The sequence below is a fragment of the Dermacentor variabilis genome, chromosome 5 (assembly GCF_050947875.1).
Source record: "Dermacentor variabilis isolate Ectoservices chromosome 5, ASM5094787v1, whole genome shotgun sequence".
Taxonomy (NCBI): domain Eukaryota; kingdom Metazoa; phylum Arthropoda; class Arachnida; order Ixodida; family Ixodidae; genus Dermacentor; species Dermacentor variabilis.
In genome coordinates this window covers 63,515,704-63,625,282 of record NC_134572.1, presented here as the reverse complement: position 1 = coordinate 63,625,282, position 109,579 = coordinate 63,515,704, and the positions used below count along the sequence as shown (strand labels likewise).

Sequence of the window (109,579 nt, the reverse complement as noted above, 5' to 3'; positions counted from 1 at the left end):
AAGGACGTTTCACCTCCGGTACTACGGTATGCGCACTGAACATTACGTACTAAGCAGTATGCTAAAGAATCTGGCTACATTGTGTTAACATTCAAAAAAGGCAAGTGTCACTTCAACCGATCAGAACATCAGGAAATTAGCCTTAATTTTACGGTAATTATTTACTGCGTAAAAGGGCGCCCTCGTGTCGCAGGATATAAACTAAGATTAATTTTATTCATTCAATTTTGTATTCGCCACTGTTTTCTTGTCTTCTTTTATTTTTTAAAAATATATTTACCACACACCATGCCAAATTCCCCAAGTATAGGCTTTTCCACACACTTAACTTGCTATAACCAATATGGCTGCATTCCAACTAGTAGCACTGTTGAAGGACCCCTCACCAGGCTACACAGCAAACAGGTTATACGCTGAAAGTTCTTACGCGCCCTCTAGGAAGCGTTCTGCCGCAATTTTTCTTTTCACATCGGCTCATTACTAGCCGAAGCAGGAATATTTCAGTGCCGCAAACCCATGATTTCAGGAGGCGAGCTTCACCGCAAACAGACCTTCAGTGGCCCCGTCTAGCTTCCGAAAACAAAATTCCTTCCTTGCGTTCTCCCATACCGGAGCTCGAGGATCGCGTGACGCATACGTCACGGGCCCCGCCTCCTTTTTTTTCTCCTCGCTTTTTTTCGGCGCGGCGCACTTCCGCTGACGGCGTAGCGCACGAGCTGTGCACCTCGCGCTGTGCACAAGGACACCTGACTAGCAGTACAAGTCAGTGCTACACGAATGCTGAGGCAGACAAGCGGATGAAAGAGCATGATTGCTCGCTTGGACACGGTGGAAAATTAGTTTATATGCGCGCGCAACGCCACGATGTGGGAACAAGCGGACGAAACGAAACTACCGCTCTCACGTTGCGGTGCGAAGTAAATCAAAAACACGCACACATTCGGTTTGTGTGTTTTATTATTTTTCTAAGCTTTAATTCGTCTTGTCAAGTAACGTATTACTGAGGAGACAAACATAGAAATAGTTTGAATGGAAAGTAATTTTTTTGTCAGTGAACACTTTCATCGTTAGACCCGAGAAACATACTGACCTTTCAGTAGCACGGAAGTGTCGTTTACCGACGTATACGAAATAATTACTCCTCTCTAAATTACCCTGCAGGCAACGAAGTGGCAATTCAAGTGGCATGCCCGTCACCGTTCGTAAAGTTTGCCAGCCGCATCATCTCCAAGTTGTGTGAAACAACTCGGAGCCGTGCATCTCCCACCTGCGCGGACTGCTGCGCTCTCAAAGAATTTTTTTCCACAACAGCAATCGATTGGAAGCACTTACCCGCCGACGCCGTACACCCCTCCAGTCCCGATGATTTCAAGAAACAACGAAGAAATCCAGTTTCTGAAAGCCTACCCATCAAGTAATACCCAAATACAGGGGCATTTGAAGCAGAAGAAAGAAAGACGCCAACTGTTAGCTAGAGTAGCTCACCTCATTGTGTACGGCTACAGCAGTTTCCGAGGACTGGACTGATGCGAACAGTTAATTTCAAGATATCGTAGCAGGGCGGCCTGAATATTAACTCCTTCGCGAATGTCTTAATCTCGCCTGCTCTATGGTGGCATCTGTTTCCTTTACCGCAGCACGCGTAAACAAGCCCACGCGCCCAGTAGCTCGCGCTGTGGCTCACATTGATGAAGTGGACGTTTCGGCTCTCCTGCCATTTGCTCTCCTTCGTGGGTGTCGTGGGCAAGGGAATAAGAAGCGGCTGCGAGAGTGCGTAGCTGAAATATCCGCCCGGGTCACCTCGCGCGTATCGCGATCGTGAGATGCTAAATAGTGGGAAGACAGCCTGTGGGAAGACGCCTGCCGGACGCCGCTATAACATAGCCTGCGTCGTCTGCGTATGTGTGGCGACGAGTTGGGAGAAGTTCAATTGCTTATACTATAGTGGGCGTCTCAAAAGGAATTCGGCGCGTAGGCGTCAGATAAATGTTGTCAGACGCACAAGACATGATTTTGCATGCGCAAAGCCACGGCCCGTTGACAGTGAAAAATACTTCGGGGTAAATAGGCATGCTATAGGTGACAGGCTGCGCCTCTCTGCGTGTTTGCAAGACGTTGTACAGTTCTTGGTGTACTTAAAGACGTTCCTAGATGTTTACAAACATGTGACTGATATTACCTGTGTGAGCTGCGTATTAGAAAGTCACACTGGTAGTATTAGATAGGCTGTTATGAGAGTGGTGACATTACGTAGGCTGTTTTATGACACAGAATTCGTTCCATTTCCTCTCTATATGATATGAGACAGAAGACATCACAAAGTTCTTGAATTTATTGTACGTCTCCTAGCGCAAAAGTTCTCTCGTAGATCATCTCATCACCCCAACCCGAGTAAATGCGAAGATAGTATCACTCTTAAGATTTTCACACCCTTATGGGTGTAATAGGCGTGCTTCGGTTTTTTTTTTTTCATCTTTGTAAACACCTATGAAACTCCCCTTTCAAGAAAGGGTGTTCCACAAGAAAACACCCTTAAAACACCCCAGTACTAATTTACACACTAATTTTATGAGCCTAAATTAAGAAGGCCATAGTGTGATAAATGAATATTGGCAGGTTACGCATTTATATTGGCTATACGTGAAACTCACGCTACCTGGCTGCCCCCGGGCCACAAACTTTAGACAGCGCCAATTACCAGCTGCATTTCCGTTTAGATATGAAGAGTGCTCTAACCCTATTAGATGTGTGTAGTAGGACTTACTGCAGTACCCGGGTATGTCGAAAACCTACACACAGCCATCAGAAAGTCTTAATTTCAGCAGGTCTCTGCGGGCTGTGCAAGAGGGTGTGCCATTGTTAGCAGGGTATATGACGATTCCCATCCACAGTTGTTGCGAATATGCGAGATATTTTTTGGAAACAAGATTCTTGTAGTTGTGGGAATGGTATTTCGTACCATTTGCTTTGATGAGCATTTTCATGCATACGTTATGCACACTACAGACGACCACCAGATTATGTGGTCATTTCCAGAATGATATAAAACCTGTATACTTGAGAGCACAGAGGTCGACAACTGACATCCAGCGGAGCACATACCGCTCCCGCCGAGGCCGCTTCCACGAAAAGAGGAACATACAATGACACGTAACCGGCTGACACACGGCGAGTATAGGAACGCGCACAAACAACGAAACGAGTACTCGGCAGGTACGACTTGCGACTTACGCCGAGCCGGCTCGACGAGAGTGTCGTGCGCGCATAACAACGTAGCATACACCACAAGGAGTGGAACGCCGGCTGGCAGTCACACTCCGGGAGCTCGAAAGCGGGGCCAGGAATCGCCGAAATGGAGACTGCGGACGGTTCGGGCAACGACTCTCGGGGCGTGCCTCATATTTTGCAGGCCCGGGGCATGAAGCCAGTGCTTCCAGAGTCTAAGGCGGGAACATGCGTAGCGTGCAACTTCGACAAGCGCTGCCACTGCTAGCGCGTAATTAGGAGCAGCAGGAGCTCGAGGTACGGTGCGACGCAGATGGTAGCAGTCACGAGGCACGCCGAAGTGGACAGAAAATGCAAAATGGAGGCCGGATGCTCGCTACACGCCCATATATGTCACCGACGACCACGATGCTAAGCTCCTCGGCGCATGCGTTGATACACCCGGGCATTTTTCTTCTCGCATTGGGCTAATGCCGAACTACGTCACTGGCTCGCTAGCCGTGGCACCGCTGTTATCACCGCAATTGGCGCTAGTGTGCATCGTAAAACAGGGGGGGGGGGGGGGGGGGGAGTCTTAGCCTGTATACCGTTGTCGAACTCGGGAAAGTTGTACGAGCTTGCACATGCTTCCACAGTTTTTTTGGACAGCAATGGTGTTAGTCCTGTCGCCGCAGTTGTAAATCACAGCCCACCGACGGAACCATCGCGGTTCCGTGGCCGCCTTCGCATTCGCGTTGGGCTCCGGCCGCACGCATGACTTGCAACTCGTGAGCGCCCGTCGGAACACGTTTCGAGTTTTCTGCACACGTCGTCACCTGCTCCTGCCGCACAGTTTCTCCCCGAAAAAAAAAGGAAATTCTAGGCGTTCAGTTGCGTGCCTGAACCACTGATTATCAGACGCACCGTAGCAGGGGACTCCGGGTTAATTTTGAACACCTGGGGTTCCTTCGGGCGCACCTGAAAGTACACGAGCGTTTTGTTTTTGTTTTTTCTTATTTCGGCCGTTATCGACATGCTACCGACGTGGCAGTTATCGAACCCTTGACCTGAGCAGCGGAAGACCAGAGCCAACCGGCTACTGCGACAGGTTAGCTGCTTCGGACTGCTACAGCGACAGTTTTTGCCGTCCATGAAAGACATACGCATAACAAACGTTTCGATCTCTATCACTTGCGCCACATTCGCTTTTTCTTTTTTTTAATTCCGAATGTCAGCGTCCTAAAACGCCAGCATTCCGTCTTTGCTAGCAACGCAGAAGTGGAGAACGAAGAGAGTTCATAGTAATCCAGTCTTCCTATATCTGAATGGTTCCCAGTGATGCTCCCATTCAGTCGGTGTAGCTCAACCAGTTGCAGACATCGGATGTGCCATTACGGTTGGCTGGCATGGCACAGTCTTCACTACATGGAGTTAGTGAGACAGGCAACAAGAGGAAAGTTTTATTTTGACAGATGATTTGGGCAAGGTGCAGTTTAATGCAATGCATACTCATTACAAGCGCAAAATTGACTGTTAAGTAAACGGGATTAAAAGCGATTGAATGCTACTTGACTGGACTTAATCCCAGATGCTGCAAACAGCAGCATATATACAGTGCATTACCATACATTTGTGCATATGTACAGGAATACATGTGAAGTACATACCGTAATTTACATAGCACAGATAATTTCTCAGCTTCACGATACTTCCACGTATAAAATGCAACTGATGATAGTTTTGTTACATGAATAAACCGAAAAATAACAGCATAAGTCAAGGCGTAGTAACAGACTTCTTTGCATACATTAACGTTCAAATAGCTTCAAGCTGTAAAACTTATCTGAAATGGGTAATCGTAGTAGAGCACCTTCGCTGAGAGATGAAAAAAACGATTCCGGCATTTGTTTTCAGTAAACTAGAAAGCGCGCAAGTATTCGAACTTTCCCAGTTGGATGCGAAGCGCACAGAAGGGACTAAAGCAGATTTTTAGACGAATATTTATGTATACCACGTCACATCCTCCAATACTATGACCTCAATGTGCAGTTATTTCGTGCATCGCTGTCGTATTGCGAACTATTGAGTGCTGTGTGGGTTTGTTTTTTCTCTCCGTCCACGTACCAGTTGCGTTAGACAAAAAAAAAAAGAAAAGCCTCCAATGACACTAACAGAAATTATGAGGTTTTACGTGCGAAAACCATCATCTGATGATGCACGCCGCAGTGGGAGACTCCGGTAATTTGGACAACTTGGGGTGCTTTAACGTGAACCTAAATTAAGTAAACAGGTGTTCTCGCATTTCGCCCCGTTAGAAATGCGGCCGCCGTGGCCGGGATTCGATAGCGCAACCTCGTACTTAGCAGCCCAACACCATAGCCACTAAGCAACCACGGCGGATGCATATCAAGTCCAAATCACCACACTGGTCGTATCGTAAACCGATTGCGAGTATTGTGGTGCAATTGCAGGACTGTCGAGTAACTGAAAATGGGAAAATAAAAAGACTCTACAGTAAGGCTCCATTGCGCTGTGTGTATGTTAGAGCTCAAGAAAAATTTATTCGACTGAGCACAACCGCGCATGCGTGGTTGCTCGACTTGCATCACAGCGTATGAAAGTAGCGGGAAAAAAAAAGGCAGAGCAATGCGGCATACGTAACCATTTACCAAGGACAGTGCTAATTTATTATTTGTTTCTCGAGCAACGCAGATTTAACGTTATTACAGCTTGAGAACAATGGAACTAATTCGTAATAAATCAAGTGCGCCCTTATATCGAGATTAAGAAAACAGTAGTAGCATGTGCAAATCCAATCACTATTCAACGCAAACGCATTCAGATGCCTGCGAAGAGCAATGGAAAGACACATCGTACAGCAAAAAAAAAAGAAAAGTATGAGGGGAAACTCTGGTAAACTTAATTCGCTTCAACACAAAAAAATACAAGCGGACATATTCTAATCAAGATTTCTTTGAGCGTGCTCGTCACTTCTCTAAACGTTTGCACACGACTTGGCATAAGGGGAGTGCATGTAGCCCCTTCGAAGCAGCTGTTTGACAATGGATCACGCGGTGCACATTAAGCACGAAATTACACAAGTGTGCGTAATCTGAGCTACAGTCAGCAGGCAACGACGTCACAGCCGCGTGAAGGGCGCCACGGCGCTTCAGTATTCTTACCCATCGTGCAGAGTACGCGATAGTTGCGGACACAAATATCAAACTACGGCGCGGTGTAAGAGGTGAACAAGTGAAGACAGCGGGTAACACTGTCCGATAAACAAACGACAGGTAATACATAAGTTGGACCATGTAGCTCTATAAGCATTTGATGAGTCAAGGACACCAAAAAACTAGAAACAATGATCCAGGTGACCTTTACCACCAACCAGTCTTTAAAGATGGACGTCATTATCATCATGAGCAAATCAGGAATTCTTTGTTGGCGAGAATAACCACCCTTTCCCATTCATTGACGCCGTGTCCTTTTGTAGTGGCATGTTAATCTTTTCGAGTCAGTGATGAGCGACATGGAAGAACCGAGAATGTGTGAAGACCGTTTCTGGCACAAGAATGGCGCCTGAACAAATCCGCTGAATGCTGAAACGAGCACAGAGATCAACCCATGGATCAAAGCCAAAGAAACCAGCGGTTCGACCAGTCCAAAAGCGCATGTCCATAGACGATAGTAAACCATCAAACCAGGAACATTTCAACAGGAATGAACCGGGAAAAGTGAAGCAACTGACGTTGGAAATGCTACCGGAACAAAAAAATTCGAAGTGCGCTAGGTAGCGGCGGAGCTTATGTCATACGTTCTCGATAGAAAAAAAGGAAGCACAGAGTAGGACACACACACACACACACACACACACACACACACACACACACACACACACACACACACACACACACACACACACACACACACACACACACACACACACACACACACACACACACACACACACACACACACACACACACACACTACTACAAAAGAGTACAATGAATGAATGTCCATTACTCTCGCCACCAAAACTTTAGATTGGCTCATGAAAACATTGACAGTCCAGTCCTTAAGTACCGAGTGGTATCCACTTAACCTTTACTGTTCTGCTTGGTATTAACCCAATTCCTAGAAGCGCTATCCATTCGCTGAGCAGCGTGCCACTCTTCCAAAAAAAGAAAAGCTTGCCACACGAAACTTAAACATGCCTGCGGAAAAAGGCAACAGCGAACTGTAGGAGCACATCCGATGGACGGTCTCGGGACGGTGACCACACGCAGTCCTTCAGAGCATGAACACGCCGTCACAGTGCAGGAAACCGCCAAGACAGGCGTGCGACGCATTCACTATAGAGCACGGCAAGACGATCGGGCTGAAGATAGTTGCTCGTGAGGCAAGGCCAGGAATGTCCTTGTGAATGAGAGTGCTGGAACGTTTCTCTTGCGCCACAAGCGACAGCAAACACAGGGAACCTGAAATGACAATCCCTGTTTGGTCATTCGAAAACACGCAGGCGCAGTACAGTCGTGTGTACGCGATATTTACCAGAATTAAGTGCAAGGGTACCAGGCAAAGTCCAGTCTGCCAGCAGGACGCCGTCGGCGAGAGAACGTAGAAGCAATAGCAGTCGCTCATGGAACGAGTGATGCTGGCGCCCGAAGTAATTTCTTTTGGAGCGAAGAAGGGAGAGTATGTGCAGGAGCGTGCTAGGTACCCACCGCAGTCGAAAACAGGAGTGCAGAAGCTGTAACGACACAGTGCTTATTCGTTAAACACTGGAGAACACAGTCGTAATACGAGTCCCGTGTAAACGACATTTACCAGTAGTAGTGCAAGGCGAGGAGAAGTCCAGTCTATCAGCAGGACGCCACTAGCGAGAGAATGTAGAAGCAATAGCAGTCGCTCCTGGAACAGGTGATGCTCGTGCCCGAAGTAATCTTTTGGAGCGCAGACCGTAGAGTCGTGCAACAGCGCGTTGGGAACGCTTGTGGACCGCAATTGAAAACAGGAGTGCAGAAGCTGTAACGACACAGTGCTTATTCGTTAAACACTGGAGAACACAGTCGTAATACGAGTCCCGTGTGAACGACACTTACCAATAGTAGTGCAGGCGAGGAGGAAAGTCCAGTGAAAAGACGAAAGGAAGATACAATGGAAAATAGAAAACACCTGACTGGATTGTGCCTGACCCATGTGGTGTAGAAGAGAACGGCGAAACGCGAAATTCGCCATGGTTCTTGACGCCGCAGAAACTGAAAACTTCCCTTTTGAACATTTTGAAGGCAGAATATACTGGCTTAGCTGCTCAGAAAGAAACGATGCATAAAGTGGACGATGTAGTTACAAGGACTGTTCAGAAGGATGGAAAGCAAGTTAACGTGGAAATCAACGAAGCAGCAATCGGAAGACTATCTCGAAGACACCAGACAAATGCAGCGAGATAAAAATAGAACTGTTCAATGCGAGATGTTTCACACCTGGAAAGCAGAACGAGCGAGTTCGGAAGAATCTGAACAATTAACTACCATATCGCGCCATCAAGCAATTCGAGAAGACCGACTAGCAAGAAAAGCGTAGTATTTGACGCGTCGTGGTTAAGATCAGGAATGTTCTGAATGATTATCTTCAGACAGGAGGAAATTTGAATGCAGATGTACCAACACTGATAAGGAATTTTCGAAGAAAGTCTTGCAATGACAGCAAACGTAATTAAGTTTGTGTTGATGAAGTTATGCTTGGAACATCATAATAAAACCGGGTAAAAGGCGTGTACACAGAATTCACAAATTCTCCGAGTTGCAATGAATCTTAGGAAATGGATAGCGAACAGTGAAGGAATGAGAATTTAAATTCGCATCAAGGTGCCATTCTTACATGAAGCCAGACCAGTATTCTAGGAATGAACTCGTACACGTGCCGACGGTATTCTGCTTTCCCATCGATATGAAGACTCGAGTGAAATGCTCACGAAGCGATGAGTATTTCAAGCCACGGCAAAAACATTTGGTCGGCTCGAATTTCTAACGACCTGCACTGCAACAGCTAACATCGGTATTCAATGACGGGAAGGAAAAGATATTGGGACAACCCTCTCCCAGACGAAGATAAATTGTCTATGGAGAAATAAATATACCGAGGAAGATGGACTGAAAGCCTCAAAGTGCATCAACAACAAGAAACGGAGCGTTAGCACCGACACTTTTCTCGGATGCAAGCCCGGCGGTGTATTCAAGTGCAGCATTCATGGTACTGTTATATCAGAGCGGAGACAGTGCTGGTCCTGGAAAAGAACAGAGTAGCTCTAATGAACACCGTCGTCAGTCTCGCAAATTAGAACTTGCGAGAAATAGTGAAGTATCGGACCACTTGTACAATCGTGCTGCACTGGAGAAAGAAAACGTATGAAGCAACCGTTGAACACAGACTACAAAAAAAAAAGGATTACTCAGTAGCAGAACAATGGGGGATACGTCAATAGTACTGAAAAATCGAGCAGATATAACCAGGAGTGACTGTAGAAAAGATGTAGTGAACAATTGTGGATCCCAGTTGCTACAGACCAAATAGTCGGTACAAAATGCCGGTTAATAATGAAAAAAAGAAGATTCTCGTGTCAGATGCACGTCGTAAAGGATATCAAGACGAGGATTGAAGTTGACAGGTTCGGCAGTTACTTGAATATTTGGAGAGTAAGTGCGTGAATGTTTCGTTCCGTGAATATTAGAGGACAAGTTCAACGGTCCACTAAAAGCAGAAGAAATAAATAGCACCGAAACCTGCCTCATTTGGCTATATCAAAGTGCGTATATTGCAAAATTTCAAATTCAGCAAGCAAGCGAATGTGCAGACAATAGGCGAATACCAGATATTTTAAGATAATGGCCCAATGAGATTTCAAGGGCGCCTTCGGTAGTGCCCGTATGACAAGAGGAGCAGCACCCGATTATATGTAAATGGAAGAAACCTGTGGACTATTAGTGTGACACCTATATGGAAAAACTTCACGGTGGAGTACGTGGTACACTGGCGCATATAATAACGAGATTTCGGGTAATCGAAGGACGAAAATAAGTGAAAGTTATACGACAGTGCGTTATGTGGCGAAGATATAATTCCAGATCCTTGTAAGAGGAAGTACCTCCTCTAGAGGATAGAGGAACGAAGACCACATTGAAATAGCTGGTCTACGTTTGAACTGTGCGCTGGGAGTAACTACAAAAAAACACAAGGAGACATAGCCAAACTGTAGCAACTTTCAGATGTGCCGTGACAAGAGGTGTACACTGCGAAACTGTTGGAGACTCTTCAGATCGGTTTTCTACGCTATTTTCGGCGTTTCTCAGGTCGAACATAAATGTGCTCAGCAACAACGCAAGACTTCCAGGGGAAATAAGAGATTGAATGCGGTCACAGCAACATTACGTCGCTAAACAACTGAACAATTTATGACCTATCACCAAGTGGAAATTTCCTCCGCAAAACACCGTGTGGGGGCGGTTTCTATGAAAGGCTCATTCGTAGTTTTCAAGTGTACTGCGGAAAGCGATCGGTCGATGTGTACTGCATAATGGAAAGCTATATACCCGTGTACACGAAGTAGGTGGTATCATTAAGAAGCAATCGTTAACACAAGTTCACGATGGACCTGGAGAACCGATCCCTCCAACTTCCTCTAGAAAACTGGGAGGAAACATTGAATAATAGGACGGCAACTTTCGACAAAAGTAGACTACGTAGAGTTACAAAAGCATTGTGAAAATGTGACACTCCGAGTAGAAATAAATTACGGGTGAGGAAAGGAACTCCGCTAAGAAATATTACCAGAAACGGAAGAAATTCAACGTCGTCTCACTCGGAGAGCGACATAAAAAAGCCTTTTGAAAACTCTGCGGCGAAGGAAGTTTTCGGAAGGATAAACCTAACCTCGAAGGTCTGCATAGTAAATAGATTCGACAGCAATTTCATCGGAAGCCCACAAAGTTTGTGTGCTTGCGGAACCGGCAAGATGTAGCAACAGGATTATGGAAAGGAGCACTGAGAGAACGCGAACCATAGCCGTCAGAGGAAAACACAGCTTCATTCAAAAGCAGACGCTCGGAACCTGAAATGCCACAGGGCTTACACGCCACACGAGAAAACATTCGTAGTATCATAGGAGTGTATATGGTACTTGTCAGAAGTGCAGGGAGTTGAACGAATCTCAGTCTCCCAGCTGAAAGCCACCGGCGAGAAAAAAATGCAGACGTAACACCGCCGGAGACTAGATGTGCAGAAGCGCCCGCTTGATATGCTTGTGAATAGCCGCAATGGAAAGCGGACGGTAAGAACCTGAAATCAGACAGGACTTGTTAAACACTCGAGAACACAGCCACACTACTATTCTAGTGTTCATGAGACTTGCCAGGAGTAGTGCCGGGCGAGGAACAAAGTCCAGTTCACCAGCAGCACTTCACCGCCGAGGGAATGCGAAATAGTTAAGACGGTGACTGCACGAGTGATGGTGATCAAGGTCATCATCTGCGACGCAAGGAGTAAAGTAAACCAGAAAAGAACAGCTGTAACCGCAAAGAAATGGACCACTTACCGTAGCTGCTGCACGGCCGAGCTGCGCTCCAGACCGTATACAGGCGACGTAAGGTCGCCGCAATAGCTAATAGCTGGCGAGGCAGTTTCCGAATGACGTTTGCTGCCGTGAGTCCACGTTTCGCTCGATAGCACTGACGCGCGCGGGCTACCTTGTCACGAAATAGTGGGGTCGGGTCGCAAGGCCATTCGGAAGGGTCCATGTCCCTGACGCACTCGCAGAGGACGGCTATCAGCTATAGCCTGCGCAGTGTGAGCTAGGCCTTGTGTCAGCTAATCCTGAAGCTATGCGCCGCCACCCCGCAACACGTGGCCCGTCCTCTTCGATTCCGGCACGGAGAAGACCCATGTGGCCGCAAGCCATGCCCACGAAACCTCGGGCTTACAGCTAAGCAATTTTGTAGTGTAGCTATGCATCCTAGTGAGCGCTAGCTAGTGCAGCAGAACAAACAGTTAACTTCTCTAAGGCATGCGCCACCCTCGCCAGCTAGATCATCTAGAAAAAAAATGCACAAAGTGCATCTGATGAGCGTTTAGGACGCTCGATGCGAAGCTCGCAGAGACGACGCTTGCCATGACGAGGGGTTGCCGCGCAGGTCCTGGGGTCAGCGGCCGCGCTCAGACTTGAATGTCCAGTTGCCGGTCGATGTGCAACCGTGCACAGCCGTGGAAGGATTGTTGCTCAAAAGCATCTGATCTGGAACGTAGGCAAAAAAAAATATTTGGAATTTTGAGCAGAAACCAATGCTGCCAAATTGTCACGTATACTTTCGCCACAAATGTGGGCGAAACTTGCTTACGCCAAGACCATATTTATTCAGAAAAGCATCTATACGCTGTGAGGAAGTCGCTTGCTGAGAATCTGAGGCCCAATTCCCTGCAGCAGACTTAACTAAAACCCATTTGACAAGGAAACGCTAAACAAGCACGATGGAGTCCAAGGTATGTGCGCCTAAGTGGCCGGCACATGAAAAAAAATTAGGAAGTTTCGAAACCAGGTACAGTGCCTTGATAAAATTCCTTTCAAACCTTAGACATCGAGTGCGAGCGTCAGTTATTCATGCGTTCAAGCAGTATATATCGCAATCAAGCAGCTATCTGTAAATAAGAAGCTACACTTCCGGCTCCTCATCGGCATGTTTCAAGCGTCATACTTTGCTTAGAAATTTAAAAAAATTACACGATGTTCAGTTTGTCATACATGGCCACGTTGTGTCTGAACACATGATGGCCCAAAACCTATGAAGCTGGTGGTCATCACCCCGTAGAGGAGCAATTCAGCGCTCGAACAAAGGATCTGACCAGCTCTGCTGAAGCTGCTTTCAAAATTTAGTCTTACTCGCACTGGAGCCATTAAAAAAAAAAGGAGGGGGGGCGAGGTCGTTGACGGGAGTCTTTTGTAATGGCCGTCATTGCAACTTCAAGTCAGCTGGAGAAAGCGTAACCGAAGCTGGCCACACGCAAGATGACATTTAGAAATATCGCAAAATAGCGTCCGTGTATTAATTAAGGCATGTCGCATTGACTTCAGTTGCCTGCTAATATAAAGAACTACTGCCCATATCTGTACACTGCAGCAAATTAAATCGAAAAAGCACTTCCGACGTCAAAAAAATATAACACGTTTTCATTGCCAGAATAATATTTCCCCCGAGATCTCGGGGAAAATATTACCACAATATCAATACCACAATATCTAAAATTTCCCACCTTTTGGCAAGACTGCCTCGGACGTCCTCGTTGCTCACCGCCATCGAAAACGGTCATCTGCAAAACGAAAACATCAGCGGGCTTATTGTCGACCACTCGAGGACAGAGCAGAAGTACGAGACATCAGTACGCGATACTAACCAGTAGTGGTGGGCGAGGAGCAAGGTTCCGACTGCCAGCAGGACGCCAGGGGGGTGAGGGAATGGAATTTAACAAACACTGTCGGCCACAGTACGAGTGGGCTCTAGGCCATCTCCCTAGGCGGGGTTGTTGGGAGGATGGCAAACGGGGAGCAGCACACTGGATAACCCGACTCATGGGCCTCAATCGAGCGCAGACATCGGGATCCTGAAAAGACAGTATCTGTACTGAGCATTTCCACTGAAACATACCAAAGCGTTTTGCACACAAAAAAAGATTTCTCGGTTTCTTGAAAAAGAATGAAAGTGATTTCGCGACACCAGTGGAGTTTTGAACGGGACAAGTTAACTGAGCTACCAATGTTGCAAACAAAGGAAGCAATAATAAAGTATGGAATGGCAGTTGAATGCAGTATGAATATTTCTGTACCTAAGATGGGCATTTGATGAAGTCAAATACTAAGTAATCTTCAGGATATTAAAATTAAATTATGGGGTTTTACGTGCCAAAACTACTTTCCGATTATGAGGTGCGCCGTAGTGGAGCACTCCGGAGATTTCGACCACCTGGGGTTCTTTAACGTGCACCTAAATGTAAGAACACGGGTGCTTTCGCATTTCGCCCCCATCGAAATGCGGCTGCCGTGACCGGGATTCGATCCCGTGACCTCGTGCTCAACAGTCCAACACCATAGCCACTGAGCAACCATGGCGGGTACTCTTCAGGATGTTCATATAGAATTAGTGGGCGGGGACTTTAAGTACAATCTATCGCCAAAATTGTACCCATGTGTTTCACGGGTGCATCAATCTCCAAGTTGATGTCAATGACTAAAGGTCTAACAAGGGTATTTTAGGGCCGCTTCTATTCTTGCTTTATAGCTAAATATCGCTACCATTCCAGCAATAGAAAAAAAAAGTTTTGTACGCAGATTAAATGAGTTATTTCATGTAGTGCTGACTTAACGAATACAATCGAACATGTGGTTAAGGGAGTTGCCAAGGTTGCCAGATGTGAACGAGTTTCAATAGAAGCACATAAGGCGAAGCGAGTATTTTTTTAGGGTTTCGAATCACGGGAGTAAACCCTTTAGGTCTATGGGTATTGATCACACAGAGCGGACAAGCAGCATAATATTGGATGCTTTTCATGACTACCTTGAAATGACCATGTTGGCAATATAAACATGAAGCCATCTCGTAGAATAGGTGCTTTAGGAAGGGCGAGACCAAATGCCACTTAGATGCCGGTCAATCCCAGATGCAGTATGTATTGTCATGTGGGGCACAACTTCTAGTACTAAAATGAAAAGGCGAACGACGAAATAAAACATTTCCTTTCGCTTCAATGTTGCCAAAGAACAGACTACTAAGGATTCCCGATATCATTACAGATTGCTATTCGCAATCTAACCACACACGTGCATACTGGCGACATTAATACTGAGGTGAAGAGATCTACAAAAAACTTGAAAAACCAAGGACAAATTACGGCAGACAGCCTTGACCTCTTGAACCCCGCTGTCGTGAATCCATAGTTTCGCCTATGCTTAGGTAGTAGAAAGTTTTTTTATTTGCTTTTTAGATGCCAGGTATTTTTTCCTGGGCTATCCAAGATTACGCAACAAACGGTTAGGAGGGTTTTCTTCGCTCAGAAGAAACGTTTGTTTCGTATTGCGTTAACACTGTTAGAGACTTGTTCTTTAATGTTTACTCGCTAACAATGCACACTTTATACTCCTTTTTGCTTATTCCCTGTATTCCCTCACGCAATACTCCGTCTGGAACCTCCGAGGTAATTGAATAATTAATTGCTGACAGGACGTTAAGCTTTGTTTAGTCATGTGATGTGTTGAATTATATTTACCACATAGTAAATGCATTTCATGCTTGCTTATGAACTGGTAGTCCAGGTAAGTAAGTGACAATGATAGGTTACCACAATTGCTCGAGTGCAAAATATTGAGGACGGGGACCTAGTCAGCTACCGACAAGCACTTGTATTCCCTGGTTTTCCTCATTCTATTTCCTTTGTCGTATACTTGTCCAAGCGATGAAACGAATGAATGTAACGAAAGGGAAGGCGGATCTAAAACCAACTGAAGCAACAAGGCTTATTTTTCGACCATTCGAGGACCGTAGTACGAGTGGTCTGTACGTGGTACTTGCCCGTAGCAAAGAAGGGCGGTGAGCAGCAATATCGTCTGCAAGCGAGACCGCACCGGCGAACGGGAACGGTCGGTCACGCTACGAGCGGTGCTCTAGGCCACCTCCTGAGGGGGACGTTGGGAGGATGGCAAACGTGGAGCAGCGCGCTGGATATCCACCTGACACGCGGGCTGCAATCGAAAGCAAAGGTCAAGATTCTGGAACAATAAGGCACGGATGCAGTAAGGCTAAGTGCTGGGGGAAAGTTTATACATACCGAAGGAGGAATAAAACTAGTTAACCAGGCGCATACACAGCAAAGAAGAGCATAGGACGATGCTCGTTTTACTATCAAGCGACTCGACCAGCATCGTCCTGTGCACTTATTCGCAGTGTGTATGCATCTTGATCGCGAGGCAAGACGAAAGGCAAAGCAAGCCGTGTTATGTTTAAGCTCCCGAATTATCGATGAACGGTATTTCAATGAGGTTACGAATTGGATAATACGGATATCGTTTATCGAGGAAGACGGCACGAAAAGCGCGAAAACACAGAAAGAGGCTTGGGAAGGGACTAAAGAATCCGTAAGACACGAGAAAGCGTCGCCCACGTTCGACAAGCTATGCAACAACAATCGGCCACACGTGTCTGGTGCGACCGTTACAACAGAGTGCCATTGCAGACAAATGCGGAGTCATCGATCATGTTGGAATTTCTGTGAAACGAAGCTTTCTTGAAGCTCTTCATACCGGCGTGTTGGACGGAAAGAAAACAGGCGCGTGTACGTTCTCCTGCGTATTCAACCGCGCTACACACTGCGACATCTTAAGCAGGCTTATATTCGTTCGTGTCTCATTTTAATTGTACCTGCTGCTTCCTCGGCAATGACTCGTTCTGTGCGTGTGCCATTGCACCACTCACTTCTTGGCCGATGCCCGCTGAGGCTATGCGTCATAGTATGGAAAACTATTGTAAAATGTCATCGAAGCACTCGAACACGATGAGTAAGAGAACGGCTCCTTGTCACAATCAAGTGCTACTTTAATAAACCGTTCACATTCGAAGCAGTCACCGGTCTATCGTTTAACAACGGTGCGGTGAACCGGCATACTACCTCCCCGCCCATAAGGAAGGTCAACCAGCAAAGAAGCAGAAAAGGAAACGGTGGTGGAGCAGCGGATCGGGCAACGAGACCGAAGAGAAAACCATATAAGCAAGACGCCATTGTTACTAGACTAGAAATGAGCGATGTATATAGTAACGAAGAAAAGGAAAGCGCTTCGCCCCCAGATCACGAAGCTCATCAACGCAATTAACAATTAACAGAACAAATTTGCACACAACGAAAGAGAATAAGCGAAAGACTCAACAGCGCCAACGAACTAATGGAGGAAATTGTAGCAGAAAATACTGCCGCAGTAGTATCTGAATGATAGAGTACGACATGACAATAACGACGATCTTGCCTACAATAAAGTTCAGAATTCTAGAGGCCATACAGTTAGATTTGAATGGAACGCCGGCGGCATCACTAACGGAAATGCATAAACTACCTAATCTGGAAATGACAAAGTTTGGCGGAAGAGCTCTGGAGTGGAATCTCTTCTGGGCTCAGTAGGAGTAAGCTGTTCCCCTCAGATCCAACATGAGCAAGGTACAAAAGTTTATTAGCATCTCTAACCGGAAAGGCAGGGTATGCTGTTAAGGGCTGCAGTGCTTTATCTGCATATGAAAACTGTGATGAAGCGATAAAAATACGAACAACGTTCGGAAATCATGAACGATCGGTGGAATTGCGCATGAGCATGTTCTTGAGCCTAGAGAAAGTGAGGTCGGTGCAAGAAACTTATTAACTACGCAAGATAGTGCACGGAGCGCAGTTGAACAGATTGTCGGTCTGCACCTTCAGTGATTCGAGTGCCAGTTTCGCGTCGATGTTGACAGCGTTGAAGAGAGCAATTCCACCGGAGTTATTGGTGCAGTTCAAGCGAAAAGAAGTAATGAAAAACAGCTGAGCCATGAAAGCTATAGGGCGCAAAGCAACATGAAAACAATGCGAGGAAAAGCTGGACAGGCGTAAGTCATTTCAGCGATAGCAAATATCTTTTCAGGAAGACAGTGTGAATGGGATAGTTGCGAAGCCAAGGAATAATAGCAGACAGCCTCGGAATTGCAGCTTTTATAGCTCAGAAACAGAAGCTGCCTGTTGTGCAAGCAGAACAACCACGCAACTGAGGACTGTCGCCGGAACATTCCAATGACGAAAAAAAAAAAGCCATTCTCACCGAGAATAGTGCTTCAGATGCACCCGGCCAGAACACTGCACTTATTTGTAGAGCAAGAGGGACATGTAAATAGGGCAAAGGACAACATGCTAGATCAGTAGGCATAACGGTGCGCAAGAAAAGTAGAGCAGGTCACAACACAGCAAGCTGAAGCGACGACGGCTACTATATATACACGCAACTGAAAATGTGAATTTTGCGCTTTCGGAGATAGCTGTAGCTTGGATAGGGGGAGGATAAGGGTGGCAGACAGTGCCGATCGATTGCTATTAGACAGCGAAAGCCAGCGGACATTTATTTCAGCTGGATTAGTAAAAGAAATAGGAGCGAAGATATGACAGGAAAGGCTGACGACTGGTCCATTCGAAGGAGACGAAAAATTCAAATTAACGTTGTCCAATTACTGTAGCAACGCTAGGAGACAAATCAGCCGTAGTAATAGATCTACAAGCCGACGTCATATCTGTTGTCTACCTGCTACAAATCAGAATTTCAACGAGAGAAGTGGCGGATGAGAGAACCAAGACGACTGGAACAGAAGCCTTAGGAGTGCTGAAGGGTTCAATTATCGGGAGTTCTGCGCTAGTAAGACGCAATATCGAAAGCAGATTCATGGCAGTCGAGACAATACGATGTTGAATAAAACAAGGTTACCCAAAAAGGGCCCCAAAACAATTTAAGCATAAAATCAATCAGTCATGGTTCTGAAGGTTGAAGATGCGGAAACAATTCATGAAGAGCTACAAAGGTTTTGGAGCATTGAATCAACGGGCATCCCCAAACAAAGTGTCAATATTAAGGCAGCCGAAATTCAATCACAGAGTAAAATAGAAGTAAACGGTCGCTGTCAAGTGCACTTGCAGTGTAATTAAGGCTTTAAATTGTAAATCGACAAGGAAAATGCTGTGAAAAGACTCTCCGACTGCCGAAAAGGGTAAAGAAAAACGAAGATATTGTCCCGCGATAGTGATGGTCATGAGGAGTCCTCAAGCTGTCCAAGTTTTAGTGCTGTCCCATGCTTTCAACTTATCGGCGGATAATCCACAGATGGAGTATAGTCTGCTCCAGTGTCTACAAGCGCGGTGACTTCGTGGCCGTTGAGAAGCACGTCGAGGCCAGTGGTTCTTCCGTTGCAGTTCGATCTTCGCGTCGGTTCACGCCTGCGTCACGTTGACCTGTGACTAATACGTGGCGTCGTCAGGTTGTCTCGTGGGCGTATTCTTGGCTTCCAGGCTTCGTCGGGATGGCGGCGTGTCGTTGCTGCGCTGTCGAAATAGATCACGAAGCGTCAACGTCGGCGGAGTATCTTCGTTATTTCAACATGCAGCAACCCCACCTCCATCAGTAGCTGCGTTTAGTTTTCCGGATAGGGGCTTACAGAACGGCCCAGGGCTGGGCCAGTGTATGATCGGCGCTGCGGCGACAGGTAGCGTCCTGGCGACGGCGAACGCGCAGGACGTTGGGGCCTCCACTGCAATCCGGCGACGTAGTCGATGTCACGTGGCCCCTCACCAAGCTGTGGACGTGGCGCGTAGATTGCGGACCTAGTCGCGATATGGGCATCGGCGGTAGACGTGGCCCGCTTCTCCGCAGTGGTAGCAGAGCGGACGGTGGTGCGCCAAACGCGAGTCTGGGCATGCTGCGTGGGACGACGGACTGGCGGCGTTATCGGGCCTTGCGCGCGCGGATGGGGGAACGGTGTGGCGGACTACGGTGGTGTACGTCATCACTTCCGGCTGAGGCGACTGAGGGACCCCGAGTGACTGCTGGATTTCCTCGCGTACATCGTCAGCAATCGAAGCCACTTGATGCTGTGATGAAGAGATCAACTAATGAAGCTCTTACCGCGTGACCGCTGTGTTTGTTGACATCGTGCGACGGTTTAATTGTAGGTCCCGCCTGTCCAGTGTTTTGTCGATGCTGGTTGCCTGGCGAAGAAACTCTCCGACGGTCTTCGAATCATACCGGCTAAAAGTTATTGCATCGTACCACGCTTGAGCAGGACTCTCGGATATTTCTGGTTCGGCGTGTTGGAATAGACGGCTCATTTCTTCCGTAAACATGGCAGCGATATCGTTAGGTAGCTGCACTCGGGCTTCCAATAAAACTTAATCCCTTTCCGGACGACGCTCGTGAAGGTCCTCAGGAAGTTACTGCGGAACTGGTCCCACGTTGTAAGGGCGGACTCCGGCTCGGTTCTCGAACTATGTCCTCGCGGCATCTTCGGGGGAGAAATACATGTGGCGTAGCTTATTCTCAGCGGTACACTTGTTGAAGGCAGAGATGCTTTCAAAAGTAGAAGAAAGCCAGTTTTCCGGATCGTCCGACGAAGCTCCACGAAAGGTAGGTGGCTCCCTGGGTGGAAACATCATGGACCCTGGGGCTTCCATTATGGATGTTGAATTGTTGGCCATGATCTTCCTGGTCGTCTCAGGCAGAAGTCCGTGCTCCGGGGGCCGTCATTGCAGTCCGCAAATAGCTCGCTGGTCCTTGGCGACGTTGGTGGTCTTCGGAGTTCAGGCTAGGATTACGGTTTGTTTGGAGCGTCCAGTGAATGCACGTGAAGCACCTCTACCAGATGTCACGTGGTAGTGAGGATCAAGAACAGAAAACCAGAATGGCTAATCTTTATTGGGAGGACGTGCGCCCAGAAACCGGCTACTACCAAGGCACAACGACAGTGGCGAGCACAATCAGCGAAAATCTGATGTGCGGTTCAAGCGCGTCGGCTTTCGTACACGAGTGATCGAAGGTGCCGAAGTAATCGCTGGTGCTCGCATGTCTCGCGGAAAGGACCACAGTTCGCGTCCCGCATGCATGCAATATGCAAATACATGCGCTGAGCGATAACATTTGATAGACTGTGAAACGCTACCGCCGGAGAAAAACAAGTACTCGTGTCAATATGCTGCTACGCTATGATCACGCGATCTCAGAATATACGATTTTGGAAGTCGCGGATGAGGTTCAGGAACGCTCAGAACCACTGACTACGCTGTGGTATTACATGCCACATCCCGCGGCTTTCGAGAAAATCGAGTCACGAGAAAGGTTCGTGTAGTGTCGACGCCTCTTCACACACGCAGAAAGGAATGTCATGAAACGACTACCTCGAGGCAGGACATCAAATAAGAAAAAGGTGGCCCTAGTTGGAGACGTTGAAAAGGCATTCCTACAAATTTCGATCCATTAAGAGGACAGATGCCATGAGATTTCTGTGGTGGGAGCATGACGATTGTGGAAAAGCTGCGTAATGAAGTACAAACCTGCCGCATGACGAGTAAGTTCCGGTAAAACTCCGAGCCCGTTTCTTCTGGCAGCTACAATCAAGAACCATTTGAAACAAGTGGCCGAGTCATTTGGAGATGCAAGAAACAGTACAGAAAGATTTACGGGGAAGATGTGTTCCTAGGGTCAGCAACATTTTAAGGTGCTGTCAAGTTGTACGAAAAGGCAAAAGAACTGATTAAAGAGGCGGCGATGAACTTCAGAAAATGGACATACAATGAAGAGAGCCTAAATAAAATAGATGAAAACGAAAGGGACGACGATCACATAGGAATTCGATCGAAAGGGTACACAATGCGTCTTGCCATTTCATGGAAGTACTTAAAGGACGTGCTATCCTTTCCTGTGGACAAGCATGCATCCTTACCAGCAACAACGTACTTAACCAAAAGGACAATGCTGCACAAGCAGCGGGAAAGATTTGATGTGCTTGGTTTGCCGTCACCTTTTACGATACGCGCAGAGATAGGCTTTCAAAAATTAGAGAAGGGATGATGCGTGAGATGAGCCACTCCTTAAAGAATGCGACAAGTGGAGGGACCTGATGTCTGAAACGAAGGAGCTGTTAGTTCTAGTTCTCCAATACTGCGTAAGCAAGGATATATTAGAACAAGCATATACAAGCTGCATGTCGACGCGAGTGCAACAGCATACGAAGCGGCAGTACACGTGGCAGTCGTGCAAACCGATGCAACAAAGTCAAGCCTACCAACAGCGAAAATCGATGTAGCTCCAAAGAGCAAAGTTTAGCAAGACTTGAGCTAATGGCAGCGGTGATAGCATCAACACTAGGCGTCTACATCAAAAGTTACTTCACCACAGGAATTCAAGAAGCAGCCTGATTGACCGACTCAATGATTGTACTTAATTGTACCAGAAGGACAAGCAAAGGGGATACATTAGTTGACAGAGTCGTCGAAATAAGAACACAAACGAGCAAGTCGTTCATTCAAGGTGAAGACACTCTGGCCAATCTACAACCGCGTGGTATAAGCGCATGACCGACTCGAAAAATATGGTGGCATGGACCCGAATGAGTTACACGCGTGTAGCCGCAAAGAGCATGCGTGATTTACACGAATGTACAGATGGACGATCAACACGAAGCGCATTGTTGCACCTGCTCAGGAACAAGAGAATCAACTAATCTTGTAAATCCAATTCGTCATACAAGCGGCATCTAAGAGTAACAGCATGGGCATTCAGGGCCGGTATCTTGTACACGTTCGAAAAGCCGACGTTCGATTTCGCCACACGCGATTGGGCTAGATTGGCCTATAGGCCGCGATATCGGCGCAGCCTGGACAATCGCGCGAGGCGAAATCGAACGTCCGGTTTTCGAACGTGTACAAGATAGAGGCCCAGGTTCATAGACAACGCAAGATCACAAATACCGTTTGCAGGAAGAAATAATTGCAGAGACATATTGGATACGACAAACGTACTACTCAGGCAACCAAGTGGCAATGCTGAGTCAAGCGCTAAATCATTTAAAATAAATGGACAAGTCTATTGTTACAACAAAGGACTGGCAAGACAAAAAGGACGTTCGCACTACAGCCAAGAATCAAAGATGGCACGTCATCGTATTTCCAAAGGACGGGTATTTCACGGAACCGCCAATACGTCACGTTCATAAAATATTGCACGGCGGATTTGAAGCAACGCTAGCGCAACTGCAGGCTAAGTTCTGAGTATTGCAAGGTCGCCAAGCTGCAAAAAGTGTTTTAAATAAGTGAATAGTTTGCAAGAGGCGTAACAAAAGACCGGCCACTTAAATTCTGCCTCCCCTCCCGGCGGACAGAGACAACGAATCGAGGCCACTGCAAGTCACAGGAACAGACTTCACCGGAACAGTTTATGCTGAAAACAAATACGACATTGTAAAACAATCCGTAGTAATTTTCACCTGCGCGGTAACGAGAGGAGTGCACTTTGAGAGGACCAACGACATGATATCCAGTTTGTTTTTCTTTTACAAGCTTTGCGGCAATTCACCGCACGACGGGCTATACCTGCCGTAATCTGCTCGAACAACGCCAGTACCTTCACCAAGGACGAGGGGGAAATGCTTGAAGCTGTTGGGCACGAACGGGTGAATGATTACGGCAGTACACACCAATGGAAAACAATAGCCGAGTGCGCCCTGTGGAGGTGGGGGGGGGGGGGGGGAAGGATTTTTCGAGCGCCTCATACGAAGCCCGAAGACATCAATGCGAAAAATAATCTCAAGTACAACTACAGTGGAGAAGCTACGCACAATTGTAGCAGAAGTTGAAGGAGCGCTCAACAATTGACCGTTAACATACGTGCATGGCGAACCTAATGAGCCCATGCCACTGATATCTGCAAACATAGGCGGACGCCAACATCTTCAAAGTGGACAAACAAGGCCATACAACGGAGACGTTGAAGCATGGCGAAGCAGATGCGAACTCGTGAAAGCTTGGTGGACGACATGGCATCGCGAATATCTGAAGTAAATAGGTGCCACTCAAGACAAAACGAGACAAGCGAAACCATTGTCCAAAGGCGATGCGGTGTGAAGACTGGGTCGAAGAACATTTTGGAAAATGTGCCAAATTGAAAGAAGTTACCGTGGAAGCGACGATATAACAAGGCCTTGTTTAATTCAGAAACGCAACAAATAACGTCTCGGAACATCTGCGAACAACATCTTTGAAGGGTGCCTCAAACATCCCGCCAGAATCTATCTCAGCGCAAACTGGAAGGCGGGAGCCTGTAAAGTATGTTCACCAAGGTACTCGAAGACGAATACGAGAAAGGCTCCTTGCCGCGAGTTACTTCAATAAAGCATTGATCTTCGAAGCAGTCACCCGTCTCGATCGTTCTAACATGCATCATCAACACGCCGCGGTGATCCGAGAGCTAGTTACGGTGTGCGCAGTGTGGAATCTCCCGCTTCTTGGCCCGATACCTCGGCTCTGGTGAAGTGCCACACATATTGGTTTGCCACGTAAAGCCCCGTAATTTATTTGATGTTTACCACTTCTGGGGTCACTAGCTTTGTGAGGCAATGATAGTGTCGAATTTTTTCCCCGGCTATTAATAATGCTGCACAAGCAAATCCCGCATCGCTGTTGTGTATACTACGTAGGCAAACAAGTAGTTTACGCAAGGCAACATATCACACGAACTCTGCGCTAGAGTAAGTACACACGACGTGAAAAAAAAAAAATCACCGCCAATTGCCGTCAATCAACGCAAACAGTAAAGAAAGCTTCGCTTATACCGATTCCGACAGCACGTGGGAGCCGCGTAATTTATGCGCTATGGCGTTCAGTATCACCTACGACATGCGAGCACCTGCCAAAGCGGCCACACGTTGACGCTCCTACTAAGGGCGTTTGTGCCTGCATTAGTCCCACCTGCTGTGCTCCGAGTCAAGAGCGGAAGTATTGGGAATAACAGTAGCAACAGTATTAATAACAAGGAATAATAGTAATAATAACAATAACAATAATAACCATAATATATAACAATAATAATAACAACAACAATAATAACCATAATAATAACTAACAATAATAGGACACAGCGATAGGGCGAATCGTGTTTAAGCGATATTTACCAGTAGTAGCAAACGAAGTCCGCCGTAGCAGAAGGACGCCATGGACGTGGAAATGCAAAGGAGCCAACGCGTTCTGCCACGGTAAGAGGTGCTCAAGGCCATCTCCGGTGGGGGACGTTGGGAGGATGGCAAACGTGGAGCAGCACACTGGATATCCTTCCGACTCGTGGTCCTCAATCTCGAAAGTGGACCTCGGGATCCTGAAACAACGCTTTTTTTTTTTAAAGCACTCGAGAACACAGATGTAGTACTACTATTCATCTGTATACGTGGTATTTACCTGGTGCAGGGCCACAAGGCCACACCGACGAGGGAACGCGGTAGGCCACGCGCGGCACGAGTGAGGCTCTGGAAAATAGCGAGGACAGTAAGCACACACTGAAAAACGAACAGCGACAATGGCAATCAAACGGGCCGCTTACCGCAGCTGCTGCCGGGCCCAGCTCCGACGAACACTGCAGGCAACGTCCGGCGTCGAGGTGCTGCGTAGAGCGGGTTAGTGCCTAATAGCTGGCGAGGCAGTTTCCGAATGACGTTTGCTTCCGTGAGCCCACATTTCGCTCGATAGCACTGACGCGCGCGGGCTACCTTGTCACGAAATAGTGGGGTCGGGTCGCAAGGCCATTCGGATGGGTCCATGTCCCTGACGCAGTCGTAAGAGGACGGCTATCAGCTATAGCCTGCCTAGTGTGAGCTAAGCTGCGTGTCAGCTAAACCTGAAGCTATACGCCGCCACCCCGCACACGTGGCCCGTCCTCTTCGATTCCGGCACGGAGAAGACCCGTGTGGCCGCAAGCCATGCCCACGAAACCTCGGGCTTACAGCTAAGCAACAAAACTAACTTCGCGTTATTTTGCCATGTCGCTATACATCTCAGTGAGCGCTAGCTAGTGCAACTGAACAAACAGTTAACTTCTCTAAGGCGCGCGCCACCCTCGCCAGCTAGACCATCTAGAAAAATGTACTACAAAGCAAATGCAAATGCCTGGTGAGCGTTTAGGACGCTCGTTGCGAAGCTCGTAGAGACGACGCTCGCCGTGACGAGGGGTTGCCGCGCAGGTCCTGGGGTTAGTGGCCACGCTCATAGTTCATCCACAGTTCAATAGTCCAGGCGCCGTCGGGGGGTGGGAACGCGCACAAACAAAAGAACGAGTACTCGGCAGGAACGACTTGCGACTTATATATGCTGCGCCGGCTCGACCGGAGTGTCGTTGGCGTATAGTGACGTAGTAATATCGGCTGACTGTCCCTTACACTCCGGGAGCTCGAAAGAGGGGCCAGGAATTGCCGAGGCGGAGACGACAGGCGGGTCGGGCAAGTCTCTCGAGGCGTGCCTCATGTTTTGCAGACCCGGGGCATCAAGCAAGTGCTTCCAGAGTCGGCCGAAGGCGGGAACATGCGTAGCGTGCGACTCCGACAAGCGCTGCCACTGTTAGCGCGTAATAAAGACCAGCAGGACCTCGAAGTATGGTGCGACGCAGAAGGCAGTCGACACAAAGCACGCCGAAGTGGACAGAAAATGCAAAATGGCGGCCCAAGCCCCCGGATGCTCGCTATATGCCCACGACAACCGCGATGCTGAGCTTTTCTTTTTTCTTCTCGCATTAGTCTAATGTCGAACTACGTCACCGGCTCGCTAGCCATCGCGCCACTGTTATCGCCGTGATCGGCGCGAGTGGTGATGGTAACAACGAAGCAATAAAAAGAAGAAAAGAAGTCTCAGCGTGCATACGGCTGCTGAACTCGGAATGTTCTAGAAGCTTCCACATGCCTCCACTGTGTTCTTGGACATGGAATGGCGTTAGCGCTGTCGCCGTTGTTTTATCGATATTATAACCCACCGACGAAACCTTCGCGGTTTCTTCATAGGCTCCGGGGCCGCCGTCGCGTTCGCGTTGGGCTCCGGCAGCGAGCATGACTTGCAACTCGTGAGCGAACGTCGCGACATGGTTCGAGTTGTCTTTACACGCAGTCGCCTGCTCCTGCCGCACCGTTTCTCTTGGAACAAAAGAAAATGAAATTCTAGGTCTTCAATTGCGTGCCCGAACGACACGATCTTATTATGAGACATGCCGTAGCAGGGGCACTAAGGGGCTAATTTTGACCACCTGGGGTTCTTTCACGCGCATCTAAAACTAAGTACATGTACACGAGCGTTCTTGCATTTCGGCCGTTATCGGAGTGCGACTGCCGCGGCTGTGATCGAATCCTCGACCTGGAGCTGAGCAGCGGAACCCCACAGCCACTGGCGCCACTTGTGCTTTTTCCGGATATTGGTGTCCGAAAACGCTAGCATCCTGTCTTTGTTGGCAACGTAATAGACAGGTGGAGAAGGAAGAACTCAATTAATAGAAAGCTGCTCTTCCTCTACTCTGAATCACTCGACGAAAAGACATCGCGAAAGATTCGGGACGAGAAAATCCAACGCATGAAGATTTCATAACCGCAAGAAATATCATGACAAAATTATTCCATAAAGCACCTAATCACAAATAACACTTTTAAATATATTTCGATTCCTTGTCGAAAACTCCATTTACCAAATATTAGTGCATCTGATCCTACCACCTGCATGCTTCCTTCGCGTTGGTATGGTCGATGGTATATATAGAGGTAATTTTCTTTACTTCCGAATTGTTTTCATAACTTTGTTTAAACATTGCTTTGTTTTTGCTTTGCGCGGCGACCTCTCAACAGTCGCCTCATTGAGCTATGCTGCGGGATCGAATCCCGGCTACGGCGGCCGCATTTCGAAGGGGGCGAAATGCGAAAACACCCGTGTGCTTAGATTTAGGTGCACGTTAAAGAACCCCAGGTGGTCGAAATTTCCGGAGTCCTCCACTACGGTGTGCCTCATAATCAGAAAGTGGTTTTGGCACGTAAAACCCCATAATTTGATGGAGCTATGGCCTTCTCGTGCTAAGCACGAGCTGTCGTCGGTTCGATGTCTGTGGCCGAGGAAGGCAGCTGGTTAGCATGGGTGCCAGTTTAGCGCAGGGTAAAACAACCTTTCATTTTGGGTTCAGACCTGTACGCAAAAGATGTAGGTAATGAAGTTACTGCGTATCTAATCGACGAAACGTTTATAACCATGACAATTTCAGCGAATACTGCATGATTCACCGCAAAAAAAGATATTAATAATAATTGTCAACGCGGGTATGCTTTTTGTTCTTTTTCATAGAGCTCCGAAATGCCATGAGACATGTTATATACCAACAAAATAATTATAGGTATGTTCAATTAGCATTGAATATGGCACAAGTTCCAAGAAAGAAATGTCCAAACGTTTTTTTTTATTTTATTTCTTTTTTTGTACAACAATGAGACGCCATGAAACATGTTTACAAGGGTATCCACATCTCAGAGGTGTGCGAGCGCCGTAAGTTTGAATTCTCGCTTTCCCAAGAAAACACGCCGTGAGAACCGCGTAATATCTGCTTAATCGCGCGTCGCCTCGGACAAGTGTAGCGATAATCTGCACCGCAGACGAAACGATGTAGAAGAGATCGTCTGCTCCTTATATAACGTCTTCTTCGGCGGTTCACGTTCAGAAGACCAACGCCATAGTCTCCCGTGTGCCTTTTGCAGGCGGGACAATCAGCACTTTACCGAATCTAAGCTCCTGGGAGCCTGGCCTCAACGCGCTTAAACCGAGTAAGTCGCACGAGCGCTTCTTCGATATCTGAAGGCAAAAGACTTAAGTGATTTACAGCAGACGTATTGTGCCTCTGGCGCAAGCGACGGGTTTGAGATTCCATCCTCTCTCGCCTTCCCTCTCACTCTCTCAATCCAATATAACTCCCCTCCCTCGCCATCCCCGCTCATGTTTAGGGTAGCTAACTACGCAAACGTCTGTTAAACAAGCATTTACTGTCTTGCGTTTCTCTCTCTCTTTCTCTCTCTCTCTCTCTCTCTTAATGCACAGCTTGTGTGAATGTGGAACTTATTCTCTCCATTCTGCAGCGATCTTGTCCGAGTATATATGCAAATGCAACCAGGACTTGGCATGCTTTCCCGATTAACGTTAGTTACTGGTAATGGTAATTATATTGGTTAGACTAATTTCTGGCTCTTTAAAAAATGTGTTTAGCACATCGGTATGGCTTGAGTACTACGAAGCACCACATTTTATTATATGTGAGAACAAAAAAATTAGTCATAGAAAGAACGAAAAAGCAGAGGGGGAGTGGAGGGAACGATCAGGGCTTTGTTGTAGTTCTCACATTCTCCGTATGGCGCCTACTTCTTTTTCTTTTTTTCACCTTCCTTTGCTGTACCTTTATCACCAATATCGGAGGTACGTATATGTCGATGCCGCGTACAAAGAAAATGCCTCAAATCCTTATGCTTGTCACGACTTCAGTGACTACTCTCGTCTTTGGTGTGAGATAGAGCTGCTACGGCAATTTTTGCGGGCTCGCGCTAAAGTGTCCAGGGAGATTAAGTTCCCCGCCACACCCTGCTACTTTGTCTCTTTCCCAAGCTGCTTGATTAGACTGCGTGTACAACGAGCATTCCTATGGGTCGCGCACGATAAGTGCAGCGTCACTAATTAGGGCAGAGGTATCGCCTTGCAGTTAACGACACACGCTCGAGAACTACAGCCGTGGTGCGATGGAAACCCTGGTTGTGTCGCGCCTGTCCCGTCGCACGTCGTGGCACCGCAACCGTCGCTTCGAGGGCCGGCGAGGCCTGTCACCGTGGGGGCCCGTGGAGGCCGCAGTTCCTCATCTCGTTACTAGCCCGTGTCATCACCGGCTTATGCTATAATTGCGAAGTATATATGCTGTCTTCACCTTTACGCTCTTAAGACGCGTGATATAGACTGCAGGCGAGAAAACATTGTGAAGAGAGAGAGAGAGAGAGAGAGAGAGAGAGAGAGAGAAAGGCGAAAGTCCAGGCATACAAGAAGGCATAGACGCTATAGCAAACACGGCGGTAGGCTCTGGTGTATGTACACATACTGGTGCCGGCTGAAGCCTTAATTGTGCTGTGTCGATGGCCATTAAATGCGAGTAGACCAAAATACAAACTGCCCTAGCGAAGTGGGGCGGTTTATACATATACCCAGTATATACATATATATATATAATAGTAAGAAATTACCTACGCCTTTTGTTTTGCAATTTATTTACAGAAAGGTAAGAGTTCAACATGCGCCATCATGTTTTCTACCTACTCACCTCCCTTAAGTTCGCAAGCCTGCGTATTCCCTCAAAAAAGATGGTTTTTGCACTGCACTTCCTGCAGTTTGCAAAGTTGGGTTGAAGCGAATTCTAAGATTCACACGGGTTTCGAGATATGCGCCGCGAAACCTGCGGCAAACAATTCGCTGTCGTTCCACTTAATTTTCAACAAACCGGCCGTTTTATGCACTGAAGCACAAAATCAACTGGAATGAATTTAGCCACATACATTGAGAATGAATATCTCGAAACTGGTGCCACCTTGAAAATTCGTTCTAAGTGGATACATCTGTTGAACTCACCGGATACAATTCGCAAATGGCAGTATGTGCTGTGAAGTAAGTACTCTTAAAGTTAATAAATGCATTCTGTTAATTAGCCAAGTATGCATCTCCATTTCTTGTGCAAGTAATGCCCGCTTGTGGGTAATCCAGCTCGATGACTACAATTAATTAAGCTATTTGCCACAGGTGATGTCTAAAGAATTCTGCATATATGGTCTAAAAAAAAGAAAGCTTCCGTTATAGACCGTATAGGGTATACAGCCAGAGTGCCCAGTTACAATCACGATTACAAATTGATACAGGTACATGTAAATAGCATGACTCGTCTGCTTGTGTTACGCGTGGAGCATAAATAAGCGCATTCCCTGTTTGACAGATTAATTGAATAGTGGTTATAACGCAACCATGTTCGATACTCCGGATATATGACTGCATCGATGGCCATGCGCCGTATACGAATCTTCTCTCGTTTGAAAAAAAAAAAAAAAAAAAAAAGCTGCGTTCGCGTATTCTGGCTCGCACCCACGTTCTGAGCAATGCGCTGGCAAATACAATCTTGACGTCCCAGAAAGAGATTGCTCCTGCTCTATTAATCTGATGTTAATGTATCTCTCACTTTCCCCGATGTACGATTTTCCACATGTACTCTTCCCACTTGGCATGGTTTCTATGCTGGACACAGCACTTGCATGCTTCGATGTGACAGGTGCGTGCCTTCTTTTACTTATTTATTTTTCCTTACGAGGTTGTTAACTCTCGAAAGCTTGGTCGCTGCTGAAAGTGCTGTCTTCACTCCATACTTATGGCCTACCTTCTCCAGGCCATGCGATCTCTATTTTTTTTTTTTTTCATAAGCGCCACGGATCAAGCTTTGAACACTTAGGCGTACTACCTTTAGGACTAAGTTTAGGAATTTAGTTATAACTTGGACTCTGAAACAACGCCCCGCGAGATACAGGTCAAAATCCAATACTGTGATCAGCTTTCAGAGTGCGAGTCCTGTGCTTGCGAGTTCTCAGAACCTTATACAGCGAAGAAACAGTGCAACTTCCTCCTTCAGAAAGTGAAGCATCTCTTGCGTGAATGCCCTTCATATGGTCTCAGTGAAAACTCTTCGTCTGTAGGACATCCAAATCGTGTCCCTATGTCCCTAGACACCCGCGGGACATAAAATGTTGGATACTCTAGCCACAACGGACATCCCAAGAATTTGCACATGGGCTTTTTTACACGTGAATAGTTTTCTTCCAAATGGCTTTGTCTTTGGCTTTTCTCCTAACAAGATCAGTGCTTAAAGTCTAAGGGTGGGGGGGGGGGGGGCGCCCCCTGTTTCATATTTTTAAGTAGGAACTCGGCCTCGCCTCAGCTGGTCAACTATAGCACTGCAGTACCCACTCGACAAGCGCTGGAGGTGATTTTATTACCAGTAGTGCCTTGTGCCTCCAATAATCCGATTAATTATTTAATCGCCATTAATCATTTGATTCGGCATGAGCAAAAACAGGTAAGCAGGTATTGTACTGCTGCGTGCCTTTACCCGAGTCACCGCACATCACTATCCCTACCCTTGTTCGAAGTTCTTGGCACAGCATACTGTTTCAGGAGCCACAGCATGAAGCTACCTGCTCATGAATTAATGAAGGTTCACCTTGGTCTCTTTAGGTTACCAGTTAATTTTAATTCGTGTAGCATTATGAGTGCTGTTTACCAAAGACGCATGCATTTTGTCCACTTTCGTAGGTAGGTAAGTAGGTGTGAAACCATAAAATTTGTTGTTGTCGTGGCTAAGGTTGTCATTGAAGTAAGGCAACTAATGTTCTGTGTTGCAGCTAGACTTATTTGCTTTGATTCACATATCCTTAAACCTTTACCTCCCGAGTTATATATATATATATATATATATGTGTGTGTGTGTGTGTGTGTGTGTGTGTGTGTGTGTGTGTGTGTGTGTGTGTGTGTGTGTGTGTGTGTGTGTGTGTGTGTGTGTGTGTGTGTGTGTGTGTGTTTCCAAAATGCCAATTGTTTCTAAGCGCTTGACTGAATTGGCACATTAAATAAATATCCGAAATGCACTCCGAATAATATACTTATCAGGAGAACACCCATAATTATTTTTTTTATTCTAGAGAAAGTTGGCTTCACCACCCTGCTTGAAGTAGGCTTTTTAGGGTTAACCCTTTGAGGGTCGATTTTTTTCACGAGATGCGACCGCCCAGGGTCGATTTTCATTTATTGGAGATTCCAATTCTCCTTAGGGAGTTATTTCGAAAAAAAATTACCGTAATTTTTCTAGGGTGACCGTAAAGTGAGAAAAAGATATTTTGCGTTGGTATATACGTACTCTTCATTCATGAATAACAACAATAAAAAAGGACATAAACTTATAAAAATTAAACATTTGATGCATTGTTATACGCATAGTTCAAGGCTTTGAAAATGCGCACACGAGAATATTTCTCAAGACTCAAATATTCCTGCTCTTACACTAATATGTATAGCGCGCCATAGCGTAATCGAACTGCGTAGGTGCGCGCACTCAAGAAAACTGTGTGGTTGTGCGCCCGACAAAAAAGCACAACGTGTGACAAACTTCCGCTAATTTTCATTTTATCGCCAACCAGAGGCAATTAGTTTTCGCGAGTGTCAAAAAAAAAAAAAGAAAGAAAAGAAAGCAACGCGGAAACGCATGCACGGTGGAACCCTTCCTATGCGCACCCCTGTGAGCACTAAACGAGCGAGAAACAATCGGTCGCCGTTTGAGCTATTAGTAACGAGATAGCCATCTGTTTTGCAAGCGCAAGAAGCCGAAACCGCCCGGGAAAACAAAACCCAAGAGCGCCGCCCGCCCGCGTGCGCACCATTGCAACGAAAACCGAAAGGGAGGCGCGCGAAAGAAATTCCCTGTATTCCCACATAGTGGCAGCACATGACAGAAAAGAAAAAGTTAGAAAATTGGCGCGCTTTTTAAGCATACAGACGGCGCCGTAAATATACTACGGCATCGACCATTTTGGAGTTCGTTCGCGGCGCCGTATATTTACGTCATTGACCCGCAAAGGGTTAATAAAGTAAACAAAAAGTTAACGTCCCAAACAGAACTGCCGTGGCATATGTGCGAGTTGCGATGAAACCGCCTGTCCCGTAGAATCACATTTAGTCATTAAAAAGGAAGGCCCTAGTATATGGCACACATCAAACCGCAAAGAACCTTATTTACGGGAAACCTGACTTCTTATAGCTATTTAGTAATTTGCCATCGCAATCAATGCTTCGCTTTTCGGGCCAAACTGCAATTTCTTGCCAACGTGCTTTTGCCCGTTTTGCCTCCTCTACCGCCACAATCCTTGTGCTTCCCTTTGATAGCCGTCGCCGGCCCACAAAAGCGGCAAACACGGTCGGCGATCGTCGAAAATCTTATCAGCGGGTCAAGTGCGTCGGCTTTTGTACAGCAGTCATCGAATGTTCCAGACTAATCGTTGGGACCCGCATGCCTTCCACAAAGTTCTACAACATTCGAGTCGCGCGATGAAATCAGATAACACAAGGTTCGGCGACAACAGACAGCGGATAGAAGCATCGATAACTTTCCAGAAACTTCGGATACATGCAGGCGCGTCCCGCGCTGTGCGATATTTGTTAGGCGGCGAAACGTGGTCGCCCGTTAAATATAAGTACACGTGTCAATATATATATATATATATATATATATATATATATATATATATATATATATATATATAGCATGTTATCTGAGTAAGCGTGAAAGGTATTTCTGCTCGGCTTCGCATAGAAAAATAGATGTCTCATTACCAGCTTTTCTAATGTAAAAAGCTTCCATGGTATCACGTGCCGTTTGCTGCCTGCCTCTACCCAAAATCCTCACATCTCGGAACCGTGGAATACAATTGGTGAAAGCCCTGCAGTGTTCTACTAGCCGTTCACCATCATTATTTTCTATATCTTTTGCATGTTCCCTAAATCGGTCATTCACGCAACGCCCCATCTGTCCAATATATGTTTTTCCGCAGGGCAGAGGAATTTCATAAACGACGTTTGTGGCACACTTTATGAAACGTTGGGCATGCCTTTTCTGACAGCCAACCTTCTGGCTTCCGCAATATATGCGTCGGCTAAGCTGGGCTAGCTTTTTGCGAGCTGAAAACACTACGGGTACGTTGTGTCGGTTAGCCACATATTTTAGGCTAACCGGATAACCAACTAGCCAAGCAGTTCACTCTTCTATAATACCTATATATACGTGTGTGTGTGTGTGCGTGTGCGTGTGTGTGTGTGTGTGTGTGCGCGCGCGCGTGCGTGCGTGCGTGCGCTGTGAACTCCTCTGGTGTCCGCATATATCTCTTTTTCCCTTTCCCCAATGCATGCAAGGTAGCCTATATGTACTACACGGTCAACCCCCAACAGGGCTCAAATTGAGCTTGGACCTGGATATAGTGTGGATGGCTGGATCAGGCTGAACCATTTAAATTGGGCGGAAGCACACGTCACCTGGCCGGTTATTGGTTATTTCTACCCGCTTAATGTCTATTTTGCCTCCACTGCTCGTAAACCCCAATGCTTTGAAAAAAAAAAAAGAATGAGCCCCGTTGTTTTGAACTTTACAGTTCCTTTACGGAAAAGTACCGGGTGTTCATCTGCTTCCTCCTCCTCTCCACATGCACCGCATAAAGTGCCTGTCCCTCCTGATTTGGTGTATTTCCGTGTGCTCCCAAAGCAAGCCTAGCTACCTACCCTACCCCACATTGCTTGATTTCCAACCTTGCTCAAACCTCTGATCTCATATACAGGACCACATTTCCGAAAGTGAGACCAGCTTGGAACCATCACCCCTTTCCAAATCTCTCTCACCACTTTGTATTATTGTCCACAGCGCCCTATTTTTTATCACAGCTGCATTCCTGCTACCTTTAGCCGTTACCAATTGGAGGCTATAAAAAAAAAAGAAATTCTGAAGTGGTAGCTCTCGCAGCTTCTTACGAGTAGAGGTGAAGCCAGCGTTTGCCCCAACTTATTTCACCCTTGAAAGAGTGCCGAACTACATGGAGAACAGTTGCAGTTCAACTGCTCTTGATCTGTTAATATAAATTTTAGACTAATTGAAAAATAATAGAATCTTGTTTCGGGCTAAAATATTGCCATAGGCTGAGAATGACCTCATGCTCTCTTGCCAAGGCATTCAAGCTTCATCCTAAAACCAGCGACAAAGACAGACACACCGAGAAGCATCTGTGCGGCAAAACTAGCCTTGTGAAAGCCATTGGAAGTGAGAAAAAAATAAAGCTATTCCTGTTCCTCGGCGAATGCTAACGTCTATGTTTTTAGAGCTAAAAACATTGGCTAACGTTAATCGATTCCTCTAGTGAGATGGCGGCAGCAGGTTTCACCTTTAGGCCATCATCTACAGTTTTTTAAAACCTCCTTGGTCGTTAAATATTTTTCATGTTCCGTTAGGTACTCCATAGAGTTTCGAAACTCTATGAGGTACTAGCCCCATTGTTTATCCACACGCCAAGATAATTGTAGTTTTCTTCATGGTGTTTCATACAATAATTATTCTATGAAACTGCATGGTTTCCTGCTCTTCTTTCTCCGGTGTTCTGACGCACAAATGTGCGTTGCAGATAGCACTTGGAGATACGCCTATGAGTTACGAGTTACGAGCTATGAGTTACGCCTTGGAGTTACGCCTATGAAAGTTTTGAAGAGCAATTAAGTGCGGAAACCATCGACACGACGATGCCGCGAGCTAACTAGTAACTCAGTGAACCAACGAGCGAGCAATAGACCCCCAATCACCTCCCTCCCCTCCATGGAGGAAGGAAACTTAGGAGAGGCCCTAGCCCCTCCGCGCGCTAGGAGAAAAGTATGGAGGAAATGACGTATAGGTTCTCCTTTCTTTTGCTGTCTTTTTATTTCTTTGCTGTAGTGGCCACGCCTTTCGGGACACAATTCACACGTGTTGCTGCGTAGGTTTCGTACCGTGGCGAAGGCGCCGTACGGGCAGGTTTGCATTGGTCTCCGTGCTTTGTTGCGCTGCGTTATCTGGACCGTGCTTTATCGGTTGTTGCTGTGGCGAGGTAGAACAGGAGGAACTAAAGTTCGTGAACTGAACGCGCATGCAACGCTGTACGCAATGAACCGCGCCACGGCAATGGCAACGGACGAAGGAATATCCGCGGGAAATTTTGCCCTCTTTGGCGGAATCATGCTAACGTGTTAACGATTTTCCGAGCAGCCCGGTTGCGCGCAGCGCGGCGTGGTTTCGCGAGAAATGTAAACAAGAGAGGAGAACCTGGCCCGATAGGCGAAGCAATGCCAACTTACGGCTTTACTTTAGCTTCACAAAGAGTGACGTCAGGGCCTCTCCTGAGTTTCCTTCCTCCGTGCTCCTCTCTCACGTTCCCCTCATTACACCTCCTCCCCGCAAGTCCTGCGCGTGAACTCACGTAAGAGTCACGAAAATGGGCAAAAAAGGCAAAAAAAGCTACTCATTTTAAAACTATCTAATAGGTTAAAGCATTGGCTAAGAGTAATAAAAACCGTTCCTTTAACCAATGCTTTAACCATGTAGTTCTGGTTTCGCTTCTCTTCCTCTTTACAGCGTTAGCTTTGTTGTGAGGGCAAAATGCCTCAAATGCCAACAAACCAGTCGACTGTGTGACAGCTGTGTGGCAAAAAGGGCATTGCTTTGTGCCAAAAGGTCCGAGCAGGTTTGAGCATTTATAGATACGGTGCTCTTATTGCTGGCAACACTGTTGATCGACCGCGCGGACCGCGCGCCTCTCGCCACTGCAATCCTCGACGCTGCAGTCGTCTTTCCCTTAACGCGAGCGTATGCGTAGTCGTTTTTTGTGTTGTCTGTGTGTTGCGGTGTGTTGCTCTCGCTTGCGAAATACTGAAGAGGACACTGAGTGCGGAAGGTGTCGTTGCCGTTTTCTTTAGAACGGGACTGTTCACGTCCGTATGGTGTTCATTTCATGATTCTGTCGTACCGGCGAACATTTTCGTAGAGTAAGTAGGCTTGCTGGGGCTCCCAACTTTTCCTCTTTCGCACAGGACAACGCTTAACATGTCTATCAGAATGATTGACAGGCCTTCAACAAATAACCTTGTTGTTTATGTCGCGTCTTAAGGCATGTGTGCCATTGCACGGAAACGAAAGTACGTGCTATCGAACCGGAGTATCTGACTAGCTTATTCTGGTAGCCGTATGCTAGATTCAAGATAACCTTAAAGTATACGAAATTTAAATTTTGTACTTATCGGTATCAGGCCTCGAAAGAGTGATCGGCATCTATATGACCTTCTGCCTCATATTAGCAACTTTTACCGCAGCCTACTTCAGTGCAAAACGACGGAACTTCAATTTTAAAATAGCGTATAGTTTCGATGTGGTATCGGGTATAGTTTCGATATTAGGTGTGCACGGCGCTCATTTCAAAACGTTCTGCTTCTTTGTTAGGACGACTGTGAGCTGCATTTCCACGAACGCGACTTTGGTTCGACGTTACTGTAAATCTACCTTACCCCACCTTGTTGCAGACACCATGTCAAGCGGCCCGTACCCTTCTCAACAGCCGCCACTGTTTCTTCAACCTACAATACAGCTTCCCTATGCACCCATAATGCAACCAGCAAATCCGAGTGCGCCTCCCGGCCTATCGTACCCCACGAATTCTGGATTTATGCCAACGCCCATGCCGCAACCCGGAATTCAAAATTCTGGATTTGCGCCAACGCCCGTGCCGCAACCCGGAATTCAAAATTCTGGATTTATGCCAACGCCCGTGCCGCAACCTGGAACTCAGCAACAGCAACCCCACATTGGGTTTGCACCACACGACCAGTTTCCAGCTGCACCGCCTCCATATCCTGGTCCAAGGCAAGCAGACTTTGGGAAGCCATCATCGGGTATGTTTGAAGTGTATGCACCATATATTCTAAGTGAGGCACCAACTCCAGAGCATCTGTCATGCATTGTGTCAAGGGAAGCTGAACTGATTGAAGCCAAAGTTGAAGCCATCATAGCTAAACGGTTCACTGCCAATAGCCTTGTTGCAGTGCACTGACTATGTAACCAATGAAAGCAAGAGTGATTATGAAGTGTTGACCCATTCAAAAATGACGTACAGCGCGAAGGACAAGGACTGCGAGAGACGACATACACAGCGCTCTTACTTCTCTTACTTCTTACGCAATAAAATATTGTTGGAAGTCAGTGCTGTGTATGTAGTCTCGCAGTCCTTGTCCTTCACGCTGTACGTTATTTGTGATCATGAATTACCAACTTTTACCAATTACCAACCACACTAGTTTACTGACCCGTACCTGCTTATACCTGCATATACTGATTGTATATGTACCACTAGAATGGCAGGTGCGAATTAGCTAAATGAGCAACACAAAAGTGTATATGAAATGACTGTTTTCAGTGCCTAGTCACACTTAATGCATTATGCATTTTATGTGGAGGATGTGCAGAGCTGCCTGCAACTAACATATTGTGCACCACAATGTTATGGTGCAGTAGCATATGTAAGCCGAATGTTGTGAAATATAGGTAAGCAACAATTAAGCAAAATGATTTTTCGTAAGTTGGAGGAACTATTTAGTTTCCCATGATTGGCACACCATGCTGCAATATCTATTTTATGAGCTAGTTTGGTTTTGTAACTTGAAGACATTAAGGGTGCCACGTTTTCAGCACACTAGACAACTTTGTAGTGCCAGGGGTCTGCGTTAGACAATAGGTAGGATCCTTCATTTTAATAACTCTTAATTTTTTCCACCCAAAAATCAGGTTAAGCCAGATTTCACCCCCAAAGTTTAACTCTTTCATAAAGGGTAAAAATGCAGACTTGTAATATAGAACCAGTAAAAACTGCCCTACTTGTGTGACCAAGTGGTCACACACTGAATGTTCACTCTAGCAAAAAACATATGTAATATATTACAATATTATTGTTGCAAGTGCATATAGAGCAAAGCAGTAAAATGAGATGACAAGGACGAGAGGCCTGGCAGGTCTAGGATCAACTGATAAACTCGAACTGCACATGGTTCGGATGTTTAATATATTACAACATCCGAACATCCTTTCTGCCGCAACATCCTTTGGTGGCAGAAAGGATGTTCCACGTCCACCGTCAAGGTCTGTGAGTGGTGGCGCTGGCTAACACTCCCAGGGTTCTACTAGGAAACATAAATACCCAAGAAAGTGAATGGGGAAACGGTGCTACGGTAGCTCAATTCATTGTACGCAAAATGCGAAAGTTGTGGGATCGTTCCCCACCTGCGGCAAGTTTCTTCATCTACTTTCATTTCCATTAATTTATCGTTTCTTTATTTCATTTATTAAGCACAAGTAATTTTCCCTATGTTGTCCTTGGTGTCAGTGTTTGTTGGCTTCTTATCATATGATCGAGGGCTTGTAAGATAACAGAAAGCATCACACCACTTAGAGCAAGTCCATGTGCACTAGTAATTTTTTTTCTTTTTATAAAGAAGTGCAGAGAACAAAGTAAACAAGAGATCGCCAATAACATTCCTATTTGTTGTTTTTGATTATGAGGCTTCTTTTTAAATTGGATATTATGCCCGCCAGAGAGAACTTGTATAGGTAAGTTAGTCGCGTAACTTTCGAAAAGCTCTCTTTTTCATCATAGTTCCTGTTAGTGATATCGTTTACACAAATAAAGTGCTTGCCTCCCAAAAGAGACTACTGCCTGTGTGAATTGTTTGTGAAAGTTACCAGAGAAATCCTGAATTTTAGGTAGCCAGACAACAAAAAACCGATTTCTCGACAGTCTTTCTCTTGAAAACTAACATGCGATTTTTAACTTCCCCCTCCCCTCCCAAATAGGAGGGGGAAAAAGAAGCTTCAAAGCTAAGGACCCTAATTATTAACAGATACAAAAATACTGCTGCTAAGAAAATGCAATAGCTACAGCACATTTGTATACATGCACATGGCATTGTAACATCAGTATTACCAATTGCATTGCTTAAGTGTGACCCTTTACTATATATTTAATCCTACACCAAATAAAAAAAAAAACTGCAGAGAGAATTTTCAACAGATCCACACAATATTGGACTTATATTGGATTCCATTGGATTGTTGTTTTAACAAAATTAGCACAGGAAGAAAAAAATCTAGAATGGCAGGCCTTTAATGCACCGGGCAGTTGTTGTGGCCCCACAAATACACTTTTGTAAAGCTGTATTTACATGATAAAGAAAATTATAGTGTGAGCTTGTGGGTTGTATATCAGAGTACCATGCATCACCCATTCCTGCTGCACTCACTTGGTATCTGTGAAACGATTTACAATATGTCCAAAATCCCAATCACCATAGGAATTTCAGGCGAGAAATATCAAGGTACTTGTAGTGAAACACATGGCAACAGTAGTCTTCAATCCAGTCACAGTTGCTTATTGAATTTAAATGTGCGCAACAAATGTGTTGCTTGCACTGTTAACTCAATAACCATGAGTGAATGTCCAGAGCATTCCGACGCTTTTGCGTTTTCTCTCACGCATTGAAAAGCGTAGGGGTAAATCTTACGCTCTTACGCATTGCCCTTCGTTTTTCTCTGCTGTCATGTAAATGCTAGCTGCTGAATTGATTCAGTGTACATCATACGTCACGTGACTGACTTGTCCGTGATCAGCATCCGTCGTGTGAATCCAGCTTTACCTGCAATCCCATGTAACAAGCGTAGCACAGATAGATAAAACAATACTCCCATTAGCTGCATAAAATCAAATGGGTTTCGGAAAGCAAGTATACACATAATGATATTACCTTTGGTAATCTTTGCTTTATCAATAATAAAAACGGGCTTTTAGTATTTGCACAAGTTGTGCTATCTGCTGGTGTCAGAGCCTGGATTTGCCTATTATGGTGCCATAGAGACTCGTGTAGGGGTCACACCTGTGGAAGAGTCGCAACCCCAATTTGGCAAACCAAAACTTGGAGAAAAACGTTTCTCAGCGGATAAGCAATCTGATTCGGCACCCCGATGCCATGCGCGCATCAGTGGATTTTCGTGTGCTGTGTATTTCCATGTACCAATACTAGATAATGAGAGCTGCGTGTTGACCAGGGTGTGCAAAAGTCTATGGCTGCGCTGGCACCATTTTGACCAAAGGGTTTGTTCTAGTGTAATGACCACACCTCATCAAAATTGTGAAAAGAAAAAGTGTAGTCCTTGCACGAGTCTATACGGCACATTCAACTGGTCGCTTTCAAGCACTCTGAAAGCATGCTGCTTCGCCAAGTTGCCCAGTTGAAATCTATCACTAGGACCTTGTTCGTCTGTTTAATTTAGAGCGCTGTGCACCAGCGCTGAGTGCTTAAAGGCACTTTCGCCTTTAAGCTAAGCTGGGAGCATGGCTTAGATCAAACATAACTCTGGTTGCATTTCTCCTTCAATGCTCAACGTTTTGCATGGGCAGATTTTCTCCAGCTCCAATCTTGAGAAGGCTCCCCATTGCTACGAACCGAGTCGGAGTGTGGTAGGAACCAGCCAAATGTTTTGCTACCATATTTACTCTATTCTCGATTGTAATACACACAACTTTTCACAGCCACAAATGGAAAATGCAAGGCCCTCGGCTGTAACGCACACCCCAGTTTTCATATTTCAAAAAAGGCTGAATGTAAAGTCCCCGATTGTTCCCTCATGAAATTTTCATGGTACAAAAGAGAAACAGCAATTTGCCCTCACTTGAAGAAATAAAATTAATTGCATCCAAGCTACAGTGGACTGGCCATCACTCATCGGCCCCATTATCTCTATCAACTGCCCAGACTGTCATCTTTGGATCCATCCATGGGACTTGAGATCCTACATTTCTTAGTACTCTTTACAAACCATGGCAGATGGGATTCAAGATTGGCAGGTAGAGTATGGACAGCACTTATTGCAGTTTTGAATTTATACTGGATTCTACTACCCATGTGTCATACTGAAGTGAATTTCTCTAAAATGGTGCATATACAGTGTGTATCAATATGAAAAAAATGCTTAATTGGCATTGCAGGCAGTTCAAGGTCTTTGTTTCTTGCAGTGAAATGAAAATGCACCACATCATACTTTCGTACATGAGGGCTACTCAACAAAGCACGCATCATCAAGTGGTGTCCCAGCTCCTATTTCTGCTGTATTCATTGTTTCGATGTAGGCTGTGTGTTAGCCTTCATAATTTGCAACCTCTGTTCCACATTAGCCCTATTGTGCAGATTGTTCCTTTGCACATATTGTTTCAGGGATGAGTTCACCTGTTGGCACTATGGAAACGGACACCACACCAGCGCTTGAATCCTGGAATGGCTTCTCCAACAAAGAGATCAGGCGTGTCTTTGTTCGAAAAGTAGGTGCTAGAGGTTTCACCTATTCTATATCGGTTTCAAGCTCACGTTTCATGTTACTTTTTTGTCCAGTGCAAGGATTAATATTTAAAAGAAAAGGCTACATGTCTCCCCATTGGTTTCTAAAGCAAAGTTTTTTTTACTCTACCCTCGAGTTTTCTTTGTTGGTGTGTGCCGTCCAGGATGTATATCCCCCACGTTCTGTTCACTGGTGTGTTGTCCTTGGATATTTATGTGGATGTGCATTTCTATAAACATTATATGTTCCTGACGCAAGCTCCAGCAAACTGGCCTATTTAGAAATGATTGCCGGCTAATGAAGTAGTGCCAGTGATCTCACCTCTGTTGTAGGTAATAAAAGAAAACTATAAGGGCACCTAAGCAATTCTTATGATGTGTAAATGCGAGTTCATTACTTGTCGCTGAGTGTTTTGAATTATGTTGTTGAGTTTAGTGTTGCGGCGAAATGTTGCTGGGTTTAGCGCTGCTGCGTTATGTTTCTGAATATAGCGTTGCTGCTTATGAGGTTGCAACAATGCAAGACAACAAACCGGCCATATTGCGAACTGTCAGCAGAGTTTTATTTTGTGGAGTTCTCCTTAAAGTAGGGTTTCATGCACATGGCATTGAGTACTTTTTTCTGATAGCACTACTTTTCAGTACGATGACACCACTTTGCCACTTGTTGACACTACACCTTTCATTGGGTTCATAGGCGAACTCCACCTCACACTCTGAGGGGATGTTGTAGTCATCATCCTATGGGTACTTGAAACGTGTTGCACCTTATTTGTCATAGTCATCCATGGGCTCCAGCATCTGCGGATCCCCGACAATGCGAAAGGCTGAGCAAGTGGCTATAGCTCGCCGTGTTCTCTCCACAGCCACTTGCTGTGCCAGTTAATGAATTGCCCACTAGGCAGAGTCAAACCATGTTCACAGGCTCGAACATATTCATCACTGATGCCTGTTGCGTTGGTGGCGGAGTGGTTAACATGCTCGGCTACTGAGTGGTAGCAGTGGAGGTAGGGTAGAGGACTAAATCCTCACCGTGGCCACTTTTTTTTTTAGTTAGATAAAGATGACATAATTTATGTGCTGTTTTTCTGCCACTGCTTTCTGATGACGACGGGGTCGCACAATGAGCCAAGTGATGCCCTCAGACTAAAAATAATATATCTATATACAACATTATAAAGCCTGCATGTATGATGCTGGCTTATAGGTAACGCACACAGGCCTCCGAATAGAATAATGCATGATATTAAAGGCTTCTCTGATTTACATAAATTTATAATACCCCAGTGCCGCAGCCCGATGCTTTACCCATCAGGCCACAGATGCATGTATAGAAAGAATAACATTGTTACCAGCTTTCTGCATGTAAGGTACCATTTTGAGATGCTTTGTGCATGAGTTTCATGACATAGCAACAATTTACTTATAAAAGGGAGAGTGCATATTCTGCTAGCTAACTATGGAAGCATGTTTTATGCATGAAAAAGCGACCCATGCAGCCACACTGTCATTAATTCGCAACCATATTTGCTGAGTGTCCAGGTCTACAATTTCAGTGGGACAAAACTGACCACTGTTTGGAGGCCATGTTTATTTAAATGAAGATTTCCTTGTGTGTCATGTTTCTGCAAGGTTTACTGCCACGGCTGGGGACGGTTGTGAGAAGAGTTAGTTGCTGAAATTCACAGTGCATCTCTTATTGTGATAGGCATCTCATAAAAGTTCTGCTTACAGCAATTCTCACAGTGGGTGGGATCTTCACAATTTTTTTATGCCTAGTTAAGAAAAAAATCTCTGTGTTTGTTTTCAGGTGTATGCTATCCTCATGGTCCAGCTCGCCATCACATTTGGTGTTGTGGCTTTGTTCGTGTATGAGTAAGTATCAGCGTCTGCTCTCTTTGTGTATATCTGGGTATCTCAGCATTCAACAGAATTTGTGGAAAATCTCATTATTTTACATTTCTCCTTTATCCTTGCAGGCCACATGTTAAATTATTTGTACAGAAGAATTTTGAAGCATACATTGCTGCCTAGTAAGTTCTGGGACTTGTGTTTTCTTATGTGAAAGTTCATGTACATGCAACCTCATTTACTTTCCACAAGCTTTGCAAGCATTGATAGCAAGTGTATCAGTGACCAGCTGATAACGCTGCTAGTTTTGGCTTAGTTTCATGTTTTTCTTTGTATCATTTCCTTTCAGTGTTTTGTTTATTGGCCTCTACATAGCACTGGTCTGCTGTGAAAGCCTGAGGTAAGCCTTCTTGTTTGGTACTGCAGTTCAAAACGTTTACAGGCATTGTAGTAACAGCTGTATATTTTTTCAGGCGAACTTACCCTACAAACATGATCCTGCTGTTTGTCTTTGTGAGTGCCTTCAGCAATTTAATGTGCTCGCATAATTTGTTTATGCATGCATGCTTGTATTTGTGAGTCAGTGCAGTTACTCTTTAAACAGTCATACATCCAGGAAATTTTTTAACTTGTTCAAAGACTCGCAGAAGAACACTTTATAAGCATCAAAATTTAGCTGCCAGTCAGGGAAACACCCAAGTTTTTGGAGATCTCATTTGCCGGCGTTGCCTTGGGCATCATGGTTTATCTAACATTCAAAATTGTAAGCGATACCATTTCTGGCAAACGGCTATAGGTACAATTGTCTGGATAGCAAATAGCTGCTACAGATCTTTGGTTAGATATCTTCAATCAACTTTATAAAATTTAATTTCAGGGTGTCTACCAACCGGGAAAACCGGGAATTCTCAGGGAATTTGAACAGTCTGGAAAAACTCAGGGAAAACTCAGGGAGTTTGTGCTTCTATCAGGGAAAATTAGCTGTAACTTTATTGAAAGGGAACGAAAGTCGTGTTAATGCTGGCTCCAGTAACAGAGGAATCGCAACGAATCGCCATTGACGCCATGCCATCGGCGCGATATATTGCCAGAGTAGTTAACGACCGATTTTCTAGACGCCCGATTTTTCGGACATGCCCGATAATTAGCACGGCTTTGCAGCACCACCACGTACTCCATATAGTCAATGTATATTGCCCTGACTGCAGGTCTGAAATGGCATTAATCAAAGCCGCCACCGCCGCTATTTTGATTATCTCGCCGCCTCGAACCGGCACTCTCGCACGCAGATCCGCTGGCAGCCGTAACCACCACCGCGGCAACGTTAGGCCTAGCTGCTTCTATGTTCGCTATTAAGCTTCTTGCCTTGCGGTGCCGTGTTTTTCATTGAAAGAATTCGCCGCTATCACCAATGGCACCGACTCCGCCTTTCTAATCCTCGCGATTGGCTTTGAAGCTCGCAGAGCACAGTGCGTTGTGTAATGTCAGTCTCCGAAAGTTAGCTTTGCCTCAGTACATTAGTGTTAGGCGGTGAAACATAACAAGCGTGGGAAGGGGCAATTGTCACGGGACACAGTATGTATTCCTTAATTATACACACGTGCACCCCCATCTCCTGTCACAGTACGAGCATCGATATGCCTAGTAAGTGTAGTGGCAGGCCTTAAGAGCTTTTTCGGGCGATTCAATGGCGGCCTTACAATGTCTTCTGTCATCTCTTCGTCGCGGGTCGTGTGAACAACTCGTGTCGGAGATATGAGAAATGCACCATCACATGATCACGAAAGGACACGACGTCGTGTTTCAGTGGCTGCCTGGTCATTGCGGTATCTCCGGCAACGACCTCGCTGACGAAGCTGCTAGGAAAGCACATGAAGGACCAACCCTTGTTTCTATACCTTTATCGCGGACCAATGCAGCCCAACACTTTGGCAAGCTAGCGCACTCTTTGACATTGGAGAAGTGGCACACACCTGAATTCACTCAACATCGATTGCATTCCCTCGATCCCTTTATGCAACTGTGGCTGTTACCAGGTCTTCCGTGAAATGAGGAAACAGTGCTGTGCCGCTTACGTTTGGGCGTCGCATTCACCAATGCATATGCATTTTTTATTGGAATGGCTGATAGCGCTGAGTGCAATGCCTGCAGTGTCGAGGAAACCATAGAACACCTACTGTGCTACTGCCCATCTTTTGAAGATGAAAGGGAAGACCTCTGCACAGCTCTCAAACAGCTAGATGGAAAGCCGTTCACCTTGAACAAGATCTTGGGACCATGGCCTCGCATGTCGCAGCTACAAAAGGCCACAAAAGCGCTGCTGCGATATTTGAAAGATACCGGATTGAGTCAGCGTCTGTGATCCGGACTGAGTGACCGACTGATATCCCCAGTGGACTTTCTCTTTTAATCTTTCCATCCCCTTTCCCTTTCCCCAGTGTAGGGTAGCCAACCGGGCTCAGTCCTGGTTAACCTCCCTACCTTTCATTTATCATTTTCTCTCTCTCTCTCTCTTTTCGGGCGTGCCTGTGGCAATTTTAGCCTTTAAGGGCAGTTAAAGACAGGCATTCATTATTTTTGGACTGCCCGATTTTCAGGTGTTCTTGCGGCCCCTAGGGAATCCGAAAAATCGGACGTTGACTGTACAACTGACCAAGAGGATGCTTCAGATGATCCATGTGGTGAAAGCGTGGTAGAAGGAGGATGAGAACGGAAAGGACCGACGCACTGAGGAATTAACGGGAAAGGAAGGGTGCCGCCGCCTTTTTGAAGGAGCTTGAGCTAAAAAAACTAAGTGTTGACTGACGCTGAGATACAGGTGTCCCTCATCCAAACCAAAATAAACTTTTAAGCAGTGAAACCCAACACTGAGATGTTGTGTACGGGCTGAGAGTATGTCAGGACAGTTGAGGTTGACTTCCCAGCTGCTGAGAGAGAACCTTAGTTGTGACAAAGTTCAGGGCCTCATATACAGTTGAGCTTGCTATCAGTTGATAGAAATAGCTCATATTAAAAAATATTTACTTATGTATGCATCTCCTTTTCATTCGTATTTGAAAATGTTCGACTCAATTTGGAATGGGCTTTACCATTTCTTTCGCTGTGCATTTTACTAACACCTTCCTTCTGTTTTCTTTTTAAATAAAATAGATATAATCCTTACTATTCAAACAGGATTAAGTCATTTTTTTTGTTTCAGCATGCTTACTAGAGAGTGACAGCATCGGGCAACGTGGTGTCAGCCTGTCTTGACATAAAACAAAAGTTCTGGCTCATTCAGGGAATTTTGCAAAGGTGCTCAGGGAAAACCTAGAAAAATCAGGGAATTTGGAAATGTCAACTTGGTAGACACCCTGAATTTGCATGTCAATAAGTTGAAATGTGACCACAGCACTGCTCAACTCTTTCCTTACCATGCCATTGAAAATAGTTGAATTGTCACTTTTCGACCCGTGCCAAACATTTACTCCAGTGCTCTCCTGGAAGAAATAGTGCCCCGCATCCAGTGTATAGATTCAATACTACAGTTTCATTTTTGGACTTCATTTTTATTTAGGGGCATAGCTGCTTCATTTAGCAACTGATGCTAGCTAGAATTTTTTTCTGAATTCTGTTCTCACAATAATGTACTATAACCTGTTACAATGCATCAGATTAATAATGCACATTCTACAGGCTGTACTCAATCTGGAATAACTTTGGCAGGCTAGTTAAGCATATTAATTACTGCCGTTAGAGTGCTTACGTTGTGTACTTCAGCATGTGTGTTCTATTTCTTGTGCTTTAATGACTAGTAGTCCATATGTAGTAATCTGGAACAGTTATTGGCTACACGCATAGATGAACTTATCCAAATAGCGGAAATATTAGTTGAATTCAGTCTCAGTGCGAAGCCAACGTGCACCTAAACAAAGATACTTGTGCAAGTGCTATTTGTGCTTGCGAAAAAGTACTCAAACACTTTGCCTGATTTTACTATACAGTTGTTTAATTGCTGTAAAGACTTTCCCTTCCTATATTTTGCCACTTTTTATGTAGTTATAGCAATGTAATCCAATCATGTTAATCATCACTGATGACAATACTTTTCTTGCAGACACTGGTGATGTCCTACATGGTTGGCGTGATATCGAGGTACCGACTTGGAAAGCTGTTAATCTGTGTGATTGTACTTAGTAAGAATGGCTGCAAATAAGTAGGTGCAGTGTAGAATTTATGAGCTAAGATAATTAGCATCAGAATTGCAGGATATTACAGCACATCCTTTGTTGGGGCTTTCATTACTCTTTGACTCAGTGACATTCATATTTGGGGCCTTCACTTAGGTCGCTATTACAGGGGCAGAGTCTGTGTAGTTAGCTAATTCTACAAAGTGTAACTGGTTGCATTGTGCGCTGCACCATACAATCATCCTGTTTTTATGCCAACACACGAGTGACTGTCTGTAACATGGCTCTGAAATGTTATGCTCATCTCATGGCGGCGCACTGTTCTGACCAGCAGTCATTAAGAGCAGGTCTAAAGCATCAAGTCCTTTTTAGCAAAAGCATGTGCAGCATGAATATGCCATAACCACGTTTATTTTTGATGTGCTGCATTAGCACTTGGTGCCTTCATCACTACTTTGTATAGCATACATATTTCTAGCTTGTTTGTGCACGAAGGTGTGGTGATGTTGCAGTTCATTTGGCTGATGGGCTGATTTTGGAAACAGGTGGCTGCAGATTTGAAGTCTGCTTAGTGCAAACTGTGTGCTTTCATGTGAGAGAGTGAGAGTGCATATGGTTACTAAGGCAGGTAGAAATAATTAGGTATTAGGCTGGTTTTTCTGGTCTGGGGCAGTTAAAATGTACATTGGCAGGAGAGTAACACGACTTTTAATAAAAATAAAATAAGAAAGCACTAGAACCAGTGGCACCTCGCTAGCAGATCCGCATATCCTTCTTTTCTCTCCATTCCCCCCCCCCCCCATTTTTCTTTTTTTTTTTCTTATTATTGCATTGCAATCATTGCACTGAAACTGGGAAAGTGCCCTATGCTAGGAAGCTTTGTGTTCATGCTAAAGCTTGTTTCTTTCCAGTTTCCATGATACTGACACTGTCCTCATGGCTTCCGGAATCTGTGCAGCTTGCTGCCTGGCTGTCTCTATCTTCTCCTGCCATACAAAGGCAGGTCGCATTTCCTTTGCCGTGCTAGCTTCTGACCACTGACCAGAATGTGTGGTATGGTACTGCGAGTTAAACCCTTGCGGTTAAGACAAGTCAGTCAAAGTGATGTTCCCTGAGCCATGAACCCTAAATTTAACCTGGAAAGACTGCATGTTAAAGCAAAACAGAACTACCATAACCAGACTATGAGCCAATTAACATAATAACTTGCGTATGAAAATAGGGATGGTGTTCTGTAAAAGGGTGCGACATAGGGCTAGTTGGTTCATCTTAGAAGGTATGAGACAGTGCAGAAAACATGGATTGAGGCAAGCTGTTGTCCTGTTATTTCAGTGCCATATTAACGCTCCGCTGTATAAAAAAACTTTCCAAGTGGCATTCACAGGTGTATGATAGGAGTAACATTAAATCATGGCAGGACGCTCCACGACTTGTGGCCAGTTCCACTTCGTAACTGGAACCAGTTGACATATTGCATTTGCAGACCAGTAGGCAAGTGCCAACTGGAACCATTAAGTCAGACTCAGTTTGGATCATTTGTGACTGGGACTAATTCCAACTTCAAATGCATTTCATAAACCATTTAGACTGTCGCCATTTTGAAAACCAGTTTAAACATTCTTAGGCTGCGTTTGGAAGTTTCATAGGTTATCTCTAGTAAGGGTTTAAGGTTACAAGCTGAAGTCAGCATTCAATAGTTAGCTGTTAGGCTAGTTTGCACATGGTATTTAGAACAACAACTGTGCAAACTCATGACACAAGAAAGAGATATGGACGTAGTCCCATTAGTTTGTGCCGTTTTCATTTTCAATTTTGTTGTGGAACTTGAGACATAGGTGATCCAGCCACAGCACGTCATCTGCTATGTACCGTATTTACTTGCATAATGATTGCACTTTTTTGTCAATAACATTGATGCAAATTCAGGGGTGCGATCATTACACGGGTTAAATATCCCACGAAACGAAGCATTTTCTTTTTTTACCTCGCATTTACTGCGGGATGACAACCGGTCAACAAGCAGGCGGCTGCCACTGTCAGTGCAGGACACGAAAACAAAAATGGCGGCCGGCGAAGCAAGCCGAACGCACCGAACGTGATTATTTTTCTTCTCGTGAGTACATTACGCGCATTGAAACAGTTTCTTCCATATCAGTAATGAATAATGTCGTTCATATCGGCAAGTTTGAAACAACAATTATAATGTAGCAATGTCCACTCTGAGGGGACAGAAACAGAGATGGGCGCGCTTAGCTGCCAGTGACATAAAAGCAATGGTGGGCATGTTGTGGAAACTGTGGCATTTGTCTTCACTGCTATCCTAATATGGCACATTTCCGCTAAGGGTGGGCGAATATCATAGCTGCGTTACAAGCATCGGTGTATAAATAGGGTACTAATGTATCAGTGTAAACGTGGCCACTATCGTTGCTGCTCACGATTTGTTGCGTGCCTACGAGTGCAGACGAGAAGAAATGAAAGGAGCCCTTTATGTTGTTGTTGACCAAAACCATTGTGAAGCCTACAAATAGTAAAGCCGAGGCAGGTTTGGTTGTAGTTTTCTTTTTTCTTTTTTGTTTCATGGAAGTGCGGAAAGTGATGAAAGGAATGAAATGGGGCATCTGCTTAAGAACGTTGGGTGCGTGCAGACCGCTTGGTATGTCTTCAAGAATCGTTTGCATAGCATTTGACAGATGGTAAGCGCGATCATCATTAGCTAGACTTGGCACACGACACATCGCTGCAACAAGTTCAGGGTGCGATCATTACACGGGAAAGAAAATAAATCGAATTTTGACGACAAAATTCAGGGCTGCGATCATTACGCGAGTGCGATCATTGTGCGATTAAATACGGTACATGTCCTGGCCTATCCTCACTGCAAAGAATCTGCCTTGATGGGCTACGGAGCTCAGTTGTCACGCCAAACTACTGGATCCTTCTAATAAACGAGAAGAAAGGGGGTTAATCGAGGGGCCCGATTTTTATTAGTCATATTATAACAAGCCAACAAACACTGACACCAAGGACAACATAGGGAAAATTACTTGTGCTGTATAAATGAAATAAAGAAACGATAAATTAGTGGAAATTAAAGTGGATGAAAAAACAACTTGCCGCAGGTGGGATCCGAACCCACAACCTTCGCATTTCGCGTTTCTTCCTTTCTTCTCGTTTATTACATAACGAGGGTCTCGAATCCGGCAACATTGATGCCTTCAGGTAGCATATGTGGGTTTATTGACCAGTTGCCTTCACCCAAAAAGATCACGTTCTCGTGACGCCTGCGGAAAAAACGACGTTCCACGTCCGCCGCCAAGGTCTATGGGTGGTGGCACTGGCTAACACTCCCAGGGTTCTACTAGTACACATAAATACCCAAGAAAGTGGATGGGGAAACGCCGCCGCGGTAGCTCAATTGGTAGAGCATCGCACGCGAAATGCGAAGGTTGTGGGTTCGGCTCCCACCTGCGGCAAGTTGTTTTTTCATCCACTTTAATTTCCACTAATTTATCGTTTCTTTATTTCATTTATACAGCACAAGTAATTTCCCCTATGTTGTCCTTGGTCTCAGTGTTTGTTGGCTTGTTATAATATGGATCCTTCTAAGCGGGACCCCTGAACACCGCAAAGCTTTGTTCAACAGCTTGCTGCTCTATCTATTGAGGAGTGAAACTATTCGCCTAATCTAGGCACCTTGCCAGAAAAAACACTGGAGTTGCCTTTTAATATATGTAGATTTCTTTTTCAATTAATAAGCGTTTATCACTCTCTCTTTTTGCACTTTTAATTGTAAAAATGATTTCTCTTGTGTTGCCACAGCTGATACTGTAATTTATTCTTTTGTTTTGCTCTCTCTCCTATCAGTTTGACTTCACCAGCTGTGCTGGCTTCCTCTTCATTGCTGTTTGGGCTCTGTTCCTCTTTGGCATCCTCACAATCTTCACCTACAACAGGGTAGGTAACAGTGCGCATGCATTACACGTGCCTGTTGTGATTGTGAAATAAATTTTGCTATATTGCAGCCACAGGAAGCATTGAAAAAGGCAAGGCTGGTGTGTTATCCGTTTGATAAGCTTGCCCCCTCCAGTAGTCTATTTTTTTTAAAAGGGTTTTACGTGCCAAAACCACTTTCTGATTATGAGGAACGCCTTAGTGGGAGACTCTAGAAATTTCGACCATCTGGGGTTCTTTAACGTGCACGGGTGTTTTTGCATTTTGCCTCCATCAAAATGTGGCGGCCGTGGCCGGGATTTGATCCCGCGACTTCATGCTCAGCAGCCCAACACCGTAACCCCCCCTCCAATGGTAAAAGATAGCTTGTGAGCAGAGAAAGCTGCAAATGAAAGTTAAGTTTGCCCCTCCCAATTGCCCTCCTGGTCAAACAACCGCAATGATGTCATTGCTGCAACAATGCACATATGACAGATGTTGAGTGGCTTCCTTTCTTTTATAAGTAGGGCCTGTAAAAACATTTCAGATTGAATATTCTTTTACTTTCATGAGCGGTGTAAACCAAATTTAAGTAGGTGGCAAGCTGCTAGCTTGAACAACAGTTTTTGCTAAAGTTCGTGGAATAAAATGTTTTGAAAAAGTTTTGTTGCGAGCCAAACCTTTCGTGCAACTAAAAATGACAAATTCACTGTTCGAAGTGTAATCCAGCTAAATGTGTGTTGTATATGTGTAATAGGCAGCAGCCATATAAAGTGGGCAGCAGCAAGCTCACGACATTCACATCTAGAAACTGAACACCTTAATTTAAGTATGCAGTAACTACCTCATCCAACATGAAAGGGAACACCTGATCTGTGTTCAAACCACAATTCCGGCAAATGTGCACGTCGGAACCCCACTCACTGCTGTTTGTTATGTTGTTCACCTGTTGAAGAATCCTGCTTATGGAACTTTTCCTCTTTGCAAGGCACTGAAAATTATCGGTTTTTGAACACTAATTCGGTGCTCCCTTTCATATTCGATGACCCTAAACACACTGCTCATTTATCTCTTTGAATAAAAGTTTTCTAAGAGAAGACATTAAGTGCACTTTTAAAAATTAGAATGGAACAGTAAAGGTATATAAAACGTTTTTGTTCTCTTCCAGATTATGAACACAGTATATTCTGTTCTTGGGGCTGTCCTCTTTATGGCTGTGAGTACTATTCTGAACATGTGCCTCACATTTCAGCAATGAAGGAGGCATGTTGTAAAAGTCCTAGCAGTGTGCCAGGCCTGTTCACAAGAGCTCGCCTCAAACAAACGCTGTCACCTCCTGAAGCAGAAATTTCTCCTCTGTGCGGCAACACCCCACATTTAAAATTTTTTAACCCCTTAACTGTCATAACAGATTTAGAAAAACTTTTAAAAGGGCGGAATTTTTTTTTTTTTTTTTCTTTGAGCTGCATATTTCGCGCGTTTTTTTTCTTCTAAAACATGAATGGTTGTTGTATTTTGACTGCGATAAAGTGCTAACTTGAGCCGGTTGGTAAATGTCTGGTACATGTCTGGTACATGTCTGGCTTCGTCTGTCTGCACATCCCATTCTTTGTGCTGTTACGTTTTTTTCAGACATTTTGAATGGTCTTGTTAAAAATGATAGCAAATGTCATTGTGTATTATTTATTTGTTAAAATTACAAGAAACTTCATATATGCACATGCACAAAAATTGCGGAAAGTTGATGACAAGTTAACTTATCATTGGCGCTTGCTGTGATGATAAGTTACCTCATCATTTGCAGTTAAGGGGTTAACAAAATGTTTCTCATTTATCATTCTTTTTCTCTCGTAAATTATTTCACTCAGGAGCACTTCCAAGTCAAATAGCTAAGGAGCATCTGGCGATTTCTGCATTCAATCTCGCAAGCTTAGATTAACTGAGATGTTGTTGCCAACCAAATGGTTTTGCTTTAGGTTTCTATTTGAGAAAATTTAGCAGCACCTGGATTTGCATTTGCCACCTGTGATACCAAGACCAGTAGAATTATTGTCTATAGACCGTTTTCACAGTCCCGTGGGCGCCGGCACGTTTAATCACGTGGTGACGCGTCCATTGTTTGCCTCAGCTGCCTCCGTTGCCTTCATGTTTACAATGAATGTGCATGACCACAGTGCAGCTCAACAAACCTCTGTTTCGGTGGGTATCGTAGACGGTGACTGAATGGACGACACTCTTTGGCCACAGCTTCAAAGGACATATAAGCGCTTTCGGAGCTCGTTACACTTTGTCTATCAAGGCTCATTCAGCAGCGAAAGTAATTTGTGACATTTGTGTACAAAAAAGATCACAGTTTTGCATGAAAGACAAAGCATTTATGGCGATAGCAAATTATTAGACAGCTGTACTCAGTAAGGTTAACAGTTTTGTCAGCTGTATAAATTGCTGTGAACTTTCGCTTACTAACTAAATTAACAAGCACGGTGTCATGCGTGCACAGGCAAACACGGAACACATTTCACTTGGTGACCGCAGACACTCACTGTCAAAACCCTGACGTGACGAAGAGCAGCGGCGGCAGCATGCAAATTCCTCTTTGTGCTGCCCCGCGCTTCAATGTGAACTGGGCACGCGAAAACACAGCGCCTACGTAGCCATCAGCTATCTCGAGTTAGCTTGTCTTCAAACCTACCACTGATTACCTGCAAGATAGAAGGTGCCTAGCCGTGCTCAGCCATACCACGCGCAACCGCTGCAGATGTGAAGATGCGGACTACCCTGCTCCCTTCCTTGCCCGCCTCCTAGCTCATGCACATCCCCCTGCTTCCCCTCTTGCATGCGTGAAAAGATGGAACACACGCTCCGCACATTCCACCGCTGCAACAAGCCACCATCTTTCTTCACTCAGCCTCGCACCTAAAGCATATGGCGCATGACCGTGAACTTGGATTTTATACGGAACCTCACAGCAATGTCAACAATGATGGTGGAAATTCACCCGCAGTGTCCATATATTTACTATCGCAATAAATTTAACGTTTGTGTAATCGGTGTGGTCCTGAAAAAAAATTAATTAGTAAATTCCTGCTTTTCCCAATGTCAGATAACTGTCCCAAGACATGCAGAGTTCTTAAGTAAGCTTCAGATAGCCATATTTTAAATTCTGAATTATAAGTCGAACTATTTCACAATCCCTTTCGAGTTTGATACTATCCAGTGTCTACTGTAGAACCAAAAATATTTAAATTCAACTCTGGGGTTTTATGTTCCAAAAGTACAATATGATTATGAGTCGCAGCATAGATTACAGATTAATTTTGACCACCCGGGGTTCTTTAACGTGCACCTAAACCTAAGTAGAGGAGATGCACAACTAAAAGGCAGTCTTAACTGAAAATATTTAATTGGGTTGTTCTTGTCCATTTCAGATTGAAACTGGTGAAATTAAATAAAATTTAACTTTGGTATAATGAACATGCATGCACAAAATTATGGGATGTAATAGAGTAAATCTAAAATGCTTACTGCTGATATCAACATGTAGCAAATATATAACAATAACGGATAAAGGACATAACAAAGGTATTTTCTTGTAAAATGTAACCTTATCATAGTGAGGTTGGACTGTAGTAAATAATGCGTGATTTATTGTGTAGTGCTGTTCTGAGGCAATAAGAAAGCTGCATGTGTAATCGTCCTGCCTGTGTTGATTTGTTGTGGCAGTGAATTACTAGTAAGCTTTAAGGTATTCAGGAATGGCGCTGTGGCCTTAACACGTTTTTTATTGCTTATATTATACTGACTAGACTACGTTTACACTTTGTGGTCAAATTGAGCATAGGAATAATGAAGGCCTTGTGCACCATTTATTTGTCAGGAGAGAAAAAGGCTTTACGAAACGTCGCAGTCAGAACTGCAATATTTATATTCCATCTCACCAACTGTATGCATTGCAGCAAAAGCGAGGGCTCTTTGTCAGTCAATAATGAGAGCAGGCTGCATGTTTCGGAGAGGTAGGGACGGTTCTCCAATAGACCGATTTCACGACTTGTACAGCGCAGCGATTTTGTTGGCGCCACAAAGACGGTAGTTTTCACTTTCTCGCTGTGCTCGGATTCAAGGTAACACTGGGGAGAAGTGCTGATTATACACTGTCATTGTTGATTATACACTGATTATACACTGTATACACTGCCATTGTGGGTTGTCCAGTGACTCTTAGCTGGGAAGTTGGGGCCAGATCTGCTCAACAGTGCTCCTGTTGTCGTCATCATCAGCCTATTTTATGTCCACTGCAGGACGAAGGCCTCTCCCTGCAGTCTCAACTTTTTTTAATTTTCACTTCCCAGCCTTCTGATCTCGAGGGGTAAATGGGCTTGGCAGGATACAAAAACAATACATTTCTTACTCTAGTCACCTTTCAAACTACTGAAGACTACTGCTACTGGAATGCTTTGCAGCAACGTAGGCATAGTAAAACTTGTCATGAAATCAGGCTATTTGTGCACCACTGGCCCTTCTGTGAGCTTGCATTCTGTCAGCAATGCACAGAAGGTGATCAGCAATGGGCACTGGAAAAGCCCTTCATCCAGTTTTGTTCCCGTTTGCTGCACTGCACAGAATTGGCGGGATGGAATACAGTAAAGCTAGCCATTCTTGGCTGTGCTTAAATTTTAAATAGGAAGTTGCACTCAGCATACCAATGTCAATGCCTTTTTCTAACAGCTGCATTCTGTACCTATGTGAGGATGCTGCTTTGACGAGTTTACAACTTTACCCATATTTCTTCTCTCTTTCCTTTTTTTCTTTTTTCTTTTAATTACTGAAGTTTTTCTTAGCTTACTCGCACTACCTTTACTTAGTGAAGCACTGGTTTAGGCTAGCTGGTAATCCATACTTACATCCATACTGTTTTAGAGCAGGCTAAAACATTAATAATAATAATAATAATAATAATAATCTTTATTTCACTCATGAAGTGAGGGAGTGCGGGAAAAAAAGCTGACAAGTCAGCTTGACTAGTTCCCAGCTCCCCGGAGAACAAAATAGAAGAAACAGAAACACTTTTTCGCATGGCAACATAAAAATCACAAACAAATAAATACTAATGCAGCAATAACTTGTCGATAACATTGACAATAAGGTACTATAGAAATAAAAAGTTTGTTAACTGCGTGATAGACCAATGTTAAACAAAAACGTACAAACATAAAAACTGCAAGTAAAAAGCGCTACATAATGAAGGAAAAAACAAAAAATAAAACGGCACACATTGGTGTAGTATGAAACAGTACATTGCAATGCGTGTAGCGTACATGCGCAGAGATGAAAGAACCACATGAAATTCTGTCATGGGAAAGGAGCTTTGTCACAGAAGAACAATTTCAGTTTCTGGTTCGATGCTGTTTCGGGAGTGAAACCGTTTTTATGGCAGAAATTTAGCAAATGCGGTAGGGTTCTGTTTACCATTTGTTGTCCGTATCCGGTTCTGCACGTTTTGATTAGCCATGGCTGTGTATTTCGATTCTCATAAGGTGTGGTCCTTTTAGAAAGCGATGCCAACCGTAGTAGGGAATAGCTGTTATTTTTTACTTCAAGCTTATAACGTGAACACAGGCAATGCGGATATAGCTCGTCTATTTTCATTACACAGTACTTCAAGAACAGAGGGTGGGAAGGGTGACTCATGGGGACGTTTTCAATATTTCGTAACATTTTTTTCTGTAATATCATGATTCTTTGCAAATTACCTTTTGTTGTGTTCCCCCAAACTAATTGGCAATATTTCATATGTGAGTGGAATAACGCATTGTACAGCAGAAGCTTAACCTTTGACGGTAGAATGTATCTGTTGGCGTATGTCAATCCAACGATGCGAGACAGTTTTGACACAACGTGGTCGATATGAGTGTCCCAGGTCATATTTTCGCTGAAATACACTCCAAGTATTTTAAATGCGCTTACTAGTTCTACTTTTGAGTTTCGCAGCTTAATGTCTGAGGTAATGTTAATTTTCTTGTTTTTCGCACGGTATATGACAGCCTTCGTTTTACTAACGTTTATTTTCAATTTGTTAAGTTGCGCCCATGTGTCTAATTTCACAAGCGTTCTGTTTGCTCTCAGAATCAACTCATCCGTACTTTCTGCAGAGAATAACAGTGTCACATCATCAGCATATATAACAAATTTCACCATAGGATCGACGTTAACAATGTCATTCAAATATAAGTTAAACAAAAATGGGCCCAGAATACTCCCTTGAGGTACGCCGGCAGAAATTGGTAATATATTAGAAGAGCAGCCATTTAAATACACGTACTGCTTGCGCTCACTAAGGTAGGACGTCAGTAGTGACAGAACCGTCCCCCGGAATCCGTACATATCAAGTTTCTTTAGCAGGATAGAGTGATTTAAATAATCGAAAGCTTTCGTGAAATCTACGTATATTCCAAGGGCTACTTCTTTATCTTCAAGCGATTGCAGGATAAATTCTTTTTGTTCTAACAGTGCCATTTCTGTTGATCGATATTTCCGGAAGCCATACTGCGCGCCATAAATGATATTGCATTGTTCGCTAAAATTTGTCATTCTAGTAAGAACTATTTTTTCAAAGCCTTTTGAGAAAACGGGTAATATAGATACTGGTCGAAAATTTGTAAAATCATTCTTACTACCTTTTTTGTGCAGTACGCTCACTTTGGCGAGTTGCATTTGCCCCGGAAATGTTCCTTGAGATAAGCAAAGGTTATATATGTGAGCTAAGCACTCTGCTATGTCTCCTATCACAAACTTCACCGGTTTTATCACAATTCCGTCTGCGTCACAACATTTGCTATTTTTTAGCCCCATGAAAACAGACATGACCTCTGATACTGATGTTGGTGTTAGGAACATTGACTTCTCGTTTCTTACATGAAGAGTATTTGAACCAACGAATTCACTAGTTATCTCTGTGAAGTATCTGTTGAATGCGTTTGCTAAATCAGTGCCTGTGAGTTCTTTATCTTGAGTATGAATTTTTGTTACTGGGTTTGGGCCTGTAGATCTGTTTAGAAGCTCATTTAATTTCCTCCATAATTCATCCGACTTATTCATCGAGCAGCAGAACTGGTTACAGAGATATTGATCACGTGCTCTGCGTATATCCGCCGTCAGTTTATTTCTGAACATTTTAAAAGCCTTAAGCCTATCCGGGTCTCGAGTTTTTTCAAACTTCTTGTATAGCCTATCCTTTTTGTAAATTTTCTTCAGCAATTCAGGTGTGATCCATGGCTTCCTTATGTTCCCTCGTTCCTGTGCATGTTTATAAGGGAAGCACTCGCTGTATATACACAAAAAAGCCGTTAAAAACAAAACATAAGCCTTTTCGGCACTTGTTTCCTCAAGAACATTTCTCCAGTCATGATTACGAACTTTCTCTTTGAAATTGTTCAGGTTTTTTGTCGACATATCTTGACATAACTTTGGTATCTTTTTTGAATTAGGAAATTTGCTTTTCGGAACGCACATAAAAACGCCGCGGTGGTCACTGATATCAGTATTTATTACGCCTGCTTTCAGAATAGGCATGTGCATATTGGTTATAAGTAGATCAAGTAGTGATTCAGTCTGCAATGTAACACGTGTAGGATCGCATATCACGTTTAAGAGGGCAAATAGAAACCTTTACTTAGGCCACCTTACTGTGTTCTTGCTACAAGTTCAAGTCTGTCCTTGTTGCTTCCTTTTATCTGTAGCCCATACTTCTATAGCAAAGCTTGGAATTATGACGAATTTGACAATTCACCCTGACGGCTGGTTGCAGTTCCTGGCCTTTGATACCCAGATGCTCATGGGTGGTCGCAAGTTGGAACTGAGCCCTGAGGAGCACATCTTTGCTGCGCTGCAGCTGTACATGGACATTGTGCAAATCTTTCTGTTCCTACTGAGAATTCTGGGAAGGCGCTAAGCTGCAGGATGTAGTCATGCACATTTGGTGATAACTTCCATGTTCTTGCAGAGCTATACTTCCCTCTAATACCAAACCGACCTTGCCATTATTTGCATGAGCTATTATTCGGCAGGAGTCAACCTTTCACAGACATGCATTGCAAAAGCAGTTTTCTTTCTCTCTCAGAAACTGAAGTGCTGCCATGTGTGGCTAAATCATTCATAAATCAATGATTTGGTGCCAATCTGTTTTCAAAGTCGGATTTTGTAATAATGAAGGCTGTTGCTTTTTGCAAGCTTTGATATCAGCACCTGGTGCTGATATCTAGGCCAGCTGACCTCGGGAGGAAAAACACCTTTGTCGACTCCAGCCACAGAGCTACTACGAATTAAAGGTTTCTCTAAGCCCTAGGCACCTTAATATAAATGGCCACAAATATGCTCTCAGGTGAGCTGCCACAGAAAGTTTCCATACAGTGCAGCAGAACGAATGTTATGCATCATGTCTGCCTCTGTCCTGTCATTTGTCCACAAAGTTACCCATTGCTAAAGTGGAGTAACAAGTGGGTCTGGCCGTTGGCAAAGTGGTTACATATTGTAGTTAGCAGTAGCCTGCTCGTGTAAACTGTGATCATACATGTTTTCTCTAGCTGAATTAGGCCAACTCTAGAGCGCGACTGTTTGGCTTTCACATTTTGCTGCTGCAACTATTATTCTGTTGTTTCGCTTGTGCATTTTGGATTGTATAAGGAAGGGGACATTGGACATCACTGTCACATGCTCTCTTTTGAGCATTTTCAAGTCTTGCAGGTAAAATTTGTGATGCTATTTTGTGTAATGTATTCCTTGGATGAACAAGCCGTGATGTTTTAGCTTATGAGAAGCTACTATGAATATATTTTGCTACTACTTTTTTTTCCCTTTAATTTCTTTTCCCTCCATCTATCACGCTATAAGTGGCCAAGAAAAGCGAAAATGATACAGCATGCAAGCCGTTATAGAATGGAAGAAAGGTTGGTTACAAAACAAAGTTCAAAAAGTCATTATGTGTAAGATGCCCATATAGTGCAGATAGAATGCAAACGGCACGTTGTGGTAATGGAGTACCATGTTGGGACAGTCGTTGAATCTCAACTCTTCAAACACGTGCGAGTGCAATCTGCACATCACCGAGTCCTGTACTTTTGTTGAATATGTTTAACTGTTAAAAAAAGAAAAAAGTTCATCCAGGTCATCACACAAGCTTTATGTACCAAATTGCAGCATTCTAGACCAATGGGAAGCCATGGGAGGCCTATGTTTGTCCATACCAAGGTTGTACATTTTTTACCCTAGTCTTTGAAGTGTGGCATGTGCCCCCTTTCTGGTGAAAGGTACCGATGAGCCACCAGTATGTCGTGCGAATTTCATTGAAAGCCAGAAATGTTGCTCGATATTCCGGTTTCTTCCCATTTGAGCAGTTTTGTATGTACTGCAAGTTCTGCTGTCAGATGTGTTAGTGGATGTTGTCACAATGTTCATCTTCGTTAGAGCTCTGTGGTGTTGTGTAATTTTGCCATTTTTAAAAGATCAATTGTGAGGACCTTAATTGAATTGGTTTAAAGCATTAAAGTAAAGGCCAGCATGCGGGCAAGATGGCATTAACTTCCAAGGTTTTCTTAGTTTAGTAGTTCGTTTGGACAAAGTTTTGTGTATTGGTAGTGATTATGTTTATGTAACTTTTTTCTTTTATTTTAAAGTAGTTGGTGTGGACAGTGTTGTGTATCGTTAGTGATTATGTTTTTATGTAATTTTTGTGTGTTACGATAAAATAAAAATGAACTGAAGAAGACTGTCTCATGTTTATTTCAAGTAGCTGTGTGGTTAGAACTATCTTTCTAGTTGCTGTGGGCGAGACCTCTGCATACTGGAGACAAGCACAAAACTCGGATCACATGCATTCAAAGCCAATGCATTGTACCTGCCACTTAAATTATGCTGTGCAAGTATTAAAGTTCCTAAGGACTGCAAATTTCGGCTTGAATTAACTGAAATCGCATTATATCAGTTCCTTGATGTAACTGGGGCTTTATATCATTTCTATTTATTCATTACTATTTCCCCATGGGCATAAGCACAGTCTCGATGCAGATCAGTAGGCAAAACATACATTGAAATTTAAGAACACTGCCTACAAATTTTCCAGGTAGAAGCTGACTAAAAATATGTAGTGGGTCATTCCACTTTCCATTTAACCTTTCTATTTCAACTGGCACTTTCCTTTCGATAATGCAAGTGGCACGTGTAATAACACTTAAGAAGGGTGATAAGCAAAACAGTTCAAACTATTAGCCAGTGTCGATATTTCCCGTATTTTCCAAGGCCTTGAAGAGATCTTTAACCTTCTCTTTAGCTTCTGTGAAAAATATATTATGACTTAAGTCGGAGTATGGTTTCCGACAAAACAGTTTTACAGAGCTTGCTCTGCGAGACCGAAAGGAATACATTTTACAAAAACTAGAAGACAAGCAATATTTTTCTGAAACTTTTGTAGATGTTGCTCGAGTATACAGGGCAATCATTTTTTAAGTATTACGGAATTTTTCAAAATTACCTGTAGCAGATAGCATAATTCTTGTCGTTGAGCTGGATTATTTGAAGAGGCAGACATTACTAGCATGAGAAATGAAAACACATTATGAACTAATTAACAAATATCTAATCAACTCCATAATTACTTTGCGGCACATATTGCAATTTAATGTATCCGGTAAGCTTGCAAGATGCATCCACTTGAGTAAGACAATATACAAAACATAGAAATAAGTTTTGTTTCATGCAACCGGAACCAGCTTTTCAGCACACGTGGCAGGCATCATCTAAAGGAGGCAGTGGCCTGTTATCTTGTTTGGAAAACTAAACCACTATGGCATTCTGAGCTAGACAGCAGTATTTGTTGCGCTAATCAACAGTGTGTCATACCAGAAGCAAATTATCTCAGGGGTACCACAGGGAAGCATTCTCAACCCTGTACTGTTTATGTATAAATGGCACCCGCTGTGGTTGCTCAGTGGCTATGGTGTTGGGCTGCTGAGCACGAGGTCGCGGGATCGAATCCCGGCCACGGCGGCCGCATTTCGATGGGGGCGAAATGCGAAAACACCCGTGTGCATAGATTTAGGCACACGTTAAGGAACCCCAGGTGGTCAAAATTTCCGGAGTCCTCCACTACGGCGTGCCTCATAATCAGAAAGTGGTTTTGGCACGTAAAACCCCAAATATTATTATTATTATTATATGTATAAATGATATACCGTACTTTTGCGATTCTAAGCACCCCCCCTCGATTTTCGCGAAAAAATGGGGAAAAAAGTTTGCATGCGAATCTAAGCACCCCCCTATTTGTTAGGAAGAGCGTGTAGCCAAGGCCACCAAGCGCGCGTGCTCACTCTATCATCGAGCCGGAGCCGTCGGAGTCCCGAGGTGGAACGGCGTCCGCGGCGTGATCTCGCCATTCAGCGGGACTGCAGAGGCACGCAGGCTCGTGACGCCCGCATGCCTCTGCGTTTCAGTCAACAAGCCCTTCAAAGCCAATCTCCTACAGGAGTACAAAGAGTGGGTGCGAAACCCTGACCGGAAGAAGACGCCGTCGGGAAAGCTGCAGAAAGCGTCCCCATCAACCATCGCAAAGTGGATTTCGGACGCGTGGAAGCTGGTGTAAGTGGACGTTGTGGTCAAATCATTTAAGAAGTGCTCGATCACAAACTACTTCGACGGAACAGAAGACGAGCTCCTGGTGGGATACCAAGAGCGGCGGTTCAAGCGGTGCGACGAGCTCGAGTGGCAGTGTCTGAGCATCCGAGACAAGCGGTGGGTTCACTGTCTGCACCGATTTTTCTTTTGAATATTTGCAAAATAAAATGTTATTTCTCGCACACGTCTCATCGTGATGTCGCAGCGAAAAGAGGGAGAGGGGTCATTCTAGATTTTTCGAATCTAAGCACCGCCCCTTACTTTGGGCATCGCGATCATGGAAAAAAGGGGGTGCTTAAAATAGAGTAAATACGGTAGTATATATCTCTTCTGAGTTTAAGTTTATTATGTATGTGGGTTATATGAGCATATTCGTCATTGTTTGATGAAAATCTTTTTAAGAAAACCATGCCTTGGAAAGGTGGAAACCTGGACAACTAATAAGTTAAAAATAAACACTGAAAGTTAGGGCTATTTTTCATTCACAGGGCAAACATTCTTTTTTCCCCCAGGATGACGTTTCCTTTACGAGTTCATTGATACGAATAGTAAGGTTTATAAAAGTACTAGGCATTTATTTCTCAGAATTATTGCAATGTGATCATGCAGGTAGTGTTTTAACCGCAACTGGCACCTCACTACTAAGACGGTGAAATTAATTATTTATAACGTGTGCTTTGCTTGTCACCTACATTACACTACATCGTTTGGGGTATGACTACAGCAAATCTGTGAAGGCTTCTAGTAATGCAAAAGAAGATTCTGAGAATGACAATATATATATACTTTACAATCCACAAGCACGCTTTTGAGTAATTTAAAATAAATAATGGACTATATAAATATTAAGTCAAACTGTTGCGTGAATATTGTATTTGTTGGATGTGGTCATGTTCTATTTTTGTTGAGATGGCATACCTTTGCCTTAATGAACAAGTTTATGTTAGAAGAAAAACATAAAAATGAAAGGTTCCTTACTATTGCAGAAGCTATGGTATGCAAATACTTAGCTCTCTCGTTACCATGCCTATCAAAACTGATCAATTTGATAGACAGTTTTTCTACATGCTTTTATACATTTCTGTTTGAATTCTTCTACTAGCAATGTCATGCATCCTCTGTAATGACTGGACATTGGTTGGCTATTTGTCAGATCTGACAATTTTCGGAAGATTGAGGAGCCCAGAAAAATGAAATCACTGTAGGTACCGTCGAGATTAGCCTCTTGTGCATCTAGCATTACTTCAGTAAAAACACTCAAAATTTGCACTTTGGTTGATTTGCAAATCTATAGTTCCCCCATGTGTTGCTTTTATCCATCAGTGTTTCAACAGTGCACATACAAATTATTACGAGCAATCCTTCCCCTCATGTAGATGTTTTCACACACAGAAGATCACACATTCGATTTCAGACCAAACTTCGACCAAAGCTTGACCAGCAGTGTAACATTTATTCTTACATCTTGAATACTGTCTGTGCAAGCACCCTTATTCATTACTGTGCAATATTAGCAAACACTCCGCGTTACTGTGAAGTGCTTTACAGAAACAGAACAAAGTACGTGGAGGCTCCAGCATCAGGCTACCTTGTTTGCCCAGAAAAACTGATTTAACAAAATAATCAAGTATGGGGCGGCTTCTGCATGCTCCTTAATCTGACAAGAAAACGACTGCTTGACTAGACCAAAGAATGTAGTAAGAAACAAATCAGGTGCCTGCTGCAATGAGTAAGAACAAATGCTCCTTGTACAATAGGAACTTACCCATTTTCACATTTGTGAAGCTACTGCTTTCCTGCATAGCATGGGCATCACTGTGGCTAGTATTCACGCCAACAAATATTCATAACTTTTTGTATGATTTGACTTACAAAGTGGGGAACAAGGAACCAGATGCATCTTTTGTATACTTCAGTTTTTTTTTTTTTTACTCTCAGTGCTTAAACTAAACATAGCAGATTATAATTTTCATGTTCCTTGTGGTGCCGCTTTGAAGTTTCACATAAGAATTCTCAAAGATAGTTCGAGCAATTATTACTGCTATACATCCATTCAATACACCAGCAATGAGGCTATAATTTTGTCTCGTAGTCTACGTTGCGACTACAACGTCTTGAAGTAAAATGCTAAAACATAAAAGCACCGTAAAATGGCACATTTAAGAATACCCTTCCGCATGAATTGAATAAGTTCTGCGAAAGAGACATCGATACATCAAAAATGTAACATGGCGAGTTGACTAGTATTATTTCAGTGCAGGTTGAAGGGTTGATTATGTTAATGTCATTCCATAAAATGTATCACGTAATTCTTTACAGCCATTGTTGAGACTTTGTATGAGATATTACTTTATTTTTCTAGCTTCTTGATATACCAATTTGCATCCCCATGTTCCCCGGCTTCTGTCAGCGTTTGAATTGGGACGAGGGAGCCTTCAAGACTTCAGCATATGACTTGTCCGCTTGCCTCCTTTCACATCGTAACATGACAAGCAAATACAGAAAAAAAATGTCTCATACGTGTCATTTGACCATCTCAGATTTTCTTGTAAAGAATAGTGACTATTTACTAGCCCAGCCCAGAGTCATCTTCCAGCAAATTTTTGCTGAATAAAACTCATTGCATGGCATGTTCTTAAAGTTTACTCAAGTATGTGAAACATGATTTGGGAGAAAAATAATATGAAAGGTATTTTGGTCTGTTATATCTCAGCATAACTTTGCCTAATGAACCTAGAAAGGTTTGTCTTACAATACTGCATTATTTATTGGCAATTTCAATTTTATGTGAATGTCCTAGAGCTGTGCTTTACACTAAATATTTTCTTGCACCAGGACATAGCAGGTTTTTCTGGAAAAACATCACAAACATACCAAAATGTCAGCATTGGTCCACATTTAGCTCCAATATTTGCAATGAGGTGCTCCATGTAAAAATATGATGCCAAGTGCATTAGACAGGTCTGTTTGTTGGCCCTCAATATGTCATTATCTCATTTCAATTTTTGTTTTAAGTGCGACATCAGTTTTTGAGTTTGGCCCCTGAACCATGCTCAGCATACCACCTCCTCACTGCACAGCACAAGGGTGTAATGTGAATTTGCTCAGCACTCAAGGGCTTGGCTGTATTGTCCTAAAAACCATCATAAATATTGTCCTTGACTTCCTGCTGTAGCTGGCAGCCTTAGCGTGATGACCTGTATAACAAAGGATATTCAAGGTCCAACCGCTTAGTTATGAAGGCTATACGTGGGTTTTGCCTTAAGGTGCAACTTCTCAATTAGGAAAGGCTGGCTGCTATAAAGCCTCAATTATAAAGATGAAACCTTTAACACACAAACTCTGTAGAGTGAGGCTAGCTTAGTAGGACTTAGTAGGATGTAACATGCACCCCCATTTATAATTAAATTTCTTGCCCCACATTCTTTAACTCCAAACCATCATTAGCAGCCTATCTTTAAGTCTACTATAGGATGAAGGCCTCTTCATGCGAGCTCCTCCAATCATTGCGCTAGCCGATTCCAACTTGCACCTGCAAATTTTCAAATTTCATCACCCTACCTAGTTTTTTGCTGTCCTCAACTGCACTTCCCTTCCCTTGGCACCCATTCCGTAACCTTGTGCATTGCAAGGCCTGCCCAGATCTGTTTATTCCTGCTAATGTCAACTAGAATATCGGCTATTCCTGTTTGCTCTATGATCCATACTGCCCCTTTTGTGTCTCTTAACGTTATGCCTAACATTTTTTCGTTCCATCGCTCTTTGCACAGTTCTTAACTTGCTCTTAAGCTTCTTTGTTAACCTATAAGTTTCTTCCCTGTATGTTGGCACTGGTTGAACTCAATGATTGGGCACTCTGATTTTCAACAACCGTGGTAAGTTCCTAGTCAGGATTTGGTAATGCCTGCCATATGCACTCCAACCCAACTTTGTTCTTCTGTAGATTTCCTTCTCATGATCAGGAAACTGACCTTGGCAACCTTTAACACCTTAACTCTGTCGAGTGAGGCTAGCTTAGTAGGACTCTTTGAGGAACTATCTGGCATTGTTTGGGATATCATTGGCCTTAGTGAGATTAGAACTGGTGATGCTTATACAGTGCTGACTAACGGCCATGATGTCCGTTTTAGAGGTCTCCCAGATAAGCAATACAGGGTAGGATTCCTAATCCATAAGGACATAGCGGGCAACATTGACAAATTCTATAGCACTAATAAGATGGTAGCAGAAGTCGTAATCAAACTTAATAAGAGGTATAGATTAAAGGTAGTACAAGCCTATGCTCCAACATCCAGCATCCAACATCAATTTGTGAAGATGTTGAATTAGCCATGAGAAAAGTGCAAACTCAATGTACTGTAGTAATGGGAGACTTCAATGCAAAAGTAGAGAAAAAGCAGGCTGGTGAACAAGCAATTGACAACTACGGCATCAATTCTACGAACGCTAGAGGAGAGATGCTGGCAGAATTCGCAGAAAGGAATAAGCTGCGAATAATGAACACCTTCTTCAGGAAGCATAGCAACAGAAAGTGTACCTGGAAAAGCTCTAATGGTGAAACAAGAAATGAAATTGATTTCATACTTTCTGCCGATCCCAGCATAGTGGAGGATGTACAAGTGTTAGGTAGGATAAAGTGCAGTGCGTATGTACTTAGCGATCCCGAAAGCGGGCAGCCGCTAACTGCGTCAACGGACACGCCAACAAGACACACACGTGCCCGGGTGCCTCACGAAGCGCTACGAACAAAAAGCCTTGTGAAAGAAAAACGCGCTCGGGGCGGGGCTGTCCGAGCTCACCGCCTCTCCCTGTGACGACAGCCATCAATCAAGCGCGGAGTTCGAAGCCACGCCTTTCGCAAGCAGCAGGCCCTGGCATACGGGTTGCACGGCGCGAGGAGACTGACACATTATCCGAACGAGAGCGTCGAAAGGGAGAGAAATCATAGGTTAGTGAGGGCTAAGATTCACCTCAATTTGAAGAGAAAAAGGGTAAAATTGGTCAATAAAAAACAGGCGAACCTAGATGCAGTAAGGGTAAAAGCAGACAAATTCAGGCTGGTACTTGCAAACAAATATGCAGCCTTGGAACAGAGATGAAGATGACATGGAGGTAATGAATGAAACCGAGGCTGGCTTCAGAGACAGCAATTGAAGTGGGAGGTAAGGCACCAAGACAACCGGTAGGCAAGCTCTCCCAAGTAACAAAGGACCTGATAAAGAAACGCCAAAGAGTGAAAGGGTCCAACTCAAGAGATAAGATAGAATTCGTGGAACTATCAAAACTGATCAACAAGGAGAAAATAAGGGATATTCGAAATTATAACGTGAGAAAGACTGAGGAAGCTGTAAAAAATGGATGCAGCATGAAATCAGTGAGATGGAAACTTGGCATAGGACAAACCAAGATGTCTGCAATGAAATATAAGCATGATAGTATCATCAGCAATCTCAAAGGTATAGTAACAGCAGCAGAAGAATTCTATACTGACCTGTTCAGTACCCAGAGGAGCCGCAATACCTCCATTCGAAGCAGTAATGAACAGGGTAGAATTTGTTGCTGGGCAAGTTGGTTGGGATCTGAAGAATACATTGTTGCGCCAAAAAAGGAAAATAAAGACTTGTCAATCTGTCTTTTCGTACTCTTCCTTCTCAAGTCTTTATTTTCCTTTTTTGGCGCAACAATGTATTCTTCAGTAATGAACAGGTTGCAGAGACTCCTTCTATAGCTAGCGATGAGGTTAGAAGGACCTTGCAAAACATGAAGCGGGGAAAAGCGGCAGGAGAAGATGGAATAACAGTCGATTTAATCAAAGATGGAGGAGACAATGCTTAAAAAACTGGTGGCTCTCTAGAAGTGTCTATCAACTTCAAGGGTTGCAAAAAACTGGAAGAATGCAAACATTATACTAATCCACAAAAAGGGAGATGTTAAAGAATTGACAAATTATAGGCCAATTAGCTTACTCCCAGTATTATATAAAATGTTCACCAAGATATTTTCTAATAGAATAAGGGCAACACTGGACTTTAGTCACCCAAGGGAGCAGGCTGGCTTCAGGAAGGGATACTCTACATTGGATCACATGCAAGTCATTAATCAGATAATCGAGAAATTTGCTGAGTACAATCAGCCTCTATATATGGATTTCATAGATTACGCAAAGGCATTTGATTCAGTAGAGATACAAGCAGTCATAGAGGCATTACATAATCAAGGAGTACAGGCCACTTACGTAAATATCTTGAAAAATATCTACAGAGGTTCCACAGCTACCTAATTCTACACAAGTAGGAAGATACCTATAAAGAAAGGGGTCCAACAAGGAGTCACAATCTCTCCAATGCTATTCACTGTGTGCTTGGGAGAAGTATTCAAGCTATTAAACTGGGAAGACTTAGGAGCAAGAATCAACGGTGAATATCTCGGCAACCTTCGGTTTGCAGATGACATTGTCCTGTTCAGCAACACTGCAGACGAGTTACAACAAATGATTGAAGACCTTGATAGAGAGGGTGTAAGAGTGGGGTTGAGGATTAATATGCAAAAGGCAAAGATAATGATCATTAGCCGGGCAAGGGAACAAGAGTTCAGGATCACCAGTCAGCCTCTGGAGCCTGTGAAGGAGTACGTTTACCTAAGTCAATTACCCACAGGGGAACCTGATCATGAGAAGGAAATTTATAGAAGAATAAAAATGGGTTGGAGCACATACAGCAGACATTGTCAGCTTCTGACTGGAAGCTTACCATTATCGTTGAAAAGGAAGGTGCACAATCAGTGCATTTTACTGGTGCTGACATATGGGGCAGAAACTTGGAGACTGGCAAAGAAGCTTGGGAACAAGTTAAGGAGCGCGCAAAGAGCGATGGAACGAAGAATGCTAGCCATAATGCTAAGAGATAGAAAGAGAGTGGTTTAGATCAGAGAGCAAACAGTTATAGCTGATATTCTAATTGACATTAAGAGAAAAAAATGGAGCTGGGCAGGTCATGTAATGAGTGGGTTAGATAAACGGTGGACCATTAGGGTTACAGAATGGGTGTCAAGAGTAGGGAAGCACAGTCGAGGACGGCAGAAGACTAGGTGGGGCGATGAACTTAGGAAATTTGTGGGCCCTAGTTGGAATCGGTTGGCACATGACAGAGGCAATTGGAGATTGCAGGGAGAGGCCTTCGTCCTGCAGTGGGCATAAAATAGGCTGATGATGTGATGATCAGGGTGCCCTATGAACCAATTGACCTAGATAAACATACTCCTGTACAGACTCTACAGGCTAACTGGCGATTCTAAATTGTAGTACCCTTGCCAGACCACTGAACACTAGCTTTGTCTTCTGCAAATTTTCAGCCCCACCTTGCACTTTCTCAGTTAAGGTTCACAAATCATTTCTTGTAATTCGTCCCCAGTGTTGCTGAATAGGACAATGTGATCTGCGACCCGAAGATTATTAAGATATCTGCCGTTGATCCTCACTCTTAAGCCTTCCCACTCCAATAGCTTGAATACTTCTTTGAAGCATGCCTGAATAACATCAGAGAGATTGCGCCTTCTTGCCCGACTCCTTTCGATAGGCAACTTCTACTGTTGTTCTGGAGAATGATGGCAATTGTGGAATCTTTGCAGATATTGTCGAAGACATTCACTGCAGGTATCGCTATTGAATCAAATGCTTTTTCATAGTCTATGGAAGTCATATAGAGAGGTTGATTGTACTCCACAGATTTCTCAATTAGATGACTCATGACATGGTTGTGATACATTGTAGAATATCCCTTCCTGGAGCCAGCCTGTTCTTCTTGGTTGATTCCCAGATTATATAGGAAATTATCTTGGTGAATATGTCATACAATTCTAAAAGCTGTCTAATGGTTCTACAGTTCTTCTTTAACATCTCCCTTCTTATAGATTAGTACTATGTTGACATTCTTCCAGCTCTCTGGTATACTTGAAAGTCGTGGGGTATTGTGTATAAAGGGCCACAAGCTTTTCAAGCATATCTCCTCCATCTTTGATTTAACCAACTGTTATTTCTTCTTCTCCTGCCACTTTTCCTTGGGTCATGTCTTGTAAGGCCCTTCTGGCTTCATCACTAGTTATAGAATGAGCATCTGTATCCTGTTCATCACTACTACAAATGAAATGTAGCATGGCTGCTCTGGGTACTGTACAGACCAGCATGGAATCTGCTGGCTTTACTATATCACTGAAATTGCTGATGACATTACTCTGCTTATCTTTCATTGCATACATCTTGCCTTGTGCTACACGTTTTTTTCTTCACGATTTCATGCTACGGCTAGTTTTTGCTGTGTCCTCAATCTTTCCCACATTATTTCTAACATTCCTTATTTTCTTCTTGTTGATCAGTTTTGACAGTTCAGCGAATTCTATCTGATCTCTTGAGTTAGGACACTCATGTTTTGACCTTTGTTTATTAGGTCCTTTGTTACTTGGGAAGGCTTACCTACTAGTTACCTTGATGCCTTACCTCCCACTTCAATTGCCGTCTCTGAAATCAACCTAGTTATGGTGTAATTCATTACGTCAGTGTCATCTTCCATATTCCTGTTCTAAAGCTGCATATTTGTTTCCTAACACCAGCCTGAATTCGTCCGCCTTTATCCTTACTGCGTCTAGGTTGGCCTGTTTCTTCTTAATTTTACTCTCTCTCTCTCTCTTCAAATTGAGAGAAATCCTAGACCTCATTAATATACAGCCACTGCACTTTACCCTAGCACTACTACATCCTGCACTATGCTGGGAACGACAGAGAGTATGAAATCAATTCCATTTCTCGTTTCTCCATCAGGGCTATTCCAGGTCCATTTTCTGTAACTACACTTCCTGAAGAAGGTATTCATTATTTGTAGCCTATTCCTTTTTGCAAATTGTACCAACATCTCTCCCTCTAGTGTTACTAGAATCGATGCCATAATTGCCAATTGCTTGCTCCCCAGCCTGCTCTATCCCCACTTTTGCATTGAAGTCACCCATGACTACAGTTTACCGAGTTTTCACTTTTCTCATCGCTATTTGAACATCTTCATAAAACTGTTCTATTCATTGCGACTGGAGGTTGGAGCGTAGGCTTCTACTACCTTTATTCTATACCTCCTATTCAGCTTTATTACGACGACTGCTACCCTCTCATTAATGCTGTAGAATTCATTGATGTTGCCCGCTATGTCCTTATGGATTAGAAATCCTACCCTGTATTCTTTACTCATCTGGAAGACCTCTGTAATGCAATGTCTCAAATCCTGGAATAAGCATCAACTAGCCCATGTTTCTCCTCCAGCTGAATCTCCTACCAAATGCCTGTTAAAACTTTAAGTCTAACACAACTTGTGTCGCTACTAAAGCACATCTGAATTCTTGTGATGTTTTAACTTGATACTCATCTAACATGTTTAACAGGCCGCCCTATTTGAATTAATAAAGCTTTAATATGCATTGAAAATGCAACTGGCCAACAAAATTGAAAGGTTTTCTCGAGTTAAATGTGAGTTTATATTATCAAAACCAAACTATTTCCCACACAGAAAAGGTACTCACACAGTGTATTTACAAACAGAGATTTATTAACATCCTGTCCATCATAAACTATATCCACACTCAACAAACCATGCTTGGAAGAAGTCTTGTTACCAACTTGCACGCAGTGGCCTAAAAACATGAAACAAGCTAAGTTGAAAGCCTTTGTTGAAGCCACAAGCAGAAAAGTGAGTAAGACCTAGTTGCTATTGTCTCACCACACTACGGTAACTCCTTCAATAGTAATAAATAAATAAATGCAGTCACAAAAGGCTTCCAGGATTACTGGAGCCTTCCTTGTACATGGCCAGAGATGAGTGAAATAGAACAAGCTGGTGCATGCAACACAATTTAGAATTTATGAAGCACAGTTTACATTTGAGACCAACATTTGCTCGTACTTCAAGCTGCATGAAACGACAACTGAGGGTAACCAATGACTACATCATACAAGGCATGGAAGCCTTAATAAACATTTACTAGCCACAACAGCAGTCTGAACAATGTGGCACGTATCCCTTGAAATTTCTGCATGCCAACTAAGCTGCAATGAGACATTGCTTTTTCCTAATGCTCCTCCGTTTTGGAAGGTGCCGAGATCTGGTACACTGTAGCCATGAGGTTTGAATTCAAGAACTCGCTTGAGCAGATGCCAGCACTATGAAGCATACAGTGCATTTCAGTGACAACAGTTTCACAGAATTAAATTGTATTTGTGACGAAATGACAACTTTCGCTGGCCGAGATTCACAGCAATAGTGGAGATCAGAATGTGCACAAAAATCGCCTATGGGTTCTGTAAATAATCTTGGCTAGTTGACATTCTGAATAACTTTAGTGCACATATAGTAACTGTGGAATTCAAGGCTGCCACTGCTGGTGTTATGTCTTCCCAGTGGAAACTCACTTTAGCCATAGTTCCCAGACCTCCGTCACCACATTTGCAGTGGAATGCCACTCATCATTTTCCCAGACAGTATTCCTTAAGCACTGAAGACATACGTAACTGTGCAGGACGTGCATCCTGTGGCAGGTTTTTCAAAATTAACACAAACCTAAATAGTTCGCAGTTCTCTAAATTCCTACCAAGTAGACATGCCTTGCTGGCTCCAATATTGCAATTGAAACCAGTGCTCTAAAATATTTAAAACATTGATTAGTTAATAGTACATCATTTGGATTATCGCAAACTATGATGTCTAAATTATAATTTTGTCTCTAATTCCCTATTTTCGTTAAGTGGAAGCGGTCGTTGCTGAAACATGTGCTATATACAGTCGAGCACCTCTACAATGAATGCCTCTACAAGATGACCTGTATAACAAAGGAATAATTCTGCCCCAGTTCTATTGTGAGCTCTGTGGTGCGCTACCTCTACAACAAGTGACCTGTATAACAAATGACTTTGAAGGCTCCAAGCACTTCGTTGTAAAGGCATTCAACTGTATTGCCTCATACCAACAGCACAGCATGCAGCATCTGCTGACAGTAAGTCCGAATTATATGTATACAACGCTTCAATTGCAGTTAGCTAAGTGAGTGCTAGTTATGTTTGCTGCTAGCAGGTGCTGTTAATGATCAAGTGACCAACATGGCATCACTGGCATCTGTGCTAGACTAGTCCTCACGCACATTTCGGGTCCAATCTATTGGCAAGAAACTCCTTGCAGAGTGTGAAAATGAAAAAGCACTGCAAGACTCATGCTATTACTGGCATCTCCTATTCGCTTGAGAAGCTAGTGTTACATGACAAAGAAATGTCTCACGACAAATTATGTTGCCCTAACGTGCAACACAAAAAGTGCAGTTATTTTCACTAGCGAAGCCCAGGTTATCACTTGGCTTGATGTTTGATACATGCTTTTAAAGCAATGAGCCACCTAACAGTGAGGTCTTGCAATGAATAGTATTTGCCCATTTCTGTTTCCGTCAAGACAGTGTTCCTTAGTTGGGGCGATACCGAACAAAGCATATGTTCAAAATGTATAAAAACATTAGGCCAAATTCACTAGCTTGAGATCACAAGCATGCTTGCCATGCAGAGCCAGAATGTCAACTACTTTGCATGCAAATGAGAATGCAAGGCACACAAGAACTACAGTAATCTACCAATACATCTTGATACACACTGAGCTTGCAGCATCACAGACACCAATTGGCTTTTTTCTCTTTGCAGCAATGTTGTTTCTAGTTGTTTATAAAAGTCACTGAACAACTTTAGCCTGTACAATATACATTTTAGCGTTACCATTTTAGCCAAATACCAGAAGCGCGAAAAGCAGTGCTAGTGGCAAAGTCTGGTGACCCTGTGTTCAAGCCAGAACACAGTTCTTATCTTTCATTCTTAACCTGGCGGGGATAGGTAAAGCATTGGGAAGTTTTTGTCACTGCCAAAGCATTTATGACAGCAGATAAGAGCACACAGACACAGAATACCTGTGGTATGTTTGAGCACAGCATAGCAAGACATTACTGCCAGTGCTGCTGTCTGCAGCTCCATGGTATTGTGTTAATACAGTTACACTAAAATTTACAGGCATCAACAAAACGCTTTTCTCATTAATTTTTCCATGAGCGCTGACTATGCATACAAGCCAAGAATAAATGACACAGAACACAGAGGGGACAGCAAAACAGGCAGCAGATTAAGCATGAAAATGAGAGAGAGAAGTCAAGGTGTGAGAAATTAGTGGAATGAATTTTTGCGAGACGTTTGGCAGTAGTACGAATGCTTCTGACAGCAGGAATCAGCATGGCCGTTCCATGTTCATTGTGTCACCCTATGAAGAGAGATTGATCAGCCTGGTCAGACTTTCAGCATCTTGGCTTCGTTTTGGAGCAAGCGCATCTTGACCTTGATCTCGACGCAAGCCTCCCGTTCTTTCAAGATCTTCTGGCTAAGGTCCATTGCGTGTTCCTACATTAAAGGGTGAAAAGAGTGGCTGATTGTAGGGTCACTGAAATCACTGGTCTCTTCTTTCCATTTCATTCTCCAGCATGAAAACACTGACAGATGTTGAAATACGTAATCATTTCTCTATCGTCAGCCTTGAGTGACTGTTTTTGATATGTATATTTTTCGCACTTTTCAGCAACTGATTATTAAGCCTCTCTGCAGCCATGTTACACCTACCATTCGAAATGAATTTCTCATTGACAAGTTGATTGGCACTTTCTGGCCATATCTGGCCCTTGCACCACAAAACACATGCATCATGACACATGATGTTGAGCATGCAAGGCTCCTTGCATACTGGAGTGCATGTAGGCTCACAGCTGCTCACCAATCACCATCTTAGCGCTCTGGCAAATTTGCTTTCATTGACCTTTCTTTGGTTAAAACCGAACTCCTGAGAAAAAATTTGGCTTACCTTGTTTCCTTTCATTTTTCCGGTAAAATCAACGAACATTAAACCTTATACATAATGTAACTGTGAATATACAGGGTCAGAAATCCCAAATAAATATCAAGCCTAATGATCTCTCGTGCTTTCTTCGGCAAAATCTCTGCAAGGTTAGGGTTTGCCAAAAAGCCTCACATCAAGTTGAGAGACAGTGAAACTTATCACTTACCGAGAGATGCTTGTTTTCTTCCATAAGCTGAGCAAGTTCTTGTTTAAGTTCTTCTTCACCATCCTGGAAGCCACTCAGTCAAGGAATAACATTAAGATTTTTGCTCAGTAGCTCCAGGCCCAAAAACATTTGTAGTGATTTTAAGTCTTGTTTTAGAGGGTCTGTAAGACACTTAGCACGCGAAGGAATTTAACTTGCCAAATTGTTAATGTTACTAACTGTTTCGGTTTTAGATGCACAAGATGAACTAGCAAACAGGAGGACTACTATATTGTAGCCCTGTAGCAAATGTGACCAGTTGGTAGACATTATTAATGGACAGCACAAAAGGAGCAGACAAAGAAATACAAAGCACTTGCCCAATCTTGTTTTCTGTTTGTTTGCTTCATTTGTGCTATCTTCTATCAGAAATATTAGGTGGGCATGCAGTGGGAGCACATTCTCTACTCTGTTCTCCATAAAGAAGCTATTAGGGGTGTCATATAGGGCAGTCTAGATCAATATTGACCACCTAGAGTTAAGACTGCACCTAAACCTGCCAGATTAATGGCAAACATCCTTTTTTTAAAGTTTATCCTGAGTACACGCCTTTTGCGAGATACATACAGATATTTTAACGATTGTTTACCTTTTGAAATGGCACATGGCATACACAGTTGATCTCAATGATCACACTGACATGGCCACTAAAACCATAACATGACTTTTCCAGTGGCTTCATTGTTGCTGATTTTGCCTGCAGCATGCTTTAGGAAATGCTTGAAGCAAGTACTCCTCTGGTGTCCTTTCACCATCACCCAACTTTCAAGTGAATGGTCGAAGACTGATGAGTGAAACAGTTGAGCCATTGTTTGCAGTACTAAACAATTTTGCATTCAGCTGTCACTGAAATGTATATAGGAGGGTATGCTTGCATTCTTGCACAGCCAAAAGAGGGCACTGCATAGGCACCTTCAACCTTCAATACTTTTTTACATTACCTTTTTTGAAACACCGCACAGTCCTATCTTTCAAACTTCTAAAGCTTTTTCACAAACAATTAACTTTTTGTAAAAATTGATGAAACATTTCTGAAATCTTAGAATGAGCCCAGTTTCGTTTTAGGAAAATTCGGTAGAGTTGGCAGGTATGCCAAATGTCACTGAGCATCAGGAAACACAGTGAGCAGAATGGCAACAAAGGTCACCGCAAGATGCTTGCCTGAAGCCAGTGTGTCTGGATTATGCACTCAGGCAAGAAAGAAAGAAAGCATTTCAAAGTTCCGTGCAGTGCACACAAATTCATATAATGATAGCTGAACATGCACACCTTATGAACTGCTAACTTTGATGCACATGCTTGGCTACCATCGCTTTACACTCAGCAATCATGAAAGACTTTACAGGGAGGCACGATGAAAGTATGTCAATGGCTGCCACAAAGCTCAAAAAAAAAAATCACTGCCCTCCGAAACCAGAAATACTGACATAATTCTTTCCACAAAACCACAAGGATACACTCTCACTTCCTTCTGTTCCAGAGCTGCTGCCGTCTGCCGACTCAACAGAGTACTGCTTGTACCTGCACAGCAAAATAAAGAGCATCAATGCTGAGGGCCAGTACACGCATGTATCCTGCCAAAAACAAGAGATTGACTTTCATAGAAAGTGGCAGATCAGTTCTAAGAAAGCCTACAAGGTGGAGGAAAGTACATGAAAGGGAAAAAAATTGGTATCCACTCGAAAAAAGCAGGAAGCTAGAAAGGTAACATATACGGGTTTCTCAGAAAGAAAGCCTAGCAGTTGAAGCAAACTTCGTCCTCGAACCCGGGACCAACACCTTTCCGGGGCTGTCACTTTACAATCTGAACCAACTAGGCAGCTAGCCGATCACAGAGCAAAAGCGAATTCACCAACTTTTCATTAACTTTCATTAAGAGTACTCCGAACAATATATAGCTGTCCAATGGAAGGCACCCATTTCTCACCAATGCAACCTTGATTAGTGTCTTTATAGATATACTGAGGAAAGTTTACTTTTAACTGAAGAACTAAGATTTTCCCACACAAAAGCACAGGGAAAACAAAAGATGTCCGTAGGCAACTTTGAACAACTCTGAATCAAATTTGAGGACATTTGACAGATATATACAGTTAAACCTTGATATAATGAACTTCAATATAACAAAATTCTTGATACAATGAAGTATTTAAGTTTTCATAACCTCTTTTCCACAGAAAACCATGTAATTAGAACCTCTATATAAAGAAGTGTGTTTGCATGCGATTTCAATATAACGAAATTTCGCTTCCGCAGCAAAGGAATGCCGAGACGGTAAATGGAAACTTCTGCGGACGCAGATGGTCAAATTATTGAATTACAAGAAGCTGCTTGCAAATGCACCTCTCACATTGCATGTGGCGCGACAAGAGCGACCGCCGAAGTGAAGCCGCATCATGTTCCGTATAAAGTCAAAGTGTGATAAGATCCTACCATGCCCCGCGCACTTTGTGCTTTAAAGTGCAAGTGAAAGTGTGCAAGGGTGAGAAGAAAGATGGCGGCTTCACACACGAGTGCTGCCTTCCCGCGTGAGCAAATGGAAAGAGTGGGAGGGGAGTGAGCTCGAGGTAACGCAATCAAGCACATGCAAGGAGCAGGGTGGGTAAGTCGCCATGCGTCGCGATTTCTGGCGCGCGCCTCGGCCATGGCTGCACATGGGTGCTTTAGAGGTAATCTGCCGCGTGTGCAAAGAGTGGGCGTGCTGAGAGCTCATGACATCATGTAAGCTGTCTTCCCACACGTTTAGTATTGGAGGTTGCGTAATCTCGAGTTTTGGTGACCCGTTGGAGCACGAGACAGACGAAGCATTCGCTCCCCGCTGCCAGCACTTTTCATGATAGCGTCGTCCCAGTGCAGGCAACGCTATCAGCCACGGAGGCGGAGAGCACGTGAAAGTGTGGGTGGCTTCGCGTCATTCGCACTGCCAATGTGAAGATATTGTCGACGTGGCATGAAACCATATCATTCATCGCCGACTCCTAAATTCATCAACATGAATTGTTTTCTCATTCAAATTAGCTTGTTTCGATTGCCAGACAATACAGAAAATTTTGTGGCCCCTTTCCATGCAAGAAAAATTGATCGGCGATTGTACTCATTTGCATAAAAGGTCGAATTTCAATACAACGAAATTTCGATATAACGAAGCAAATTGCAGTTTTGAACTATTTGGTTATATCGAGGTTCAACTGTATTCTGGTGACTGCTGGAGGCAAACTTGTTATTTGAGGTCTCTTTTTTTTTTCTTCCACAAATAAGAGAAAAAAACTAATAGCACTTACAAAAATCTAAGAAAACAAGTATACAACATTTTCACCACAGAAACTAGGGAAAGGCATAGAAATGGACAGGTATGAATGGATATTATTAGTATTCCATACGAAACAAGCTAGTGGCAGGTGTCGCCAAGCTTGAAACCCTACTCCAGACAACTGTAAGCAAGCTTATCAAGCAAGACAACCATCATTATCATCTGAATCGTTTCCACTGCAGGGCAAGGACTTTTCCAAAAACCTTCAGTTGCTTCTGTCCAGATACATCAGCCAATTTATAACTGTCACATGGGTACCTGCAAACTCCTTTCAGTTCCTTTGTCTTTATTCCGAGGGAGTACACTCAGTGTCACACGGTTGCCCTTTCAATAAGGGAGCTTAATTCCTTCTGTACAGAAGATGAGCTAAGCTTGTACAGCACATATTTGCAAAAAAAGACAAATGGCAAGCCCGACTCTCGCAGCACTGGTTTATTTTTCATGCAGCCCTTAAGACGATTTAAGCTCGTCCATTGCTCTGTGTTTGTCGCAAATATCAGATAGCGGAAGGAGCCACCTTTGACTTCAATAAACAGTTGCAAGTAGCGCCTTGTCCTGTGTTTTCTTCCTTCTTTGTGTGCCGTTACCGTTGGCGCTTCATTTTTTGAAAAATTTTGGAAGTTGTGAATGTAGACTTTGTTTTGTTGTTGTGTTGCCAGCTGTATATTTCAATATAGCATGCCAAGTGGGCAGAGCGAACGCTTTCAAGTCTTGTTGGATGAAAAAAAAAAGCATTGATTCAGAGAGCTCAGCTTCACTTCATCGATTTTACAATGCACTATGTTGAAACATTTAAAGAATAAAGGTGAAAACGCACAGTGAAGCCCACTTTCGTTAGTGTTGCTTTTTTTGATAAACACTGACTCTTTGACAAAGTTTTCGCTTGGTCTTGCTTTATATGACCAGCAATTATTGGCACGAAAAAACAAAAATTTTTGCTTTTTCGCTTTTTCACTTGTTTTCTGTAGAGGGCTAATGGTGCTTTTCATGAAGGGAGTTTGGTGACTTCCCGTGACAGCTTAAGGAAGTGCTCTCGTTCCCACAGCGCTTGAGACAGAACTGAAAAATTCACTTCTGTCTACATTAAACATACTTCTGCTTCTAATTACAACAATTTTGCTTGCATAATAGTACAACAGTACACACAGGTGCCATTTTGTTCACTGCAAGGTTTCCTGCATGTGTTTTGTCATGGTTGTGGCCTGTCATGCTTTGCAACAGAGCACAGAATGGCCAGTCTGCAAGGTCTACTGCAAGAAAGGCTTGAAAGATTGCTGGGCACAAGATGCTATGGTCAGGGAACACGACTACAGCAAGAACAGCACAAGTCAGTAGCAGCCCCACATTGTGCACAAAAATGTTCAGTAAGCAGAAGGTTGCCAACATCGCTCTTAGGATCGTTAAGTTTATCGCGTGCAGTCTGCTTTTTACAGAATTCATTAATTCTACAAAGATGGTGAACCAGACGTGTTTCAGTTGTCAGACAGTGCTCGTCTCGTCTTTTTCCTTCTGTGCCATCGCTTACTGTGGTTGCTATTATGGGTAGTGAATTGCATTAAATTTCTAAAATATTGTTACACACGAGGTGTTTAATGGAGAACCAGATGAATCTGTTTGACAGGCACGTTTTTAACAGTCCCGAGGCAGCTTGGCTCACGTCGTTCTCTTCTTCTTCCACCTCGTTGTCTGCGCAGCAGCTGTGGATCATAACAGAGCTCGTGACAATATATATTTTTTTTTTCTGGAAACATTACGTAAAATGGTCTTAGGAATAATCATAAGTTTTTTTTCCGTTTACATAAACCAAACAGAGCCTAGCATGCCCCTGGTGGTTCTTGCTAAAAGCTCGTTGATGGCCATGTAACATGATCACAAATCTTTCGAGGTCGAATCTCTTTAGGACGTCTCGCGCTCTGTTATCTTAAGAGAGTTCATGTGTATTGCCCTATGCCTTCGAATCCTCTAGTGCCATTGATAGCATATTCATTGCTGAGGCAACAAATCGTTTGCTATAATAGGCCACCAATAGACCAATTTCACCATGTTTAGAGAGGAAGTGCAGTGGCCCTGTCAGTGCCAGGATGGTAGTGATCCTTGACACTTTTCCGTTGTGCTCGGACTCAAGGTAACATAAGATGAATGCCAAGGACAATGCAACTGTGGATTATTCCAGCGAAACTTAAGGTGAAGTTGGGGCCTGCGTCTATTCAACCTCACTCCCACTGCAAGATCTCTTTATTCTCATCTGCCTGCATTTCAATCTCGAGGTGTAAGTGGGTTCATCTTGGTACAAACACAACACACTTCTAACCACAGTTGCCCTTCAGCCCACTGAAGGCTACTACAACCAGCAAGCTCTGTGGCACTGGTGGTCTAGCGACCTCCATCATGAAATCGGTCTGTGTTCATGACCGGCCCAACTGCACTCCTTTCTCTTAAATCACAATTAGGATCACCAGTCTCATCACATCTCGAATGAAACACTCACTTGGCCAGCTTCTCATACTCGTCGATCTCACTGCGGAGACGCTCAGCCTCAGTGCGCTCCGCAGCAATCTTGCGGCGCAGCTCGTCACCCAGTGAGAGCAGCTCCTCCTGCTGCACCAGCAGCTCCAGCTCCTCACGCCGCAGCTGCTGCATCTCAGGATCCGTCTCTTCCTCGGGAAGCTTGGGGCGCAGAGCCGCCAGCAACTCTGCTGAAGCTTCTAATTCGGCCTCTTAATGGGGCAGAAACAACAAATTTTTTAGCCTCCATTTTCATGTTTCAAGAGTACATACTCACTATTACTCTCAGTACAGCTTGCTTCATTGGTGACAGTTAACTTACACAATTGAGCTTCACTACACTGCAGGCTGCTGTAGCCGACCTTGAGACACGATAAACATCGTTTGCACTACCATAGTGAAATCCAAGACACTAAGTCTAACATGCTACTGGTTATAGCAAATAAAATAAAGGGCAGCAATTAAATTTGACAGGGCTTGCTGTGATGCACTGCTACAGAGAGAAGCATACACAACTGTTACAATTACATAAGGATCCTTGTAACATTGCTTCATGTGTTGTGAATTGAAGTTGCTTCACTAAATCACACATTTCATTTTCAATGTGAGTTAGCCTATGGTATGCACTTGACAATGGCCATAGCCTTGTTTAGTATTTCTACAATGCCTGCCCAATTGTAGTGCAATGCCACCTTCAAAGATCAAAGTTTAGATTCTGGGGCTCTACATGCTGAAACCACGATCTGATTATGAGGCACGCTGTAGTGGGGGACTTCAGATCAATTTCAACCACATGGGTTTTTTTTTTAACATGCACCCAATGCATGACACATGGGCATTTTTGCATTTCGCTCCCATCAAAACGTGGCCCAGGATTTGATCCTGCGACCTCATGCTTAGCAGTGCAATGTTAAAGCCACTAAGCAACCACAGTGGGTCTTCACAGACCAGTTGTTGCTAAAGCACTGATAGCATTCAACATGTTTTGCTCCAACTCCTTAACTTCCACATGCAACTCTACTAGTCATGTGCAAATATTTAGTATTTTCTAACATTCAATCAGTGAGGATGACACTATTTGGTATTCATTTAGATTCAAATTTCAATATTTGCAATTTTTAATGTATTCAAAACAAATTATATATAATTTGAAAATGTGTACAAACAACAATTTTGGCTTACATGGTTTTGGTTGGCTCATAGACAAGGCAAGTCACAGAAAAAGTATTCATTAGCAGTCACCAACTGATATTTAGGACCCACTCAATCACTCAAACATCCCCATGACACTGCCACTAACATTATTGAACTAAGTTAAAATGGTGATCGAAGTTTTAAATGCCATATGTTGTTTCACTCTATATGCAAACAATGCTGGAAGAATGATGGCTGTGAAGAAAGTTAGTGTCATTCAGGTTGTTTACCGTACTCTCATTGACAAGGTGGTTTCTCGACTTTCCAAGAACCATACAGCCACTGTGAACTGATCAGTGTTGACATGGCACTAAAGTGTGTTGGTCGACACACGATGACACAGCACTAGTTAGGCTGAACAGTCAAGACAGTGTAGCTTGAAGCTTCACTACCGCCTGCTGTGGCAAACCTTTTTAAAAAAAAAAGTTTGCCACCATACTGATACGTTCGTACGAGTGGCTCATCAGTGATCGGGCCCGCAATCACATGCAAGGGGGCTAGACAAAGGGCTGCAGAAGTAACATCCAGGTGTGCGGGTGAAGAGCCGACAATTACAGTGAGCGTGCCTACCAAATTTGTCGATGCACTAGCTGGGCAAAACAGGTTAAGCTCACATGCAGGCAGAATGCAGCAAGCTGAATTTGTGCAACACATCCTAAACTGCCGGTGCCTTGCATTCTTGCAAATAAATATTTGAATATCAGCACTTTGGAAAGATGCAACTTCTTGTTGAGATAAAACTGTTCCCCCTTCGCAAGCAAAGGTCTTTTTTTTACACACACATACACACACATTTGTCAACTTCTAGCTGTTGTATGAAGCGCTTAATTAAGCAAATTGCACAACCATTCTGACTATTTCGAAATTCTTTGACCCTAATACAATTCCTTTTGAATTCACTTCGAACAAAAAGATTGATATTTGCACAGGCCTAAGTTGTACTAGCAGTGATAACAGTACTAAAAGAAAGTTCCCATTACCATGATTGCATCCCGCAATTTGTGACTGATATCTGGGGAAGTGGTGCCCTCCAAGTGACACCCGGTTTTATGCCAACTGTGCAGGCATAGTAATTAGACTGGAGGCTGCACAATGGGTCTCACATCCCAAAACAGCATGCAAGCAGCAATTATTACCTTCAGTCGCAGGTTTCTCAAATCCCTCTTCCTTGAGATCACCAGTGGCGTGCATCTCTCCACTGCCGACGACATCCTCCTAGACATTTAATCACGCACTACCATTAGTGAAACACCAAAGCATAGTAGCAAGCACAACCTATTACAACAAAGTAAAGGCCTGTCAGCTATTGTCGGCAAGCTGCCTTTCTTATGATATGGTGTATGTGTATGCAAAGAGTTAATAAAAATTGCACAACAGATTTTCTAAAAAAGCATTTGAAGGGACCTGACATCAATGGTCCTTGTTTTCACCCAAGCAGGTGCCTTTTAAATGTGTAGCCATGCTGCTAGATTTGTGTGGTGCTATGTATAATGTTACAAATAATTATTTTGGCCATTATTTACAGTGATCAGCTCCAGCTTTGGCCAGGAATATGGAAGAGCAGCACGACATAATAGGCAGTCAGACATTACGTTAACATGTTTCACAGGAACTAAAGTGGCATTCACGCAGGGAAGAAATCCCTTGCTTCAAATTGGGAAATGCGCATCGCCAGGGGATGGGATACGTTTTGCTGCAATGGAACAAAACATCTCCCTTTGGTGGAGGAGACAGCAGGGATATTGTGGACTAGTCTAGCAATCTACCCACTGGGCTCACCAGCAGTAAAGAGGTAGTATCAAAATAGCTTCTGTCTTCATGGGTGCTCGGTAGTCGATCGCTTTGCAGCGACTGTTTTTTAGTGGCATGAACACTTGCTGGTATGTCAAATCTCAGCAATGAAATGACTGCTTTTCATCTCACTAACCACTGCATAGCTGCACCCATGCATACGCTCAATGTTGGGAGTACACGCTGCTAAAATCATCTGCCAACATTCACATCTCTCAATCGCCACATCATACCCACACAGTCTATATAAGAAGGGGAGCAACGCAAAGCAGTATATATGATGGCTCATGGCGTCACACCTCCCTCCGTGTCATGGGCTCCCTAATGTGAATACCACTTAAAGAACAAAAGAGTGAAGCCTCAGTGCAGTTCATGTTTGGACAGAGAATGCATTTTTGTTGAGGCCTTAGTCTAGGTTAAGGCATCCAGAAACAAAGTGTTGCAATGCACCACCAAAGTGCTTCATTTCAATAAACAAAAGCAAATAGTTAACCTAATGGTTGCCATGCCAAGTTGCCCGAGTATTGTAACTAAATATGGCAGTTTAGATAGACTAGGCTTCCTGCTTAACAACCTTGAAACATGCAAAAAGAAGCAAAGAAACATCATGAGAGCAAAGCAACAATACTGCCTACACAATGAAAAGTTCAGTGCTTTCAAACATGAAGAATGTAACATCATAGATAAGGCATGAAAAAAAAAAAAAAGGGCACGGCTATAAGATTGCAGCAAGTGCAACACAGTAAGCATCACAATTTTCCTAAACATGGACAGCACGCAAGCAAATAAAGAGTGCCTAGCTAAGAACAAGAAAAAGCCCTCAAGCAAGCCGTTTAGGCAGGCAGTCTTCATTCACAGAGGTGCAACAAATTCAGCGCATGCAAAAACTGTATGGTATACCCTCTTCAGATCAAGTGCCAGAGAAAACAGGAGGGCCAAGCCACGGCAGAGGCACAATCCCAAAGCAACAGAAGAGCCGTCGACAATATGCACCCTAACAATGGCTGTAGCAAGGAAACCAACACTGCTGGCACTGGCTGCAACAAAGGCAATGAAGAAAGTGTGCAACTGAGAAAACATCCACAGGCAAGCGGTCTTCATTTGCAGAGGTGTGCAACAAAGCAAACTGCATGCAAGCCCAGCTTTGCGGAGCGCAGTCTTCAAGCGGAGGTGCCGGAGAGCACAGGCAGGTCAGACCACAGTGGCTGCATCAAGTTGCAGAAAGAGCCCACCTGATGAACTACGACTGCCTCCTGCAAAGGAGCTGCCAATACGATTGGTGCCACCTTTGGGATGGGCTGATGTGGAATCGGTGGCACAACTCTCTCCATTTCGGAAGCTGCTGGCACTTCAGTTTGGACTTGGCTAATGGGGGCAGACTTGGCCGTTGTGGCTTTTGGCTGTTCACTTGAGGAATCCTTGGCAGGGGCTGGCTCGGCAGGAGGAGGAGGAGCGACAACTGGTGTCGCCACAGCTTCGGGTGGAGGCTGTGGCAGAGCTGGTTCCGCGGCCGCTGGTAGTCGAAGCCGTGTGTCAATCTTTTCAATAGAGTCTGTTCGTGTGGGCTCCACAGGAACCTTCTTCACTTGTCGCAAGACACGCAACTGTGCAGTGTATTAAGTGGGTGGGTAACGGTCAATGCTCAGGGTTCTTTCACAGCCTGTCAGCATTTAAGGGCAAGGTTAGACTTGGGCACCAGGCTTTCAGAAAGAAGGCCATCCAAGAGGAAGCTTAAATATTTGTGCATGCCATTTAGCATTTTTGTAAGTCTTACTGCCTTGTATAATAATACAATAAAGACAACAAACAGGTTTTTTAAAGGTAGATTTAGACACTGATGTTCAATCTGGTTAATCAATAAGCTACATTTCTAATTATCTACCTAAAGAAGGAGAACAAAATTGTAACATGCAGTGGCATAGCCAGGAAGTTTTATGGGCGAGTGGGGGGGGGGGGGGGGGGGTAGAGCACACACTTTATCGGAGACGGAGTGGGGGAGGGCACACGTGCCTAGTGCGCACCCCCTCCCCCCTGGCTACGCCCCGGGTCTCATACAAATAAAATAAATATTGCACACATTCGTGCTGCATGCCTTAACTGAAGTTCTCGGGTGGTCAGACTACTTCAGCGAAACTAAGGCACTAATTTAAAAGTAGCAGGAGTAAGTTTATTTGGGAAAAACCTGTATATCTCATTTTACTGTACACGTGAAACAAGTTAGATGAAGTAGGGTGTGAATAAAAGAAATTCAGGAAATAACTTGGTCACTTGCAGAGCTGAATTCCTCAATGCAGTCCTCCTTAATATTTTAACAAATACTTAATATTTTAACAAACTGATTTTGCAGTGCTCGAAAAAGAGATGGAAGGGACATAACTTGTAAAGCTGTGCCAGGTGCCCGGTTTATCTATATAAAATCTTCCTTGCAGTTCAGTGCTTATCATATCTCAGTACTCTTCTTGGCTTCAACACATAATCTTCAGTACTAAGCAACATCACATACATGATTACACTTTACTAAAGCTTTGTTTATTCTCTCAAACACTAAGATGCATGAGCCGCTGTGGAAAAAAAGGAAGAAAATACATGCTGGCAGTATTTTCCTTTTATCGTTATCACCAGCATCAGCCTGAATTAATTTTACTACAGGGACAAAGGATCTCCAGTTACCTCTTTCCTCCATAACCAAACGCATCATGAAACTCATGAAACTTGTTATCTCGACACTGCATCCAATCTTCTGATTTCATTTCTCTTCCCTTGGCACCCAAGTTGTGCCTCTACCCTCATTAGGGTCGAAGCCTGCTCAGGTGCGTACATAATAACCTTTCAAGCCAGTTCTTGTTACCGGTTGGTGTATTATGAACATGAAAACAATTTTTCGTTTGAGTACCCCAACTATGAGCCAGAGGCAGCATCTCCAAGTAAGTGGAGAAAGTAACTGTCTCATTGTGATTCTTGCCGTAAAAACAGTTTTTATTGGCAAAATGACATAGATCGAGATCCATCATCACGTGGTATATTGGCTTGTTGACGTCTGCATCCTTTAAATCTGTCTACTCACAGTAATCAAGAGGTACTTGATGGTTGCCTTTTGTTGTCTGTGACGACACAACAGCCTAAACAAAACTGGTTGGAAATTTCATAAATGCTTACAGCGGCAATGAACCTAAAACACTTTCACGCAGTTCTGTATGTTAAAGACATTAAATCGGGGTTGAATATTTTATGTAATTGCAGCTGAGCTAATCCTGAAAAGGATTAAATTCAATGTACCCGACTGGGTAATTTATCTGCACTGCACATTACACGACTTGCTAACTCCACTCTTAACACTTAATGTCAACTAGATTATCATTACTTATGCTTCATCACTAATCTCTACTGCTGTCTTTCCATGTTTAGCTTCCCTTCACGATTCTTCGTAATCTCCAAGTTTCAATCCCATGGGTTAGCACCGGTACGGTGCAGAGATAAGTACACTTTTCTTTTCAAGGCCATTGGTTAGCCATTATTAAATAAAAACATTTCAGAATGTCCCGGAACAACTTACTATGACAGTGGAGTGTTCCAGATTAATTTTGGCCACTTGGCGTTTAACACGCACCTAAATCAAAGTGCACAAAAGCTTTTGCATTCTGCTCCCATCTGAAATCTGCTGCCAAAGATCGACATCAAGCCCATGACCTTGTGCTTAGCAGTAAAATGCCATGGACACTAATGACTTGGAAGTGCTGCAACACAAGCTCCAACCCATTGTTATTCGCACAAATTTCTTCTCCTTTCCTTCGGGATCTCCCCTAACATGTCTCATCAAGATACGCCACTTAAAGCTGGATCCACATGATGGGATGGATCGCCTAATCAGTTCGAAGACGAGTGTGTCATGGCCGAGTTGCAACGATTCGTGCCGCGAGCAGCTCATGAGCAGCTTCCTCTCGTATGACACAATTCAGCAGGACTCAGTTACGTCTTGCTCGTCTGCCAACTACACCAGCGTTCTGTCCCATTGTGTGAGTCCAGCTCAGTCCGAATCAAGTCACTGCTACAACTCACCTTACGCTTGAGCTGCGTCACGACGCGCTGCACCTCCCACAGCTGCTCCTCTTTCTGTGGATCCCGGAGGCCCGCGTTGAGCTCAGCATGGATTTCACTCAGCACTTGCTCCTGCTGGCTCAGCTCCTCCTCTATGGCTGCTGGTGTCTCAGGCAGGTCCAAGGATTGACGCGACGAGTCGGGTTGGATCTTCTTCACATATCTGTGCCGGTCGAAGAAAGAAAACAAACCCATCTACCCAGGCCTTATCTTCCATGCCTCCAGATAACATGCATGGAACAATGCCATCACTGCGCTCATGCAGCTGTGAGACAATAGCAATGTTTTATCTCGTCAGGCTCTTGACACTTTGCTTGCAAAAGGAGCAGAAGAGATATAGAATGTGCATTCCACATTGCAACGATGACTGTCGAGGGGCAGTTCGAGATTAAACAATGCTAAACGTTATGTGCGTGGTTGCAAATTGCAACAAAAGACAAGTTGAAACGGCTGAATAATTTATTAAAAAATGTAATACATTGTGGATGACAAGCAAAGAAGGAACTGCAAACAGGGATTTCTTTTTTTCCGTGTCCAAAATATGTATTCTGCTTGGACAGATTACCAACAAACCCAGAAAGTAACATTGAACTGAATAATGCATAGAGGTACCAATATACAATAAGTTTCTTTTACACTATTTTTCATGTGGTATTATACAACCAAACAAAATACTGTTGCACTGACAATGCAATACAATTGCAGCATCCTTGAGCCCATTTACGATGTGACATCCAGGAAACAAAAGTTGGGCTGTAATGACAGCTCCAGTGTGCTTGAAAAATGCCACAGGTGCATGGCTGCGCTTCCACGAAGTAGGAAGTCATGTTCCAAAACTAAGTACAGTGTCAGCCGCAAGGTTCCTGGAGCCTTGGAGCAGCTCAGCATATTATTACTGCAAACTGAAAGGAGTGCCAGCGACAAAGTTTCAGTGTGCCTGATGACATACATGTGCATTCAAATGTGCACAGGTCTGCAAGTATGTCCACTGACTGATTGATGGAGTTTCATGTACAAAGAGCAATACCTGGGCTATGAGGGCTGCAGCAGTGTAGCGTTGCAGATTAATTTTAAAATTTCGAGTTCCTTAACATATCCCTAAGTACACAGCTATTCAATGTGACGACTATGATTACAAATCTAAGCTACAACTTAATGCTAAGTAGCAGAGTATCAAAACTACCGAGTCACCACAGCATATATGTTCTGCAACTATCCATGGAGCAGGCCACAAGCTTTCTAAAACTTGTATGCAGTTTATGGCACCACAATTACTTTCATGCTGTAATTTTAGCGCATAGTTAGGCAAGGGTGAAAGTGGCTCCAAATAAATGGCTAAAGTACTGCCCTTGCAGACAATAAGCAACAATAAGAATGCTACTTCAATGGAAATTCAATGGTAAAAAACAGGTGCAGTTTCTTTGCATGATGCATGGTGCTGCAGCTTACTTGACGATTTTCACATCCTTGAAGAAAATTGGTGCATGTGAGAACAAAGCGTGGAGAACCCTGTGGCTGATCTGCATGCTCGGGCTCAGCACAACAGAGACATTCTGCAGGTTCATCTTGTTGTGCTTCTCCTGTAAAGCAGCAATACAGGAATACCGGTATCACAACAAGTGCTTTCCGCTGCACATCTTACTTGTGACAGCAAGTTATACGTAGTGTTTGCCCTTGCTCGTGTAATCTTGTCTGAAGCCTTTTGTCTGTCATATACCTAAACATGGAACAACAACTAGGCAGGAAAAAATGCAAAGGTGCGCACGAAACCTTTGGGGCAACAGACACCATTCGCCAGGTGCATGATAAACGGTGCAACAATATTGCACTGCAGCAAACATATAGCCTTTACCAAGGTGTGTATTACCTGCACCTTGATATAGAAAGTTCGCCAAGTGCACATAAAGCAGTGTTTGATGAGCAGGAGCACATAAATCAGCAGTACCATGTGCAAGAGACTTGGCCTTGCTACCGGAAGTCCTTTCAGTTGCAAATTTATACACAGTGCCTTTAGCTTTGTTTGCCGACTTCTTTCTACTACCAAGGCACATAGGCATTACAGTGAAAAGGCATCATAAAATATTTTAATAGCCTTCTTGTTTCTTAAGTTGGTGAATGTAACAATTTCTCAAACAGCCATGGTATGGGAGGAGGGTTAGCTTTATCGGCTGCTAGTCCAGATGATAATGAAATAAAGATATGCATTCGTACAACATGTGACAATTCCAGCTTTAACACTATGACTACTGCACGAGTAAACATTGCAGCAGAAGCAAAATAAAAAGACTCACCATGCGGATAACGTTGGTCATGTGCACAAACACCCACGACAGCAGGAGCCTGTTAGGTGTGGGCAGCTGCTCAATCAACTTCTGGATGGTTTCCACTCGTCTTGTCTCATCTTTGATGGCTGCAATGTTCGAAGCAGTTTCCAGCTTACAAACTAAGGATGGCGTACCAAGCATGCCACAAATATTCGTGAAACGCAGGAGCCATGAAGAAAACTACCATATCTGCACAGATAAAACAACCACACACATAATGCAATACAGGAAACTTGACATGTGTGAGATATTCACATTGCAAAGATATGCAGCATCAGCCTTGTGTTTACTGCAACATGAACAAGCAGTATATGGAGACGAAAGTATGGGCATTTGATGTGCAGAGGTAGCTAAATAAACTTCAAGTGCCCAAAAGTTGGGAAGGAAGGGGGAAAGGGTCTGTTACTTTTGCACACAGGTGTTCTTGTGCTGTTTGTTTCTATCATATCTCACGCACAACTGCTGATAAAGCAACCTGTTAATGACTGAGTGTCATAATTATGATTTATGTGCCATAAGATGAAGCGGGACAACGTATGAACACCACCGACAAAGCTTTTTAAGCAAGAGGTGCTCTAAACAGAATATGAGTGTGGTCATTCTTCTCTCTTTCATGCATGCGTCATTAAGGGATGCACATTAACATAACGAGGAAACAGACTTATTGAGAAGGGAGTAGGAAGGATGCAGGGCAGGCACAATGTCTGTTATTGACTACAACAATGATGCTGTTGCTTTCCTCTATACATACTATACTGTTACGCATGTGAGTACTCTTCATAATAAACCCTTTTAAGAGTTCCACTGCCCATTACTTTCTCTGTCGTTGCCTTTCCAGTTTGACATGCTGGTCATAATTATGAACCTGCCTTTTAAGCTGACACAGCACCATTTATTACTTCCCATGGTTGCTTTATGAGCATATTAGACTCAATAACAGACAGCTACCAGCTTGCCCGCATTACAAGTCTGCAGTTACCCAAGGATACCATTGATGCCTGCAAGAGTAAAAAATAAAGTTACTGCGGCTTACCAGCAGCTTCCTCAAACTTTGGGCCCAGCTCGCTGGTGAGCACAGGGTCTGGCAGCTCGCGGAGGAACTGCTTCAGCAGGCTGGCCACCACCTGAGGCCCATGCTCACTCAGGCAGACCTGCTCGTGCCGGTTGTAGGCTGCCCGGAGCTGCTGCACGGTCGACTTCACACCAGACATTCTGTAGATGCCCTCACAGGTCAGACCTGCAGAGCAAGAAAAGGGATAAGCGCAGAAATGAGTTATGCTGTAAGGAAAGTGCAAAGGAGCATCCATTACTGCGATGTGTACCTGTGCAGGCCCATCAGCATCTGCACTAATTGACCACCAACTGCACCTTGGAAGGTTTCTAACAAGAGCATGATGTGCTGCATGAAGGGGCAAGATGGGCACAAATGCAGGGGGACACCAGCATTTGTGCTACGGGTCCACACATAGGCACATCAGTGTAGTCTATTTTTGCCAAACATACTGCGAATGTACGTCATCCTGGGCCATTACGGTGCCAGGTAAATGGGAGAGGGACAAGACCCTACCGCAGCACCTGACTTCAGCCTTCTGATCGGTCATCAATGGCATATGACGTAACTGCTAATCAGCATCAATGTATGCCAACATTTCTCAGACATTAAAGTGTAAAGAAAGAAACCACCCATTTATATGGCTTTTAATGGCTATTTATACTTAGAAAGTGTGTTTCTTAATCACTCACCATGTTCTTCAATGTAGTCAAGGCACTCCCGCACAATAGCAGGCAACTCAATGCCATCATCAGATGGGTTCTTTTCAAGAGCAGTCAGTAAGGGAACACCAAAAATAGGATCCTCTGAAAAAGATACACAGAAAATTATTTTAAGAATGTGACAATAGAAAAATATGAATATACTAGTCGAAGCCAACGAATACCAAAATTTGGTAATTAATATTGGCAAAATTTTGGCAAAATTAATAATTACTGAACATGGTGATTGTGTATTAAATATTTGCAACTGTAATTATCTGCACCACGGAAAATAGACATGGGTATGAAGTTTATTCATGAAATTGCATAAGACAGCCAAAATTTCTGCTGCTGTGATATGTCAATTGTTTAATGCCAGTGGCTACGGGTAGGTCCAAATAATTGACAAGTTCGAGGAATCACACTTTGAAAAATTGCTCAGCAACTATATTTGCATTCTTCTGAAATTAGTTTTGCTAAACTCGACACACATAGAAGATAAACTATTGCTATCAATGGCAATGGTAAAAAAGGTAAGATATTACATTTTACAATAAAGTCGTCAAATAAATGTATGCAGCGCTGCCACTGATAGCGTAACTTGAATAGTACGCAGCAGGCAAATTAAATAGAAAAATAGAAATAAACCACACTCAAATTTGCAAGTTCTGAACTTTGAAAACAATTTTTTCCATCATCACTCAGCACTGGTAAATGCAAAGAAATTAACATAATGGTACCTTGCAAGTAAACAGGCACACTGATGAGCTACAGTTAAAGAAGCACTGAAGATCAATATTAACTCAGTTTAGAGCGGCCAGATGCTCTTTCAATCTCTATTATCATTAATCTGGCAGAAAAGTGTTGATTATTATAGGAGAAAATGATGACACTTCCCTAGCTTGAATTTTGCACTGAAGCCTCAAGCACCAATATCTCGGTTTGACGTCACTCATTTCGAAGTATATTTCCTTGTATTTGGGCTGCATTAGCACAGGAAGAATCTCTCGAACATCGCTAAGCTGAGTCTTTCGCTCTGTTATAATGCAATGTAGTCCTTCTCTACCGATCAACAGCTAACAAGACTCATGTAAAGACTGCCAAAATCAATGATATCACGGTGAGCTGGTGACGTCAAGCTTCCACTCCTGATAAGAGCCTAGTTCCTAACCGCGATTTACTAATACTACAGCTAAAATTACTAGTTCCATTTAGTGCCCCTTTAAAAGGCCGCTAATCTGATGCAAGTCAAACATTGGATGGCTGCTCTACCTCCAATCTCCAACCTAAATACATAACTTGTGATACATATACATACCTGTCAACCTGAAGATTTGGAAATTCGTAAAACTATCGCGGCGCGTGCGCGGCAGTCCTATCTTTTTTTTTTTTTCAAGGGCTTTACCTTTTGCAACAAGCTTACTCGCGTTTTCACAACTGCGAGTGAAATCCATGTCTTGGAGAGTAAAGAGCGAGAACTCCACTGGGGCACAATTTATTTTTGCGATGACTTTGCTGTTGCTAACTTTGCCTGTTGCAGAAACTTCTCCACGTAGGTTTGCTCAAAGCAAGTACCACTTTGGTGCCCCTTGATGATCAGCAGACTTTAGAGTGTTTTCTCACACACAGATGAGCGAAACTCCAAGTTTTGTTTACAGTGCTGAATATTCTCTCACATTCAGCATTGCTGTGAGGAATGGAGAGAATAGAGTGTTTTAGTTGAGCGTCCTTACGGTACGCTCCGCTCCGAGCAGCCCCGCTAAGCCACAGCGGAGTGGCGGGCGATTTTCACGTTTTAGTTATACGTTTTGCGTAGCGGAGCGGACCTTTCATGGTGGCAGCGCCCCCTGGCTAAATACAGGGTAATGCAAGAAAATAAAAACACTTTATGATCACTCTTATACAGTAAAATGTATATGTGTATACATATATAACTTATTTCTCCATGAAGTATCTAGACGTGCACTTGTAATGCGTTACCGGTCCATTTTATCCAATGGAAAATAAAGCGCCGTGTTTGGGAACGCAACGTGTTAGCCAGCGCGCTTGCTTTCTGCATCCAATCCAATCCGTTCTGAGGCCAACGCTAGCCAAAGTGCTGCGCTGCACGCTCCGCTCAGGCAGCTTCTAAGCGGACCGTGTTCCTCGCTCCGCTATCCCGCTTACGGCTAAGCGGATGGCGCATGCGCATTCGCGCTTCCGCTCCGCTTAACTGCTTAGCGGAGCGTAAACACGCTCAACTAAAACACTCTAATACCCAGCACAACCACTGAAATTCTGTGGAATCTGAGCGATCCGTCGACACTTCAAACACTTCCTAATTGCGACCACTGTGCATCGCACCTTGGCTCATTCAACATGTCAGCTGGAATGTGATATGCTTGCAAGTTGGCAAACTCGACTTCAAGTACATTGATTGCTTCTTCTTTTGATTCGCCACTCTGCTGGGGTAGGATAGCAGGGAATGCCATAATAAAATGACGTACGCTGTTGAATGAAGCAGTTTCCAGAGCTTGTACTTGAGCAACTTCAGGCATCTTGAGATTGACGTCTTCTAGCAGGAATTTGTGGCGAATGTAATCGCATGCTGCCCTTAAGTACAGACGTACAGCAGAGAAGAACTGCTCTCTCTCAATGCAGCTCAGTGTCTCAACCACAGAGTAGGTTGTGCTGCCAATGACTATGTCTTCATCACCTTTCTGGTTCTCTGCAGATCCGCAGTCAACTTCCAGCAATGAATGACATGCCTTGACAACACGTGGGTGCACAAATTTAGTCAGGAAACCCTCGAAAAGGCGGTTCAAGAGGCCCTTCAGTACGTGAATCTGAGGAGCCTGTGTCTGAAGAAGACAGTTTGCCTTCTCAAAAAGCGGTATAACATTTTGGAGAAAAAGACAGCGCGCCCTGTTTAGCTCCAATGACAAAAATAAAACAGGCACTCCTCAGGGGTCACGTGGCTGGCTTTCCCAGAATCCTTGGTATGAAGTTTCAGTTTTTTTGCATGAGGTCCAGAATGAGCTCCTCTCCTTTTCAGCGAGAGTTCATCGCCATCGATGCTTTTTTTCCCCGAGGCCTGCAGCAGTCTTGTGAAGATGTGTAGCAGACTTTGGGGTCAGTGCGGGGCTCTTGGGGGTTTGTGAGGAAGTCTTCGGAATTTGGTATGACTCCAAAAACAAGCTCTGCTTGTTGAACTTTGTTTCAGATAGAAAAAAGCTGAGTAGTGCTTTCCACTGGTCGAGCAGCCTTTTAAACCACTTCCCCAATGACAGCCAACATGTTGGTGAATGCTTCAACATCTTTCTGACCTCGATGTCATGCATTATTTTGGAACACATTAAGTTGATCTTTCCGTTTCGAGCTTTTCTATAGGTAAAAAAAATATGTCAACCAAAGCCTCATCATCCTTTACAGGAAGACATGAAGCTCATTTCTGGCGGCCAGCCAAGTTGACGATATGGCAAGGGCAACCAACCCCTATCAAACATGGCATAGTCTCTCTCAATACAGTAGAAACACTGTTTTTCTTGCCAATCATGACATTGGCATTGTCCAAACACATAGCCAACAGGTTTCCAACAGGTAAATTCTGAGAATTCATCTCATCCAGAAACAGATTTGCAATCTTGTGACCCGTAGCTTCCCCTTAGATTGTCGCGAGGCAAAGAAGGCGGCTTCCGACTCTACTCATTTAACAAAATATGTCGCAACAATAGGGTAAAGCTGTGTATCCCTATTGTTACTGTCATCCACAGCAACCGAAAATACTTGCTGTTTTAGGGCATCCAGCAAAGGAGTCTCCGCGGTGGCGGCCATTTCCTGAACAATTGATGTCGTCTTTGTTCGTCCATAGGTGTAGCGTTTCGCTTCTTCACACTTGGGGAACATCTTCCGGAAAAGCAGTCCGGCATGATCGCTGACACTCAGCGGCATGTTGTGTTCAAGTAAAAACGCTGTGAAGAGGCATTCTGCACAAATCACACCGAGGCCGTTGTTGCTGCGTACAAAACTTGCTAGGCTTGGCTGGCTGTACGCGGCTCACACGTATCCTTAATGCTTTTTCGAAGCGATGTGGACCTTGATGTCAGATTTGCCGCCATGCGAGATGTTCCCATCACAGGCACACGTGGTGCAGAATCCGAACTTCTCTCCTTTCTTCGATGGAAATTCTGCTGCGTATGATTTCAAAAACACTTGAAAGTACTGTCAGGGCTTTGAGCCCACCATTGCACTGCGAAGCCACTATAGGCCGGAGTTGCACTGCGTCCGACACGGCAGCTAGTCACACAAACGGCGAGGCCAACACTGCAGTGACTGAAGCTGACTGAAGTCCAAACCCGCGCACCCATGTGAACAAAGGCAACAGCGTGGCAACAGGTTTACAGAGGCGCTATCTAACTTTGGATATGGATTCTTGATCCCCCTAGTATATGACAGAAGTCACTACAACCTTGCGGCTGCTGATGATGATACCACACATACATATTGCTCTCTCGTTGCGGCACAGAGGTACCAGGGTGTAGTTTTAGCACATTTTTACATTTTTTTTCGCAAATAAAATGTTTACCATAAAATTTTAAGCAAGATTCGTAAAATCGTAAGACTACTCAAAATCGTACATTTTATGGAAAATTCAGAAGAATTGGCACGTATTCATATATATATATATATATATATATATATATATATATATATATATATATATATATATATATATATATATATATATATATACACCTCACCTGAAAAAAGACCAGCATTCTGCTATTGCCACCGAGAGGCCTCCTCCACATAAGATTTCACAGGCTAGCAGTGCATTTGGCGGCGCTTACAGACAGCATTCGTGCCACAGTGACAAGCATGACATCTTCACTCAGTGCCACACCAACACATCCAGTACTAAAACCTCACTGAAGTTACCATATCCCGGAAGTGAGATTGAGAACACTTTCTCAGAGGACATTCATAGCTTTGTCATATGCGTGGACATGCTGTCACAGCAGTCAAAACTCATCAAGTGCTTTGCACTTTGATGGGCTTTGCACTTTCTCCAAAGCATACATACCAGCCTTTTCTGCCTTCTTTTTTTTCTTGACAAGTTTCACCTTGCTTTCCTTTTTCTTTTTTGAATCCTTGTTGTCTTTCTCTGCATCTTTCTTGGCATCTTTGGTGTCTTTCAGCTTGATGCTTTCCTTGTTTTTTTGAGATTTTTCCTTCTTTTCCTTTCCGGGAAACTTGAACGGAGCCTTACTCTTCTTGTTCTTGCCTCTGAAGTTGCAAAGGAAGGACATATAACACCAAGAGTTCTACATGCAATGAACAGCACAACCATGATATGAACTCATAAAACCTGTGCATGAACTAGCTTCCTTTTATCAGTTATTCATATATGCATGCTAGTGATAGTGATATCTCTGTCACACATGTACTTTCAATGGCTTTTGAAATTAAAATTCACCGACTTCATTAAGATCCAAAAGCTTCATTACAGGAACATGAGCAATGAAGCCAATGGCACCCACAGGTTTGTATGGCTGTTGAAAGCGTGCATATCACAGTTAAAGCCTAACTTGAAAGTGATAGAGTGGAAACTACTCGTAAGATATGGTACTGTAAAAAAAAAAACTGCTTGACAAAACTAACACAAGAATTAAAATATAACGGCTTCACTTGCTATACAAGGAATATTCAAGATGCTTTGCTTTTGCTGTAAACTGCATGTAAGGTATTTCCTTTCCTTCATTAAATTTTAATGCTTAATCCTTTAGCGCTTATCCTAATGATTGGAATCTATGTCAACATAATAACAGAAGATGGCAGATCTAGGTGGCTTTTGCAGCAGTCATGAAAGTTGATTTTCTGATATGCCCGATGGTCACTGTGGTAAGCTCAACTTTATGCACATATGGTCATTTCCCTCAAATGAGTCTGAACTTTAAAGCCCAGACCACACGTACGCATGCGGACGCGCGCAAGCTCGCGTTCACGTGCCCACGCATGCGCAGACGGTGTAGCAGGGCTCGTACGTATCGAAACGCGGCGTGATCTTGGGGAACAGCTCCTCTGTGTTATCGCACACTTGGGTTGCCTCACGATGGCGCGCCTGGCTACGCAGCTACGGCGCGGAACGTTCAACTCTCAGTGAAGCAGATTTATATCATGCAAGAAAGTGGTTCTTCTTTCCTTTTTTCGCTGATCTAACAGCTATAAAAATATAACAATTACGTTTATGGCTATCAAAGCATTTTGAAACACTGTTGATAACAAAGTATGAAGCGGCACGTGCCAAGGCGTCTGTGAGTGAGCCCAGTGAGTGTGCAGTGTTGCGCGTCTTTGTGGATGCAAACCGCCATTACTCGCGAGGCACGGCAAGTGCTAGGTACGCGTCTGCAAGCATACGCGTGGTCTCTGCTTTAGAAAGTACCATCAATCAGTTAAGGAAAAGCTAGGAGGCAAGCAAATAACCTAACCAGGAAAAACTTATGATGAAAGGAATACAGCATCAAGGTTTTCTCAAAGGGGGATGGCACATTATTTACAAAACCCTCTCTTCATAGCTGACATCTAGGGTCGTGACTTTCTTGCTGGCAGTTATCTGCTTTATGCTGAAATGCATTCTCATAGTTTTAAGTAAGTAATAACAGAACGTAAAGAAAATTAGACTTTCGGATCACTGCCTCGTACAACTAAGAGTAATGGTCCTTGTTAGACCAGGCAGGCACACACATTTGAGGCTTCACAGCATCTAGGTGAGGCTAAACATACCCTCTAAAAATTATGTATTCTGTAAGTATTTTAGTAACCCACAGATGCCTAAAGCAGACCCGTCTAGTGTTGCTCTGCGGATATTGCAGCACACAACAGAATCAGAAACAAATTATGCAGCCAATCAGAGTAAGACTGTCACTGATAAGTTTCTTAGTGACCTTGAACCTCAAAAGCGCAATGCTGCTTTGTCAAACCTGCCAAACTGTCAGCTTTACAATTTTCAAATACCCCTCGGACACAAAATCGCGCATTATGGGTGGAACGCATAGCATTCATTTTTTTTCCTTCTTTTTTTTTTCTCTATGTTTGCCTTCAGCACCCAGATTGTCGCATACGTATACACTTCACTAGCAATTATTTACCTTTAGGCATAGCACACAAGCAGCAGCAAACTTGGAACAGCTATTGAGATTGTTAAAAAAAATTTAATTATGGGGTTTTACATGCCAATACCACGATTTGATTGTGAGGCACGCCGTAGCAGGGGGCTCCGGAATAATTATGACCACCTAGGGTTCTTTAATGTCCACATAAATCCAAGCACACTATGAAGATTGTGGTGCAAGTACCATCGCAATTTATTTTTTACATGCATTTTTGCTATCTTGCACAGCCCCATCTTTTAACAGCTTAAAAGCATATCCAAAAACTTAATTTATTTTTTACGTAACTTCATGCAGCATTCGTAAAATCATACGAGCCCAAAATTGTAAACATTACAAACAATTCGGGAGAGTTGGTAGGTGTGTTTTAGTGAATGTGTCTGCTGCCACTTTACTAGTAATCAAAATGCTGCAGTTTAAGAAAGTGGTCAATCACCAGAGCTTTCTTTATAACAGCATACAAAAGGTAGTGCTTGCACAATCTCCAAACAGCGTGCTTCCAGTCAAGTGTTGCGTGCATCACAGTGACAAACTTCAAAAACTGGTCAAAAGCAAGCAACCACGTAAAACACAACTATATCAGACTGGGCACAATTTACCGTGACTCATCCATTTCTCCTTCTGAGCTTTCTCCTTCAAATGCAACATATCCCTTGTCCTTCTTGTCCTTCTTATCCTTGAGCTTGCCAATCAGGAGTTCCTTCTTCGAGACCTTTTCATCATCACTATCTGCAGAAATAATGTGGCAACAACATAATTTGACAAGTAAGCTTGTGGTGCAGGCTTGTCGGTATGTCATCTTGAAATACTTGTGTAGTGCAAGCACGAGCACATGAAGGCACAGACAGGACGCTTTGAACACACAGATAGGCCACAAACACACAAATAGCAGCGTGTATATGTGTTCATGTGATTTCGTGTCCTTGCGACGCACCTATTAAAAGAGACCAGTGGTCCTAGTGCTTCATAAATAATCTATGCACACCTATATATAAAACAACACTCTACCAGCAAGCCATAACATTCCGCCGTTTGTCTTCGATGCACATGTATTTTGACACATTCCTCAAATTAGGCAGGCATCCGAGACTATTGAAGCCACTTAATTTGTTACTGATAGCTTTTATTTCGACGAATATCTGCGGACTGACTTACAGCGCTAGCACTCATACATGAAACCCGACTTGTTTAAGCATGGTAAACAAAACACCGTTATCCATTGAGATACAATGTACTCACAGGTGACATCTCGTTCCTGTCCTTTCCCAACCGCCTCGGACGCGTAAAGCCCTGGAAAGTCTTTCTCGACATCAGGGCTTTCAAAATCCATTCCCACAGCCGGCTAGCAGAACCGGTGCGAGAGTCGCAACCTCTGCAAGTAGGGAAACACGGCACGTGATACAAGCACGTCTCCTTCACGAACATTTTCGATACCTCTCTTGCTGGTGAAATCATTTGCAAACCAGCGAGTAATGTCACTCTATTAAAAGCGAAAGCCGATGGATAGTAGATAACCTATCTCGGTGAGGAGAAAGTGTCACTCGCAGGAACGCTGGGAGTAAATACGGCAGCTGATAAACGTCGCGCTGCATTATGACGTCTCTGAGTCAACAGTACCTGAACGCTGTGGGCTTCGCTCACTCGCAGAGTCGTTTGGCGTGACGACGCGCCGCCGAGTGCTTAGATAAATTTTAAACAGAAAATAGAACCGAACTCGACGAACATCTTTAGTTTAGCTCGGGCGCGCCGATGTCTCTGCCGTCGAACGCGAGACCGCACGGTCCGGGTTGCCAGCCCAAAAAACTCAGAAATCGCTAGCATTGACCGAACTATTCCTTATTTGTTAGCGGTTATATTCTGTCATTGAGTTTCTCACTACATTACTCTATGTATTCTGTTAGCTGTTAGAAGGTCCGGAAAAAAAGAAACTAAAAGGTATTTCGTTTTGCACCTCTGTTTGTTTCGATTGAAATGCGATTTGAAAATTTCTGTTACGGATGGGTTCAGGAAACATCACCGGCGCCTTGTTCGGGCTTTTCTAAAAGTAAGCACGAGAAAAGATTTGCTGCAAACTCAGTTTTCCGAGTAGCATCTGTAAGTTTACTATTTATTCAATTTATTGTGTTTCATTGAGAAGACGAAAAAGAAAAATGAAAAGGAAAGGAAATGCCGCGGGCATTATCACTTTTCAGTGGACGCATCATGAATAGACACAGATGTAGATGTAGTTCCTTGTTATCTACTGGCGCAGAGAAGATGCAAGGCGGGTTAAGGAATAGAAAAATAGGAGAGTATAATGTTATGATAAAGCAGGTTATGAAGAAAATGAGTTACAACAACAAAATGCCTGCGCTAGAAATGCGTGCTTTGATGTCGATTACGTGAACGTTTCGGTACACAGACTTTGCCATACATGAAACATTTAGCAAGGACAAACAAAGTAAAAAAAAAAGAAATCAGTATCCAACGCTATGTGAAATTGATGTACATTATGCGAAGGATTATACATAAATTACTTGTTTTCACTGTACACTCGACGATCCGCTTCTCGCGCCCGTCTCGGCGATATCTCAGCCTCGGTTTTTACCGCTGTCACCGTGAGCGAAAATTTCCGCACACGTTTAGGTATACAGATATGCCATCCCTTGCTAGATGGCATGCGGTATATGCGGGTTATATTGCCATATATACCATTCTATCACTAAAGTTGTTCATACCTTGTCTTCCATTCTTGACAAGGTTACTCCTCGGAATTTTTTAATGACAGCCCACAAACAAAAGTCATGAAATAAAACAGCGACAGCGCATGACTTCTATGTTAAAACTTCTCAGACTAAATATTAAAAGTGCGCAACAATAATAGAAACATGAAAATGATGTAATTTTATTGGCGTAGCTGTACACTACCTCAGGATCGACCCACGCAAGAGGCTGCATTGCTACCAGAAAGCCCGCCTTCGTGCATAGCGTTCGCCGCCATCGTTTCCCGGCAGTAGAGTGTACTACCGGCAGGGTTGGCAATGTCGACGAATGATTAATCGATTAAATGCATCCCGGCCGCAATGCGATTAATCTTCATCGATGTCCACCTTTCATTTAATCGACTCAATCGATAAGGCCTGTTCGATTAATCGTTTTCGAGAGTTTAACAGGAGTGGCGCGAAAATTTGGAAATCGTACTGGAATGGCGGCGCACGAGCAGTGTCTGTGCAGCTCTGGTAAAGCGACTGTGTTTCCGAGTCCCGAGTGATGCCGAGCCAAACGCTTCCCCCACACAGCACTTACCACCGCTTACCACCACCACTTACCACCACCACTTAGCGCGGTTGTAGGGTGTCCGGGAATTCTACATCGACATGCCGGAGATCTCGACACCCCGCCACCCGAAGCCGGAGGCTCGAAATGCCCTCGCCATTCAAGGTATGCTATATATCAACCCAGTCGCTGATCGTCGTGCCACTCCCAGTCCAATAAAGACGTGGCGCAGTATGCGCGCCGGTTAGGAACATGCATTCGACATAGCGATGGTCGATTCCAGCAAAGCTATAGCGCCCGAGCATTCTCGCATGCTGGTTGCGTGACTGTAGTGGCGCGACTATCGTCTCAAAAGAGGGCGAAGAAGATGGGCTCACGTGCATGTGGCGCGAGAACAGAACAGCCTAGAACACGCGGATGGATGATTAAATCGCTGATTGCGTCTTCGAAATTATTCTGATACCACACACACACAAAAAAAAGAACACAAGATTTGCTGTTTAAATAGAAATATATATTTTTTTATTTCCATATCTGCCACGTAAATCTATTTAATTAACATGAACGTTATACTTCAACCTGGTTTACTTTTCCGTTAAAAAGGCTGACAGTTCCTTCACCGCCCGATTCATGGCCGATCCCCCAGAGTGGGTTGCGCCATTTCGCTATGAGACAAGATTTTCCTCTCTCCACTTTCCTTTAACCTTTAACCGCCGGCTTCTTGGCCAATGCCTCGTAGCGGGTAAGCGCCACAATTGAGGAGCAAGCAAGCAAGCTAGCGCGCTCGGACGACCCGGATGACCTGGACGACCGAGCCCAGCCATGCATGCCAGCTTTAGCGCGCCGACTATATATACCAAGGCGAGTGACGTGGCCTCACGCAGACCGGCAGACGTCCCCCGATTGCAGGGTGTCCGGGAATTCTACATCGACGTGCCGGAAATCTCGGTCATCCCGCTGGAGAGCCACTACTTCTTCAAGAAGGCTCCAGGCTCCGGCTGGGTTCCAGGCTCCGCGGTTGTCACCCCCGGGTCCCGACTCCTACGACGACTTGCGGGCAGCCGTCTTTGCTCGCTCTGCCACCTCGAGCGCTCAGTCACGACCGCTCTTGCCGTTTGAACCGTCGCGTCATTCCGCGTCTTGTCGACCCGCATCGCCTGCGTCCACCCGTGCCGATCGTCAGGACGTGCCGGCCCCAGCATCGGAACTCTACTCAGTTCGTGCCTCACCAGCTCAAAGGCAGCTGCGCGACGACTGTTTTCAAGGGATTCACTGGGCTCGCTGGGCCAAACGTAAGCGCTTTTGGCTATTCTGCGACCCGCCACTCTCCTTCCTTGGACGTTCGCGCAAGCTGTCCGCTTTCCGTCCGGAAGCACCTCGCTCGTCACCGATATACAGAGGCTCTTCCACCGACTCCACTAGGCGCCAATTTCACTCTCGCAGGTATACGCCGACGCCACAAGCACAACCTAGCTTCGCGATGCATTCAGCGACCACCGCTACCCTGATGCTATCGGCATTCGAGATTTCACCCCAATCAGCAGCAGGCGAGCCTTCCGATGTTCTGTGCTCACACCTTCCGCGGATGCATGGCCTAACCGAAGTTTTACAGGAGCAGCGCTGCCTTCTGGTTTCGTCAGCTCGAGCTTCACTTCTACATCTACATCGCGAGTGACCAACACTTGCGCTATTTCCACGCAAATACCGAGCTACCAGACGGTCTACTCTTGGAGCTCCCACTTCTACAGGCCCGGGCATCTACGAGAAACTGCGGCAGGTCACGATCGATTTCGCACTACGGCATCACTGTGGCAGCGCCTCGCTCACAACCTACGCTGCCGATGCTGTCTGGTATATCTCTGTCGGACTGCCTGAACCCGACACTACCAACGACGACACCATCTGCACACGTTACCTAGACTTTACCATTGGGCTTTATTTCAATCACGCTTCGCACTAGGAGGTGGGCCCTGTAGCGGCACGACTATCACCTCCAAAGCAGGTGAAGATGATGGGCTCATGTGCAGGTAGCGCTAGAATAGAACACGGTATAGTAGGATACAACTTAAAAAAAAAAACAGCAGTTGGCAACCAAGGCATACGGACCACGCGGGATTGTGTTAATCCGCCAGCCAATCACAGAAGCAAACAAAATCGTCATGCCACCTTTTCAGAATGGCGTCGTACTTGATACCTCCGGAGCATCAGCTGTTCTTGATTGTTTTCATCGGCGGAAGCGATGAAAAATCTGATAATTTCACTCTTCAGTTCGCAGTCCGCAGTACAGTTCATTTCACTGCTGAGCCCGTTTTACTGGTGAAACTTCATTGCCACTTGAAGTGAAACTTGACAATAAGTTGCTGCGAAGCAAGCGTTTTATTTCCGTTCAATAAAAAATTTGCCTTTCACCGTTCCGCTATGACAGACGAGTGGAAACGCATAAAATTACGCGGTTATAACTTTATTTTTGTGGTTATCGCATTTTTTACGTAGCAGGGTAAGTCTGAAGTACGATCTACTTGCAGCCTCGCGGAGGGACAGTGACGGCCGGCCTAAATAAACCGTGGCTACGGCGGCTACCTCTTCGCGCCGCCTCCCACATGATACTTCAAAGAAGGGGTTGGTTTCGTCCAAACATCCCAGCCGATTGAAATTCCTTCTCTCTGTAGAAAAGAGCATGCGGTTTAAAATACTAAAACAGTAATTTTCTTTTACCCTGTGCATATTACAATTTCTTGCACATTTCAGTTGGACTTCACCTTTCGCTTTTGGCATTTTTTTTATTTCTTGTTCAAGTGTATTGTGCAGGGATTCACTAGTTCCATGTATCTTGATTCTGCGCTAGGTGCCATTTTATAGCATATATCGTTTTTTTTTCAAAAGCAACTAGTGCCAGCTATGTTTACTCTTTAACGAGTTAAATAGTATCCTTCATGAAACGTTTGTACACTTGTGTGTACTAGGACTATAGGAATTATTGCAATGTGATCTAGTGGCCGTTCCATTCCGCTAGGTGTTGTCTCACAAAAGCATTTCTGCGTTTTACATCATTTGAGTTGGAGGCATGGGAGTTGCCACTGAGCTAAAGCTTCCTTCGGTGACATTGTATACAGTCGGTCTGTAGGGTTTAAAGCAGGTTTTACGCGCACGCAGCAACGCCATTAGTGGGGATTCGCGTCACGTGTCTGCACTCACCATTGTCATTGGTGGAAGCGTGCGCGGCTTGCCCCCCTTATATAGTGCCTAAGGCGCACCTAACTGTGCAAGACGGTTACCTACTGCAAACTCGCTAGAAGAGGCAAAGAATGCTTCGACATATACAGTCGGCGACCGTTAATTCGACCTTCACGATACAGAGGAAATTGATAGAATTGTCTGGCTGATCGAATTAAAATATATACAGAAGAAAAACGCATAAACACGCCGCTGCTTTATTTGGCAGTATTTTTTTTTCGATCCTCACATACTCCCGAGTCAGACACATACCCTGTTTTTTATGTGCTCAAAGTAGAAAGCAACGTAAAAAATAACGTTAGATTATTATGCATGCCTCCAATTGTGGCGATAACAAGAAAGAAAGAAAGAAAGAAAGAAAGAAAGAGAGAGAGAAAAGATGACACCAACAATGTTTAGTTTCACAGAATGAAAGTTTGTTTATTTAGTCTTAATTATCATTGTCATCACCCTCGGGACTCTATCGCTGTCTACATAGGACACAGCGTGACCTTCATACGGTCTATTGAGCGTTTGATATTCCGCGTTTATCAAACGACCCCGCTAAAATCGCAACCGACCCGCCGTTGTTGCTTAGTGGCTTTGGCCTAGCGCTGCTAAGCACGAGGTCGCGGGATCGAATCCCGTCCATGACGGCCGCATTGCGATGGGGGCGAAATGCACGAACGCCCTTGTACCGTACGTTAGGCATGCGTTGAAGAACCCCAGGTACCTGCCGTGGTTGCTCAGTGGCTTGGTGTTGGGCTGCTGAGCACGAGGTCGCGGGATCGAATCCCGGCCACGGCGGCCGCATTTCGATGGGGGCGTAATGCGAAAAACACCCGTGTACTTAGATTTATGTGCGCGTTAAAGAACCCCAGGTGGTCCAAATTTCCGGAGTCCCCCACTAGGGCGTGCCTCATAATCAGAAAGTGGTTTTGGCACGTAAAACCCCATAATTTAACTTTTTAACCCCAAAGTGCTCTATACGTTTCATAATTGCTGTGTTTCATTTCCACTTATTTCTTAGGTTACCTTGGTGGCTACTTGAGTAGATTTTTCCTTTGTTTACGTATATGCCAAGTTATTCATATTCCTTGACTATGGGTACGAATTGCTCTTGAATTTATAACACGTCATTTGCCGTCACTTTCAGACAGTTGCAGACTAGGACATACATCACACCAACAACAATAAGCAGGATCAAGCCTGACCTTTCTACTGAATGCCCACACTGCGGTCACGAATACAACAACTTCGAACACATGCTCTGGCTATGACCTGCCAACGCGAGCACGGACTTTCCCGACCAGTCTTCCTGGGACTCAGCGCTCAGAAGCACAGAGCTCATTGCTCAGCTCAAGGCTGTCCAGAGGGCCC

The 109,579-nt window shown here is 44.0% G+C and overlaps 3 protein-coding genes across 7 annotated transcripts; 1 reads left to right on the top strand and 2 right to left on the bottom strand.

Moving 5' to 3' along the window:
* Nucleotides 1-7,336: 7,336 nt before the first annotated feature.
* LOC142583554 (uncharacterized) lies at nt 7,337-13,553 on the bottom strand. Its single transcript, XM_075694041.1, has 7 exons — nt 13,510-13,553; nt 12,424-12,496; nt 11,618-11,733; nt 8,313-8,508; nt 8,038-8,235; nt 7,762-7,960; nt 7,337-7,688 (listed from the first exon to the last, which is right to left on the bottom strand). Exons 1-7 carry the CDS (start codon nt 13,551-13,553, stop codon nt 7,501-7,503), a joined length of 1,014 nt encoding a protein of 337 aa, XP_075550156.1. The 3' UTR covers nt 7,337-7,500.
* Nucleotides 13,554-37,217: 23,664 nt separating this feature from the next.
* On the top strand, nt 37,218-62,560 carry LOC142582674 (protein lifeguard 2-like). Of its 2 annotated transcripts, none has more exons than XM_075692612.1 (12): nt 37,218-37,464; nt 37,996-38,364; nt 42,730-42,833; nt 44,660-44,724; nt 44,829-44,882; nt 45,050-45,100; nt 45,174-45,213; nt 48,797-48,834; nt 49,781-49,868; nt 52,737-52,826; nt 53,971-54,018; nt 60,539-60,623. In XM_075692612.1, exons 2-12 carry the CDS (start codon nt 38,001-38,003, stop codon nt 60,551-60,553), a joined length of 957 nt encoding a protein of 318 aa, XP_075548727.1. In that variant the 5' UTR covers nt 37,218-37,464; nt 37,996-38,000; the 3' UTR covers nt 60,554-60,623. The 2 variants fall into 2 exon arrangements, with proteins under 2 accessions (XP_075548727.1, XP_075548726.1); XM_075692611.1 differs by having other exon boundaries at nt 37,220-37,464; nt 60,607-62,560.
* Nucleotides 62,561-74,027: 11,467 nt separating this feature from the next.
* Rlip (Ral interacting protein) lies at nt 74,028-103,518 on the bottom strand. 4 transcript variants are annotated; one of them, XM_075692606.1, is made up of 15 exons: nt 103,349-103,518; nt 102,971-103,103; nt 102,331-102,460; nt 99,646-99,848; nt 94,575-94,688; nt 93,865-94,068; nt 92,799-92,917; nt 91,957-92,087; nt 90,469-90,670; nt 87,645-88,016; nt 85,758-85,836; nt 83,411-83,639; nt 79,070-79,133; nt 77,574-77,636; nt 74,028-76,917 (listed from the first exon to the last, which is right to left on the bottom strand). In XM_075692606.1, exons 2-15 carry the CDS (start codon nt 103,059-103,061, stop codon nt 76,807-76,809), a joined length of 2,112 nt encoding a protein of 703 aa, XP_075548721.1. In that variant the 5' UTR covers nt 103,062-103,103; nt 103,349-103,518; the 3' UTR covers nt 74,028-76,806. The 4 variants fall into 4 exon arrangements, with proteins under 4 accessions (XP_075548721.1, XP_075548723.1, XP_075548722.1 ...); XM_075692608.1 differs by having other exon boundaries at nt 74,028-74,132; XM_075692607.1 differs by lacking the exon at nt 103,349-103,518 and adding an exon at nt 103,166-103,306.
* Nucleotides 103,519-109,579: the final 6,061 nt, after the last annotated feature.

Excerpts from the sequence above, each read along its gene's own strand:
- LOC142583554 (XM_075694041.1), bottom strand. The coding sequence starts at position 13,553 with ATGGCGGTGAGCAACGAGGACGTCCGAGGCAGTCTTGCCAAAAG. Across the intron at positions 12,497-13,509 it reads CGAGGCAGTCTTGCCAAAAG|ATCAGATGCTTTTGAGCAAC; the intron begins GTGGGAAATTTT and ends CCTACGTTCCAG. Across the intron at positions 11,734-12,423 it reads ACCGGCAACTGGACATTCAA|ATGATGACCTTGATCACCAT; the intron begins GTCTGAGCGCGG and ends CTTGCGTCGCAG.
- LOC142582674 (XM_075692611.1), top strand. The coding sequence starts at position 38,001 with ATGTCAAGCGGCCCGTACCCTTCTCAACAGCCGCCACTGTTTCTTCAA. Across the intron at positions 44,725-44,828 it reads GTGGCTTTGTTCGTGTATGA|GCCACATGTTAAATTATTTG; the intron begins GTAAGTATCAGC and ends TTATCCTTGCAG. Across the intron at positions 45,214-48,796 it reads TGATCCTGCTGTTTGTCTTT|ACACTGGTGATGTCCTACAT; the intron begins GTGAGTGCCTTC and ends CTTTTCTTGCAG.
- Rlip (XM_075692606.1), bottom strand. The coding sequence starts at position 103,061 with ATGGATTTTGAAAGCCCTGATGTCGAGAAAGACTTTCCAGGGCTTTAC. Across the intron at positions 94,069-94,574 it reads TGACTACATTGAAGAACATG|GTCTGACCTGTGAGGGCATC; the intron begins GTGAGTGATTAA and ends CTTGCTCTGCAG. Across the intron at positions 85,837-87,644 it reads AGGCAGTCGTAGTTCATCAG|GAGGATGTCGTCGGCAGTGG; the intron begins GTGGGCTCTTTC and ends TTAAATGTCTAG.